Source organism: Centropristis striata, chromosome 15, assembly GCF_030273125.1.
Source record: "Centropristis striata isolate RG_2023a ecotype Rhode Island chromosome 15, C.striata_1.0, whole genome shotgun sequence".
Taxonomy (NCBI): domain Eukaryota; kingdom Metazoa; phylum Chordata; class Actinopteri; order Perciformes; family Serranidae; genus Centropristis; species Centropristis striata.
Genome location: NC_081531.1, coordinates 20,154,144 through 20,298,322, shown reverse-complemented (window position 1 = coordinate 20,298,322; position 144,179 = coordinate 20,154,144). Strand labels below are relative to the sequence as shown.

Genomic DNA, 144,179 nt, shown 5'->3' with positions numbered 1-144,179 from the left:
TTACTTTTGTTTGAGGAAGACTTTGAGGGTTAGAAGCTTGGTCACTCAGACATGTTACAGACGTCCTTTCAAACTTGACTGAGATGTTTGCATTCGACTTCCCCTTTTAAACTGTTATCAGCAGCCTGTTGACTGAGATCATGTTATACTGCAATGCGTATTTAAACAATATTTGTGTTAAAGAATGATCAGAAGCGTGCAGCACGCAAAATGCTGTGAAAAACAACACATGGGGCACCTTGAGTAACTGCAACGCTTTCGCACGGAATTAGGAAACAGTGGACGTATTCAGAATACAGAATACCCAAATACATACCACACTGTCCAAAATCTCCTTCATGAATTATACGCTGATACACTTTTTTTATGGAACATACATTCAGAAAACTATGCTTAGGGTGATTAAGAAATGGTGTCATAAAGCTATTTATTCATTTTTTCCCTTTGTTTTCTCAGTTCCCACTTTTAGAGTTGGTTCACAATATAAGCCATTGTATGTATAATAATGTATAATAATGTTAAATATTCTCTAATAAAGTTAATTGTTAGTTGCTAAAGAAAGCAGTCTTCTGAGTACTTGCATGGTCATATTGGTGCAAAATCGGTGTACAGTCCACATGAAAAATTCCAGCATATATCAGCCATATTGGTAAGTGGTATATTTTCCCCTCTATAATCGATATCAGCCCTAGTCTCATAAATCCCATATCAGTCAGGCTCTGATATTATCACTGATACATCAAGTTGTAAGTAATTTAATCTACTTTATAAATTGTTATCCAATACAAGTTGAAGATGAGTCTGTAAGTTAAGAGTGTAAAGTAGCATAAACTGAAAGTCAAGTATAAGTACTAACTGTACGTAAACTGTACTAACTGTACGAAATATATTCAAACATTAAACGTTTCAACGAGATGCGTGTATATATGTACGGTAAAAAAAATAACAGTTTGATCATTATATCTTGGGTTTGTTCAGTATTCAACTGAATCTAGGTTGCAAAAGCTTTGCAAATCATTGGATTCCTACTTTTGTTCACAGCATCCTTTTTTTGGAATCAGACTGCATTAAAGTGAATACAGGTTCTGATTCAAAGGCACGTTTTCTCGACTACCTGAAGCCGTCTGATGCATTTGAACAGTCAAGCAGTCCGTCATTCTTACGAAGACAAACTCGTCTCTCGCCTGACAGTTAATGGGTTTGGCTCACTGATTAATTGTGATGAATGGGAGCTCATTCATAACCCATTGTGCAGTTGGCCCTGCATGCTGTCAGTGGTGCTGGATACAAAAGCAGCCGCAGAGTCAGACAATGTTTTTACAGCAGAGGGAGGCAAACTACTGCCCCCTGTTGGCCTGAGGCTCCCACTCAGAAAACCAGCACTGCAGGGAAGATGTGCTTTGCCTGCATGTTTCCAAAAAAGTAAAATTTAGTACATGATAGTGATATTTTCAGCGCAGATAAACAGGAAAGACACACACGCCGAAAACACTAGCACACACAAGGCTGTGAATTATAAATAAGATATTTATCTACTGTGTCAATTCTTGTGGTAATATGAAAAACACATGAACAATGTAGCAGCGAGCAGCGATCAGGGGGTTTAGGCCCATATGGGAATGTTAATAATTTAAGGCTGTCAGGGGTCAAGAGCTACATGGGAATGTTGGGAATGTTGAGAGCAGAGTCTCTGGCAATCACACACATAATAATATGGAAACCATCCACACAGGAGAGGTTGTTTTTATTGTTATTATTAATATGTTTGATATTCCTGTTGTTGTCCTGATGGGTTCACTGCTACCTTCCTGTTTTAGGAGTATATCCTGTGTGATGTATGTTTCAGTAGGAGGGCTTTGTATGCACGACATGTTTGTCCAAGAGTGTATAAATCTACTGTGAGTTATTGAAAGACACACCCAAACTTATAGAGTAGGAGTACAGCAAGATATCTGAGTCTCTGGATCCAAACATGCTTTGTTTATTACATGTCAGAGTTTTTGAATAGTTTGTTTCCTAAATGAGATGCTAGTGAAGAAAAACTGTTGACTTTTATTTCCAGTAATTGCCACTGTTATTTCAGGTTGAATCTTTTTCTCTTAGACTAACTATCAGGAATTTATGCGCAGTTTTATGAGCTGTATATGTTGATGTGGCTGTTAGGTACATTTGTGAATATTTTAGCCGTAATTGGTCAAAAAAGAGGAAGAAAAGTCATCAAAAAATTGCTGTTTTGCCACATTAAAAGCCCATCTGACCCAGATGTCAGATTTGGACAGGAACTGGATACTTCTGCCAATTTTAAGGGGGGAAAATCAGATGCTGGAGATGCTGCTTATTCATTTAATAGCTGCACATGGACTGCCAACTCATTGACGTGGAAGCCTTCTCTGTTTTGTTGCAAAAATTGTAGCATTTCAACCTAGAAAATCTAATCTGAATGGTCAAAAAAATGATCAATTGCAGTGTTTTGGCACTTAATATAAGACAATGACATCATGTGTCAAAAAAAGTGTGGGCTCTTCCTTTAATCTCACTGGTTGGGGAAGTTTGAGTTTCTGAAAGTGGTGCATTTTTCCGCTGTGGTTTCACTGTTCAAGCTAATGCTGGGTTCAATTATAGTCAGAGGCACCAAATTAAAAGTGGGGTATGCACTATTCCTGAACGCTTTACATCCGACACACCAAGGTGGGAAATACATGTCTGTGGTAGAACATAAATATTTTTATATTAACAACTGAAGTGATTATATATAAAGTGAATTTGGAAAGGAGTCGCTTACAGTGACCAAAATACTGAGAATTATAATTTATCTCTGGGTTCTCCGAGCTCTTTGCTTTGATTTTCTGGACTGATTTGGTTCTCACTAACAGCTGTAATGCCGTTGTTTTCTGCCCTCAGCTCTAAAAACCAGCTATACACTGCCTTAGCACCAAGGACCAGCAGACAGACACAATTAGAGACTAGTTGGTGAACACAGTGAGCCATTGAGAAGCTAAAGAGGAAGGAATACATGGAAGGATCATAACTTCTTAACACGGCATTCATTTTGTCACTATCATGGAACCAAATCCAATGCAAAGTCAATTTGGGTCCATAATATTGGACACAAATGCCTCGGTTTAACAGAAATACACAAATATACTTCCACATATGAAACTAAAAGTCAACGTTGAAGAAAGTTAAGTTACATAACAAACAAACAACAACAAGTTTAAACTTTTTCAGCCATATCATGATTTTCCTAAACCTAAACATGTAGTTTTATAGATCTAAATTGTTTCCTTTCTAGTGGCTCATCATTTATAACACGATAACACATTACGTGTCAACACCATGTGGTGTTAAGAGGTCATAATCATTAAATGTATCTGTGAGATGTAATGTAGGAGTTGGTGGAGACCAAAAACAGAGCTAAAAGGGAGTGATTCCTGGACTTATGTTCATCAGATTGACAAAAAAACATCTCATTTTCATACGTTCACACTATCAAATCTAAAATATTCATAACTCCAGCTGAAAAAAATGTGTTGTTGCAGGTTTCACTGTTGAATGAGATACTGAAAGGGAGTTAAAAAAACAAAAAAAACTCTCTCTCTCTCTCTCTCATACACATGCACAAACACAGACACACACGCACACACAGAGACACACACGCACACACACTCTGCACCGTGCAGCTCTACAAGATCTGAGGCCAGATATTTGATTTACACCGGCGGGGTCAAAGAGAATGCATTAAGAGCCTTTTGCAGGAGAGGCGCAGGGAACGGCCAAGAGTTATAAAGTGGTCGGATGGATGCTGACACATGGCCCTTCATAACAATCAGTAGAAGAGTTAGATGCACTGGCCCTGACCTCCTCCTCACTCACACCGTGATCTACACACCCCAGCCCCCAGCTCCTTTTCACCACACCCGCCAAAAACACCATCTCCCATGAAAAAAATCTGCCTAAAAGCTCATGTTTTAATTCTGCCTTTTTTCTTCATGTTGAGTTTTTAACACATTTGCACGCTGCAAGTATTTTATCTTCTGTTTCATTTCTAAATTGTTATGAATAATTGTCACCTTAAGCCATGATTTACTGAAGTCTTGTCTCCTTTTATACATACTATTACCGGCCTGTGAAGACACGGAGCAGAGGCCGAGTTACTCCCATTTTAATGTGTTATCTAAAGGTCTTTTGGGTTTTTATGTCCGTCGTAACTGCTCTTTATCTTTGTTTGAGCTGATTACACAGTGAAAGGATCCCCTGGGGTATTTAACACGTTTGAGCTATAAAATAACAAATATAGCACTTGGTTTAGGCATTAAGAAGTTTAGAAGTTCATATAGTGTTATGTGTGTAGGATTATTTTATCTTATTATACACAGATTATTAACCTTATCTCTTAATCTTTATCTTAACGCTCTTTACAGTGTGCTGCTTTTAAACTAACAAACAGATTCTCTCTTTTTTCTTCCTTATTCAGTTTTAGTGAAGGGTTATACACATCATGAGTGAAAATTTTAATGTCACAAAAGTAAAAAATATATCATCACCAAACTCTAAATTATTATTTGAAATATTATAAATCTATGCAGACAACTCACATGTGTGATGCTCGAAGAAAGCTGAATATACAGGATTGCTAAATGACAGTGACAATACATGTATACTGTAATATGTATGGATTTTATCATAGTAATTTTGTTAGGAAATACATTATGAAATGTTTGAGGTAAATAAATACATGATTACGTATTAAAGAATATTTGCAACCAACCAACCTCAGTCTTGTTTTTATCAATTTGGTTATAGTTTATATCAATTAAGATGAAAAATTTTCTCACCTAGTTAATTAATGAGAGCTGAGAACAAGGTGTGATTACAATAACTAAATGCAGTGAGACGACAAACATGAGCAGTTAACACTTTGTCCAGGGGCCTGTTCCATAAGACAAATAAGCCAGGCATGTCTTGGTTAGTCTGACTCATTTTCACTGAGCTGGAACTTTGTTGAAATACCTAATGCAAATAGCAGTGATCATCAACTGGCGGCCTGTGGGCCACATCTGGCCCGCCAAAGCTTCCAGTCCGGCCCGCAGAATAATTTTAGCCTAATAAATTCAGAAAATGTGAGGAGGTATTTAGCATATTTACAATGACGTTTCACAGTTTTTAACCATCGGAGTGATGGTTAAAAACTGTGAAACTGTGAACTTCCTCCTTGGCGGAAGTCTGAGAGCAGAGTATCTAGATTTCCCATGGGAGTCTATCGACGTAAATAAAAATAGCATGAATTTAGTAAGAAAGTGAAAATATCAAACAATGATGGGCTAACTAGGCATAAATACATTATATTTTCTTTAATTAAAAGTTCGGCACCCACAGTGGCTGCCTAGAAAGTTCTGGCCCTTGGACAAATGTAATAGATGACCTCTGGTATGAAGAGTAAATATTGCTTTAAATGAGCTTAATCTACATACATGAAGCATGTGACTTCACTGTGAGGAGACTGTAACAGTGTGTTGGGGACTCATGCTGAACAAACATTTACTACCACAAAGTTGGAAATCTGAAAATATGTGTATTTGTTTCTACAATACAAATTCTACATTCCACTTTCTGAAAGTGGTTATCTGTTTCTTTGTGCAAGCTATTCTTCTGAACATTTTGAACAAATTGCGCTTTTATAAAGTTTATGGGACCAAAATTGACCATTCCTTCCCTATGCTGTAAAATGTTCCTCAAATGAAGTCAACAAACAAACGTAAAGGTCATATTTCCATCATGTTTTCCACATTGCTTTCATTCAGTTGAGGATTTACTGGCATTATTTTAATGACATCATATCATTGCACCCTTTTCTTCACTTCAGTAGCTGCTGAGTGGAGAATTTAGCGCCTCCAACTGTTTATCTCGATGGGGCCAACTCCTCATATTTGTATTACAGTAGTTGTTGAAATGCATAATAATATGCATATAGTTTTGCAGATTTCCTGGAATTCAGTTGAAATTTCCACTTAGTTTGGTTTACTTGTTCAGCAAAGTCATAATGTCCTACTCTATGACAGTTAGATATTCTCCTCTAAACTTCTCTCTCTCTCTCTCTCTCTCTCTCTCTCTCTCTCTCTCTCTCTCTCTCTCTCTCTCTCTCTCTCTCTCTCTCTCTCTCTCCAGGCCTCTCTCAATGTTTACATCACTTTTTATAACTCCAGAATGACAGACACAGACCTACTATAGCCTGAGTCTCACACACACACACACACACACACACACACACACACACTGTGCTGTGTCTGGACAGCATCAGGCAACACTTCAAAGTGCAGGATCCCCCTTTTTACAAGCCATATTAGGCTCACATCAAAGCCGCTCTGCGCTTCAGTCCAGAGTTTTCTGCTCAAACGAATGTCTCTGCCTCACAGCGCAGTGATGGAGCACCACAACACAACACAGCACATCACGTCTGACCTGACACCAGAATACCTGCACAGAGATATTGCGACATGGACTCAGACCAGGACACTGAGGCTTCGACCTTTGAAGTCTTTACTACTGGCTGCAGTGATTCAGGGAATTCAAGTTCTACATTTGTGTTTGTTCTGGATGCATGCAGTGTGACAGAAAAATTGGCATTTGATTGTTTTTCTTAAGAGGTTTGATGATTTCCATCTTTCCTTTAATGTAATTTCAAACTTCAGAGTAAAAACTGACATCACCAGTGTTAGAAATCTGTGTTTGAAGAGTTTATAACTGGTGTAATTATCCCCAAAATGTAAAGAATAATATGCTTTGCCAAATTTCAGCTATGGCAGCAGTTCAGAAAGAATCCACATTACTTATTACTGTCTAGTGTTACTAATAATTAAACTAAACCATCAAAGCTATTAAATCTATCTATAAACTCACATGTTGTTGAGCAGTTTGTGTCAAAGCAGTTTTGATTTTTATAATCATACTAAATATTTTTGAGACACAGAAAACAATAACGCTCTGTCCTCTTGTTCATTAAATATTTCTGTGTTACTGGACCGATTTCTCTGTTTATACAGGGCGTGAAAAAATGAGGAGGTAAATTTCAAGGCAATTTTTTCCTCTCCTCCTCCTGTCGATAATCTTGTGATGAAAAGCACTTCAAAGCGTCACGTAGAGCCCTGCTTAGCCAGTGTTGCCTTAGTGTGTTTCATGCCTGGATTCTCATGCAGCGCAGAGTCCTGGTGAAACACTGGATGTGTCATAATAGAGAATGGTGTTGTCAAAGTGCTGAGAAACCCCATACATCATGCCTCTCCAACTGTAGCCATGGCAGCAACCAAATAAATAATGAGGGTCATTACGCAGAATCATGTTGACAAAGAGCAACTATCTGTCTTTTTGACAACAGCCGAGTCCTTCGATAAACAGAGCGGCACCCACGGCTGCTCACACACACTGTAGGCTTTGTTCAAAAACCATTTTTCCCTCCTCTGCATTAGTTTTATTTCAGGAGAGTGTACACAAGAAAGCTGATCATGACTTTAAGTGTTGTAAATGGCTGAATGGCATGGCCACCGTGCAAGAGTTGATTCTGTTTTATGCATTTCCTCTATATTCTGTTGCTGCAGGAGGATTTATATGCATGCTGTCATGTACTCTGCCCAAAGTCTACCTTTAACACCCCTTTACTTCTGAGTATTTTTGCCACTTAACCTTTTATCCCCACTTTTTTTCCTTTAAGCTCTTTCTGTTTAAAAATGGCTCACTTCAATCATCACCGTAACAGCTAAATACTGGATATATCTGAAAGTTTTCTTGGACAAAAGCGTGACTACTTTTACCCTATACATCACCGCCACTTGGCACGAACGGTAGAAAACGTCAGACAACATCTTTCTCTTGCGTTTCACTCGCCACTCCTCTCTCCCTGCCAAACAGACATGTAGGCCACCTATTCATCTGCATTTGTTTAGTCTTTGTTTTAGACCCAGCTTGTTTTTCCAATGAGCTGCATTTTAAAGGGAAACTCCCAAAGAAGTTGACTTTGTGCAACTGTACCACCCGTCATTTCCTTAACGTCACAGGGGTGCAACTGTCTGATTGCCCCCCCCCCTTCCACCGCCACCACCTCATTACACCATCATGCCTCGTTCACAAAGTTGAAACCAGGCTACAGTTCATAGGCCTGCACCTCCATATTGTTGTGTAATGCTTGTTTCATAAGCCAGAACATCTTCCCACGCAACAACACTAACATAACTCACATCGTCTGCTCAGATGCAGCCCGCGATCCAACATAGAGAGCCGAAGCGTCCTGAAAAAACACCCTGCAATATAGTAATATACCATATACTGAATATACAGTCATGAAAAAAATTATTAGACTATTGTTTTCTTCAATTTCTTGTTCATTTTAATGCCTGGTACAGTAAAGGTACATCTGTTTGGACAATTATAATGATAACAACAAAAATAGCTCTTAAGAGTTTAATTTAAGAGCTGATATCTAGCCATTTTCCATGGTTTTCTTGATAATAACCAAAATCATTATCAAGAAAACCATGGAAAACGGCTAAATATCAGCTCTTGCATTAAACTCTTGTGAGCTATTTTTGTTGTTATCATGACATTTGTCCAAAAAAATTTTACCTTTAGTTGTACCAGACATTTAATGAACAAGAAATTGAAGAAAACAAGGGTGGTCTAATCATTTTTTTTTTCATGACTGTATAATGTGGTGAAAAAATAAACTTCACTCCAGTACTTTTTAATTTAAATATTTCCATTTTATGCTACTTCATACTTCTGCTCCACTACATCTCAGAGGGAAATATTGTACTATTTACTCCATAAGATTTGTCTGACAACATCAGTTACTTTTCAGGTGATTTTGAATGTTTGTGATGATCTGAAGGATGAGGTTCTCCTCGACGTATGTATTGAGAAACTTAAGAACTTCTTCAAGGCTGTTCATACGTTAACTTTTTAGAGGTACATGGTACCCAACACAGAATTTAAAATTAACCCAACCTTAAACATCTAGAACTGTAAAAATGCAACATTAACATTGATGCAACTATTATTTCAATCCAAAAACACCATATATAATAGTAAAATACTGAAGGGAAACTTTTACTGAACATTGAGTACTTTACTTCTGATATTTTAAGTACATTTTGCTTACTTACTTTCAATTAAGAAAGGTTCTGAATGCAGGACCTGTACACAGTCACCCATAAAGTTGGATTTTTTTTTTTAATTTTTAATTTTTTTTGTTAATGTAGGTTAATTTGTATTGTGATATGTTTGGAAGAGATTGCTTAATAAAGTTTTGAGGAGATATACGCTTTATCTGTCAATAATAAATGACATTGTCACAATCATTCCATGAAAAAAAGGTTAAAAAAAATATTTTAGTCCAACTTTATGGGCGACCATTTATTTTCACAGTTCATACTCAATCATTTGTGTGTATTACGCTTCTCATCCCATTTCTTTTTTCTGACAGCTGTATTTAAACATATGATCTACCTATGAAATCTGGTGCATTGGTTCATATTAAATCTTAAACAGTTTACAAAACAGTTAAAAAGAGCTCCACCTCAACCAGCTGTAACATTAAAATGCTGCTTAGATATGAATGCATCAGTAATTATACTAAACTATGAGAAATAAAATAACATGAAAGTCTGAAAAGGACTATTTTGCCAACAAGTAATTTTACTTCAATTTCCTGATAATATTTTTAACTTTTACTCACTTACACTTACTTTTTTTGTAAGTTTATTCACTTTTACTTAAGTGATACTGAGGGGAAAAGTGTCCTTTTTCTCACATGCAATGCCATGTTTAAAAAGCAGAAAATTAAATGAGCCTTATTTCCCATATTATTTGACATGACACCCAAGCAGTTTGCCTCTAACGTCACTTAGTTGTTGCTGTACAAACTGTGCAATGCCCCTTTAAAAGAAAAGTCATGTGCTGGTTGATCACATAAACTCTGAAAATCCCAGTAATCTTTTAGCAGCAAGAGAGCAGTCTTTGGTGATTTGGTTCGGTTTAACCTAATGTGTTGAATTAATTAAAAGTTTACAGCTCTCAATTTGGGCCCAAACTGTATCGTTACTGTAGGGCGCAATTAAACAAACAGCACTTATCCAGAGGTGTGCTGTTAGCTGTCAAAATTATGACCAAGGAGGAGCAGAGACGCTGGCTGCCAGCAAAGAAAAAACAACACAAAAGCCTCACACTCCTGTTATCCTTCAGGCAAAAAACACATGTGGATGAATACAACACGAAGCTATTTGTTTGCTTACATTGCTGGTTTGTATAAAATCAGATCTCAGGAGACATTTTTACAGCTAAAATTGAAAGAAAGACCCAAAGTGACGGCCGTGTGGCCTCTGCATCGTTAACATTTTGATATATTTCTGGCCGGACACACAAACCCCATTTCCACATTTACATTCTGTGTCTTTGGTTTTCTTTTCTTTCTTTTTTGTATGCAGAATGAGTCACTCCAAGGCGTTTTCACTGCAGAGTAAACCGGGCAGAAACTCCCATTCATCAAACAGGTATGTGTGTGTTGTCTTTGCTCACGGGAGGGATGCAGAGAAAAAAGGCCAGTGAGTTATTTTAGCAGTGTTTGGGCTTCCCTCCAAGTCTTCATACCATCCCTGAGCCGTCCTATCTCCCACACAGAGGCCCGGGGGCGGCGAGGGGACGGCAGAATCCCTGCAGGATTAACACAAAGTCCTCTAATGGAGCCTGAGGTGCAGGGACCCTGCACACGGCAACAACATTTAAAGATCACCACTTGAGCTTTAGGTACTTAGGTTAGATACTCAGCTTGTCTGGCTCCTGGTGTTCAGCAGCAGCGCGGTCAGTGTTTGTGTACACTGAAATGGTGATTGTTTAAATTCTAAATTAGCATTAGGAGTTGGTGAGTGGCTGTCAGAGCCTGCCATGGTGCTGCTGAGTTGATTTAACTCTCGGTAATTATTCAATTAAGTGTTTTCTAGAGTCTGTGGCTGCATATAAGTTAGGAGTCTGTTTCTGCTAATTTCTAATTATCCCTAATCCTAGTTTAATACTGAATGTGCCCACTTCTGCGCCTGGTTTTTAAACTGTTAAGGAACTGCTGCTTCAAGTTACTGTCAGAGTCAGAGCCTCTTTAAGCTCGTGGCCTCTTCTTTTCAAAATTTTTGCGTGCCATAAATTGCAAAGCATTCATTAACCAACTTCCTAAAACCACATCACTGCTGACAAACTATGAGGAAATGGTCATTTGCTGCTGTTTGAACAGGGACTCATATCTCCTGCAAAGAGACAGAGAGGACAAAGAGTTAAAGAGAGATAGGCCACGTCCACCAAAGCCTCCCAGATTCATTCACCCAAACTATCTCCAAGTCATTGGGCATTAACAAGGATCTAATGGGCTAATTGCCATTAGTAATGGTTGTTATCAGTGGGGCTTAGGCGGCCAATCGCCCAGTGTGAAGTTTCTGAACGTGTGTGTGTGTGTGAGGGTCCTCGCCCTGAGGAGAGGCTCTTGGGTAATCCTGTGTTGACCAGAGGGCTTCGTGGTCCATTACAGGTCACGGCTCTAGACGGAGAGTAAACAAATTCCTAACTAACGAGGGACAAGGAGGGAGGAGGCCAACCTTCACACCCTCCTCCACCTCCTCCTGGAGACACAACCTCTCTGTGTCACAGAGGCAAATCCAGACGTGACAAATTGCTCTTGTTACAGTGTATTTTGGCTTGAGTGTCATTTTTTATTTTTTCAAATTACTAGTAATTCACTGATCTGACTTTTCAGACCCATTGCCAATAATGATGCCTTGGTTCTTGATATTGTGTTAATAATAAGCTCACTGTGTGGGAGTCACCGGGATCCTTTTTTGTTAAAGGCAACATCAGGCTTCATGTCTCCAAATTTAACAAAAATAAATAAATAAATACAGATATAACTTTGCTGAATTGTTATTTATCATTAAATTCATAAATTGTGCACCAGTAACTTTAATTGACAGTAATTACAATTCAGATATTTGCAGTAACAAATTGGTCAAGACTTAAACAGGAATTTAAATCCCAGTATAAAGATTAATTGAAAAGATCCACCACATTGTCACTGATATCCTGATTTTGACTGCATAAACTTGTGTACAACTGCAGCAACTTACAGAACAAATGTTAAAGCTGTGATAGGTCTTTCAAATCAGCCATTAGCTTTACATTCAGCCTCGGTTTGTCTGGGTATGGTTGTTGTATTTTTTCTGATCATATAATAATTTTCTATTTATCTTATGCCAATGCCTCGTCACCTGATCTCTTTGTTGTCTTAACACTGAGGACCACAGTGGAAATACGTCCTTGACATTTTGCTGTTGTGATTTAATTAATGCTTTTTTTGTGTGCTAAATAAAGTAAATAGGCAACATTCTAGCTAGTTACTCAGCTATAACAGAGGAATTATGTAGATGACCTTTTCAAATGTGTTTACAGTCTAAACCAGAAGAGCTTTAAAGACCTTCACCAAGTTCTAAAGCCCTATCTTTCTATGTTCACAAAAATAGTGGTGTATCTAGTTTGTGATTCAGATATGCTGTAAAATCTAACCGGTTTTCTCTCAGCCAATGTCTACCAGTCTACCAATTTATATGAAAATCAAGCCAGTAGTTTATATGTAATCCTGCTGATAAACAAGCAACAAACTAAACCAAATACCAGAGGTGGAATGTAACTAAGTACATTTACTCAAGTACTGTACTAAAGTACAATTTATAGGTTCTTGTACTTTTCTTGAATATTTCCATTTTATGTAACTTTATACTTCACTACATTATGAGGCAAATATTGTACTTTTTACTACATTACATTTAGCTGGCAGCTTAAGTTACGTTTCAGGTTGTGATTTAGCATAAAAATGTGATCAATTGAAAGTGATGAGACATTTAAAAAAAAAAAATTGTAAATTGTAAAAGTATATTGAGTTGTTAAAATGAGCCCCACCTTGATACAATTAAAATGCTGCTTACACAAATGCATTATTGTTATTATTGTTATTATTAGTATTATTATTATTATTATTATTATTATTATTATTATTATTAATATTAATAATAATAATAATAATAATAACAATAACAATAATACAATAATATATTTGGAATACATAAAAACTTATACCTTGATTGTTTCCCTTTTTTCTTTAAGTCGCTTTGGATGAAAGTGTCTGCTAAATGACTAAATGTAAATGTATATGTAAAACAATCTTTTACTTTTGATGCTGGTACTTTTGCACTTTTACTTAAGTTTTGAATGCAGGACTTTTGCTTCCACAGTGTGGTTTTTGATACTTTTACTTAAGGAAGAGATCTGAATACTTTTCCCACCGCTGCCAAATACATAACCTCCTTAGAGGAGTTCCTAATGATGCAAATGTTTGAATATTCTTTTGATAACACCCGGTAATAATATAATTTGGCTGCTCTTTTTGCCTTTTCACATTATGACAGTCAGGCAGATTAAAGCCTCTTCTCACCGCTGACATGTTGTGATGGGTAGCTGGCACTTTCTAACACAGCTCAGGACCTGTAAGAGCTGACTGTGCTGTTTTAGGCCACACAGGATCAGAGAGTACATTTAACTATTTGTAGAGCAGATGCTTCATGAAGGATCTCTAAAGAGGGATAATGCTGAGTCATTGTAGTCTCTGTTTGAGAAATTTGAATCTGTGTAGCTAAAGAGTTAAAACTCTGATCCTTTGTTTCCTGCAAACGGAGCGAGCATTTTCACGTATTTAGAAATGTCCAATTAAATTAAAGACACTAAACTGTAATTTTTAGGTACTTTCCAGCTATTGTCTGAACACTGTGTCACATGATGCAATCCTCATCTGAAACAAAGAATAAAAAGGATTTGTAAAATACACAGACAACTTAGTGTAGCAAGAAGTCTTCATTTACAGAGTAATCTCATCTTGGGCTCAGACATGTTAGCCTTACTTTAAAAGTAAGGAGACAGCCTCTAAATATAAGCTCAATTTTATTTTATTTTCACTAACTAATGATGATTGGGATTATAGATTAATCTACCAAATATTTTGTCAATTATTTATTGGGTCTCACAGTGAAAAATGCACATCACAAACTCACAGAACCTGAAGTGACGCATTTCATCCAAACCAACAGTCTTAAACCTAATAATAGTCAGTTTACTATCATAGAAGACTAAGAAAAAAACAAGTTTTGGAGAAGCACAGATTTAAAAAAAAAAAAATTAAACTATTAATGAGTTATCAAAATATTTGCTGATTCATTTCAGTCAACATATGATAGTTTCAGCTGTACTTTAGTCGATTTAAATTTTATATCTGCATGGTCTATTCTGTCCCTTTCATATGAGCTCATTCTCCATGAATATACATGGTCGCCCATAAAGTTGGAATAAAATATTTTTTTACCTCTTTCCATGAAATGATTGTAACAATGTGATTTATTATTGACAGATAAAGTGTATATCACCTCAAAATTGTATTAATCAATCTCTGAAACCACCACTAACAGAGGATTGTTTCTGAAAACAAAATTATTCAAGGAGCACGATCAAGTATTTAGCATCAATGAACCCATGACAAGTTGAATATCAAAAATATTCACATGAAAACAAACAAACATTTATATTAAATACATCAAATAAACACAACGCCTGTATTTTCTACCAAAAACTCTGATTACGACTATTGATTAGTGTATTTTTTTCATGTGATCTAAAGATTTTAAAGTTGTATTGTTACATACTTGTTCAAAGTATGTCCGCACCAAATTCTAGAGAAATTAGACCAAACAGAACAAATATAGTTGCATTTTTCCTTAAAATACAAATGAGTCAAAAAACACTCTCCACGCTGACACCGTGGTAAATACATAAAGTCTGCCCATAAAGTTAGTATAAACAATTTTTTTCGTGTTTCCATGAAATGATTATGACATTATTTATTCTTGACAGATAAAGAGTATATCTTCTCAAAACTTTATTAATAAATCTCTTCCAAACATATCACAATAGAAATGAACCCAAAATTAACAGAGGATTGCGTCTGAAAATACAAAATTATCCCAACTTCATGGGCGACAGTGCACTATGGAGATAAAGCCACACTCTTTATTTTAATGTCACCCCCGGTGGCAAACTAAGACATCAGTTTGTGATTTTACTGAAACCTTTTAGCGTGAATACCAAATACTTTTAGGCTGGCTCTGTACAGCATTTGACACTTCCTCTCGTCCTGCGCTCCACGCCTGGTTTACACAAGCAGCCGCTGACAGTGGATTGTTTCCTCAACGTTAACATGCAGATCAGATAAGGACAACATTCCCGCCCTCGCTAAGACTCTGGAAAACAGTCACTCACAACTCCATCCTCTCAGACAGTGACAGCAGTGGGAAGTAACTCTGCGGTGTTACACAACTTCTACCAACCCGTCTTCAACTCATTTCAACATGGCCACCTTAAATCCTTCTGTAAGCAGAGATGATGCTTAAATTTTAATTGTGACAGCAGAGTTCCTAAATTAAACACTGGTCTTAGTTTTTGTTTTTTTGACCAATTGACCTCAGTGACCTCGGTGACCTTGATTTAAGTGACCTAAGAAATGAAATCCAGATTGAAATGAGATCAACTCCTGGAGTGAGCATTTTCCTCGCTATGCCACTTTATTATCACAGGGTGTCTGGCTAGTAAAGATACGCTTAATTTGTGCAGCTCTGTGATGTCACACTGACGATTTTTGGGTACTGGTTCAACATTTTTCATTGACCTCATGCTGCAGTTTGGAGCTGACTGCGTAAAGTTCCCTCCTACAGCTTTTATTAGTTTGAGTTAAGATGACTCATTTAAATGTGATGTCAAATCATATTTAAGACACCATCATTTTAATCATGTTGTACCTGAATAATATGCTGTTCTGCTGTGTTCTAAGGCAAAATGATAGTTTCTGGATATCAAATCGACAGGTAGATCTGTAGAACAATCTTCTGAGGCTCAACCATTCACAAAAATGTAATCAGTCATTAAAAATAAAAATCTGCTGGCTAATGAGCTGCTTGGCAACTCTCACTCTCTCATGAGTGAGTCACAGTTCTGTATTGCAGTTCATCAACTCCCTCTCCAACTGTGTAAATGTTTGGTAGATTATAACTGAACAGCTATTAGATAGATTGCCCGGAAATGTGGTTCAGACATTCATGCCTTTCTCAGTATGAACTGTAAGAACTGTGGCAATCCCGAAAGTAGTGACATTTTGCCTCAGCTTTACTTTCAATGTTGTGCTAAATAGCTGATGTTAACAAGCATAAAGCTAAATATAATGCCTGCTTAAAGCTTGTGTGCCAAATTATTATTATTTTATCTGGAACATCCACTTTTCTTGGACAATTCTCAGGATTTTCTGTCACAACTCCTAGCTGCTGCTCTGTCCAGTTTGCATACTTGGTAACCAATCAGAGAGCCAGAATAACCAGCAACGCTGTGGAGAACTAAGAAAGAGAAAGAGGTTGGTTGACGACCACTGTGCAGCCTCATGTATTTATGTTTTTTACTTATGCATTTTATTTAAAACCATCCATCCAGAAGAACTCATCCCTGAATTTACCTTTTAATAGGCATGCTGTGTTACACACTGTAAGGAAAGTTTTAAGTGTCCTGTTCAAGTGTAAATGGAAAGAACTTGTGGAAAGCTCATAAATACCTGATTTTTTTGTAAAAACTTGTGAAATTTGATTGAAATGATTCATCAGCAAAACATCTCTTTGGGTAACCCTCATCTAAAACCATCAGCACTGACGGTGAAAAACCCATTATCAATGTAAATCTGGAAAAAACATGACTCAGGGTGACATTATCTCTTAGACAGTTAAAGAAGAAACACACAGATCACAGATCAGATCTTCAGGTCTGACACGCGGCCTCAGGCCTGTAAATACTCATTAAACAATGCTTACATTTTTTACACTCTTTTACACAGTATGGATACACACTTTCTCACGCACGCACATTACAACATCCCCCGTCACATCAGAACAATGACACATAACTCCAGCTCTTTAAGGTTTCAGACAGTGCAGCAGCCGGACGCCCCGGAGCGGTGTCTCCCCCTGACGCCACACATGTCATGCTTACATGTCACTCATGTCAGCTCTGTTTTAACACCTTGGGGATGATGTGGGCGGAAACGCAGCAGTCCAGCTGACAGACAGCCTCCTCTGACCTGACTTTCACCGCTAGCCTTCCTGTAAAGGCTGTGATGCACCAGCGAAATATTGAGACAATGTGAACACTGCCCTCACAGATTTGTGAACATGAAGTGTGAACAGTAGCCGTAGACAGTGATGTAGTGGTATTACAAAAAATAACATGTCAGCTAATTTACCTCTTCATTTAGGGTCAAATAGTCATCACCCTTAAAAATACAGTCAACTGTTTTTAGCTCAAACTTCTACTGATTGATAATACAATGTGCAACACTGTATTTTTTAAGGCTAATCCATCTGTGCATTAGTTGATGACAAATTAATTTATAATAATTTAAAGTAATTTGTTGCCATTTCCTGGTTGAAGCTTCTCAAAAAAAATTGAGGATTACTTCCAAAAAAATGTTTGACTGTTGGTTGGACAATAAAAGTCACTTGAAAATGTAATATTTCTGACATCTAATATAAACTATTTATTAATCAAATTATAAAACAATCAGCTGATTAATTGATAATGTATTAAAGACGTTTCTTACCAGTATGATGCAAAATTGTAGTGTGTAAATGCAAAAAAATATGGCTGAAAATCTTGTGGGGAACACTGGTTCTAAATCTTGGTTTGCAGTCCTGTGTCATTTTTTCAACTTTCAAAATTGCTGATTGATATTAACACACTCATACTATACAGGGGACAGATAACCTTTTACCCAGCTGCTGGAAAAAATCTAGACGAAACACTGCTGGGTGTCAGATTTTGCATCCTTTTGGTTAAAAGCACTTTGGATAGGAAACTAAGTGATTTTCTTTAAATGTTATCAATTGAACATGTTCATTGTTGTGCTTCAAGAATTTCAATTTATTTTTAATGAACAGCGGGATTTCCCCCTAACCTTAACCATGTGCTGTGAAAGCCTAAATATAACCAAAAAAACATAGAATCATGCCTAAGCTGTCAGCAAACATTTTTATTTTTATTTTATTAAAAATATTTCCGTTTTAAGCAGGTGGCACGGAGCAGTTGAGCCTCTTTCCTCTTTGCAGGAAGAGTGTGGGATTGTTTGTTTAGAAAATGCAGCGTTTGTTGAATCGTTCATGACAAGCAAACATACTGAACTTCATCACCGTCCAAACACGAGAGCAGGTTCCACGCTACGCTGTGATGACAGAAAACATCATCATCTGCCAACAGGGAGACACGCATATACACACAAATACACACACATGCTCTTTTTTTCCTATTACTCCACTCTCTCAGATGTTAATAGCAAATACCTTCAAATAAAAACACTTCTTTCATGATAAATGACTAAACACCTTCATCCTTGACATGCAGGTCATTAAATTGATCAATAACAGCACATGTAACCTCTCTGCTGCCACAAACAGCTAGTCAGTAATGATCGCCACAGATTCCACTCTGAATTGACAACTGTGGTGTTTGTCGCAACTGTTTTCTCTCTCTGATAAGCTTCATTCCTGTCGCAACACAACGCCAAGAGCTAACCATTCACCAAGAGTCAACAAGACCCCTCAACAAACACAGCATACACAGGTATGCATATAAAACTGCACGCTGGAATGTCCTCAGAGAGACAGAGCAGGTGAATGCAGGTCGAGCCTGAGTGTGCGACAAATGAAGCAGAAGAGAGGAGGAAATTGTAACCTTGTTGTGCCTGTTGGCAGAATCCTCTCTAAAATGTATTAAAGGTTAATGCTTATCACATGTGTTTAAAATAATAATTTAAATTGCTTATAAATTATTTTATCAGTAGTTAAACTACTTTTCCCCCTCTTTTTACTGTAGACCGTAGTACGCAGGTAAACAGAAAAAACTTCTCGGTTTTCAGGTTATGAAAAATGCATTTGGTCTTCGAGGAGGGAGCTGTAGAAAATTAAATTCATTAAAAAACTGATTAAGATGTATTACTGCAGACCTGATAACTTATCATACAGTAAGTAAATTGCATAACGCCTGACATAAAGCATGACTTAAACTCTTCGAGATAAATAAGTCAAAAAACTAATAAAAGAAGTAGATTATTGATCAAAGGTCATGCATTTGTTAATTAATAGATTTACTGAAGGAAGGAAACTGGCCATTAAAAGTATTTTTTCAAGTGAATCAAAGAGTAACTGAAAGCCAGTGTTTCACAGCCCTCTGTGGTTGATAGTTTCAAGCCTGTTTTACATCTCTGACCCTGTCTCACCTGTGACCACACTCAGCAGGGAAGTCACAGTGTACTGACACACACTGCAGTACACTTCTACATCACTCAGCAAAGCGAGATTGAAATCACTGGAGAGAGAAAATCATCGACAAGGATATTTTTCACAACAAAAAAAGTTGTTCTCATAAATGGCCAATTTAAAAACATTGTCTCATCAAAACATGTTCTTTTTGTCTTTTCTTGTTTGATTGAGAATTTGATAACTGAGAAAGCCTTGCATGGGCTATATGAGTAAAAGCATCTGTCACTGTATACAACATATACGGTACATAGATACTGAGTTGACTAGTGTTAATTCATCAACATCACTCCATAAAATAAAAAAAATAAAAATGTAAAATAACTTTTTCAAAAAATCAATGTCATGTAAAACTATTGTATTTTATATGTAGGTCTTTCCAACCTACATTTAAAAAAAAAATAACGTGCATTTTTATCAAAAACAAGTGAATTATCGTCATTGAATCATGATCTGTGAGTTATCAGAGAAATGAGCTGAGCAAACATAAAGTCCTCCAAACCAAACAACCTGATATGTAATTTGTTTCTAACCTCAAATATGACCCACGGGAGCATTTCCGAAATTAGCACCCTTACTGGTTGCGGGAGATCAACAAATGTTAATGTCGTTTACACTGTGAAAAGTTTAAGCAACCAAGCTTCCCTAAGGCTCCAGATCGGTATGTTATCATACTATTGAATGGGTAATTATCGCGCTTATCATCCCACAAGTATGCATTTCCAGAAAAATTCAATTTATAATTGCGATATTAAAGGACATTGCGATATTAAAGGACATTACGATATTAAAGGACATATTATGTCCTTTAATATCGCAATTATAAATTGAATTTATTATTTATTATGTCCTTTAATATCGCAATTATAAATTGAATTTATTATTTATTATGTCCTTGAATATTGCAATTATAAATTGAATTTATTATTTATTATGTCGTTTAATATCCCAATTATAAATTGAATTTTTCTGGAAATGCATTCTCGTGGGATGATAAGTGCGATAATTACCCATTCAATAGTATGATTTGATTTGATTTGATTTTTTTTAGATTTTTAAACTTTGAAATTGGTGAATTTGACCCACAACATAACAGGAGGGTTAAAATATGAGTCATTAGTTAACCGATATCTAAAAAAGTGTATCATAGAACGTGGCTTAAAACTGGATAAAAAATAAATTTATGATAACTACTCACACTGATGCATGCACGAAGGAGATATGATTCAGCTGTCAGGTGACCAAATGAAATGCACCAAAACCTTAATTATAATACAGATTTCTTAAAATATATAGCAAAGGTCTCTTAATTTTTTGACATTTTAATGCAGAAAAGTTACATATATTAACTTTAATACAAATGGTTGACAAATAACGTCATCTAACACCAATTAAACAGTTAGTTAACTCATAAAGCCATTTTAATGTATGCCTTTTTCATGAAGTGGTTTAGTTTATTGTTGATTATATAAAGTGGGTGGACAATATTTATCTACTTGAGGGTCAAATGAGCACACAGACCAGTCAGTGGTTTCATGCCATCTGTTTGCCCTCCTAATGCCACAGTACACAGGATGACAGTCAGAACAAAAGCTTCACCAGCTCCACACAGCACATTCAGCCCTGTTAACCAAATATCACTACACACACACACACACACACACACACACACACACACACAGCATCACAGCACAGATTCCATCACTTCATGTCATCATTGTGGCAGAATATTAGACATTCTCTTCTCAGACAACATATGTTGTTAATAAGAAGTTAATAGACACTCAGATAAATACATCTGCAGATGGATTCCTCAGATTCTTTCCTCCAGTGTATGTGTGCTTACAAAGTGTCAGTGATTACCCCTGTGTAATCAGATGGTGAAGTTACCACAGTGTCTCCCCCCCCAGCCGAGAGGGATGAAACAAATCTCATAAATACTATCATTGAGGAAGGGAATGTACCTTAACAAGGTAACTCTAGAGGCCGCCTCAGCACAGCCAATGTGGACCAGCTGTGCAGACTAATCTGTTACCTTACAGGGGATTTGGGGCGACCATGTCAAGTTTAATTGAGCATTAATTACAAACAGTGCAATTTCCCAACGAGATGGATCTGGTGCATGATTAGGGGGGACCCTGATTTGGATTCACTGAGTCTCGTTTTTCTCTCTTTGGTCCCTCACACTCTTTCTTCCTGTTGGTCTTTGGCTGATCTCCGCTTACATTGGGTGGGTTCAGGCCTCCATTTTTTTTAGATTTTATTTTTTTAAAGCAATATCTGGAAACCTTTTTCATCCTCAAAGAGGTAAAGAGGCTGAGCTAGACTTAGAAATTCTTTATTTAAATTGATCAATTGATTTTTGGGGGGATGGTAGAACCAAATATAGAAGACCGTTTTTCTTGTTTATTTTATGCAACTTGGTCTTGCCTTTTATATTTAGAGATTTCATTTTTTTCTTCAGTTTATGTGCCTTTATTATGTTTGATCTAAAAAGAGATGAGAGAAGTTACATCATCATCAAGGTCATTTTATATTCAATACACCATTGGCGTTTATGAAACAAACTGTGGTCTGTGTTATGACAGCGCTGTGCCTCAGAGATATCAGGTATCTGCTCAATAATACATACACCAACCTGCAGAGCACCACACACACACACACACACACACACACACACACACACAGAACAGATGTAGTCTCACTGAGCTCTTATCAGCCTGTTCTTCTCAGCTGAAGTGTTGTTTCAAATACAGCACTTGACCCAGACCTCTGCTGCATACTGTGTGTGAGTGTGTGTCTTTTTCCATTTAAGTGTTTGTGCGTGCGTGAGCATGGTGCAACAGATGCATATTGTACTGTACGTGTTTGTTTACATTGTGTGTGTGTGTGTGTGTGTGTGTGTGTGTGTGTGTGTGCGCGCGCACTGTAAACATTTGTATAGTATACATACAAGGGTGTGTGTGTGGTAAGAGTCAGAGCTACTTGACAAAGTTGAGGACAGAGATGTCTGTCTGTCTGTCTGTCTGTCTGTCTGTCTGTGTTGTACATAGATGTATGAACTCTCACCGTTATGCTAAAAGACAGACAGACTTTAACAAAGTCTTCACCGAATCCTCTACAATCTGTTTCTGCACCAGCTGTGAGATTATCTCTCTGTCAGGATTTTGCTCAGCAGCAGCTGCTGTTCTGTCCTCTGCTGTTTCCTGTGTAACTTACAGGTGATCTGTAATGAGGGGCTGTATCATCCATAATTCATTCTTCCCTCTCATATACACAAAAAATACCTCTCACATTCACAAAGAATACCTCTCATGTACACATAATTATACGTTTGACATTCACAATTTTACCTCTCGCATGCACACTTTTTTTTAATGTGAGGGGTAAAATTGTGAATGTGAGAGGAAAGAATTAATTCTGGCCCATACAGTCCCCACTGTAGCAGTTTATTAATATACATACATAAGGGCCTCATTTGATGATAAAATGCAAGCTTTGCAAATGTTTTTAAAAACCTGAACATTATGATAATGACACAATAGTCTGAGACAAAAATGCAAAAGTTTAAAAATGTGTTCTTGACTGCTTATTTTCTTTCATCATTGTATTTAAATGCTCTGAAATGTTGGCTCATATGCATCCATAAACTGTATTTGATTGAGTTGAAGTGACCTGACTTGAGACAGGAAGGGAGGACAGGAGGGTTTGAGGAAATGAGAAGAGGATGGATGAATGGGTAGAAGGAGAGTAGGGAGGGCAGAGGGAGGAAGGCAGTGTTGTTTTATCTTGACCGGCTCTGAGTGGTTGCCCCCTCAGTCAAATATACACGTCTGACCCTGAAGCTTTCATCTCCGCTCAGAGAAAGAGATGGAGCCACGCTGCTGGCGGAGGATATACAGTGAAAAACAAGCTGTCCTCAGCTAAAACAGGCAGGGATGGCCGGCTGACACGAGAGGGGGGAAATGGGAGGGTGTCATAGTGTAAACACAACTCAATCCTCTGAGGCCATGATGGGTTCTTTGTGAGGAGGGAAGGCAAATTTAGTGTAGAGTGTTGGCGTTTTTCTCCGCCCTCAGCTGGCTGGGAACTGCAACGTGGTCGTCTTTGGATCAGTGGACACAGGACGGCACTAAAACTATAATATTTTCATTGCAGGGAGGTGAAATAGCTCAAAGGGTAGCTGATTAATGCCACATTACGTCACTTCAGATAAAAACTTAAAGTTGCACTGTGGAGTTTTCCTGCAAACAAACTCAAGTTATATTTAAGGTTTTAACTAATGTGTTGAATGCATTTCCTTCCTCATTTAACATTTGAAAGGTTCATTTTATATATTGTTTTACAAAATATTGTTGTATTACATCAATGTTTACCATTTTCCCTTCTTTTTCTTTCCTGCTTTTGTTGGTGAATTCATAATTACAATTTTATACAGATACATGCATGATCCTCTCAGGAAGGTCTCTAACCTAAACGACAGAACAGGTTGTTTTTCAGTACCACCCATAACGGCACATATGAGCATAAAAATGACGCATATGAGCATTTCATGGCTCATGGTACAGCAGTGTTCTAAAAATAGCATACGCATACTGTTTGCGGCTGTAAAAAAGGCTGCAGTTTTGTCAAATTTAGGTTAAACAAACACTGACTTAGATTTAGGGCAAAATCTTCATGGTAGGGCGTTATAAAAGACAGTTTAAAAAGTAAAATGTGCTGCACAAAATGTGAGGCACGAAAGTTCGGTGATGTTTAAATCTCATCATTGACTTTTGTTTTCACATGGGACACGAACCCTGTTCTCCTGGGTGAAAGTCCAGCGTTTGTTCAAGTGTGCCTATCGGAAAAAAAAAAGATACAGTGCACTAATGGGTACCCTTAAATAGTTAAAATTAAAGCGACCTCTTGGATGTTGTACATTGTTGTATGTTAGTTGAAAATGTCCTCTGCAATGGAGCAAAAGTGATGCAGTGCTCTCTAGAATGCCCTTCCAGATGAGATGCATTTCACTAATGCATAAATTGTGATATTGTATGCACAGAGATCAGAATGCCATCTCCAAACAACACTAACTGTCATGAAGACATACTTGATAATGTATTAGTCAAAGCAAATTAACCAGTTTTAAAGTAAAAGTTTACCATAGACATCTCTTCATCAGATGTATATAAATATAAAAAATAAAAAATAAAATTGTTTTTTTCCATTTGGAAGTGCTTCAGAGTTAAACTGTAAATTATCCATTGTGTGTGTCAAAGCCTTCATCCACTCTGTCTGTGGTTTGGTTTTGATTTGATCTATGATTTAATCTCCAAACAGGCCTGCTCTGTCCCAAAACAAAAACATCCTCTGTCTGTCCATAGCGCTTGTTTACTTTACACCCAGTAACATATATAAAAAGCAGATCATGAACACAAATGTGAATGCCTGGATCTCAGATTATAGTTCCTGCTGTTTGCTGATTTACTTTGTTTATTTTTTGGTGCTGACTTCATGAGCAAAGACTAGGTGGTTATGCAGCTGTGAATCGTCTGAGTGGTGAGAGGACAAATGTAAGAGATCATGAGATGATTTCATGATAGTAAAGAAGAAAAAAAACTTCATATAATTGCTACGACATGAAACATTTTCATAGTTTTCTCTTGTCTTTTGCTTTTTTATTGTGAAATACTCAGTTCTACACTTGTGCTAATGGATCTCTAGCAGATTTTTATTTTTTAGAGACTCTGTTGGGGTCATTGAACATAAAAAATCAACAAAATGTCTCTTCTAGTTTTCTTCCAACAAAAAACAGTCAACATATTTTAATTGTGATGCAGACCACATTTTTTTCCTCACCCTAACCAAGTAATTTTTTGTGCCCAAACCAAACCATAACCACAGCATTGTAAGATCAGAGAGGCACTGACAGATGATGTTGTCCTGCTGATAGGGGCGGCAGTTTTCATTTGGACGACTTGTAGGCATTGCTGATTTGGTTTCAAGCAACACAAACAAACATTCATAAAACATTTGCAAGACAGATTTTTTTTCCAGCATTGTTTACATCCATGTTTGCTCGCTAGCAGCCTTCTTTACCCTGCTTGTGTTAATTCAAATAATGCAGGCAAGTGCATGTGTGTCCCAGACAGTGTGCACGTGAGATGATACATAGCGCTACCAGTGGTCAAAAACTGGTTTCTGCAAAACATACATGCTCTATATTGTTTTTGTGGTTTGAATGTATGTTATGTTTAAAATAAAAGTGAAAAAGTGAGATAATGATTAGAGTTTCAGAGTTTTTAATTTTTTTTACTGCTATATTTGATTTTAGTCGTATCATAGCATGTATTCTTACCAGTAGAAGCTCAAAACCATATAATTTACTGCATTTTACAAAGCGATTAAATTAATATTGAGCAGAATTAAGTTCAGAGTATTGGTCCAGCCCTCTGCAAACTTCTCAGTATTTTATGTGCATTTAGACCGGGGGAAGGCAACCTGAGGCTCCGGAGCCACATGTGGCTCTTAAGGCCTTTTGCAGTGGCTGTGACAACAAAATTATTCAAAATTAAAAAGTTATTTCTTTAAATCTAATGTTCATTTATAATTGGTGTAGGGCCAAAGCAATTTGTGTTCTTCAGTTGTAAAAATGTGTCACTAATATATATGACATTATAAAAATGTTTAACATTTTAGTCAACTAAAATGCTTATAAATGTCTACGGCCCGGTGCCTTAAACTTTAAATAATGCCAATTTCAAGTCTAATTTTGAGTTGCTGCATTCTGACAAAATTATATTAAGACATGCTCATTATGACATATTAGTGATGCTGGTAGGCTAATTTAGACTGGCTGTTTTATCTTCACTGTAAGGCTGAAAGTATGGTTTGTGGCTCCATTACAACATTTTTTGTCATTTTGACAGTGAGCCATTCGTTATTGTAGTCTCATTGGAAATTCTTTGTTTGTATACTTTATTTGTTTTTTGCATAAATGTCCTTGTAATTCAGTTTCAGTGGTTTTGGAAATCTTGAGACATTCACCAGGACTGAATGGAGTTTTGTGGGTTTCATTTTTTTTTTTTGTATCTTAAATTGGTTATTACTCACTCATTGAGGCATCTTATATTTTGTAACAAATAACCTCTAGGTTTAATGGCATGTCACTGTCACTTCTGGCATGTTAATGTCACTTCTTTTTTAACCCTGAGCCTTCTTCTTGGTCTCTTTTTTGAGAGAAGGAATCAAGGTCTTCTTGTCGTACAGTAGCCTTTCTCTCAGATCTGTGGCTCAGAGGTTTTGGTTACAGACTAATGATCAGTAACAGATTCATCTTTAGACAGAGGCTCAGAGACACAGCCAGAGAGAGAGAAAAAACCCAAGACAAATGACATACATGTTACATGGCTGAGATGAAGAGTCATTTTGCCATGTCTGACTGTCATACCATCCACTCCGGCCCTGCCCTCCTCTCCTCACGTCATCCCTCAGTGTCATGTTGTAGAATGAGCCAGAACGTGCACGTAAAGATGATCTGAGGTCCGTGGAAATAAAATGCTCCTTGAGGTCTAGACATTGCTGACATTCTCTCTGGTCACCTGTGGCCTCCTCACCATATGTTTCTGCTCATCAACATTTTTAGTTTTCAATCAATTCGATTTTTTCTCTCGATGACACTGATTGCGTTTCATGAATGCGTGCAAAATGGCTGCTGCTTTGAAGTGGCAAAATCTATTGTAACAAGTCGCTGACATGATACCATCTGCTCGAAATGGCACCACTCATTCCTCCACCATTAGAACGCATACTTTTCCCAACGACAAATTCCTCTGCCCTGGTTATGTTTCAGATGCATTTTCATGCGGACACTGGCAGCAACTTTGAAGCTGAGACTCTCAAGCTGTCAATAACAGGGTTCCACATGGTTCCATCTAAATCCCAAACCAGCTGTGAAAAACTTGTGATTTTATGATTTCTGACAAATTAGGTAGAGGAATTAGTGCATGAAAGTTGTGGAAGTTGTAAGAATTTGCATTACCCATCACTGTATATCATCCACCATACAGCTTGTGTAATATGGACAACATGTACATGGTCATAGAAGCTCAAAAAAGGTTTAAACCCTCTACTGGCTTATTGTAGCCTCCCCTCAAAATACGCCAATGGTGTTCATAGGGTGTTTGTACAGGCAGCAAAACAAGACTCATATTTACGTTTTAGACTGTGCTCCACCGCCATCTTGCTGACTGGTAGGGAGTGGAGGTGGATGGCTTGAACAAACTGTGGACTTTCACCCAGGAGAACTGGGTCTGTGCCCCATGTGAATACAAAAGTGAAAAGACTTTTTACAAAACTTACATTTTTTACGTAACTTCCGTGGCTCCCATCACCCTCGTAACTACTTCACTACCGGCATTTACGTACATTTATTTAAACTTTCTTTTATAACGCCTAAACAGGAAGTTTTTGGCCCTAAACCTAGGTCAGTGGTTTTGTAGCCTTAATTCTTCACTTCTATCGCTGACTTTTTTACAACTGTGAACCGTAAGTGTGTGCTATTTTAATTTATTTTTCATATGGGTCGTTTTGATAATCAGTGATATTTGTCATTATGGGTGGTATTGACACATAGGTTCGAGATCTTGTTGTTTTTAACATCTTACTCAGAGGATGAAGACTAATAACTTTGGTGAACCCATGACTTTTTCTCCAGAGCCACTTTAAGGTCCAAATTTGTGGTTTTAAGTGAATTGTTTCAACAACTGCAGGATGGATTGCTTAGGACTTTTCTATAAACTTTGAATGTTGCAATGGACGAATCATTGTACTTTAAACTTAAGTTTTGAATGATCTGAAAGCATATTATTCAAATCGTGTGGTAGAAAAGTGAGATAGCTGAAGCATGCAGGACAGTTGCTCTCCAGGAGCAGGGTTGGTGAGCAGTGGTCTAGTGCCATCATCAGGTTCAACTAACTGTCAAATACTTTGGTTTGTGACATTAAACTACGAGGATGTACTTGGTAAAGATACCTGCTAAAAGTCAGCATGTTACTGTTGTCATTGTGAGCATGAGCAGCTTAAAACACCAGCTGCAGCTCTGCTACAATCTGCTGTAAATAATATAACTACCACCATCAATAATACATCAGGCTAGCATTAGAGCAGCGAGATGAGCTCCTGTCTGTTGGTAAATGTCTGTTATTTGTATGTTTGTTCTAATGAATGAGTGTTTGTGTTGTCGGGCTGCTAACAGGGGCGACGGCAGGCAGCTCTCTGGTTTCAGATTGATTCAGCTGCATGTTTCTGAGGATTAGAGCCAGTAGCCAGCCAGTCTAGACTGGTCTCCAGTTACACTGGACGCACACAATGACTGGGACGCAGACAGAGGGGACACCATGGACAATGTGCTTAATGGGTGGAGGGCAGAGATGTGTATGTGTGTGTCTTCAGTTGTGTTTGTGTGTACAGTATATGTTGTTGTGCTATGTGTTGACATGTGTGAGCTAGTTATTACTGAAATGAATAATCCATTAGTTGATCAGTGAGTTTATCAAATGATTTTAGACAGTAGAAATATGAAGTATTCTCTGGTTCCAGCTTTTCAAATATGAGGATTTGCTGTTGTTCCTTTTTTTATTGTTGTAAATTTAATATTTGATGGTTTTCAGCTGTCAGATGAAAAGAAAGCAAGCAATTTGAAAACTGTTTTTGATTGCATTTTATAGACAAAATGATTGTCTGAATAATTGATTGATAAATTGACTGAAAGAGAAAAAATACTTTAAAAATGAATTTGAAATATTATTTATGAACCTGTTTTTGTTGTTGTTGTTTTTAATTGTTGTTTTCACTTTGTGAAACATACAGTACTGTGCAAAAGTCTAAGGCAGGTGTGATAATAATTTATTTTCATCAACAAAATGCAAAATTAATGAACAGAAGAAAAATATTTTGCACAGTACTGTGTAAATGTTGCTTTATAGAAATTTTTATTTTTATTTTTTTAATTTGAAATGTTTTGTTTTACATTTGTTTAGCTGCAGTCATGGTTTTCATTAACAGTTCAGAGTTGTATGTTTTTTTTTCTTCCTCGGCTCTTTTAAAAAAAGAGATTTCAACGTGACTACCTGATTAGATTAAGATACTCTTGCACTTTCACTAATGTTTTTCAAAGCCTTGCTTTTCATTGTTTTTCTCCACATTTAACACATCCTTTGGCAAATATACTCTGTGTATAATTAAATGAAGCCATTTCCTCCTAGACCACCAACTTTTTTCTAAAAGTAATCATCTTAGTGGGGATAAGTGGGGGTGTCTGCTGATCCATGTCACTTTGTAGAATTAAAAAATTTCCATTAACTCTGATGAAATCTTCTCTAATAGTCATTATGTCCTTATTTTAAACACCATTATTTGGTAAGGAATAGAAGGCAAGAGCAAATAGAGAAACATAGACTCAAAGACAAGACATTAATAGAAAGATAGAGCATACACACACACACACACACACACACACACACACAAAGATTGTGCGAGTGCTCCTCCGTCAGTATCTGTTAACCCGGCAGTGAAAGGCCCAGATCCCCTCTGTAAGCTCCTAATTGAGCCTCATTGTTCTGCAGGACTTTGAACTCACAGGAGGAATAGATGACACCCAGGCCCGCTGTCTGCACACACACACACACACAAACACACACACACATATGTGTGTGTGTGTGGGGCCTCAGGTCCTGTCTTCCTCAAGGTATAAAGGGAAAAGGCTTAAAGCGTCAGGACCCTGACACCCCAAACACGCAAACAAAGACGTACATGTGTGGCCTGAGCAAGCACAAGAAAAGACGACACGACGCAGACATACAGAGCCAACCTTGTGTTGAATTACACATACACACATGTTTAAATATGCATCCAGAAACACAATTTTCACCCCCAGACCAAAGTCTTTTTTTCAGACCACCGGGTTAGCTCCACCTGTCCATCTTCCTGGGTGGATTTTCTCAGACATAATCTGTCTTCAGGGGCGTTTTCTTACCTCACTCTCTGTCTGACTGGGCTGACATATCTGTTTGACACATGCATACATCAAGAATGGGAGGGGGTTTGATAGTTTGGATGATTTTTTTTTTTTTTTTTGGGGGGGGGGGTGCTAATTATTTTTTACAACTTAATCTAAAAGGAGTTTGACAGACGTTACCATTTTAGAACCTATAACAGACATTATAGTGTTATATCATGGGAATTGGTGGGTTCAGAAATTTTTGTGACAGCTAATTAAATGTACTTTGTTACCTTATGCATATGTAATTTGAAAAACCTATGCATTGTTGCTGCTATGTATAACAATTCACCAATAATTTTACAATGCATACCAAAACCACTAATATGAAAATAAGAGAATATTTCCTGTGGAGAAGGTTATTCCTCTCCATCATCCTCCCTGCTGGTGTGTGTCATCGTGGTAGTTTGTGTGAGGCCTGACACATCTCAGGATGTCTGAGGATCAATGAGCAGACAGGTCACGACTTATGTGGCATCGGGGCAAAGCCGGGCTGAGATGTTCTGCATCGTCAAAGTCTTCTTTAGCCCACAGTGTTGGGATTTATTGTTATACACTGGAAGAAGCAGAGCTTGGCTAAATTAGTTGTTTTTTTTCTCCCTGTGTGATATCTTAGTATGACGTTTAAGGCAGCTTTTATTCACTGTTTGTTGTCATACCTATGAAAAAGAATGCACTCTAAGTGGTTAATAACTTTTGCAATATTGGGCAAGGAGGCACAGTTTATAAGGATCTATCGTTGTTAGACTGCATTCTCTAGTGGCGTAGTAATTATTATAAGAGAGGAAAAAGCAAGAAGTTGGGCGATTCGATATAAAGAGTGATAAAGTCAGTTTAGAGCAAGTGAAAAGTAAAGTTGATGGGTTGAACAAATCTTATCTTATCTCATCTTAGAGTCAAGTGACCCATGGAGAAAAACCTCACAGATTCACACTGTCTGACTATTTTCCCTCTAGTCATTATTAAGGTGGGGAAAAATGTTTTATATCACTGAAAAATAGTTTTTCAAGTACTGTTCACTGGGCTTAAAGCAACCAAGAGTCCCTACCTGCGGCTGAAGGATGGATGACCTCGTTCATGTCTACACATAATTGCATTTCCCATCATGTGCTGGTGCCTCTTACTGCCAGTAGACTCAGGATATTAATATCTAGGTGCCAGATTTAACAGCTCTGGATGCACATGAAGCCTATTATAGTTCTGGTTGACTCTTTCATTTGGTCCATGTGGAGATAAATCCCACATTGCTTTTGTGCCAATAGTATTTTTTCCATTGCGGTGCGAGGCTGTAAACAGCGATCACAGGCTGAGATGATCACACATCACCTGCTGTTTGATAACAAGCAGTTGTTGTTTGCTTTTAAAACATGTGTTGTTTACCCACAAAGTTTGTTGACGTAATATGACGGAACTTTATTATTTAACACTGATGAAGTAGTTTCACCTTCAAGTATGTACTCAAGATTGTTACCCTGCAGCATTGACTGTTCTATGGTATCAACAGTTCGGTGGATTCCAAACCTCATCTGCTAATTTCATTAATTTACCTTCAACACAAACCACAAAATAACTGGTTACACGCTGTGGGAAACATAGGACACATAATTTGTTCTTGTAATTTCCCCTGAGGAACAATGAATGTTTTCAACAGCACAACATAATCTCCAAATGAATTATAGCCTGCTGCTCTTCCTGTTTTTAAACCACACTACAAGACAGGATTAATATTTAGCTACAATTTACCTTCATGTTAGAGCAAGATGAAAAACCAACATCATAAAGTGCAAGAGTGCTCCAGATGGATCAAATCCAGGAGTTGTCATCTTTTACTTCCCTTCCATAATTTCGCACAGTGGTTAAATGTAGCCTACATTTACTAGAATACTACATTTATTTTAAAGCTTTAGTTATTAGCTGCGTTGCAGATTCCAATTCTTTACACAAAATATTAATCAACTAATAAATAATTATGTATTATTATAAATTAAGCAACTGAGTTGAAAGTAGAGAATGCTTGCTTGCATGTTGTTGCATTATTGATTAATTCAGAGATATATAACTCTGAAGAGACTGGTCTCTCCTTAAAAACTTCAATATAGGGTGTTTGCAGCAAATAATAGTAGTGATTGACAGTGATACAGAGTTTAAATGGCAGATGTCACACTTGAGGCAGGAGGGAGAGGTGGTGGATGGGTTGAACAAATGCAAGTAAATTACTTTTGTGGCTCACGGTTTGTGAATCAGGGTTTTTTTTACGTAACTTCAATGGCTCACGTCACCCTTGTAACTACTTCACTTCCCGCATTGATGTACATTTATTTATTGTTTAAACTGTCCTCACCAGGAAGTTTTTTGCCCTAAACCTAGATCAGTGGTTTTGTAGCCTAAATTCACAGAAATGGCAGCCTTCTTTACAACTGCAAACCATACGTGAATGTATAATGTGTGTGCTATTTTTAGAACGCTCTGCAGTACAGTGAGCCATCAATACTCACTTTGACAAACACTCATATGCGTCCTTACTGGTGGTACTGACAAACGGCCTATTCTGTTGTTTAGGTTGAAGATCTTTTCCAATATTTCAACAAGTTCTCCAAAATATATGGCAGAACAGGTTGTGTGTACAACGGCATGTTCTAAAAATAGCACTCACATACGTTCCGCGGTTGTAAAAAAAAAAGGTGCAGTTTCTGTGGATTTATGTTGTAAAACTACTACCCTTAGGTTTAGGGCAAAAAAACTTTTGGTAAGGTATTATAAAAGACATTTTAAACAGTAAATAAATATACGTAAATGCCAGAAATTAAGTAGTTACAAGGGTCTCGTGACTGCCGCAATTTACGTAAAAAAATGTCAGTTACGTTCAAGAGCATGATTCATGTAACTTACGTAAAGCATGTAACTTAAGTAAAGAATGTAAAATTAAAAATGGTTTACTTATGTTTTTACACGGGACGCGATCTTTGAAAATCCGCCGGGAATCCACAGTTTTAAACTTCGCTTGGCTGTCAATCACTATAATGTCAGCAAGATGGCGGCGGCAGCATTACAGCAGGCGGTGAAAATTTGTAAATATAGCTGGTTTTTCGCTGCCTATACACACAGCCTATATTGACGCTTTGACAGGAGGACAGGCTGTATATTTTGTGACACCTATGGCAAAAATTGGTAACTGCAGGTGTGTTTTTAAAGATTCATCTTGTTTACTGTCGCTGTCTTTTCTTTGTTTGTTTGGCCATTGTGATGGTTAACGCACAACACTAGCAGAAACCAGGAAAAAAAAACACAAGTGGGTTGAAGAGTGAGTCAGCCTATTAGTTCTCAGGTAAGGACAGGAATCGAGAACTAGTTCAACATGATCAGATCTATGACTCGTATGTCTCAGAGCATCAGTTACTTTTATCAATGCTGGAATTTTTTTCTGGCAGTTGCACATTGCAAAACATTGACGTCAAACGCATATCTATGCTGCTAGAAACTTGCTTTCAAGATGGATTAATGGTGGACAATAACAAATGGTCTGAAGTAAAAAAACAAAACAAAACAACAACATGGTATATGCCTCTAAATATGTCTCTAATTTTAAGTAAGAATGGAAACACCAGCAATATCTTTCTGCCATGTATTTGACACTTTTATGCCACTGCTTTTCAATATAATATATCCTATGTTCTAATAACATTATCAAAATAGAATAAATCAGTTGCTCTGATCCTGAAACCTGCACAGAAAATGATCAGGAATCAATAAGGCAATCGAAGAAGAATCTGACCATTTAGCAGAATTGGTCATTGCATTGTTATCAATGAAATATTTTCAGTTCCCATTTCTACTGCTGGGTGATGTGTGATGCTACAATGACTTAACAGACATTTATTTTAAAGTAAAATTTTGAATCCAGGGCTTTTTACTTGTAAAAAACTTTTTTTTACACTGTGATATTGCTACTTTTAGTCAAGTAAAAAGTAAATAGATCACCTCAGCATGCTAATCATAATCAGAACCATTTCACTAATGGGTCTCTATGATGCTGACATGGTTGCCAGGGGGACCGGTGATGCAACTGCAAAGCCTCTGACCTGTTTATCTCCATTTATCTCCCTCTCGCCCCATCTGTTGCCATCTGACTCCTGGCCTCTGATGTTTTAGGAAATCAGCTGGCTGAGAATGGTGGCGTCTGTGGGGCTGCGTGGCTCAAACCGGCCTGAGTGGATTTAGGGTCACACCCAGTGTTTGAAACTAACACCAACCTAACACCAACCAAATGCTGATAGATGTAATCTGCAAATGGTCTCCAGCTTTTTGACAATATTCTACTTGGAAGAGGTAGACCTTTTAATATTGTGTGTTTTCTGTCATTAAATTATTCTAAGGCGTGGGAACATGGCTAAATAAATAGCAAAAAAATCCCTTTCTTATGAGAATGAAATTGAATATGAAAACAAACACTGCCTATGTAACAGATTTTATTTGTGTTGTCATATCAACACATTCAGATCAAGTAATACTTTAAGCTCATGTGAATTAGCTTATTGGTAAAAACATATTGAAGACTTAATATATAAAAACAAAAGCTTGATAGAGAAGTGTCACATAACAGTATTTTTTACTTTTATTCTGATACATTTGACATATGATGTTTATGATGAACATATGTGATATGTTTATTCCAATGAAATATCCAATGAAAAGGTACATTTAAACATTTTATAGCATTAATGTAATCTGCCAACTATTTTGGACAAACAGAATTTATTTAAATTGTATTAATGCTTTTTTTTTGCTTTTGAGCATTGTAGCACTCTATAATGTAATAGTTTTCTGATAATGTAATAACGCCTGAAAATGTAATAAAATTTGTGCTTAACTAGATCGAAAATGTATTAAAACCCAATACTGTAATAAGTTCACCAATAATGTAATAAAAAATATCCTGACTGATATTGTAATAACATTTTTACAGATATTATAATATGTTATTACAATATTAGGAATGTATTACATTACATAGGGGCTTTTGTTGTTTTGTGGTTGTTTTCATGAGGTAGTGATTTGTTGGAAATCTGTGAAGAGATACGTATAGGGAAGAGTTACCTGGGTTCTCCAGTGTTGCCCAGAAGCCTATCTGAGCAGGAATTCAATCAGTCATGATATTTTATTACATTATTGGTGAAGTTATTACATTATTGGGTTTTATTACATTTTTGATTGAGTTAAGTGCAAATTGTATTACATTTTCAGGCTTTATTACATTATCTGGAAATTATAACATTATAGGGTGATACACACATTATGACTTGCTTTGGGTGCGATGGATTGATGTGAAGGGGCTAAATAATCAAAATTGTGTTTTGTTATTTTCTGCCTGCTAGGGTCCCTGGTCAGTCTTGGAATTGCTTTGGGTCATGTCTGTATTAATGGTAGGTGTGTGATGGTGGTGCTTGAGGGGCTCAATTTGAAAACACTGACCGGTCATTCAGTGTTGTGATTTATATTCCCTTCTGACTATAATAGACTAAAAAATATCGGTTCAAGTTGGTGGAAACTTTACTGTGTGGCTTGTTCCGTTTTTGTAAGTTTCCACTGTTCGTCAGGTGTGGCTGAAACTTATATAAACTATTTATAGATCTCACCAAACCACATTTGGAAGATATTTTGTAATTGACCTCTAAGAAATTTTGAAACAGCTTGTCATTGTTGTCAGTGTTTCGTGCAGTGGTCACACCCAGTTCCACACCCTGCTGAAAAGCTGGAATGAGCAACACAGTCGGACACACACACTCACCTCCCTGCGTTCAAAGTGTGCAGGCTTCCACATGTATATGCACGAATACACACAGATACACACACAGGTAAAGCAACATTCATGCAAATGCAGAGTTGAACCTGAGTCACGACGCCAAAGCTCGCCCTGAGGTGCACCCTCATCCTACCTCGCCCTTCTTCGTCTTCTCTTCTTGGGTGGGGGGCATCTTGGCGTCACCTGTCTCCTTGTAAAGGTGTCAAAGCACTGAGGTGAGAGCCCCCTCTGTCCACTGAAGAAGGTTGGGATCCCAATTAGCCGGAGGCCGACCTCCCCCCCCCGCTCCACACAGGTGTCACGGTGATGAGGAAACATGACAGGGAACCAAGAGTACTCCTTTAAAAACCAATAATGGATTTTTTTTTTCTGTTGAAAGGCTGCAGCTCCCAGATGTGCCTTTTTGTCATTCTCTTTTCTTCAATCTCTGCTACTTTATTTTTGCTATTATCTCTCCTACGCTTCTTTTTCGGCCTCTTTCTTCTCTCCTCTCGCTCACTCGGGCCCTCCCTCCATGCTAAACCTCCATGCTTTGATACCCTTCATTTAGCGTGTCAGCGGCGATGACACATGTACCCATTCATCCGCCCCTGACTACATTGTTAGAAGTGTATTCCAAATCAAGCAGGAACAAGCACAGCCTTTTGCTTCCCCATTGAACATTTTCTGCTTAATAAAGCCTCCAGACATTCAACCGGGTGAATATTTGGCCTTTTCAAAAGGAGCGTGTAATATGCGTGGTGTGTTTTCAGCGAGATCCCATCCTGTCAGGGGTGAAGGGTCTTTTATCTCTAGGGGTGTCTTGAGTGGCTCTCATGTCTGGTTCAGAGCATGCAGAGGCTCAAAGCCGAGCGACAGAGTAACGTCAGCGTGAGTGGCAGCGGGGTTGACGGCAACGGCTTGGACAAATCCTCCTCTATCTGGCCCAGAATCCTCTGAGGCTACTCGTTGAGCTGCCGTGAATCACCTTGAGCTTAATGATTTGCAGATATACAGAGAGAAAGAGAGCTGGAACCTCCAGGGCCGGAGTTTATCTCCTGGACCTGACCCTTTGATCTGGCCCACAGATTAACCCCGCAGACAAAGAGATAGAGCCTGGCGTGTGTGTGTGTGTGTGTATGTGTGTGTGTGTGAAGAAGTGACAGATATTGTGTGTGCCTACATCTTGTATGTGAATATGTGTGTGTCTGGAGATGTTTGAGCCATGAATAACCTCAGTCTAACCCTAAGACCCTGGGTAGACCAATAAAAGCAACTGACATTACCTGACCTGTTCCCATGAGGAGAAATTCCCCACCCATCATTGCTGTCGTCCTTCATATAAACATCTACTCTGTACTTCAGCAGTATTGTCTCAAAATGACACACTCCATGTCTTATTTTGGCAGCTCCAGAGCAAAATATAATATCTCAGCAACTACTTGATTTTCATTGAAGTTGATATTGGCACCCAATGTAACTGAAACCTATATCATGAACAAATAAACAATATTTTTCCAATAACGACATAACTCTTGTCTAACTGCTTAATAAATAAATGTATGTTTAATGTTCAATTCAACTGTGGACCACTAGAACAAAAAACCCCAATAAATAATTTAAGTTAGTTTTTAAAGATTAACTGATTTGCAGACTGAAAAGTCACATTTTGCTGCCCTCTGTGGTTGAAAGACTTTAAGCCAGTTTCACCACTGACACCTATAAAAAGTGATGTCACTGTGTCCTGCAGTACACCTGTACATCACTGCAGCAAGTTGAAGGTTAGTGGAGGCCAGCAAATGTATCATTTTAAATAAAGAGTAACTCCAACTTATTTTAAATAAAATAAATAAATAGTAGTTTCAATTTTGTGAAATAATTACAATATGATGCAGGAATTTGTTCAGGTTTTTTTTAACCTAAATCTTCTCATGCAAATTTTCCAAGTTGGATTCATGAAACTCTCAACTGCACAAACTTGCCTTAAATCACTTGTTTCAGCATGATGAATTTTCACCTTGATTGATGTTCTAGGATTTATTCAGTTCAACAAGTTAAAAAATGTTTTCTTACTCAACAAATTGTCATGAATGGTTTGTATAACATCTTACCAAAACGCATGCACAAAAGTTTGAGATATAGATATATAATATAACCGTTCTATTTAACATTGTCATGTGAACATCTAAAACACATGGTTAATATTGTGAAACAAAACTACTAGTGGACGCAGCTACGTAGGTGACGTTGAACGTTACGTAGAGCAGGATGTTTTTATATCAGTTTATTTACAGATTAGCTTAAAATAACAACATTGACTCTTGATTTCAGAGGGATCATGAACACCGGTCAAAGTCCCCCCCACCCCCCGCCCTCGTTCTCGGCCTTTATTAAATTACATCTCTTTTCCTCCCATCATAATTACTATACGGCCACTAGAGGCCACCACCTAACAACACACGTCAATATGCAGCCTAATAACCCTCATGGCTCACAATTATGTGGGTTATCTACAAATTACAGTGCATTCTTTTTTGTAGATATAACTATAAACACTGTAGGAATAAGAATGTCCTGATTAGTGTTTTATGGAGCCTATAATGTGGTTATATTGAATTATAGCCCAGCCCAAGAGTATTCTCCACAGGGTGTTCCACGTGTTTTTGGTGAACTGATCATCCTTTCTCTAGAGCCACTGTCAGGTCAAATTTTACCCTTGACCAACTCTTTTTTCTGATATAAAACTTCAATGGAATTTTCCATTTAGTTTTGAGGTTTGAGGATTTCCATGAAACGTGTTGCTCATAATTATGGTATCCAGAGAATGAGTGGCACCAACATCAAACCAAACTTTCCACAAATGCAACTTTGCACACAAGGTATCTCATGATCTGATTGGCAGATTGCTTTGAAATTTGATCTACAATATGCTTCCAAGGAGGTAAACCATAATAAATTTAAATAAACCCACAGCCTTTCCTGTAGCGCCACCCTCAGGATAAACCTAACATCTTAGGCCCTACTGCTAAGAAGTCTACAAATAGCATAAACGTCTGTATGTTTGTTCAAACCATTATGTTAGAATCTCAGGGTCTAATTGGACATCGGTCAGACTGTTGGTCTTGTTAAAATACTAAAAATAATAAAATCGGGTACTCAAGTCTTTGGTTGCAAAATCTTTTAAGTATTAAAAACCCGCCACAATTTCAAAACCAGCTGGGTGTCAAGAAAACAGCATTTGTTCATGACCACATGAAAAACATGTTCTGTATTAGGTTTTCCGTATGTGAACACAGTTGTGGATTACATCTGAGTGAGACAGACATTAGTATAACCTGCTCAAACAGGTGCTAAAACTGACAGGTTAAGCTAATGTCCCTCAAGATAATGCTCAAGCCAGATTTATCTTCACTGTGCATTAACATTTAAGCTGGTGCTAAAGTTTATGGTCTTCAGATTGTTATCAAATCTGAAGTTTATTTTAAAAGATCCAGCATCGACTGCTTGTAGGCAGATTGATTAGTGAGCTTCCAGTGTCTCTTCACATCTATTGAATGAAAACCTGTGCTCACATTATTCACTATGTTTTCTTTCAAATGATTCAATGCATTTTAAAGGCATGTTATTGGCACGGTGGTTATAAAAGAGTACCCATAAATAACACTGTAAGGGAGAAACAGAAATATTAAAACTGGATACACAAGGTTAACATTCTTTGCACTTTACTAAACACCCAAAGGCTCAATGTCCTCGGCGGACAAAACTGGTTTCACTTTATTCCACTGTAATGAAATTCTGTTATGGTTTGACTGCTCAGCAAACTGTGGATGAAGACATTACAGCGACCACCCACAGCTGCTCATGTATCACACAGCAGCAGCACACAGGCTGTGTTTGTCTGCTGGTGACAGATGAAAGAAAGAAAGAAAGAAAGAAAGAAAGAAAGAAAGAAAGAGAGAGAAAGATCCAGCCTAGCGTTTCCATCCACAGACTGATATTAGATTGACATCAGATGACTCATTTAAAATTCATAATTGAAGGTGTCTGGCTTGGACTATATTCTGGCTTGGACTATATTCATACTACATTCCCCCTCCTGAAAGCCAAATTATGCAACAGTTTTTGATATACCCTTCTTACCGCAAAGACGAGCAGCGTTATGGAACACTTTGCCATCCAGCCAAAGATTCACTCTGCTTATTAAGGGCGTGTTTCCATATAGTGTTGCTCCCTACTGGAAAAGCATTGTAAGGGTGCTGAGGGCTACTTCATCCCAGCACTTCGAAGCACAGCGCATGGGTTCTGTTTCTGTTTTATGACATTAACATTAGCTAGACAGCTAACTTAATGCTATGTTAACAGATAGTGACTACACAGTGAACAACAAGCTTACATACGGTCATAAAAGCTCACCACTCACAAGCAACCCATCCTCATACATAAACAATATGGCTGCCGTTTTAAACACGCTAATGCTGTGAAAACGCCGCAGTTTCATTAGTGTTAGCAACAAAGCTTGGTCCCTAAGGCAAGTTAGTATATGATTAGGCATGATGAAAAAAAAGTCAAATAAATGCATGTAACTACTGGTACCGTAGTTAAGCCGGTGACGTAAAAATGTGATGCAGAAGTAAAATTCCATTAAGTTTGACTGTATAAATAATGGACGTGGTGACCGTGACGTCACCCATTGGTTTGTGGACTACCAATTTGAGGCATCGAGTTTGGCGTTACTCTCATCGCCATCTTGTTTTCGGAAACGGGGAGCAGTCCATATTTGGCCTGTTGAGGAGCGAGAGGGATCTGACGACACTGACTACACGCCTCTATACACCGGCAACCTGACTGAGTGAAGTTGCTGCTAATTCATGTTAGCATTAGCTGTAGCATTAACTGGGATGTTCATTTTGTCTAGCAAAAAAACAAAATGTTTGTTACTTACCTAAGAAAAATAAACAGTGACTCCTTGGAGTGTCTATTAGTCCAACCAAATGCTGAGGAAGTTTTCTCATTTTGTATTGAAATGGAAGGAGCCAAATGCTTCAAATGTGTTTGCAGCCACCGTCAGCACCCCCTGTTGGAATTTTCGGTAGAATGCAGCACTTCCTGGTTTGCCTCACTGCTCAGACCCAGAGGTTGCCGCCTGATTAAGTCACATAGCAATTTTTTTACTTTAGTTTGCACTGTGAACAGAATGCCAGTCTGCTGCATGAAAGTCCTGTGTTTGTTTTTATCCGTTCACTACATGACCTATCCTCCATGAGGGGACCTTTTCGTGTTTTATACTTTGTTTCCTTGCTTTCCCCTTCGATTTCACACCGCGTAACTTCATAATTACTAGGCCACTAGGGGGCGCTGAGTTTTTAGATGTGTTACAGGCTTGTTTGTACTGCACTTTGTTACATGTTTGTTCCTTATTAATATTTATTTAGATTGTTTTATTGCATTTACATCGGATTACCTGTTTGCTTTCTTCATTGATTTATCCTCAGTTTTTGTAATGTTTTATTGATAGATTTAGATTGTGAACAGTTTTTCCCAAATGTATTTGAATGACAAAGCACAGGTGTGCTCAACTTAATATAATAATAATATATATACAGTAAATATAATAATATAATATAAACTCTGGGAATCCATTTTGTTAAACAAGATGAAGGTCTTGGGATTTTTTTTATTGTCTTGCACCTTAGCATTGTGCCATAAATTACTAACTAAACCCATTACTGAATCTTAAGTCCTCCGAACTCATATTCTTTCTCAGCCTGTTCCAGTCTCAGTCACAGGGCTACAACAGCAGCATTATGCAGCTTTATAACATATACTTAACAACAGAGATGCATTCTTGTTTCATCATCCCTTAAAACCCAGGAACAGTGCTGCCACTCAGAGACACAAGCGACACACAGATCAGTAGTCTAAACACATATTACAGGCTTGTCAGCGGTCCTCTGCCATAAGACTGGTGGCTCTACTAAAGCCCCTCACACTGCGACAGGGCATTGAGGATCAGGACTGAATATTCTGGATCTCAGACTCTTGAGCCATTGGGTGACACATCTTCATCCCTATCCTCCCTTTCTCCCTTTCAACAGGAGCAGAAGTTCTTCTTCTCAGACTCCTCGCAGTGACTGACAGCTACACTGAGGCTTCATTATGGCCGCACGAAAGCCATATTTTAAATCATATTCACCATTTTCCTCATTGGTGCAGGGGTGGTGGCGGGTGGATAAAGGGGGGTTGGAAGAGGAGAGCAGGAAGAGAGGGAAAAGCTCCCCAGATGAAAATCCTAAATCAGTATGCCCTGCCGCTGCAGCTGAGGCCTAGGCAGGGATTGCGTTTAATTTATTCTCCTAAGCCTGGGAATCAGGCCATCAAAAGGAACCAAACTATCAGGTTTCCTGCACTAAATGGCCCAACAGTGTGATGTGGCCAGCCTGGGATCCGACTTAACCCTTTCGAGGTGGCAGGCGAACGTCAGAGGCAGTTGCCTCACTTGTCCGGACTGATTTATCTCCTGACGCTCTGAGGCTACAGATATAGAGACACTCAGGCTAGTTAGGACTACAGGTGACACAGTGGGGACGGGTGGCACTCCCTCCCTGTGTTTGGTAGATTTGGATATCCCTTCTTTAGCCTTGTTTAATGGTTGTGGATCATGGGATTAAGTTACACAGGCTCATGGTAGGCCATAGGAGTACAGCCTAGCTTCCTTTTAGTAACCTGTTAAAATGCCAGTCAGGTCTCTCGAGTGTGTTCACTTGTCAGTTTTGCAGCTCATTCTTGATGCCCAGTGCCAACGTACCAGCGTAGACTGAGGTCAGGGTGGTGAATTAAAAGCATGATTTGGATTATGTCCATATTGAACAATAATGCACACTATTCTCGTTCATATCTGATTCCCAACCAGGAGTACTTGTGCCACAGGGGGTACTTCTGCTGTCACCAGGGGTACATGAAAAAATTGTACCTGGCTCAAAAATATATAAAAATAAGCAAGATTTGATTAAAAGAATATACCCCCATATTAAGTAAGCTCGAACACCTGAAGTCTGCATTGCAGGGAGTGTGTGAAAACTGGTTAGCAAGTGAGCACAAAAGGTAAACAGGTAGCAAAAATTACTAACAAAATGATAAAAAATAAATAGGTGAAAGTAATGACTAAACACTTCAGGTAAAACAGGAAGGCTTCAAGAGACTCCAGAGCAGTGGAAAGGTGAATATTAACAAGAAAGGATACAATAAAAACATTTTGGGTGATTAGCTAAAAGTTAGCTAAAATGCTTAGCTTAAAGTTACTTAAGCTAAACAGTTAAACAGTTCAAATATTTATCTAAAAGTAGTGGATAAATCACAGAAACATTCAGCTTATAGAGAAGGTATTATTTATTAAGAACTTAAGAGAGAAAACATTACAAGCATTTGACTTTTCACTTCAAACCAGTGAGAAGAGCAAAGCATGAAAACAAAGACAAAATGTGAATTAAACAAAAGTGCTCACACTTTGGTGAAGAAGAGTGTGATGATCTCATCTTAATCTCATCATTTATTTATGATTTCTAAAATCAGGTTTCTAAAAACCTGATTGAGAATTTGAAGTTAGAGAACATGATTACACTTGATTGTGGTTTTGCAAAATCAACCCTCTGTGCAGCGATATGGTTGCAAAATGCAGAAGAAAAAATCAATAATGTGCCAAGAATTGCTGCATTCACCTCATCTCACCTCAGACACATTTACTGATGCAGTGGGATTCCATGAGCAATGAGCTTTTTGATTACACTATGTTTTTATCCCTGGCTGCTGTGAAACCTTTCTAACATTATTTATTTATTATCTAACAGCTTTAAATCAGGTCCTGAGGAGAAGAGAGACACAGTTTCTTTAAACTGGAGCTCTTTCTGTAGATCCAAGGTAAAGTGCTGTAGCTTTAGTTTTGATTGAGATTTACCCATGATGCCATGTTGGCAGGCAGCTGTGGACAAGAGGAAAGTGAAATATATGAGAGAGCCAGTAGGGTTTTCAGTTTTTGATACAACCTGAAAAGTCTTCATTTGGTTAAACTGTGCTATAGATGACTCATTCTACTTGAGTCAGGTCCAATTTGAGCCAGATTCCACTTTTAAAATATCCAATGTGGGTCACATGAGTGCACATCCAATTTTTTTTTTTTGCTCATGTGTAAATCCATCTCTTGAGTTCTTGGAAATTATCGAGTTTCTCATTGCAACTTTGTCCTCAACCACATGAAACCCGGCTCTGACCGAAAACTACCAAAGACTACTGTTTAGCCGTCTCTGAAAAGCACAAAACGCCAACCACGCTCACAAATATACTTCACAGAGGCTTTACTTCCTGCTCGACTTGAAAACCAGTTTTGCCACAGAGGGGTTAAGGAGTTTTTTATTAACTTATTCCAACGTACACAGTCATTTCAAGGACTAGTCTCCCAAAGAGAGGTCCAGGGACCCTCAGGGGTCACTGTAGAGGTTAAAGGAGACATAAGCTGTGTCGAAAAATTCACACAAACACATTTTAAGCAGGTTCTGACAATGAAGCATAATGAAAATTCAGTATGCACACAAAATAATGCCTTACTTTTACACTATTATCCTACACCCAGTGCAAAGGACAATAAGGAGCTACCAACAGCTGGAAAACATTACATTAATGAAACTGTGGATCGTGATGAAACTGCACCAGGAAGATCTTGGGGAACAGAAATATTAATATCTTTGAGAATAAAGCACATGATATCATGTCATGTTAGTAGAAAACCGTAAAATGTGTTGATTTCTTGTTACTGACTTCAGCTTTGTTACTATGAAAAATAAAATAAACTCTTTATGGAGTTTGCTTTCACTTTATTTAAATTTGTCAAAAATGATTGTTCTTGATAAAATGTCACTTTGACATGCATCTTTTTATAGTTTTGTGTCTCTTTATGGTACTTTTGTGTCTGTAGACATTTGTGTCTTTTTTGGTTGTATTTATTGTTATTTTATGTCTCTTAATAGTCATTTTATGTCTTTTTGTAGTCATATTGCATCTTCTTTGGTCATTTTTTGGTCATGTTCAGTAAACAGTTAACTATAACAAAGGCCTTTGCAATATCAAGCAATACACAACAGCGCCATGAGGTCAATGCAACATCACTGTCACTCAATGGTCAGTCAGAGTTTTTGATGCTAGTTTTCTGAAAAACTGAAAGTGAAAAACTTTCTAAATTACAACGTTTGACAGACTTCATTGACTCGTATAATCTACTGCAGCTGAGCGTGTCTCGTTCCCAACAACAACATGGCAACATGTACGCTTGAAGAATTAATGTCCAAAAGCAGTAGCTGTTGCAGCACAATGTTGTTGTTATCAGGCTCCAGTCAGAAATCACAACCATAAAGAACATAATATTACTTTCTTCTTATGAACACACTGGAAAGCAGGGCAGATCTCTGATGACCAGTTCCTTACCCCTCTTCTCCTTGATCTTCCACCACTGTTTGCTTTACTTTATTTTCTGTTTTTTCTCCCCCTCCCCCTGTAATTTTTTCGTGCAAAGAATAAAATTTCATCTGCGCGGGCTCTGGGAAAGGCGGCCCTCGGATTGGCCCTTGCCCGTACAGATGCTTTGAATTTACAGGGCTTTTCTGCCTGCAAGGAGAAGCAGGGAGGGATGGAGGGATGGATGGTGGGGTGGAGGGGAAGAGATGGGAGGGGTTGAAGGGGGGTGAAACCTGTCTGTATTTCCTGGGGATTAGGCGTCAGATGGGCGCCCTCAGAGGAGGTCTCAGGTCCCGGCCTCCCTGGATGGCTGGGAAACTGACCCCCATCTGACTCCCTGTCTTCTTTGTGCCCTGCCAGCATGTAGCCTCAGGACAGGACCAAGTCCTAGGCTCCGTCCCACAACCAGGCCGGATCACCGCGGACTGCAAGGCGGACTGAAAATGTCACATTAAACCACATTAAACAATAACCCTTACATCTATTCTTTAAATGATAACTCCAGTGAAGTCCAACTCAGGACTGATTTATGTCATCACTTCTATTTATATGAATTAAATTATCACCAAGTGTATTACTGACATCGGGGAACATGGCAACATCTCTAAAAAAAAAAAAGGGCAACATGACAAGAAACTCCAGAAGTCACACAATTGTGGGTGAGCCAAACCTATTGGTAAGATAAAATGAACAACTAACTGGACTTATCATTGGCATTATAACTAACATCTCAGGTGGGCTTAATTTTAGTTTAACCTCCAACTAAAGTGGTTGAGAAAACCTGCATACATTATAGGCTTGCCCATTGATTTTCTGCTTGAAGCAATATAAATATAAGTTCCTAGAAGTCTGCAACAATGAGTTCTATTGTTATCACCCAGAGAAATAGTGAAGATAATCAAACCAAAGTTAAATTTACCAGGGTAAAACTATCGTGTAAACAAAAGTGCGGAACCAACTCCGAAACTCAAAGCCCAATGTTTAAAACCTCGATGTGTGTTTAAGCCTCATTAATGCTCACTTTTCGTACAAAAATAGATATGTCCATTTCAAACTATGTAGACGTTGCTGCCCACGTAATTTAATGCGTCCTTTATGTTGTCGTGCCGTGTATGTAAAGCAATCTATCCATTAGAGGGCAGCAAAGCTAAGTCTCAAAAGTTTCTGACAACAACAAACAGTGGAGAAGGTTGTAAAATGCAACACAACATATTCCATTAATAGCTCCTGAAAACAGTCTTTGTGTCTCAATTGGCTACACTGCCCCCTTTTAATTAATGTCCATACGTTTTCAGAAAAATTGCAGAAATACTGAAAAAATTATGCAGATTACGGACGTAAGCTATCACTGGAATGTCACAGACAACAGATACAACTCCGATATACTGCATAACACTGACAGCTTTCCCAAGCAGAGATAGGCTCTATTTAGTATTGTGTGAGCTTGTTTGGCAAGGGCTTGATTCTAACAGGCTAACAGAAAAGTCCTGCACTTTAGCTTTAAATTAGACAGCAACATCTCAGGTATTCATCCTTTCAGATGTCTAAGGTTTATCCATCTCTGTAAAGTTTTAACCCAGTGGCAAAACGGGCTGATATTTTCATGTATGATTAGAAACTGACTCAAAAGGTAAACAAAGCCTTCATGCAGTCTTGATTGTTTTTGAACACTTTGAGGAGTTAAAAAAAAAAAAATCCTCATATGGACATTTATACCATATTTGAAGAAATTCCTCAAGTCATTCTTGAGATATTTCATTTGTGTGAATGGAACCGATGGACGGTCAGGGGGAAGGACTTTAAACCCAAAAACATAATCCCACTGACCACAACTGTCACTGGCATGGACATATAAAAATGTAATAGGTAAATACTTCCCAAAAATGACTCTCTTAAAAACTGACTCTGCTAATCCGGCACCTCTACCAGAAGAAGACACACAAGCACTACTTTTCAACATTAATGCGTTTAACACTACTTGATTAAAGAGCTAAAATCATTATTGTCAGGCACAGCAAGCAGTGGTGAGTGCTTAGCGGTTAGTTGGTGAAAATAACGGAGCAGCAAGTAAGTCAGATATTTCCCTCAGAAGTTGGTGGAGACCAAAAACAGAGTAAAAGGAAGAGTGAATATTGGATATTTATTCACCAGAATATGTTAATGTTGCTCAGTCTGCAGGATGTGTAAGTTGGCAACCGTTTGCTAATACCTGACATTTGATAAGTGATATGCCATTGTTGTTAGAACTCCTCTGCCCCCAAGTGTCCAAAAACTCTGTTTTCACAGGTTTGTCAATGTGTATAGAAGAAGCGACATTTAATCACATGATCCCAAGAGCACAGAAATACATTAATATATTTCAGGCAGAATAGACAAAGATATTTGGAAACGACAATGGCGGTACCATGTACATAAAGTAGTATCGTTTTCCCAAGTTTAACTTGAATACCATGTTGAAGGCATGTTGTGTACTTTACAGTGGACCTGACTTCCTTTATCAAACACTAAGTTCTACATTGTCAGTTACACGCAAATAATTGAACGTTGTGTTTTTGCCACATATTTGTTCCAAGATCGTTTAATATCTTTGTTTCTTTGTGTATAACAGCAGTTATACCAGAACTCTTCTGACTGACCTGGCAAGGACTGTTTGTCATTGTGATGGACAGTTCATCGTATTACCTGTTAGGCTTCTCACATAGCTCTGTGTAACAAACCTCCTGGTGACCTCAGGTTAGCTGACCTTTACAGGGCTTTTGACTGGTGTAGAAATCTGTCTTTGCTGTGGCATTGTTGTCTCAGGTCTGGCTTCTATCATTTTTGTCTGGCCTAATAATAACACATCCTGAGGAGGTGGGATACAAAACTGATTACAGGCCAGTAAACAATATGAGAACTGGAATCGATGGGGAAGTTTGTAAGCTGAGCAACTACGGCAAATCATCACAAGCAATAGTGTAAAACATGAGTCAGGGCATCTTTAAATCTCTCAATGCTCAGCTTTAAAGGAACAGCTCACCCCAAAATCAAAAATACATATTCTCCCACTTGCTTGCAGTGCAATTTATAAATCTACATTGTCTTGGTGTGAGTGTTGGGAGTTATCTGGCCATAGAAATGTCTGCCTTCTCTTAAATATAAAAGAACTAGAAGGCACTCAGCCAAAACATTTGAGTAATGCCCCTTTCCAGAAAACATGGCCCGGTTACTCAAAATAATCCAGATCTTAATTTTGTGTGGAACTGTTGTTTTTTTCTTGCTTTAGGTGTATTTTTTAATTTAGGAGTGAACTGTCAACAATACCAAAATTATGACCCTAAAATATATCAGAAACAATAGCTCATCAGAATATCCTCAAACTAATAATCTTCATCTTCTCCCACTGTGAGACCATTTGGTCCTCATAAGTACAATACAGAAACACACATGCTTGTAGAGCCATAGGGTTGAGCTGGGGATCCTGAGGCTTTTGAATGTGGCTCTCAGTCAAATCAAATAAATGTAGCATGTCATTCTTCTGCCATTTGTTCTGCAACACCTCAAATTAGCTCACTTTAATACAGTGGAGATGGATTTATTATTACAGACAGACACACAGACACACAGACACACACACACACACACACACACACACAGTTTCCATGGGGGACAATTAACTTTTCTCTCACAGTTCACACTTTTTCTAAATTTCTTTCAGTTCCTGGCAGCATCCTCATGGTCAAAACGCAAAATAATTTCATAATTTTAAGGGGGACAAAGGGTTTTTTAAGGTATTTTATTACCGGAGTGTGTACAGACCTTTTGTAGAATCATCAATTGTAGCAATTCTTTAGAAAGCACTTTACATTTGTTTTCCATAAGAAAGATAGGCTTTTGAAAAGTCCAAATGCAGCAGAGCAGTCTGGTTCCTCAAATATATGTATATGTCCGTCAATCCCAATTCAAATCCAACTCAGGTCAAACAGCGTCTGTGTGAAGAGGCTGCAGTGCTGTTGCACAGAAAATGGCTGAGATGAAAAAATCCAATTCTTGATTACAGGGAGCCATCTAGTGGCGGCTGAATGAAAGAGCAAACCGAAAGCGACAGCAGAGAGTGTCTTTTTCCAGCAGTAATGAGCACATCTGTTTTATGGCTTAACAAAGACAAAACACAACAAAAAAAACAACTCTCTTGCTAGTTTTTTTTTCTTGTTTCAAACCATCTGTGCCTTTTTGAATCAATTAAAATAGAAAATAAAAATCTATGTTACAGTCCAATATTTTACTTTACCATTTCACAAATACTCCATCTATATAAACATTGATAGGAACACACAATATAAACCATTCGTGCCCTGCAAAAACCTCAAATTTTACCACATTACTTCATATACGGAGTTATTATTACTGCAATTGACAACCAACAGGTGTTCAGTTGACAGTATAAACTTATGACGCTGGTATCAAGATGATTATTATAACATAAAGGCGTCAATTCATTTTTTTTTTCTACTGATTGAGTTTTTGGGGAAATTCAAAGTCTCTGCAGCACACAACGAAACAAAATTTTTGCCTGTATAAAGAAAGGCAAACACAGGAATTTGCAACACACAACACAAAACCATAAACCCATTTCCATACTTCTGTTATATCAGTCTCCTCAAGACTAAAGTAGAGCGAACTGAACTTTTCATTATACAGTACTGTTAACAATGAACAGACAACCGATACCAAAAAATACACTCAATTAAATGTTTTGTGTTTTCGAGATAAAAAGAAAGAGAATAGCTGTTTTTACTATCTTTACTGCCATTACATGCATTAACCCGTATTCATCAGACTTCTCTGGAAGCCTGGATATTGAGGTGTAGCTATCTCTCAAAACATCTTTTACTGCATGTACCATGAAAATTAAATCTTTAAGTGAGTCTTTATCACTTGTTGAATCGCTTTTTTCTAGGGCACTGTTTGTAATCAAAGACCGCAGAATGAACAGTGCAATTTTACATTTAAATGTCAGAGGTGACATGTAAATAAGAATTTAAAAACAATATAGGAAAAATACAAACATAATGCAAAGAAGTTCCCGGCCTTTAGAAAGATTCTTCTTTTTCTTCTTCTTTTGATAATAAAACAAATCACTAGTAAACACCTTCCTATTTCCTTGCAGGAAAAAAACAGGGTGGGGGTTGGGAGGAGGGATAAGGAGCCGTTTACTGCAAACTCTTAGCTCGTCTCAAGTTTGGCCATTTCCTGCACGTAGATCCCGATGCTCTCGCTGTCAAACAGCACAAAGTAGACGGTCTTGATGGTGGAAGACATGGTGGCCACGAAGTAGGTGGAGATGGCCTTAAGAATCAGCTGGGCCGCCGTCTGCTTCGGGAAACCGTTCCTGAGAGAAAAGAACACACACATGGTCAAACGCTGGAGAGACTTGTCATTTTTATTTACTCGACCATGACTGTGGCCTTCATTAAGCTACAGGTCAGCATACACACAAACATAGTTATTAACTGGACAGTTTTATATGTACTACATTCTTTTAAGTAGCCTAAAGAGCTTGAATGTGAGGATTCAGTTGCTCTAATGTTATTTTAAATACTTAACCCTACTGTTATGTTGCAGGTCAAATTGACCCATTTCAATGTTTAAAAAGTAAAAAAGAAACAAACAAACAGTTTAAAGTATTTTTTTTGGGATGAAACTTCTTCTGCTTGATTTGAAGAGTGTCATCAACATATAAAATGAAAATGGTTCATTTTACATATTTGGGTGTCGTGTTAATTTCTCAATATCACTCCATAAAAAGAAAAAAAATCAAAATGTAAAATAACATTAAAACAAAAAGTTTTTTTTAAATAAACAATGTTTATTTTTAGTTGCTGACACTTTTGGATAATTAAACAAGCGAGTTTAAGAACTTCCAAATTCAGTCTTACAGCCCAGGCTCAAATTTTAAGTAGACCAATTATAAATATTTTTTTTCATGTTTTCAGGAGCGTGACAACTTTGCACATCACTCCACAGCTGTTTGTTTGAGTCTGAACTGAACTTCGACTGACCCCGTATCGACCATGGTCGATAACAACAAGGGTCCACAGGATAAATATAAAGAGCCTCAGGATGATTAATAAAAATACAAAAACAAAACAAAGAATTCACATCCATGCTAGTGGCTCTGTGAGGTTGTACTACAACTCTGTGAGCTGTTTACGTATTTACCTATGCACATTCTGAAGTATCACATTAGAAGAGCTTTACAAAACTGATAAAAATGTCTTCAATTGCACAAAAAAGGGGCATTAAATTGAGGCTTTTGCCTTAATCAAAAAAATGTTGATGTGCTAAGGGAGATATGGAAACACCTCGCAAACATTTTTTCACGATCAGCTGTTTCATTGCATTAATTAGTCTTTGTCTCCAGACAGCATTTAACATGACCAATACTAGCTTACATTAACAACAATTAAAACTTGCCCTGAAGACCTCTCTCCATTTTTCTCTTGTAGATAGGTTAGATGACCAAGAGAGCTTGTTTTATTTCTGGTTTGTGACCTCTTCTTCTTCTATGCAGTTTTCATGCAGATTAAAGCCATTTGTAGCACTCAAGTTCACTTAAACTTTGCTGGCATGCAGGTGTTGAGCATGTATAATATTTATCATGTTCCCCATTTGCACATATTTGGTCCCATGTTATCATAATAAATCCTGTGAATAGCTGTAAAAAAATTCATAGAAAGAGAAAGCCACAAATGTCAATCTCAGAAAAAAGTCAGAACTTCACCAAAGTCAGTTTATTGTCTGGAGAATATGAATGTCTCAACAGTTGTTGAGAAATTTAAGTCAGGATCAAAGTGATGGACAGCAAGGCTGTTATAACAGCTATACCTTTCTACCAAACATTTTATTGTGTTTTTAAACCTTTTCTCTGTCTTTTTTTGTTAAATCCTGAAGAGTTTTACCTTCACAGGCCTCTAAAGCTTTTTAAATAAAAAATATCTGAGAAGGGAACATCAGTAAATACAGTATTAAACCTGTGATGAGGCTTCACAAGTATATGTTTCTTTGATTTAAAAAGGTTGTGAACCACAGCTCTGACCTCCATGTGCTGCTTTCACACGTCCTCACTGTTGTTCCAGTACATGGCGTGTTTGTGTAAATTTCCCGATCAAAGTGAAGGTGTTTACCAGCGTTGCCAGGAAACCATGTCAACTCCCGTTTTGACTTACACAAAGAAAATTGAGAAAAATGTAAGAGCGGGCAGAGACACATGAGCCCGGAACACTTTACTGCTGACGATGCAAGTCTGCCAGTCATGATGTTATTAAGACATGTGAGAAGGCTTTTCTTCCAGTTGGGGTATGGAGCACCTTGATCTTGGTTTTTTTCTGGAACAAGGTTTGCAAAAAGTGTTCACATTACCACACGTTTTGGCAAACCTCCTCCAGTTTTTGCCAGAATGAATAAGGCCTCAAGTTGTTAATGAAGAAACACTGCACACTCATTTAGGTTAAGATATTACAAATTCAGTGCGAGATGAAGACAGACACTTAAAAATAAGGGAGTGTATGATGAATCAGGTGCGTTTCTTCCTCCGTGTGTTTTTCTTACCTCCCGCTACCGATAGAGGGGAAAGCCACAGACTTGAGTTTCTTCTCATCGGCCAGAGCCAGGCAGTTCTTCACCGTCTTGTCCAGCAGCTCCTCACACTTGTCGGAGCCCCAGCCCGGACTGTTACAGTGGATGACGTACTTAGCAGGCAGACCGAAGCCACCGGACAACACGGCTGAGGGACGGAGAGGAGGAAGAGTGGTTAGTCGGGTAAGAAGAGGAGAGGAAATAAAGATGGAGATGGCGTACAGTGATAACAACAAAATTGCCTGGTGTGTCATGTGTCAGAAGGTGATTTTGTGTGGGCAAGAACATTTCTATAAATGAGGCTTAATGTCTGTAGCCACCCACAGCTAACACCTGCATTTTGTTGTGAAATCAGTACCTTAAGCACTTTTTCTGAGACACCATGTTAAAATTTTTACGGAAGAGGATTGGGACCAGGTAGGATAAAAAATACTGGGGTGGATTTTTTTCCCCATTATGCAGTTCAAGAGAAAAGTCAATTTGATGAGAATAAAGTCAACTTTTTGTGTTCCGTTAAGTTGGAAAGATTTTCAGATTTCATCAGAGGAACATTGTTTTAGAGAAACAGCATGTCTATCTGAACAGTTAGGTAGACTGCAACAACCTGATTCATCAATGTCATTAAATGAGCAATAATCACAATATTTAAGGGTGTAGTAGTGCTAACCCCCCCCCCCCCCCGAGGAAAATCAGGTTGTGTAGCTTGCAGTCTACTTTACTGAACTCAAAAAGTTTACTTTTTTCAAGTGCATAACTTTTTTTTCAACTACCTGGCCCTAATCCTCTTCCATATTTTTTTAGTTGGACAGTTGAGTTAATTTGTAAAATAACAGATACCAGCTGTACTTAAAATGCCAAACTTGTTTGGTTGATCTTCTCGAGTGCCCAATAATTTAAAAAAAACACATTCATGAAAATGAAAATAAAAAATTGAGATATCTTATCAGAACAACTCAACATCAGTTTGACACAAAAAACATGATTTCGGAAAATCAATAAAAGCATAATATCCATTTTTGCAAATGATTCTTCCACTGAACTTATTCACCTCTGACACGCTGCTGGATTTTCTCACGTCACGTCCATTGTCTACAGGCAAAATCAGCTTCATTAACCAGTTTTGTCAGAAGTCAAAACCCTGGAGGCCTGAGATGCTAAAAGAGCACTTTGCCTTGTGGAAAATGTATGCAGCAAATCTCCAAAAGGCTTAAAATGGTTTGGCTGGTGTTTTACAGTGAGGTGGGCCGGAGAAATCACTTCTCCAGACAGCTGAAGAGGAGCAGAGAAAAGGAGAGGAGAACAGAAGAAAATAGGAGGAAAAGGAGAGAAGAACAGGGGAAGAACAAGAGCAGAAGAAGTCCAACCAGCAGCTGTAACCGTCAACCACGGTGTAACTCGGCCAAAGCCCCTGAGTCTGTGAAGTGAGAAAGCCTCCAGTCAGATTTTATTAGCCCACAGTGAACGTGTGACTGGACTGGAGTCAAAGCTGAGGACGAGCTTATTTCCAGATGGCCCACAGAGAGGATGGAGAGACTTCACACAGCAGAGCATGAGCCAGTCACACTGCACGTGTGATCTGGTCGGGAGGTAAAGTGTGTGGATGATGATGATGATTACGGTTTTCATGACTGCCTGCAAAGTTCAACTTGTTTTATAGTTTGGGAAGGAGGAGCAGTGTGTGGTGGTGTGCGAGCTGAACACCTGGAGATCACCTGTCAATCAAACTAGGCAGACAGTACTGCAACATTTCTGTTGATATAGTTTGACTTTTCCTTCTCATTGATCTGCCAATTATTTTCAGAGGAATTATTTTGTCTCTAAAAAAAAAAAGGGAAAGAAAAGAACAATGTCCTTCACAGTTACCTAAAGACTAGGTTTATGTCAGAAAATTCCCAGTTTTATTTCAATAATAGTCCAAAAGGTTTTTATCTCACAAAACAGCAGCAAATCCCCAAAATTAACCAACTGGAACCAGGGGATGTTTTGAACTTGACTTTGCAGCACTAGGTTTCATTTTGGTGAGGCACTTTCTGGTATAGGTTAATTTTCCCCTTTTCCAACAGGGAACTACAACCGTTATCTATGCTCTCTTCAAAGCCACCAAACTCCTTTGACAAAAACAGTAATTTTACTTGACAGAATAGAAGAGTTGTTCGTCTGCCGCTGCCTTGAACGGTCAGTTTGTTTGTCTTATGGTGTAATTTTGGTGTTTTAAAAGATGGTTCAGATTCACCAAAGTCACTCAATAAAACAAACTTACCGATTGCGGCGGCTGTAGACCAGCAACTTTCATGTCAATTTACCATTTCAGAGTGTCTGTCAAAGAACTGATTTCAAAATACTATTGTTGGTCTACAAAGCACTGAATGGTTTAGGGCCAAAATACATTTCTGATCTTCTGCTTAGCTTCGAACCATCCAGAACTCTCAGATCATTAGGGACTGGTCTGCTCTGTGTTCCCAGAGTCAGAACTAAACATGGAGGGGAAGCGTTCTGTTTTTATGCACCACATATCTGGAACAAACTCCCAGAAAACTGCAGATCTGATACAACTCTCAACTCTTTTAAATCAAGACTAAAGACTCTGTTTGCCACTGCCTTTACTGCATTGTAACTTTTATTCCTTTGATATTTGATATGTAAAAAAAATATTTTATCAGCTCACTTTCAATTTTAAAATGTTATATTTGAATGTCATTTTATATACATCTCTTTTAAACGCTTTTAATGTTTTTAGTAAAGCACCTTTTTTGTTGTTGAAAGGTGCTATACAAATAAACTTGCCTTGCCTTGGTGAAACGGCACTTAGGTGTTTGCCTGGACTTGAAATAAGGAAGATTGCTCACAAGATCCAAGAAAAAAGGAAAAGTATTTTAAACATCCTGAAGAACTTGTTTTACGGCTGTTCTGATCCTGGTCTGGTCAGGATGACCGTTTGGCCGATCCAGATCCCCAAAATCCTTGACAGGCTCTGCTGGCTCGGTGTTCAGTCACCTGGTAATCTATTTATGAGCTCCACACAGAGACCCGGATTATGATGCTGAGCTAACTTGGCTGAATGTAAGAGAGAGAAGTGAAGGTGGGGAGTGTTTGAAAAAGTGGGTGTGAGTGATGGATAATGAGAGAGACAGATGGAGAAAGAATAAGAGAGGGACAGAAAGTGGAGACGAATGGACTGAAGGATAAAATAATCTGTGATGGCTCATACATTATGGCTCTCTGAAGACTGATGGCTGAAGTTTTAGACTTAAGTCGCCAAAGGACAAATATAACATGTCTTTCATCATTTTCATGCTAAAAATAACTAAAACTCTTATGATATTTAGCCTATTAGAGAAAAATGAATGAGTCAAAAATGTGTGAAATCTGTGTGTTCGTGTCCAGCGAGCTAATTCATGCTGCAGTGTCCCGACATAATTTGCTGAATGTGGAGGCAGAGGCCAAAAGGACCCAGCCCTGTTTAGTTTGGTGTGTGTGTGTGTGTGTGTGTGTGTGTGTGTACTTGTATGCGTGTGAAAAGAGAGATTTACGGGACACACTGACATCACTGTCATGGGAGCTGGGTGGTGCTTGAGTAGATCAATATGCACTTTCCCACCCCTTCAGTGGTGACATTGGAAGAAAGTCATGAAATGTCAGTGTTGCCCAAAGCAGAATGATTACAAAGAAAGAGAAAAGTGCAGTGATGCTTTTTGGCCAGAGATATAATTGATTTTTAACCATGTGTTGAGTAGACAAACGGCTGTGTTGCAAACAAAATAGTTCAAATACTGATTTATGTATGTGTGTTACTACATGATGCCACTAGAAGGAGTGAGTCAAACCCAGGCGGCAACCTCCGGGTCTGAGCAAGGAGGCAAACCAGGAAGTGTCTTAAGCTGCATTCTACCGAAAATTCCAAGTTTGGCTGCAAAAAAATCTGGTCTCAATCTCTAGTAAAAAATCTTCTTCAAGACAATTGCATGTTGATAGTTCAAATAATGGCCCCATTTAGATGAAAATAGAAGATAAAAAATCATATGATTTGGGGCGTGGCTACCTTTGATTGACAGATCACTAACAAGGTGAGCCGTCATCAGGAGAGAAGCAGAGCAATGTGTATCCACGACAACGTGTCAATAAAGTTATATATAACGTTATATATAATGTTGTATAGAACGTTGTATAGAACGTTGTATAGACGTGTATCGGTTTAGTCTCATAACTTTGACCTTTTCACACTGTATTTTCAATAACAGTTTATTTGAACGTTTTGTTCATTAAAATGTCTTGTTCAGTGTTTGGTTGGACTAGGAGTCGCTGTTCACTTTTCTGAGCGAAGTAACATACATTTTGTTTTTTTGCTAGCCAAAACTAACATCCCAGTTAATGCTCCAGTAAATGCTAACATGAATTAGCAGCGTCTTCGCTCAGTCTGGTTGCCAGTGTAGAGAGGCATGTAGTCAGTGATCAGATCCCTCTCGCTCCTCCACAGTCTAAATATGGTCTGCTCCCCATATCGGAAACAAGACGGCGACGCAAGATCGTAACGAGAGTAACGCTGAACTCGATGCTTCCAACAGGCAGTCCACAAACCAATGGGTGACGTCACGGTGACTACGTCCATTATTTATATACAGTCTATGGTCAAACCGCATAGAACTACCTGATTTGCAGGAGGTAAATAACAAACAAGTTATCATTTTAAATTGATCTTATTTTTTCATGTTGTATCTTGACCTTAAGTAATGTAAAAAAAGATGAAATTATCCAGACTTGACTACTGCAACAGCCTACTCTACGGTTCACCATCCAAAACACTCAAGAAACTTCAATATATCCAAAACTCTGCTGCTCGTCTCCTCACCCACTCCTGCACCGGTGATCACATGACTCCTGTCCTCCATCAACTCCACTGGCTCCCTATCGCCCAGCGAATCCATGCAAATCCTCACCATCACCTACAAAGCCCTCCATAACAATGTCTATAGAAAACATTGGTCAAGGTGGCCTCTAACCTTATTAAAAAAATATTTATGTGTAAAAAAAATATATACCTGGAACAAAGTTTAAATGAATCTACATTATCACTCATTTAAATAACTCACTTATCACCACTAATTTTAGTTATTACTAAAAAGTTGGGACGCTGTGGAAAAAAGCAGAATGCATGGATTTGAAAATATAGATATGTAATGCTCAAACTGTTTTTAATTATGTTTTACACAGCGTTGCAACTTTTTTTTTGGAATTGGGGCTGGACACAGGATGAAAGGCAAAGTCATTCTTACATCATTTGTTTTTCTGAGAATAACCGTAATTAAGTGCTTTAAGTGCATAAAGTGCATTCTATCGCTATTAAATCACCTCTTTTTTGTTTGTCTTCACCAATTTAAAAAAACACTGCAATTAAAACTTACTGCCGCAGCAAAACACAATAACAATCCAACATAAGTAAAAATACAAAAACAATGGTGATCCCTCACCCCCTACCCCATCCCACCTTCAAGATCTCAATAGAATATTTGCAGGGCACAAAGATCCAAAGTTTAGCAGGTACTGAAAGTCAATTCCTGACATTATCTGCTCTGTGCACTTACCGCCAGCCACCTCCAGAGGGCCGTTTTTCTTCTTCAGCTCTGACAAGGCTTCAGTGAACTCCTTCCCTCCCTTTTTTTCCAGAGCTGAGCCTATAAGTGGAGGAGAGGATTGGAGTGATTACATCCTCACATACTGCTGATGGACATACAGGCAGACACACAGCAGTAACGAGAAAAAGGTGATGTCATGCAGACAGGCATGACAGGCAAGCAGGCAGACATGGAGAGAGACAGACAGGAAGACAACGATGCTGTCAATCATTTCACCTGGTTTCTCTCTCTGAATCTCTGAGCTCGTGACGCACACCCAGTCTCTGTTACTTCATCTGGGAGACTCAGGAAAAGTCTCACAGATGAAGTGCAAAGATTCAGGGCTGCTATTTTCCAAATGACTCACTCTGAGTAAGTTACACTAATGTATTAAAGCCGCGGTCCCTAATTACTTCCCTCTGTCCTCACATACTGGCTTATTTATCAGTGGACTGAGGGTATTTTCTTTCACTCCCAAATTAGAGAGTGAACTGTTTGTTTAAAAAAGAAACAGCATGCTACAAAAAAATGTAAAAAGCTCTATTAAACTTGCTGACATACATAAAGTTAAACAGCCAAGGAGGGAATCTAAGTTCAACTCTGAAGAGGAGGATGATACATTTAGAAGACAAATTCTTTCTTTCCAAATATTTTCATTATTCCAAAATAATTTTTACTCAGGGCTAAAGAGAGAAGCCAGGTGAGAAGAGAGGGGTGATTAAAGTGTACCAGAGGCAGATAAATTAATGTTCTGGCTGCTTTATCATTTAAAACAGACAGAAGTGTAAAATACAATAAAGATAACGTCAGTCCTTTAAAGAAAAGTTAGTGAAAAAAGCTCTTCAAATTATGAAAAGCCAAAACGAACAAGCAGATAAAAACAATAATCTGTAGTGTCATTAGTGGTTCATTCAGTTAATGATTAAAAAAAACAGCTATCACTGCTTAGGAGTTTTGATTAGATGCTTCGGGAAATTAACTTTGTGGATTCTCTTTCTAACCAGCTGAACTGACAGCACAGTTGAGGGAAACAGGAAATGAAGGGAGTCCCAGATTGTCCGCATTTTAGTCAAATGGAACAAAGCAGCAACAACAAACAGCAGCACGATGGTTTTAGGGACTACACTTACAGAAATATATTGTTGTGAATGCATTACATGACAGGGGTTTCCCTACCAGCTGAATGAATGTAAAATCAATGTGCAGAGCATCAAAAAACTAACTCAGTGATTTTTCCCACATCTATTGATGGTCCCCAGTTGACTTTGGCAAGTTTTGACTTCTTTGATTTTGATTAAAAAACTAACATTTTCTTCAAGGACGACCCCTAACCCTCCTCCAATTATGTGCACCGAAGTCTTCCACAAACGTAGGGAATGTAACTAAGTACATTTACTCAGGTACTGTACCTACCTAAATTAACTTGAGTATTTTAATTGTATGCAAATTTATACTTCTACTATATTGCAGCTCAGAGGAAAATCTACCTTTTACTCCATTACATGGAGTACAGTTTTACTTTACAGATGACAGTTTTTGATCCAATTCCTGTCCAGTGAAAACCACGTATTACCATATTTGGTGAATTTCAATGCATGTAATGAACTTAAGCTATATACACTTTTAAAACACCCTCCTGAATCAGCTGAATTGCATCATCACAAAGCTGAAAACAGGGTTGTTTTTCTGACACCACAAGATAGAAACGCTACAGATTTTATACAATATGATGCATTACTGTAGAGTAAACTACCCAACAGTATCTACAGGAGTCTTTACTTAAGTAAGGTTTTAAATGCAGGACTTTGACTTGAAATGGAGTATTTTCATAGTGTGGTAAGTACTCTTAAGTAAAGGATCTGAATACTTCTTGCTCCAGTTCATTCAATGTCTCTCTGTAGAGCATGTTTCTGTGTAACACACCACTTGGATAACAAGGGGGAACATATTGAAGTAAAGTACTGTTCCTCAGTGGTTTTGGCTGTAGAGGTGACTCATCAGTGGACCACCCATGTTAAATTACTACACCCCTGTTGTTACACATTTTGCAGGCTGGCTGTAGCTTGTGCCTGTATGATGTTAAAAAAAAAAAAAACTTGCAAAGACTTAAAAGCTGCTTGAATTTTTTTACTTTAGTTGTTGGGAGAGTCTGATAGGGATTGTGAGGCAGGGACTTGTTTCACAAAGCAGGATTACCAAATTATCTGGCAGTCGGACTGAAAACAGCCCAGCATTAAATCAATGCAAGAGGCCGCATAAGTGTAAAAGTCCAAGCACGCTTTTCGGCTTCAGTCCATGAAGCTGGTGTTGGAGGTCCCAGGTTATCCAGCTAACTTCATTATCTTGCTTCAAGAGACAGACCCCGGTTGCAAGCAGGAACTGTTTTGGTGCATAAAAATGCAGGAATTTCTGACATCTGAGAAAACAGAGTCAGCTGCCAACCAACAGCCTTTTTTGATGCAGCATGCTGCCAAATTCAAATGATCCTTTTCACCATGTCCACATTGAGTTTGTCTTCTGGGTTAGGTTTATTGAAAACATGGCGTGTGACTGCAACTCCGTTTGGCAGCTCACGTTTCCCACAAGCACTTCCTTGCATTCATAAAATAGTCCCCGCTTGCACGTTTCAAGGCATGAAAGTTAATTTTCACTCATGGTAGAGTAACAGTTCTTTCAGTCAATGCTTCACTAAATGACAAACAGTACAGTGAAGCATTTACAGTAAGAACAGCAGGGAGATGGGTTGTGGGTTACATTTTTTCCCTTACTACAGTGCATAATAAAACAGTGCTGCTGCTGATGTTTGTCCACAGACCGCAGTGCAGACTATCTGGAATATGCAGAGAGAGCAGACAGGCACTCGCGGTCTCTGTGGTGTCAATGGTTCCTTTACCTACTTCACCACCTGAATAGAGGGAGGAGTTGGTCGGGTGAACGACAGCGTCGCTCTCCACGATGGAAATGTCGGCTTGGACAACTTGCAACTACAGACGACAACAACGACAAACAACAGGCAAACAACATGGTGGTAAAAACAGTGTATGTGTGTGTGTGTTTGTGTGAGATCAGGACCAACAAGATGGGGAAAAAAACGTCGAACAATAAAGAATGAAAGAGAACAGGAAGGGAAGAGACAGAGAAGTGAGCGTGCTCCTTATTGGTTGAAGACAACACAGGAAACAAGGAGGCAACTGAGGACACAGTGGATCACGTTGTGTAATTAGGAAGCCGGACTGCACAGCTAGCCAGATTCAGTTTAAATAAACAAGGAATATAATAAATTACCCTAACTTTTTGTAGCTTAAATTCACCAATGCACAAGATTGTACGCTAGAGTGCATTTTACAATATTCACATTGTATTTTTTTTGTTTTTAATTGGGGACATTAAGGGAGCATTTTTTAAATCCGTTTTCTGACTAACTGTGTCGTCCAGCTTTCTTGGCTCATATAAATGAGCAAAGAAGTTTATGATCACACTCCAGGCCACTGGCCTTGCAGTCAAGCTGCAGAGAGCAACTAACAAAGGTTCATGTCATGTTTTTCTTCTGTCAATTGGTGCCCTGTTTCATTCCAAAAAAATGCCCTGCAATTACAGCGATTATCAAGCATATAAAAGGTCTGACAGCCACCTGAAAGAAGGACAACCTGGAATGAACCTCGAGATATCTACACAATGGGAAGAGCAAGCAGCATCACTGCTCTGAGGAGCTTTTGATAAAAATCTTTGAATGTCTCCGTAGAAATTCACTTCTTGCTACTGAGAAATGTGCGGTTTGCTATTGATTTCTCAAAGAAATTCAGTCTCTATTCATTTTCAGTCAAAGAGCAGGGTGAGTTGTTTAATGTCAAAGAAGATCAAAGGTATTCACACTGCGAGCAACACCATCAATAAGTGATTTTATTTCCTGGGAGTCCAGAAGTCATCAAAAATCACTTCAGGTAAAGAGAGTTAGCTGAGGTTTTCCACGTTGACGGATGACCTTCTTTAACAGCGTTTCTTTTTATTCCCTTTGAATGGCTGCATGTTGTAGTTGTACTTTGGTTCATTTCAGAATCAGAATCAGTTGTATTGGCCAAGTATGTGTACACATATAAGGAATATGACTCCATATTTTGTTGCTCTCAATCTTCAAATCATTTTTTATTGTAGATTTATTAAATATCTCCTTCATTATCATCAACCCAGTTGCCTGCGGTGTGAATGGTCCTTCTAAGAAGTCTAAACGAGTTTGTAATTCACCCAATATTTAATTTAGGAGAAGTTGTCAAACTGTCGGACATTCAAGAATTTTTAATCTCAAGCCCCTTTGGTACCAGAGAGGATGAGGGGGTGGGGGAGCTCACCTAGATCATCTTTAAGTTCAAGTTCAGCATTCGTGGGGTTGATGACCCCCTCCACGTCAAAGCCAGCCAAGTTACTGACCTCGCTGTGGATAAGGTTGAGCTGCGGAGGAGGGAAGCAGGAGGGGAGGCATGCCGAGGAGGAGGGAGAGCAAGAAGGAAGACGGGAGGAAGCAAAGCAATTAAAACCAGATTCACACCACTGCTTTAAGGGATACCTTGACTTTTTGTTGGACATTTAACATTATCTGCATTAAAGCTCAAAGCACACAGTGAGTAAATGCTCAATGAATTTCCTGTGCAGTGACGTGCAATTTTACATCTAATTGTAGACTGAAAGCTGTGTGTGTAGACTCTCATGTATCATTTCACGGACAAAAACACTGCTACAAATGTCATACAGCTTACTGTTACATCAGCATTAGTCAGCATGAAATCAGACCTCGATACTTACTTTCATTAAGTACTAACTAACACGTGATGAATGAACATATAGAGGTCTGATATTAAAACTACTAAAAAGGTAAAAAAAAAAAAAATAGGACAGCAGGTCTGCAGATGCATTGATTAGGACATGCTTAATTATTTAAAATGTCAATGGAAAGAACCTGGATAATTAAGACCACAGACAAATGGTTTCAACCAAGAGGGACATCGGACACAAGCTGAGAGCAGCTAACAGGGACATAGATACAATATGTAATATGTACGATAAAAAGTCTAATATTCAAAAACAACAAAGTCAAAATGTCAAGGTATCCTTCCAAATTTTAAGAATTTTTGATGCATATGCCACATCCTGTTAGTATCTCTGGGTCCAAGATTTGTTAGTCATCTGCTATACAAACACCACATTTAACCTCGAAGGATTTAAACTTGCTAATAAAAAGGCCCAAAACATGGAGCAAAACAAAGCAGTGAGAGTGGAAGCAGTGACAACAGAACAGTTATTTGGCGTGTGTGACTGAGACTGAGCACTTGGGCAGGAAAAGTGCAGTTACGATAATTAAGTCTATAAAACAGAAAACAGACTAGCTTTTCTATCAATGGGTTCATTATCTAAATCAGTGGGAGCTTAACAGGATCCGTTTGATTATCTTCCACTCGTTTCAAACAGCTGCTGTAATCTGTGGCTAGCTACACAATCGAGCACTGAGCCATTTTACTGATAAAGATATTTTTTTAAATCAATGCAATACATGTAAAAATGTGTATTAAGATGACCATGAGCCAAGACCGCATGCGTTTAAAAACTGTGATGTTTCATTGCCTTTAGGAAAAGGAAAAAACTGATCATTTGTAATATATTTACAAACATATTTTCTGACACCACAGACTGTAATGTTTTCCAATGTTCCTAAAAGATCAATACATTTAGGCTGGAAAAGCTATATTAAATCTGCTACTACAAACCATAGTATTAAATAATACATTAACATTAGCATATGCACAAGAGATCAAGGCATGCAGCGCCATTAGCAGCAGTTAATACCACAACTGAGCTGAAACGTTGAGCTCTGGAAGTAAATTTCCCACATTTGTTCGTCTATGGAGGGCATTTCATTTTTGAATTTAATTAATAGTTTTCATGAATCAGTCATTTCTATCCTGTTCGTTTTTAACCTGTAGAACTATGCTACCGACAAGCTTTAATAAGAGGCAAAAACAATCACAGAGGACACTATTGAAATGAGTGTCAGTGCATAAACACAGCACATACAATATTATATATTATTAAGCACAAAGACAATGCACAAGAGCCCAAATCGTGATATTTCAGTAATAACTATAATTTAATATCACTGTTTGAAATTTGGGAATCAGTGACACTTCTTGCATCATTCTTGAGTCATTCACTCTCTTACACACGTCACCCCACCCCCCCACCTCTCAAACTCAAATCTGTTTTCAAAAGCGTCTGATCTTGACGATCCTGTGATGTTGAAACTTGGATGCGACTTTCAGGCAAATTTACTTCCATGTTTCAGTTCAAATAAAAAAGGTTAAAAACAAGTGTTTGTGCTCAGCAGGACCAAAGCGAGGGGAGCTTGCAGATCTGAGATACACTCGACAACACAGCATTCATGGATGCTACGATTAGAGTCAAAGCATAGATCATTGCTTTTCACAGCACCGTAAGCTCCAATGTGAATTCTGATGAATTACAGCAGACCTGTTAAGAGGCAGCGTGATGGAAACTTACATTTATAGAACAAAATATCACAAACAGCTTTCTTTCTGTTAGATGGAACAGATAACTAATAAAAACATTTTCACATCATCAGTCTTTGATTGATTTCAACCATAAACTTATGGATAAAAGACTCAATTAAGTCAGATCTAACAGTTTGTAAGTCTGCCGGAGAATTTTTAATTAAAACCCCTGAGAAGAGTACAAAACATTTCTTTGGTTTAATCTAGTTGCTCACTAAGAATGAGATGAGTCCATTAAGTTTCACAGTCAATTGTAGTCTTAATATATAAAATTTGTATACAATAGGTATCCATATACATCATCCTTCATGTTTGCCTGTCACAATAATTACAAATATTGACTTATCGAGCTCAGCAAAAATTGTATGATATTGCTCGTTGTGTTTATATATATAAGATATCTTTATATAAGAATGTAAGCACCATTTAAGCCAATAGGATGCTAGATGAACAGCAGTGTTTTTTCTGCCATTGTAAGACTTGGCCAGTGTCAAAGCAGTTTTTTATCAAGCCCAATTAACAGAAAAAACTATGCTGAGCTTAATAAAAAAAGTCCAAACCACTAAGGAACTGGCTTGGCACTATTGTGTGTGATAAGTAATGGATGGCTCTTAAAACGCTGTGCCAAATGCTTAATATTTATTTCAGTTCAATTTCTGTTCACAGGGCCCAAGAGTCCAATAATTCCTGGGACACCGCGACAGGCCTACCTTCATGTATTTGTAAGTCTAAAAGATTTGTCTATAACTCTTACTTCTTTGTATGCCTTATTTTAACCTGGCATAATTTAGTTATCTGTTCATTCCAGACTTAATCATTCAATAGAAACTTATCGGTAGTTTATTATGTATTAGCTTAGTAGCTAAGACCCGTCTGTCTATTTCGAGAGGGAAAACTGACCTTCTGACCCAAGAAGAGGCTCTTGGTGGAGAGCACAGTGAAGCTGTCAACTGTAGATCCGTCTGTGGTGCTGTCTGCCGACGCTGCCTTGCTCACCTCACCCTGCTTCTGTTGAGGACACAGAATACATGTTGACACAATCTGACAGAGGTCAGCTGCAGTTCCACTGTTTCACCGTAACCTCTTGTCATGGTGCAGTGCCATGAATTCGATTTTTCTTGGCTCTGAATGGTAATTGCCTATCAAAGATGTCAGAACTGTTTAACCAATTAACAAAACTTATTTTCTCCCCACTATGACAAAAAAATGAAAACCATTTCACCTATAACATCCTCCTGTATGTGCACTGTTTATGTAAAGTTTATTGTGAAAGAACCCCTGGCATAAAATGCAGACAGAATAACTTGGACTCTCGCATCTAGTCCCTATAGTTTAAGTTCTTACTTTTGCACGTTACAAATCTTTGTCATGTGTTAACATTTAAAAACCCTTCAGAATAAAGCTGAATATGAGCATCAGTTCAGATCTTATTACGTTAAGTTCATATTCCCAATTATAAAGAAAAGCTGGAAATTATGTTGACGTTTGTTTGAAAAAGGTCACATTGTTTTAATTTTTCAGGTGAGTTATTAGCTGCTGCTGACACGTGTTTGTAACTGGCAATGTTACACAAATGACAAACTACAGGACTGAATGCACAGAAAGATAAAACAGGTTATTCTAGACATAATAAGTGGTAACAGGTTTTAGTATGACATGTCAATGGAACTGCAGTCAAGTGGCATTTCCAATTGATTGATGAAATGAGTGTGGCAAGCTTATAAATAGATCAGCATACCTATCAGCATGAAATGGTGAGGTGTGTGATCCTGGAGAAAGACATTTGACATTTTAAGCTCAAACCCCAAACAAACTCCTGTCAGTGCTCCTTTTTTACCGTCCTTCTCTTTCCAACTGCCTCTTTTCTTTACACATTTATGGTCGTTCCTCTGTCCTGTGCACAAGCCCAATTGTAGGTTTTGCTGTTTGGCTGAAATAGTGTTGTGTGGCTCGGGCAAAGCCACTTTGTTTGTTTCCCATTTAGAGAGCCAGGGCTGTGTATGAACACCAGATTTATTTATTTTTAGCGCACACACACAGAATAGACAGCTAGTGGACCTTGAGGAGATATTTTTTTCAAATCTGTATTGGATTAGAATCACTGACTCCACCTTTTAATCACAGGTGTTTAGTGATGAAACTTGCTCAAATTTCAACTTCTTACAATTTACCACAAATTTATTCAGTGCTGATGACAACCACCAAATTCCACATGCTCACATGACGCAATACCTTAGCCTTAGCTCCTCCCTTTTTCCCACTCATTTTCTTGGCCGCTGTTTTTTTGACTGGCTTGGATTTCTTCTCGGGAGCGGGTGACACGGGTGTCTCCAGTTTTCCCTTTGCTCCTCTCTTCTTAGCCAGCAGCTCTGGATGGATGTTGGGTAAGACTCCACCTGCTGCGATGGTCACACCTTTCAGCAACTGAAACAGAAAGGAAAAAGTTCAAATATTAGTTTACACTAATCACACTGCCTCGAAGGTAAGTAATCAAACTAAGCAGTGAAGCTCAGATTAAAAAACACAGGGAGGGAGCATTACTCCACTACATCTTTACATGATAAATAGTTGTTATCTGCTATATTACCAATGTGAATGTTGTGTACAGCCCCTTTAAAATAAACGTGACATATTATGACGTTCACATAAATGCAACATGTCTAAAATATTTTTTTCAGATATGTGCAGCAGCTGACCTGGTTTAACTCCTCATCGTTGGCGATGGCCAGCAGGATGTGTCGTGGTGTGACGCGACCCTTCTTGTTGTCTCTGGCTGCATTACCTGCCAACTCCAAGATCTCAGCTACAGGGGGTGAAAAAAAATGTCATTTTTTTGTGGAGCACAGTGGATCAGAAAATCAGTTAATACCTCTGAATGCTGGGGTAAACTTGATTAACAATAATCGACTTTCATTCTATATAATTTAATATAAAGTAAAAAATTAATAAATATAAACGAGAATAGAGCAAATCTCTACAACTGGACTGGAAGAGCAAGTGTGCCTCCAAATAATACACATAAACTTAACCCTTCATATCTCTGAGTTGAAGCTCAAGTTGACAATTTTGTTTAAAAGTTCCCCATTTACAGAAGTTGTCTCTCGGTTGCACTACTTCTTGCCTCGGTTCTGAGTAGAGCTCACTTAATAACAAGATTTTTATATTACTGAATATTTGTGTCAAAATTAAACATTTAAAATACTTAAACTGCCCTGACATGGGCCAAAAATATAGTTTGCTTTAAATTTGGATTTATTTAAAAAAAAAAAAAAACCTACAAATAATGTAAAGTAACTCATCTTCTTAGGCCCATTAATATTAATTGTTATGCGCCTTGCTTGAGAAGAAAATTGCTCAGCAGCCAACAGTACAGTCTGTAATAAGTAGACAATTTCTCTGTAATTTTTCATTCTCTCACCAAAGAATGAATCTCACCAGTTAAATACTCGAGAACAGCAGCCAGGTAGACAGGGGCTCCCACCCCGATGCGATATTTGGGCAAGCCCCTCTTGATGTAGCGCAGCATGCGACCCACGGGGAAGATGACCCCGGCCTTGGTAGACCGGGATGTCTTGGTCGACTTCTTCTTTCCTCCTCGGCTGGACATGGTGCCTGGACAGCTACCAGAGTCTGGCTCTGCGGGCACACAACAACAAATAAATAAATTAGCAGTAATACAGTACTGAATACAGCTGACTTCTTTCTTAAATATGTCTTAGCAAGATGTGAACACATACACTCATCTTACTGGATGAAATTAAAAATGAGGCTACAACAGAGTTCATATTTCCCCAACTGGAGAGCTGCAGACAGGCCCAGTTTGCCCAGATGAAACCCCAGGATTGTGTTAGGACATGTCTCCCACAGGAAGTGATGAATCAACATAAATATAGCAATAAATAAACATTGGGCTCTTAGACTGAGGCTATCTGTGTCTCACTGAATAATTTAAATACATATATTGTTACAATGAAAACATACTAAAACACTTTTCTCTCTTTATTTGCTGAATGAAAACACTGACATGACTCATTAAATAAGTATGAGATTAATGAATGGAATCTGTTTTCAAAATAATTTTACAACTGAATTACCATTAATTTATTCAGTCTTTAGGTGTTGAAGGTTTCATACCTTTTGAACCATTAAATGTTGTTGCTTTTTAAAAAGTTCATACATCCCAACACTCAGCTCTAAACTATCTAACTTAATTATTATCTAACTTTATTATCTAACTTGTTATATTGCATTCATGGCCAAGCTCCTTCAGTAGTAAGTCAATTGTTATTATTCTGGTAATAATTACAAATCCCCTGGATGCATGACAATATCAGATTTAAAGTTTAAACATTTACTTTACCACAATTTCATATATTTATATTGATTCCCTGCCCAATATCAACATCAGGCTTTTTGTGTGTTTTATTTAGACTGCCCCTCAGGCCAGAGAGCAGCTTAAATGTCACACTAGCTGCAGGAAGACATGGATTATTATAAGAGCTATGGTGCTGTCTGATCACTGCTGCGAATTGATATATTATTAATAACATATGTCATTAGCACCCTGACATCATGGAAATGCTCCATTATTAAATGTAAATATGCATGTGGCTATTCATTTAGTGGGTTGAACTCCAATACAAACTCGTATTCGAAGTAGAGCCGGTGTATCATTTCATGACATGTAAAAATAATTGTGAAAAATAAAAGTGATAAAGATCATTTTTATTATACCAGATGCAGACACCAATTAGCCGCCTGATAATTAATAAGCCCCACCAAAGGCCAGGCTGTTACCTTAAATCTACTGTAATACAAGCATTTCACACGAAACATCACATCATATGAAATATATTATTAACCGTAGCGATTAACCGTCAATAATGCCATTAACGAGCACATGGAAGACACAACATCCGCGACATTTCTCCACTCCGGACAGGTGTAGGTGGGTTTCACCGCCACACTGGCGATTTCTTTCTGCTGGCCACTGGCAACGATTTCCGCATGTCAACAGCCCGCCGGATGTCTGGCACATGTATATTTATTTTATCCACAGACCGAGTGATTACAACAACGGCTAAAATCGAGCTGTCAGACGACCTGAGGACATTTTCCTGTTCAGGTCAGCGAGCTTTCGAGTGGAAATAACCCCGGCGGAGCGGCGGCAGCTGCCCGCTCCTCCTCCCCTTCCTCCCCGCCTGTCGGCTCCAGCAGTCTCCGCTCTCGGCCTCCATGCCAGTTAAAACACGACATGGCAACGTTAACGGCTCAGTTCGGTGAATGCAGAGCGACTCAATCGACAATAAAAGCCCATATTCAACCCGACACGACGGCGTGCAAACCCGGTGGATTACTTACAAAACACAGTGGGGAAAAAATGTCTCCGGTTCTCCGGGAACAAGCCTGGGCAGTGTCCTCGACTCCCACAATCCACAGCGAGTTGAAATATCGGAGCGAGCAGCGCTGCCCGCGGAGCGATGCAACTACTGGAGAGAGCAAACCTGCTGAATGTGAATCTGCTGCCGAGATCATCTTTAACCCTTTACACCTTTATTTTGTGCAGGAAAGCACGCGGTTTACACAGAAAATGCTGACTGTTTTCCCATCAGGTCGATGCTTGCTGTCACATTTAACCTTTCAGTCACATTTTGTAAATAGCGTATTTTATGTTGTGGCACGTCAAACTCTGCTAACCAGGGGTCACCCTAATTGTGGGCACCTGATAGCCTACAAATAGGACCCCCACCCCAAACAAATCTGCACGTTTACCCCCAGGACATCTTATAATGTATTTTTTTGATTATTTTAATAAAGATCAGTGTCACGGCAACAATGTGGCATGATAATAAGGATCGGTCATTATTGTGCGAAAAAAAGTGTTGTTGGTTTTTTTTAAAGTGTTTTTTTTTTTTTTTTTTTTTTACAAAAAAGGAGTGATTCTGAACCCTGACTCAAAGGATGGGAATTGTGGATTAAATTAATAATTTATTTATTATGAATGAATTATGAATAGCACTCCATTTACCCAGAGTGAATTAACCATCAAAATTAAAAATTGCAAAAATATTTACGTACATATATAAACGTCAGTTGCTAGCTCGCTTACAGCTAACCTACTAACCCTAATAACAATGGCTGTTTGGGGTGAATTAACAAAAACAGGCAAATTTTGCATGACAAAATCTTTTTGTTATAACAAATTAGTCTACAGCCATAAGGCACAGTGGTGTTTTGAGCTAAATGCTAACATCACCATGCTAATAAGCTTACAGTGATGCTGCTAGTTTAGCATTTGCTAATTAGCCCCTTAGCACACATTTTAGCTAGACATGGTCATGTCATTAGTTTTAAATTTAGGCATAAACCACCAAATTATTGGAAAATTTAAATTTTACCTGATGAAAAAAAACAGTTCACCCTGAGCAGGACATGAATGTCTATTCAAAATTTTGTGAAAATCTATCCTATAGTCATCAATTTATTTAAATTACAGCCTAAAATGAGAACCTGTTGGGGGGTGCTAGAGGAAGAGTAAAGAGGTCACCAAGTCATCAGGGTTAATCCTCTGGGCACCATGAATATCTGTACATAACTTTATGGAAGTGCATCTGATGGTACGTACTGGACTGACATTGCCATCATGTTGCATCTTTGCTTCTCCTCACTCCACTTTACAGTTTGATACAAAAATTATGCACAATGTAATTTTCAGCCTTCATAGAATAAATAAATAAATGATGTGAACAGGCTAGAATGAGATATAGCTAATGTGCAGCATCAGTAGAGGATCTTCCTTGGATATCTGTTACATATTGTATTTGCATACAACACACAACACCACACACAACACAGCTGTAGCCTGTACAAAAAATATAATGGGCTGAATGAGAGGAAAAGAAAAAGCAGGTAAAAACTATTCTAAAATGTAAAGCTCCAGATAATATTGTGCAGCCCATGTCATAAAACAGGTAACCTTTGATACCCGCTCCATTGATTCTGATAGATAGCGCACAAGGAGAAGCCAAAGCGGTTTGATCAGTTTCGGGAGGGGGGAACTTGCTGACATGCATTTACAACGATCTTGGTTGTTAAGTAAATATTATAAATGATTGTTTTAGCGTCTCTTACATCATGAGCTCAGGTGACCAACACCATTATATACATGCACACAGGCAGCTGAATGCACAGCTAGATAGTCGGATAACAGGTAATCTAAGTTTAATAAAGTAGATTCTCTTAATCAACCCAGTTTCTCCCAAGTAATGAAATACATTAACTAGGTGACCCAAGATTAAATACACCCTCAACTTGTCTCTTCAAATGTAAGGTTTCTGGGTTATTTTTGGCACTGACACATTACATTCTCAATTGACTACTCTGTTTGCCAGGAGTCACAAGATTGTTGCTTGGAAAAGCACAGGTGTTGCTTTTAATGTTGAGACAACAATGTCTTTGACTCTGTTCAATCAAAGTGTCACAGTAAACCATGTCAGTGTGACATTAGGCCAGCATGCACAATACCAGGACATTGAGACATAAGCAGCTAAATGGAATAGATTTTTTTATTATTTACAATTGGGTTTACAAATTACCACAATCATTTGTTGGTAAATATAAAAATATGCCAACCTTGTTTGTTTTTTTTAAATATTTTTTATCCTCATTATGTCCCATTTCTAAATATCAGGTTAAACTCCAAGCAATGGCAAACAAGTCACCACCTCATTTTATTTTGAAGGTGAAGTAGGCCTGTATCTCTTTCATCAAAAAATTATATTAATTTAAATGAAAAACACAATTGAATACAAATCCTTAATGTAATGTAGGCCTGGAACTCGGCACACAAGCATTCAAATTACAAAATGGCTTGAAGTAAATCCAAATCCAATCACAGTCCAGGGTTTACGGCCCTCAGTGTGTCTGTGAAGGGCAAGTGACAGATGTGTGCCAAAACCCAGCAGCACACTGATGTAGTGGCAATAACTTTACACCAGAGGTCAGACCTGAGCTGTGCATTAAAACACCACTTCATGCAGGTGCAGTAACCTGCCTGCTGATAAGATGGTGAAAGCCTGAAAACAGCCTGTAGCTGTCATACAGATAACTCAGGTTCTTATCTGTGTGCAAACGTGCAGTTATGCAGTTATTTGGTGAGATCAGATGGCGTCAGTGTCATGAATCTTGTCTCATGTTCTGCAGAATAGAAATCAAACTAAAGATTGTGGAGATGAAGTTTACACGAGGAACATAAATCCATCAATTTGAATATCACATAATATATCTATACTACTATAAAATAGTAAACATACACTAATTATACATCCACCAATTCATTGGTTTTAGTGAAAAACATTCAAAGTGACACAATTTATTTATTTATGTAATTACAGCACATGATAGACCACAGTCATGCCGGGTTGTTAGCCGCAAATCTTATGACTTGGATTAAATTTAGTCATATTTGGCATATTTGGAAAATTTCACAGCAGAGTAAAAAAATTAAAAAAATTAAATTTCTGGCGCCACCTCCTGGATATATCTGAGAATAGATGTGAAACTCTGGACTGAAAATGAGGTAAAATCTGTTGTGACTGAGCAAACTACGACCTTTAATAAAACAGTATCTGTTCAGGAATATCCTGGGACAGCAGACTAAGGTGGTTACAGACACAACATTAATGGAATATTTAGTTGGTATGAAATAACACAACCAGTCTTAATAAAAGTAGCTTACCTTGATCCACGACCTTCATAATGTCATAAAATGTGTCATAATTCTATTTCAACATTTTAGAATCCCCTGCACAGTGATAATGGGTGATAGTGGAGCCACACGATGCAGCAGCAGACATGCCTGGAGGTTATCTGGGTCTGGGTCAGGTTCAGGGAGTGTTAAGTGATAGCTGGAGGAGATGTTATTGATGAGGAGAAAGCAGAGAACACTGTGGTCATCAATATTGTCATTATGTAAAGCCGCAGTGGTCATACAGTGTATTGTATACTGTATTACCAAACAGCACGTGGAGTTATGTTTAAACGTGTCTTGGAGGAAGAGCTGCTCTGGGGAGACAGAGATCTCATAAAGCATGAGGAATCTAAACAGATGAATTATTTTGCTCTTGCTTTCAAATAAAATATGTTCTTTTGTTACTGAACTATTGTTCGTAGTTAAGTAACCCCTTAAGACTCATTTTTCACTTTAATCACCCCTGAAGTAGCTTTAAAGGACAAGTCTATATTGGATATTCTTCTTATTGTCAACAAATCCCATGAAAAGAGTAAATGGGGGCATGGAGGCCAGCAGTAATCAAGTTCATCCTAAATATAAGCAAAGATAACCGATTCATTTTTATTTTGACTATACAAATGTATCTTGTTTCATAATAAAAACCTCCCTCTCCTGAACATGGTATGGAATCTTTTTTTTTTGTTTTTTTGCTTTGCTTTGTTTTTTTTTTGCAAAAATGACAAATAAACTGATCTGAACTAACTGATATTGGAGTGAATTTTCCTTTTATGCCAATAACATTGATTTTGATGCATTGCCAAGCCAATTAGGGGACAGCCCACTCGCTGGAGGTTTTCTGTGTGCAGGTCCAGGGATAGGTCAGTAGCTTTTGAATCAGTGTCTTTTAAATGAAAAAGGATGCAAATGATGCATTATCACATGTCTAATTTATGCATGCCTCATTTTATTAAACAGAAAGAGACGTTTACCCAAAATTAAGCCTTATTTTTTTTTTTTTTTTGGGAACATTGGGATGTCTGCTAGAATTTCAAGTCGAACCCATTAGACAGTGTATTGATATTGATACTTTAAAAACATGAGTGATTCATGAGTAAATCTATTCAAGAGAGTATACAAATACTTATACCATTTGATCAAATAGCCTGCTTTGTCAGCAGCATTTTCCTCTCAGGTCACTATTATTTTTTCTCACAATAATCTGCTCTGTCTGTCTCCAAGAAATAAGTATATAGGCCTGATACAGTCATTTGTAAGTACAATCTGCTACAGGCATGACTTGCACTGAATCATCGTTCCAAAATATGCAGCAGCTTGGGGCCCCACTAAAAACTACACATGGTAAGATGAAGGCTGCATCTAGGGATTATTAATTGTTCTACAATGGGGTTCTAAACCTATTAATTAATAGGGCTAAACACCTATTGCAATTTCCTACAGACCAATGTGAACTCTCATAAAATGCTTGTTTTATCCAATGGTGCAAAATCCCAAAATATTCAGTTCATAATGATTTTAAACAAAGAAAAGTGACCTTTTGAACAGGGAATGTGTTTTGTAAGAATGGACACTTGATATGTTATTATATTCATGATAGCTGCAGTAGAGTGTGTTGTAAGGTGCTGTACTCTCACTTATATTTCTGCAGTGAGTGTGACCAGTCTACATGCTGAGCTTCAACCTTCACCTGGATACATGTTGAGAACATCTTTACAATCAGATAAACAGCCATAGCTGCTTCCGGGTGCGGCTAAAGTCAGCTGACCAAAAAACGGCCAATCAGAAGTCGCTCACTGTTGTAAATACAGGGTTGTTTTGAACGCGTGTGAAGAGGCAGCAGCACCGACACAAAGCAGACACCGTAGGGAGACATGACGGTGGAGACAAGAAACAGCGGTGAGTCAATTATTTGTTTCACTGTTCACATGTCGATGGAGTCGTCTTTGTAGCTGTAGTTGTTTTATAGCAGGTTGCAAAACAAAGGAAGTGTAAATTTAGGCAGTGAGAAACTGCACAGTTCATAATCTGCATGTAAAGTGCTTAACGTTTTTTTTCTTTCAATAAAGTATCGATTATTTATGATTAATATTCGTATATGAGGCATAAAGTTGACTGCATGCTTTAAATGTTTTGACTATAGTGGTCTGAGCGTCTGTATTTTGGCCCCACGGTTTATTATGGACTTATTACAGGAGGAATTGATTAAAGAAAAAAATTATACCCAGCCAAAATAATAATAATTATTTTTTTTTTAAGATTTAAAAATTATAAAGCCAAATGTGTTCCTAGTGAGGCACAAGGGTTGAGGTCAAAGCCGTAATAAATACATTAAGAAGCAAAAAGCAGTGCATTTATTTTCACTGTCATATGACCGCAAGCAACATGTTCTTTGCATTTTTGAAACTGTAGCTCAGGAAACATTTGTGAAAAAAATGTAAATAATTTCTACCCAGTTATGTTTAAGCATCAATAGCTATTTCCCTCTAAGATGTTTCCCCTCCGACATGTTATAAGACAAATTCTGCTTTAAATGATTAATGATGAAGTTTAAAATGCTTAGACAATACAGAATGTATAAACATGGAAATCTTTCCTCTTTTTTTGCCTAAAAAAACTAATGTCTTCTAGTTTGCTGTGGTTGTGCAGTGATTTCCACTCTCTCTTTATTGTTACTTGTACACTGGATCAAAATTTGCTTCATTTCACAAAATTATCTTCCTCATCTAATATCAAACACTTCACATACATCATTCTGCACAGTAAGTAACAAAAAAATAGCAAAACACATTTTTAAATGAAGGGTAGCTGTAATCTAATTTGGTTGGTACTCTTGTAGCCTTCTTCTGAAATCTCTATAGGATTTTTGTTCTTTTTGTTTCCTAAACTATCTTTTTCTCGCTGAACTACAAACAGAGCAATACTGTGGGTGTAGGGTCATTATGCCCAAGAATCTAACTGGAAAAAAATGCTCACTGTAAGAACGATGGATTATAATAGGATTATGTATAATCCTCCATCTGTAAAATTTGCACCAGGCTACACAGCACTCAGATGATTATGGTACCAAGAAGAAAAAAATATATATACATATATATGTATTTTTTTTTTTTCTGTTTAATTAATCCACATTTTTATGGTAGGAAAGCCTCAGTCAGTGAAAGTTCAGTATATGAGGCCATGTCGAAGGGAAACAAGTGGATTTTTATTTATGTATTGTTAAAGATAGAATTATTCAGAAAAAAAATGCAATGTTTTGACACAGTCCTTCAACTGTGGAAAAACACAAAAGTGTTATTCTGCACTCCAGCTGGGACTAAGCCACCTTCCTTAAAAAAAAAACCCAGCAGAAAATGATGTCTCTGATCTTCTGCCATCCATCATTTTAGGGCAGCACAGATATCCAATTCCCCCCCAGAATCATCCACTTTGGTATAGTCCTAACCTGTTTTGCTGAAATTCATTTTTTTTAATGCTAACAATATATGCTTCTGTTGCCCTCTTAAATATATGCTGTGGCTGTTAACCCACTGTCATTGTACCTGGAAAATAAAAATAAACAGTGTATTTATTATTGTGCTTACAGACATGAGAGGAGCTGGAACATCAGGCAGCAGACAGGTAAGAACACATCTCCTTTATACCTGAACACTCTAATCTGTTATTACAGTGATTGAATAATATGAACAGATGATGTAAGGCAGGCAGGTCAACACCAAACGATTAGTCACTGTCAACTCAGACACAACCCTTTTATTTTAGGGAGGCAGGGATTTATTACTTTGAAAGACATTTGTTCCAGTCACTAACACCTGAGCCATCTCATGAGAATGTACTGAGCAGTGTGTGTTATGTAATGGTGTGTGCTGGATTGTGTTCTTGTAACACTTGGATTTAACTATTGAGGTATCAACACCTTAAATAATGTAAAAACATCATTCACTATAACACATTTGTCACTGTCTATGTTACTTGCTTATTCTTTTTAAGAAATCAATAGCATTTAATGTTTTCTCCTAAGCACTTTGTGCTGCATTTCAAGTATGAAAGGTGCTATATAAATAAAGTTTTTTATTATTCACCCTTCAGTGAGAGATAAGGCAGAGGGATAAGAGAGATAACGAAAGATACATTTGAAGTTATGATTGTGCACAAATCCTTAAAAAAATCTTATCTTAAACAACCACTCAATAAATGTAAATTAGAGAATGATATCATTTCTTCATCTTTGCATTTAAAACACCTATTATATAAAGATCCCACCTGACTGCTTTTTTAGGGCCCGAGCAGGCAACGACCTGCGAGGTCCCTATTGTATTTCGAATGATTATTTATTTTTATTATTTTTTTTATTTTTCTTCTTCCCAAATGATCGCATTTTTCACTGCCTGAACATACCCCAAAAGTCATGAAACTTTAAATATAAGTCACACATGGTGAAAAATTTTATAATCTATTGTCATCCTGAATTTCCACCACTAGGTGGCGCTGTAATAAAGGAAAGCGCGTTTAGGCTAATAACTCCCACATACTTTATCGCACATTCAAAAAACTTATATCCACGCGTTCACTGAGTTGTGCTGAATCTCGTGATATAAGCCACTCCCATTTTCGCCTAGAGTTTTTTTTCGCAAATTCGCAAAAAGTCGCAAACCTACTTTTTCGAACTCCTCCTAGGCAATTTCATCGTTTTGCACCAAACTTTGCACACAGCATCTACGGACCCTCATGACAAAAAGTTATTAAAAGAATTTTGATTACCCAAAGAATACTCAAGTTATTAAATAACAACTTCCTGCAGGTGGCGCTACTATCAAGACAAAACACAAAGTGTTGCATATCTCCACATTGGTGTGTCTGAATGACATGAGACTCAGGTTGCTACTTCCCCATGAGCCCCTGAGGCTCGCTGCAAAATTTTGGCCGATTACCACTAGGTGGCGCTCTTTAAATTGAAGTATTTTATATCTCCAAATCGGTTGGTTGGATTAACACCAAACTTGGTATACTTATTGTCAATGCTCTCCTGAGGATAACCTTTGAAGGTTTTATTGATCGGCCCCTAGGTGGCGCTCTGGCGGCAGTTTAATTTAATAAGTGCCACTGTGCCCAGACCATAAGACTTAAGGCAATGAAATTCATAGGGGTGGTATAGACTGGCCCCTGTAACGCACACACCCCGACGGCAGCATGCCCCGACACGCGTGTACTGCGAGGGCCCGTTCAGTACTGCGCGCAGTCCTAGTTTTCAAATGTGACTCATTGACTTTGGCCTGTTTGTCTTGTCTTTCTGTGGGACAGGCTCAACCTGATGAGTTGCTTTTTCTTTCCTCCGAGGCAAATTTATAGAGCCCTGCAGGAAACAAAGAGAGGAAGGCAAACAATGGATCATGCACAGCGTGACTGTAGAATAAGAGAGTGCAGTATACTGGCAAATATTTAATGTGTATTCAGTTTTTCAGATTTAATTTCGTAGAGAATAGATTGTAGGTAATAAATTGAATGTCCTCGTAAGGATAGATACACAAGGATGCATCAGTGTCAGTACACATTTGTGCAACATTGTTCCCAGTGTTGCCATGGCTGGGCAAAGGGCAGCCGGGGTAAAAGCTGGCATTTTAGAAGGTCTGGTGAATGTGACATCAATCCCTGGATTTAATTCCCGCTGAGCGAACTGTTCCAGTTTTCGCCAGTTTTCGCTGCCTCAGATTTTGCTTTTAGTTAATGCACTGGGCATCGGTCGGACACATTTGTACATTTGACATTTAGAATTCAAGATAGGAGAAACTTGTATCTGGATCATCTGCAGCAGGAGATTAAGTTTAAATGAACATTGTCAAAAATGCAATTGACACAAAATCAGTTTAGGACACACAAAATGTAGTGTCTTGTCAGCACTGTGCACATTTATGTAACATTAGAACCTTGCGATCACACAACAGGCCATGTGACCTTTAATAGCCTTGGTGCTTTGTGAAGTTTGGTATGTAGATATGTATATATATATATATATATATATATGTATACATATATCAAATGCACTTCTTGCACATAGACACATTGTGGTTCTACTGTATTTGAACCTCATCTTGTCAGTATATCTTGTGACCTACATTTACAGTATACTTATAACAAGTGCATTATTTGAGTTATTGTTGGGGTAAATATGTGATGTGACTCTTATTGATTGAAAATACTGCACTGTCGCCCTTCTCGTCATGAGGAAGGAGTCTAGTTTGCTTAATTAAAGCTACTTACTTTGTAGAGCTGCAGTGATTAATCTGTTAATGTATTAGTTGTCAACTATTAAATTAAACACCAAATATCTCAATTAAACTGTTTTAGTATTTTTTTAAGAAAAAGAAAATTCTCAAAACTCTGATTCCAGCTTCTTAAATTCATATTTTCTGGTTTGACTACTACTCTATGACAGCAAACTGAATGTCTTTGAGTTGTGGACAAAACACAATAATAATAATAATCATTAGTTGCAACCCTATACTTTGTGAAAAAATGATAAAGATGACAATGTTGCGCTAGATTATTATATTAGCAAATTATCCAGCAAATAATAATAAAAAAGGTCACATACTAGCTATTGAGTTTAATGCAACAAAAAAAACCCCACTTGTTTAATGACCATGCATAAACTATATATAAAATACCCTATTATTAATGGGGAAGTGCACAGCATGTCAGCTTTGGCTTTGTATAAGTTAGAGGTTTACGACTGCATAGCTTACATATGTCTTCACAGCAGTCAGGAAGGCTAAAATAATAGAGACTGGGTTGCTCAAATGTGGCAAAATAAATTCTCTACATAAAAAAATGACAAAAGAGAAATTTAACTACTTTAATCACTATGCAAATATGAATGTAGCTGAACTACCAGTCAACATGTAGTTTAATAACTGTAGTTCACTACTCCCCAACACTGGTTGTCCTCTAACACTGAAGTGTTTCACATAAACATGGACGATTCAGAGCAGTCTCCTGCTGCCTGATTTATTTTGCTCTTCAGCCTCAGACCTGAGAGGCCCCAGTGTTGCAATCCTCTTAGAAAAGCGTTCACACTGGTTTTAGTAACACTCTTGCTGTTGTTTTAGAGTCATTTCTGCACCATAAGACGTTTCTGTGGGAAACGCTGATTTAGCTCACCATCATGAGCTTGCACAGTATCATTAGAGTAACAGAGAGGTTCATACACTATTGTTGTCTTTGTCTTTGGCCAGGAGGGCCCTGGAGGACTGTGGGACTCTGTGAAGAAAGCTGCGGTCGTCATCGGATCCGGCATCTTATTCTTGGCTGCATTTGGCAACTCACTGACATGGTAGTATTACTTTACAAGTAACAGTGTTCCAATGCAACAAACCAATATCTTGTCCTGACACTGAACGTTGGGTTATTAATGCACAATAAAACACATTTACAAAAATGGCACAGAAGAGAAGAGAACAGGATGGGAGGCACCAGGACAGAGTTGGGAACCAAATTTAGTTTGTCTAAAAAGTCAGGTATGGTGGTGATCACCTGGTGTGTCATAATGCTTCTAAATTTCATTTCATTTTTCATTTGCTTCATAGATATTGATTTGCTGGCTGTTTCACCTAGTTGGTTTCAGAATATTTTATTGTTGGTGAAGAAAGTGAAAATAGAACTATCAATTATTTCTAAAGAAAAAATGCAGTTAATGCACGATGATTACCGCCTCACCTGCCTACATCTTTGCTGAAATCTAAACTGATAGAAGAGATATCTGCATACTTAGTTTTACGCAGTGTTTTACTTTATTTTGAGCATTTAAAAGACCTTCATAAGAACATACATGATTCAAAACTGTACAAGCAGGCATAAATATAAATAAGCAATTATTCCAATCCTGAGCAGTATACAACACCAGAAGAACTTTTGAAGAAGCTAGTATTAAAGTTTTTAAGAACTGAAAGGAGTAGGCATACAAATGGAAGCCATACTTGTTATAAAATACAAAAAGTGGTGGAACACAGTGATAATAGAAAAACATACACTTAAGTTTTGGAAGCCAAAATCCTAATTGAAACAAAAATTTGAGTTATCATCCAGCCCCAGGTATGCAAGAGCATATTAATATTCTTGCTACATGGTTGGTTCATCAGTAAAGGTAGTTTGCCATTTTTATGTGATTACTCAGTGGCTTTGAGCCTTTGCAAACTTATTAAATATCATGTCTCAAAGCTGGAGAGTCCTACATGCTTTTAAGTAAAATGTTTCTATGCTGCTGCACCAATGTTCTCCAAAGTTCTCCAGAAAGTCTGTTTTTAACCATTTAAGAAAATAGTCTTTTGAACTTTGACAACATTTCCTCCTCCAGGCATCTACAGAAATTTTGGGGAGCTTCGGGAGATTTCTGGCAGAACCTGTGGACGAAGCTGCATGTGACTTTTGATGGTCATCATACTGCTTTGTTCTACTTAGGTAAGAAATAAGAACTGGTTAGTTGTTTCTTTTTTTCAAAAATGTGCTCTAGAGGAGTCTGTTATTGACAGTCCATAACAGAGCAGTCTTTGTGAGGCCAAATCAAACTTAGTTATCTGTTTCCTACATGATAACCGAATTAATGACCTCTTTGTATCAATATATACTCTTGTAGTTGGCTTTGTGGATCTATAGATCTCTAACCATGCCTTTCATTCTGTTCAAACATGTATTTTTTTTTTTTTTAACAATACTTAACTACTTACTTAAATATTAATTAAAGTAGATGATTTCACCTCCCCTGAGAGACAAACTTTGTTTTCGGAATCATGTCATTGTTGCCTGTTGCAGAACTTATTCCTCAATCAGATAATATTTAAGTAGGACGTTTTGTGTTGCCAGTCCAAATTAATTTTGCATTTCAGCATCACAGCTATTGTTTCAAGTTTTAACAGGAAGGCGTTTTCCCATTGTGATTATGTAATATGCATTAGTGTGAATCAATAAAGTCATTATAGTGCAATAAAAAATACCTCACAAGAACATGCAGTCCTGCATATCTGTGTTAATGTTCATAACCTCAGAGGTTTTACTTCGATTAGAGATACAAATGCTCAAGGCCTGAAGTATTAGCAAGTTTTTGCAGCATTTTAAAAAAAGGGGTGCTGCAGAAGTGAGTCATGAAACCTTTTTTACACCGGTGGCTCATCTCAAAGTCAAATTAAGTTTGAATGGGTTTTTGGTTAGAAGCCTGAAGTAAGAGGAAACACTTGGACAGATGAACGGAAATTATTTTGTTCAAATATAAATACACTTTGCTTATCCTCCCTGATGTAGTCTTTTGTTACCAGATTTTGTTTCTTTGTAGTTGTGGACAAATCATTTTCGGCTTCTGCTAAAATAGTTGATCAGAAGCTGCCTTGTTGTCCCTCTCTAACAGTTTTTGTCAACAGGGACAATGTTGATCCCCACTCTGGCGTTCTGGGGGACCAATTTTCTGCTGCTGTTGGTGGACACCACCGGTAAACCTGCCTTCATCACACGCTACCGCATCCAGGTGGACAAGAATAACCCGGTATGTCCTGTATTGAATCTGTTACCGTATTAATTCATCCAAATGTACTACTGCCTCTACTATTGTTATTACCATTAGGAAAAAATATTAATATTAATATTAACTTCCCTTCTTCATACTGCAAGAACTCAATGTTTTGTTTTTTATTAGGGGAGACACATTTTATTAGTTGTTAAATATTTTTGGGAGGACAAATGTTTTTTTTATTTATAAGAGAAGCTTATAAATTAACTTTTGAAAATTGAATTCCAAATTGATTTATTGATTAATTAATCTCTCCTTTTTCTATTCATTCATATATTTATTTATGTATGTCCTGTATTACTTTTTAGCCCCAATACATAATGTTCATACATTCGTTTTGGTATTTATTAATCATATCAGGTTTAAGAATTTAAAAAAATATATATTTGCCGTTAAAAATGACTTATAATATTTGATGGATTGTCATATCATCGATTTTTAATAAATAAGAAACATTATATTTTGTAGTGTGTGTTAACAAATGCACATCCCTCTGTGTTGTGTCCACCTGCCCGTCAGACCAAAGTCCCCTCACAGTGTTTGATTAACCGATGTTGTTGGACACTGGGGAGATAAAAACTGACATTACTGATAACCAGGGCTGGGAGGTTAATCTCAAAGAAAGGTTATTGATTACCTTTTAAAGATTATAACCAGGTATACAGTTCACAATTCAATGATAAGATTAAATACACAATGGTTAAAATTATATACACAATCCATAAATCCTGCCATACATGAAGCCAGTATTTTCTCTGAGAATAATGCCATGAGATGTAGCATGTTATCGAGTTTACCACTTCTATGGGGTCACATCATTTTTTTATATTTTAATATTTTGTCATAATCTGAAATAATAATCTGATGTCAGCCATAAAACTTTACATCAGATAAAATTAGCTAATCTCTGACAGTCACGCGTGTGTCCTGTTTGCTATCTATGGTCTGTTCCTCTGAGCAGAGATACTGTAACTCAGTGACCGATAATAACTGTCTGAACTTGAGGCCTATTCGTTATAAACAAAGCAAGGATATGCTGCTGTGTAGTACAACTTTTATCAAGTTTTAGCTGACAATGCTCAGTACGGGATGAAATACATTACATAACATTTTATAATGACTTATATCATATTATCATATCATACAGGATCATAGTGTATTATATTTATTATAGGAATGCATTTTAATCACCGTTATATTAAAATTACTTTATAGAGTTATAGTCTGGGTAAGGCTAACCATAACCTGATAAGGCATTATAAATATGTTTTATATTGCAGTTTAGATATTGAGTGAGTCACTCACCAGCAATTATGAAGTATTATGACACATGACCTTATAAGTCACTAAAAATGCTGTTTAATGTGCTATGATTTTTGTTTTAAGGTATTATGAATATCTGAGTGCTTAAAGTGTTCTATGGAAATTTGCTGTTTTTTCAAAATAAGGCTTATCTTAAAGATATGTATTGGTATTTCTACTTTGCACAGATGAAATTGGATTGTTAATCATTAAACTGATATATTGATCCAGTGAAGTCTGACTACTCATGGGTTCTTGTGTTCATACCTTGGTATACATGCAATTATAAAACAGTTCAAAAGTTAATTTGTGTACGCCTCAGACACATATATGTGCTCACACAAACACACACATCATGCTAGTCCATGTGTTTATAACCAGGGTCCAAAAGTCAAGTTGACCTCACACAATAAGTAAACATGCACTTATTTGATATAGCCAACAAAACACGCAAAGGAGGATTTCTACACTAAAATCTCACCTATTTAAAAAAAAAAATGCTTATAATTGAAATACTCATTAAAACATACTCATTTAAAACATACGCTAATGGACAAATGTTTCACATATAATATCAATATAAAAAGGGAGATAATTACCTAAAATTCACAAAGAATAGGTTTTGAGATGAGTTTAAAATTTTGCAAAGAAGGATGACGACCAAATTTGCTCCAGAAATTTTAACACTGCAGATAATATCTCATCACCAGCTCATGTTAGCACTGCTTATGTCTCCTTTCTTTAAATTAAAGCACTTGATATCCAGCAGTTTGAACACTCTTGTGGTTTATTGTAGATACAAAATAAAAAGCCACAAAATTAAATGGTCCGATAAATTAATTTAATGTTTTATGTTATACATAAATTAAATGTTTTTGTCACTTAAAAAAATTGCTAACTTTTTTTTAGAAATCCATGTTTTCCATCCGTCTGACTTCTCCCTTGTCCTCCAGGTGGATCCGGCTAAGCTTCGCAACGTACTGAAGACTGTCATGTTCAACTACATCTTCATCTCGGGGCCCATGGTGGTGGTCGCGTACTACTTGATGAACATGAGAGGAGACCCCTGTGGCCCTGAGCTGCCCACCTTCCACTGGGCCCTGACTGAGCTGGCTGCCTTTGGCATCATAGAGGAAATTATGTTTTACTATTCACACAGGTTTGACTTATTTTTATGATTGATACCTGTGCTTTTCCTACTGTGACAAATGTCTCCTGTGGAAAGAGGATTGAGATGCGGATGAACTTTCTTTATTCTCAAGGAGGAAATTCACAAACTACCCAGCACTATATTAAATAATTAAAGTTAACTCCATATTTACCAGCTACAACATTAAGTAATGCAGACATGAATGCATTTATAATTATAAAAAATAATAGAATAATATAATGTAGTATATTAATGTTAATACTTTTATGTATGTCTTGTAGTTCTTTCATTTAAGTAATATTACTATTTTTTAAACTTTAGTCTTATTAAAAGTGACTATTTTGATCATCTTTTCTCTCAGGCTGTTCCACAGTCCTGGCCTCTACAAGCGTTTCCACAAACAGCACCATGAGTGGACCGCTCCCATTGGAATCGTTTGTATCTATGCTCATCCTCTGGAACATATGGTGAATGACCCCCTCCCTGCTTTTCAAACACTCTTTACATCAACAGATATTTTACTGTTGTTGCTGGATTTCCTCGGCCGTTAAAATTGGTTTGCTCCTCCTCTTTGCTATTAGACCTCCAACATGCTGCCGGTGGCAATTGGGCCGGTGATCCTGGGCTCCCACCTGTCCACCACCTGCTTGTGGTACTGCCTGGCTCTGATCAGCACCACCATCTCCCACTGTGGATACCACCTCCCCTTCCTGCCCTCGCCCGAGTTCCATGACTTCCACCACCTCAGGTGAGTCCACCTACCTTCAAACAGGAATTAAAGTTTTACTACACTACAAGTCTGAGGGGGCTCAGAGGGAGGCAGGTAGGCGCTGAGGAGGAGGGTGGAGTGATGGCTTTGAGGCATACGTGCACACTGAACAGAGTAAGTATGCAGCAATAAACTTATCAGACATTTCTGCACAGAAAATGCGTGTTTTGACCAGTTTTAAACCAAGTACATGATTATTCATCCAAGCAACCTTGAAAAAAGGTGATCTGACGTTCCAACATCTTGGGTGGATTTTGGGGTTATATCAAGGCCTTAAGAAATAACCAGGTCAATAGGATGGCCCTGAAAAAGGTGACCCCTAGTTCCCAACCTGGTGGTTCTAACCCCCAGGTTGGGAACGAGTGGCATATATGAATGGTATAAATCAGCTAAATAAAACAACAGATCCGTTGGAGGTTTAAGTTTTGATGTAGTGTATAAAAATAAAATGTAAACCATAATGTTGATAGGGCACACTGATTAACGAGAAAATGTAAAAATGGCACTCAATTAAAAAGGTTGCTGACCCATGGTGAAATATGATTTTAAAAAATCATAGTATTGCATGTTGAGATCACAGTATACTATACTGTGATCTCAACGTGCTATACTATTTTTTTTTACAAAAAAAAAGTCAGTGTTACATTTTGAAAAAAGCCAGAAAGGTATCCAGAAACAAGTTGTATTCAAATTATAGTATGGTATAAAATATCATTGTATAGCATATTGAATTTTTTAAAAAAAAAAGGCATAGTATAGTTCTGCTCACCCTTCCTTCCTGGTTCCAGGTTTAACCAGTGTTTCGGGGTCTTGGGCGTGTTGGATCGGCTCCACGGCACCGACACTAAATTCAAGCAGACGAAGCAGTATGAGCGCCACCTTCTGCTCACCGGCTTCACCCCTCTGAATGAGAGCATCCCTGACACACCAAAGAAAGGCCAATGAAGAACTGGGACCCTTAAGCCTTTAACCTCAGGACTCGCCAAATTGGGAAGATATGGTGGTTCCCAATCCATTGATTGTTGTAATCCATAAATCAGTTGATCAGTGTCAGGCTGTGAAAGTCTGTCAACACTCTGCGACCACCAACATCAGTTTTTATTTTTCGAAGTAGAAATATTGCACTTTATTATTAGACATTCAGATCTTTGATAAGGTAGACGAAATAATTTGGTTATTGATGACTGTTTATGCAACTCATTTCAATTTACAGCACTCTGTCATAACTGAGGTGAAGGACCCATGTTCAGCCCTGAGCCTTCACCTGTCCTAACCTATAAAACCTTGTCCTGTCTTTGGTTAGACAAAGGATACATTTGCACTTTTCATTTCCATGACAACACATATCTTTGAAACTGAAATGTGTCTTTACATTTGACAGGAAGCCTCAATGATATTGTATGAGACATGAATGTAAAAGAGATCTCCTACTGTGATTGATACAATGTTAATATTTCAACTTGACTGTTTAATATTAAAACATTTTAAGAAGAGTTGTGCATCATTTCTTTTGATTCCTCTATTTTGCTGTGTTGGAGAGAGAACCCCCCCCCAAAAAAAACATGGACATGAAGATAAGAAACTACATTTCTAACTTAGGTAGTTTTAAACTTCTTTGCAAAATACATTAATTCACTCACTTGAAAGAAATAACGACACAGTGTTTTAGAATTTTTTTTTGTCCATTTGTAGTTTTTTTGTCCAATTTTTGGACATCACATGACATGGTGTTTTTCTATGATTTCGGGACAAAATATAGAACTGATACATACAGTAGTGTTCAAAATAATAGCAGTCATATGTGACTAACCAGATTAATCCAGGTTTTTTGTATATTTTGTATTGCTACATGGCAAACAAGGTACCAGTAGGTGCAGTAGATTCTCAGAAAACCAACAAGACCCAGCATTGGTGATATGCACGCACTTAAGGCTGTGCAATTGGGCAATTAGTTTAAAGGGGTGTGTTCAAAAATATAGCAGTGTCTGCCGTTGACTTTACAAACGCAAAACTATTTTGTACAAACTTTTGTTTTTAGGATTTAGCAATCCTTTGAATCACTAAACTAATATTTAGTTGTTTGACCACAGTTTTTTTATAACTGCTTCACATCTGTGTGTCATGGAGTCAACCAACTTGTGGCACCTTTCAGCTGTTATTCCACTCCAAGATTCTTTAACAACATTCCACAATTCATTTACATAACTGTCATTGAATTTAGTTATAAACATTTTATAATAAACATTACATTACATCACATAATACAGTTTTTGCATTACTATTAGAACCTTTTACAGCAATGCAAAACCAGAGTGGCTTTGTCGGGAAGAATAATAGAGCATGTCTTCTCATGTTAAAAACCCCCCACCAATTTATAGCATGTCTAAAAAAAAAAACAAAAAAACGGCAGCTGACGAAAAAAGTCAAAAAGACTCAAAGGTCATGGTGAAGTTTGTCAAAAAATGTCACAAAGCCTCAGAATAGTATGTGGATCATGCTAATAATAGCATATCCAAAAACAACAAAACAGATTACAGCATGTCGAAAAATGGAAAAGAACGCCATAGTATGTCGAAAAAAGTAAAAAAAAAAAAATCGGTGAAGTTTATCAAAAAATGCCAAAAAACATTACAAATAAAGCATGTTTATCATGGTATTGGTATATGTCCAAAAATATTAAAACCCCACCATATTATAGATTTCCAAAATTCTTTTGAAAAAACTGCCATTTTATGTAGAAAAAAGTAAAAAAAATTGGTCACAGAAGTTTGTCCAAAAATCCCAGAAGAATAGCACATTGATTGTGTTAACAGTACAGGTCTTCACATATTAACCCCCCCAAATAACCACACAGAAGCCAGTGTTTGAGGTTTTTTTGTCCGTTTTGTGTTTTTTTTTCTTTATTAAAGGAAAAGCATAATTACTACAAATTACAAATAACACTAATAGCGAATCACGTCAGCCTACAAAGCAGATATTATGAATATTAAATGTTATAATACAAGATCTCATTCAAGTATTTTACATTTTTCCATTTTATATATTTTTTTGTTCCTTTTTTCCATGTTTTCATCTTTTTTTCCTCATGACAAGCCTAGGATATAGTAATGTAATGAACTATTTTAATGGTTCATATACAGTTATTTCTTATTCATATGGCTTTATGGAATTTTGTCCTTTTTTTCAGTCTCCAGACATCATATCCAGCCATATTCCTCTGACATCACAAACCCTAGTTGGGTTCTTTCTCTCTCTCTCTCTCCTTTCTACTCCCTTCCCACGTCCATCACTCATCTCTCGAGCGTCGGCCCGCTGGCCAAGTCCGTGTAAAACTGTCTAGCTGAGGGCGCTGCGCCCCCTAGAGTTTGTTTGCACAGCTCGCAGCAGCTCTACACTGATAGAGAAGGCTGAAAACTCCCCAAACACCTGAAACCCCCAAATGTCCGGTGACAGGTGATGATCACATTACAGGGAGGGATCATGTGACTGTCCCAGGAAGAAGGCCACCCCCCTCCCTAGTGGCAGACTGCCATGTCTGCAGCCACACACCAGCTCACCCATTCAAAGGCTTCACTGGTTTTGGGAAAAGAGTTTCTTTTCTGAATATTTTGTAGCTCTTATTGTTTTCTGTCTTTAAACCTCCAGTAAACACTGTGATGCATCAACTGTAAGCCTCTGAAATGGATCCAAATCTCCCTGAAGATAAAGCAACAAAACATCAAAGGAAAAAAAAGCAAGTACAGCTTTGCTTTGCATTTTCATGTTTCCAACAATCGCAGATTTAGAGGAAGAAACTGAAACACTGACAAGACCTCCACTCTGCTGAAACATCAGCCAACAGGCTCAATGATTATTTACGCAAAAGGACCAAAATTAAAAAGGAAAAAAAATACAGATGGCCAATACCGTTTGTCCTAACTTGTTAGGCTTTTTCCAAAATCTTAATTCCTCAAATGCAATTGAACTTTTTTACTCATGCGACTGAGCGGTTTTACAAGAAATCACTGAGCAAAAACATTGCGGTGTCTCAGTAAAGAGTGGGTTATTTCACTAAGCATCTGGACACCCATATGTATATTTAAGACTCAAGAATTTTGTAAACTTCCTAAATTTGAACATGAAAACCAAATCATTTCTGTTTTTTTACTCTTCGCAAACATTTTTGTAGAAAGCAATTCAGATGAAGATTTTGTTGATGAAAATTCTCTGACACCTTGGCAAAAACATCCTTACTAAATAAAAAAAAAAGAGCAAATTAACTGATTTCAACATGAAACACTTTACGCTTACAGATTTCGTTTTTGCACTGAATACCCGTTGACGCCCTGATGTCAACTTTCCCTTTTGTGTTGTAAATTATGTTCCTGTTTCTGAAATCCACAGATGTTTTGTCAGCCTGCCTTTAAACAAACCCCACCTCCATAACAACAACAACAACAACAACGCTAGAAACACTGCAAATTGAAATTAAAAAGCATTAAAAGATAATCATGAGACCATTAAAAAAAAAAAAAAAAAAAGTTAAAGAGTACGTACACGTGTAAGGCAAATATATCATCTGTTCTATAAACAACAAAACAAGTAGCAGGGAGTTGTAATCATTTCTCTTCATCTGTCAAATTCACATTTACATTAGTGGAGGGAGAAAGAATCACTCTTCTATGTGATATCATCAGAACTCGAGTTGGAAAAATATTTCATTATCCACACGGTTGACTGAAGTGTGACGACACAACAGAACAGAGTCCGGTCTTGAATTTTTCTCCACAGCAAGGCAAGACATCAAGCTGCATGTGTGTTTCGTATTCATCTTGCTCACACTGCTACATCTGTACCTGCTTGCGACTAAACTTGTCAGTGTTCATGTCTGTAACTGATGTGTGTGTGTCTGAGTGTGGAACGGGAAGAGGTGGCGAGCGCCCGAGGCCCAATCAGGCCGAGCGAGCTTCAGTTTAACAGTGAAGTCGGAGGCCAAATTGTCTGAGCCCCATTAGCGTCTCCACCCAGAGCACCTGCGACAGAGCACGACGGCCCTCCTCATAAACCATCGCTTCTTCAAGTAATCCAGATTGATGATTCCAGTCCTGTATCGTCGCTGATGGTCGACTGATGGATGGATGTCAAACGGATGGATGAACGGATGGATGCAGCTCGTCTGACGGGGGGAGGCGCAGGGGGGAACGAGAGGAAGTCAGGAAGCACCCAAAAAGAGATCAGATTTCTCCTTTCCCAACTCTCCACCCCACTGAAGTGTTTTCTTTTTCTTTTTTGAGGGGAAAAGGCGACAAACTTCCACCAGTTTTTGTTTCAGCACAAAAAGCCACGACTTGCAAACACAGGGAAGAATTACAGGACTTGTAACAGACTGAATGACACTTGGAAGACAGTTCAGAAAAGGTGGCGGAGAGGAGTGGGGGGGGCGGGTGGTGAAACAGTTTGGCAGACACAGCACCACCTAGTGGCCTCTGCTGGAAATGGTGACCAGATATATGAGTGATACCAATGCTGTACAATCGACAATAAGGTGGCGGGCACAAGTAAGAAGCAGTAAAACCATTAAAATAAGGCAACTTTCAATGATCGTGTCCATACTGAGGGATTGGTACAAGTTATTTTTTTTTTTTTTATCTCTCCTCACTTTCTATCATTAGGTTCTTTAATATTTTCCCCTCAATGTCCAGGCATAAAGTAAATCAAATATTTTAAATTTTTAGCCCCTAAACTGAGAGCACTGGGGGCTCTGCAGATGGAAATGTCAGTCGCTTGGTTCAAACCACTTTGGTCCAGTTGGATGTCAGGAGCAGCACGGACTCCAGCGCGGCTGCTAGCTAGTGGGGCTATCAGATGCTCAGTCTTGTTCAAACTATTTCCAAGTCTCCAATTTCACCACATGCCGAAGAAATAATAATCATAAATCTGAGATCTGGGGGGAGGAATCAAATATCTTTCAGCCAGCAGGACAGTGACGATCAAAGAGGGGTCCCGGTGACGGACAGGAGGGGTCAACATGAAAATTGTAAGAAATAAAAATATATATATATTTTTTCCAGGGCAGTAAACCACCCCTGAACCGTCCAGCGTGTTGACTGGAAATTATTTGTAAGAGAAAACAAAAAGTGTCTGACACCTCATCCATTCCTTGCCTCATCAAGACAAAAAAAAGGTATCTTTTTCTCAAAAACGTAATTAATAAACTGAGCCATATTAATTATTTGCCTTCCAAAGTCATTGTAGGGGAAAAAAAAAATATTCTCATGCTTGAATGAAGAACTGGATGCCCCCTCCCCCCTCCCGTGGCGCAGAGAGAACCAGCGACTTGCAGACGTGGTTGAGTTGATCCATGTGGGCCGGCGAGTTAGTGGAGTTACTTCAGTGTCTTGGCATCTGGTGCAAGGTCATCGGCGGGGGCGGGGCCTCTCTGGCTGGTGGGTTTGGCATCATCCTTGACTGCAAGGCCCTGAAAGGGGCCGGGGCCTGAGCTGGCCTGGCTGTGGGGCCGGCTGGAGGGCTGAGAGGGGTGCCGGCGGCGACCATCCCCGCTGGACGAGTGTCTTCTGCGCCTTCCTTCCTCCATAGGGGGCTGGAACCAGAAAATCACCACGGTGAGAGTTTAGATGGAGAACAACAACTTTTAGAAAACAAAAAACTAATTATCATTTTAGAATCTCATCTAGCCCTCTGCATCCGCCTTGAGATTCACAGCCCTTAATATATACAGACCGGTCACTTTATTAGGTACACCAGCACAATGTAATGCAATGTCATACAGCAGCTCTTTATATGCCATTTATTCTACAAGATTGTAGTTTTTCAGGTTTTGTTAACACTGTCAAAGGTAATAATTCTACTTTATAATTATAATTCCCTACGACTACCATGTATCTAAACTGGGTGGCCAAAATACTAAAAACACCTCTTAAAGTAATGCACTCCAGTTCAAAACTCCGGCAAACTATGACCTTTATAATGAAGATATAGTTAGATTAATAACTCTCTGACAGTGTCAATCAAAACTGAAAATTATTATTATTGTAAAGGCAAAATTCATGGACGAAGGTGTTGTATTGGATCACATTAAGTTAAACGAGTGGACCTCATAAAGTGGCAATTAATTGTAGAATAAAACCTTGTATTTAAAGTGGATTTAGTAAACTGCTAAAGCCGATTGGTCATTTATTAACACAGTGACTTGTGCTCAGGTGAACCCATCTTTCCAAGGATACAAGCCACAAAGAATATTCTACTCACGTCAATTCTGAAATCTTCCAGACGTTTAAACTTGCTCAGGTACTCCTGCAGCTTGGGGTCGATCTCTAAGGTCTTGGCTTTGGAGTATTTAAGGAAGGCCCAGAACTTCTCCAGTCCATAAAGCTGGCCTGAGGACACGAGACAGAAAAATGGGGGGAGGGGAAGAAAACTTAATCGGATACTTAACACACCACATAACTGAATTGCATTGGTATTTGTGTTGTTTGAATCAATTATTGTCTCCTCTCTCCTCTCCTTCATTTTCAGGATTTCTCACCAGCCTCGTAGTCTTTCATGGTCTCCTCCTGGAAGTCCTTGAAGATGTCTGGCCTAAACTTCCTCTCTAGACCGTAGCTGTAGTACCTGAATAGGCACTCCAAACCGTACCTGAAACAAACACACAAGTGAATGTATAATTTAGTTTCTTTTCCGTTATTGCTAACAAATGTTGGCCGAATAGACCCTCCCCATCCAAAGCTCCCTCTAGAGACCGGTTTTAAGCCAGAGGTCGACACAACCACACCATTGGTTCTTACCTGTATCCTTCTTTCCCGTCCTCGACCACCAGCTGTCTGAACTCCTCGTACATCTTCCTGTTGAAGTGATCTCGCAGGAAAAATGACCAGAAGCGAAAGAGTGTGTTCATCTCCTGTGACTGGCCGATGCCCAGCCTCTTTCGCTCTGTGATTGGTCGAGGAGGGAGACAAAGTGGACAGGGTTATTTAAAGATCAAACATGAACAGGAAGAAGACACTCAGCACTATGACATCACTGTTAACAAACACTGCAGAATAGAACAAGAAGAGGGGAAAAAAGCGTGTGTACCATTTAGGCAGCGCCGGCGGTACTTGTGGTAAACGTGTTGCGTGAAGCCATTCTCCTTGAGCAGCTCGTGTGATGGGTGCTGGAATTTGGGGAGGGACTGAGGTGTGCAGCCAATGTTACCCAGGGCGGGGGTGCCCTCTGATGGGCTGGCGTTAGAGCTGCAAGGAAGGGAAGATAAGAGAGTGAGAACAACCTACATCAAGTATTGGAACTAGGGATGGGAATAATTCATCCATGATCGATTAATGGTCGTTAAGAATTTGGTTGATCATGTGGAATTTTTAATTGATCTGTGTATTTCTTCATTTTAATTTTATCCATGTATCAGTACTCACTGAACTGTAACACAGCCGCATGTGAATAAGCCAATGAGCTGAGAATTAACTTGATAAAGTAACAGTTTGCAAACTGAAAGTTGCAATAACAATTATAAAACACACAGAAATACATTGATATATTAATGCGAGTATTAATTTGAGCAAAACTAGCTTACTGTATCAAACCTTGCTATCATGAATTACTGAGTTTAATTTGATCCAAAACTAATTTAAATACAAAACCCACTTAAATATACAAGATTACTTTGAAAACTAACCTCATGCCTCTTCGGGGGCTAAAACATAAAACACTGAACTCTTTGACGTTATCTTTACAGTTTAATCTCAGTTGATTTAGTTTTACGATTTACAGGATCGAGTCTTTTTTTCGTCCTTTCAAAATAAAACGTCCATTATCAAAACAGGCTTTTGCATAGTTTTGTATATATATATATTTTTTTATTTTATTTTGCCCATGCATGCATGCAGCAATTAATCGATTAATTGATCGTTAACGTTATAGATAATCCAGTTGGCAGGTTTCTAATCCCTGATTGGAACAACTCTAATGAAGTAAAGTCTGTTAAAAATTTCCGCATTCTTACTTTGCATTAGGGGGTTTAACGGTATACAATATGGTTCGTATGTACCTCAGATTCAGCGTCACGATTTGTTACCTTTTTTTAGTACAGCAAAGATAACAATTCATTGTTCTGAAATCTAGCATGTCAACAAAAGTCTCAGAGTCTCACCTGACGGAGGCGGTACGGGAGCGATGCTCTCTGGAGTCCATCACCCAGCCAACGTGACACTCCATGGGTGGGTTGGAGCTGTGTCGGGTCTTTCTCTTCCTGGGCGTCTGAACGGTTACAAAGATAATCAACATGTTTAGTCCGTGTGGTCTTTATCCCCTAAAACCTTAAAGCAATGTACCTGAACCATCTGGCCATCTTACCTTGGCATCTACAGGTCGACTTTCCTTCACCACTGGGTAGAAGCGTGGCGTCATGGTCTGGTCCTTCCGGTGAGGCGTGCGAGGTGTGCGGGGCGTCCGGGCACTGCGGTAGTTGGGCGAGTCAGGCACGGTAGTTGGGAGCGAGCGAGCTATCGAGGAAGGCTCGGGGGCACCGAAGAGCTTGTTCGCCAAAGCGTCTGTGGGGACTGAAGACATGAGGGGAGAGATTTGATTTTAAGCAGTGGAAGAAACAAAAAACAAACAGAAATATTAACTTTTTGTTTCTTAGGTGGCCAAAACATGTTTCACTGCTGCTCCTGTCCTCTTAGCCTCAGTGTCGATAGTCCTGCTTGATTCACCAAACTGGAGGCGTGCTGACCAACACACCAACTACAGATAAATACCTCCCACTTCCAAAAATCTGAACTATCCCTTTAAGACTTTAAAAGTAACTCAGTGTGCATCATTTTAATCTCAGCAATCCTGAAATAAAACCCTTGAAAGTCATTAAAAGAGAAACTAATGTCACAACATCAGTGATCTAATAGCTTCATTTAATTCTCAGCGTGAAACTTGGATTCATGATTGACGACGGGCTAAAGTGAGCTGTTAAGAAAAAGCTTCAACCCAGTTACAGAGATAAGGGAGCAGAGTGTCTGAAATTTAATCAACGTGGATTAACAGCTTTTTTTAAAGATCCATTTAATGCCAGTTAGAATGAAAAACTAGAACATTTTCTTCCCTGAATAAAACTGAATGAGAGCAATTCTTGAATTAAGGAAGAAAAGAGCATATCGAGCTTAAACACCAAAATTGGCCTGAATATATGATGCCATTTCTTCTATGGAGTTAATGTTCGAAATAGTCATACAACAGCTGGTGTCATTCTCTATTCTTTTTAATGCAGAATAACACTGGCTCCTACAGGGAGTGTTGGGGAGGCTTATCGTGCTAGACTAGTGAGTTTGTTTTTTTCCTTCACAAAAAAAAACATTTCTTTATTTTGTTCCATCTTTCAGAAAATTTGTCAATAATTTTTTACGTCATCACCTACTTAATAAAAAAAAAAAAGCTCTGCGATATCACAGTTTAACTAATATTCCCCTCCTCCGTGTATTCCGATCAAAGACAGAAATTTGATTATGTAGATCGATCGTGTTATGTTTTTTTTTTTTGTCCTTACTCTGCTGGGGTTTGGGGGGGCCTGGAGGGACTTCCTGGTTGGGGTCGATTGGGGGTTCAGGCGTGAGGCAATCAAACTGTTCACGGCTGATCAGGTGGACCTTCTTGAAGTTCTCCACCTCTTGCTGTAAGACAGAATAAAACGGGCATTATTACGATGACTTATGAGATAACTCTTCTTCTCCCAACATGTCAAGTAGGAAAACATCTGTAGATTGTCAGGTAATGATTAGTGTTAGGAGGACCCAAGGAGGGATATGAAGGGTTTGGATCCAAATACACAATGAAATGTGTCAAAAAGAAAGCACAATACACACAACACAAATAAAGAGTAATTTTGCCTAATTACAGACCAAACAAATCAAACTTGCACAGAGTACTGACATTTGAGCTCTTAACCAAAATATATTAGAATAAATAATTAAAAAAATAACCTGTAACAACATAACATTAAGTAAATGTGGACCTTCAACAGACCTTTTCTGCAGTAATCTGGAGATTGAGATGCAGCAGCAAAACATGGCTGCCAAAAACACTCTTTTCACCTTCATGCTGACGTCCCTTACTGTTCTGACACGAGTACACCAATCAGCTGAGTTACATCAACACAAAAAACCCTGAATATTCCACGAGTGAAGACCTCCTGATAACAAAACAGTTGCTGCTCCTCCTCCAGCAGCAGCTCAGTTTAAAATCTTACTATAAACAAACAACAAGTGCTATGTAACAGTCCTCAAATGTCTGATTATTCTCACACTCACACTTGCCCCTTCATTCCACCAAGTGTCCTCGGATCTTTGAGCGTCCATCTTTGTCCTCCCCCCTGCAGCCCGTCGGCTCGACCCCTCAGGCCGAGGCCTCGTTTGTGGGGTTTATTTATAAACAAGCGTCCTCTGTTCCACACGCAGCTGGACGTGTGCTGCCGAGCACGTGAACGTCCCACAATGAGTTCAACAATGCTACAATGGGCAGCAATGACAACAAAAACAAAACAAAAAAAACAACTTTCTGTTCTGTGTCGGGTTTCTATATCCAGAAACAGCTCTAAATCTACTCATCACCTGGTCTTGGGCAGAAACAGCTCCAATCTGACAATGACGGAACATGGAAGCTGTCAGAAGAACTTGAGTAACGTATCGCTGCTGCTTGTGTTGTTTGATTGTGTTGCCCTCAGAAATGTTTTCCAGGTGGATCATGTGATGCAAAAACTCTCAATTGGCATCCACAGATATTCTGGTTGAGTCCTTATTTTGATCAATAGTGAGGGCTCATGAGTAAGATTTTATCTGGGATTATTTTGAAAAAAAGTGGGGAAAAAAGCAACTTTTTTCTCCCAGATTCACCACTTTAACCCTTAATAGGGCACTTTTAATTATGACTAAAAATTAAATGGCAATAAAAAATGAATACATGATGGAGTCACGACTATAATGCAAATCTATGTCAATGTGATATATACAAATGTATTACAAAAAAACAAAAGCAATCTAGACTACTAAAAGCACTACAGGCACAAGGAAAATATGTATCTTACATTGAGAGTGAACTGTAACTTTAACATTCCTCTAATACCATAACTAAACTGGCTGACTATATTACAGCTGTTCTGATTGGACAAAAAACATCTCTTAATATAGAACAGCAATAAGTCAAATAGCCCCAGCCATGTATTGAGTGCATATAGATAGATATACTGTTCAGAGGCCAACATTTCCATATTAAACACACTTTTTAAAATTGGTCTTTTGTAATATTACATTTTTTTGAGACACTGAATTTTTAGGTCGTCATTAGCCATAATCATTAGAATTAGAAGAAATTAAATAAATTAAGAAATGAAATGTTCAACTGTGTGTGTAATGGATCTATATAATGTGTTATTTCCATTTTTTGAATTGAATTACTGACATAAATAAACTTTTCTATGATATTCTAATTTATTGAGATGCACCTGTATGAATTAATTAATAAAAAAAAACATAGACCAGGGATACATTTTCAAAGAATCTTTTGCTCTACTTGTCGAATTTTTAATCTTCTTATGTCCATTTGAATTGCCAATATAAATGGGGGAAAGGGAAGTACAAGTAAATGAGTAAAATAAATAGATAAAAATAAATAAATAAGTAAATAAAATAATAGGTACATCATCAGCAAGCACCTCAAATGTAGTGAAGAATAGCTAGAAAGAATGTGTTTACACTTAAGGTATTGTATCATTACCAATTAAATTAAATTAAACTAATAAAAACATGTAAACATAATCGTACAACATGAAGCAAAGCAACTGGGAGTAATAGTCGTATCCCTCCTTGATCACTTGGCAAAGAACTATATTTGGTAACTTCAGGTAATATTTTGAGAAAAAAGTTGCAAATTTACTAGATTAAAATGTCAGATCTGCGCAAAAAAAGTTGCAGATTTACGAGAAAAAAAGTGGGGAAAAAAGCAACTTTTTTCTCCCAGATTCACCACTTTAACCCTTAATAGGGCACTCATTGAAATACTTGCAAATTCCAAATTTTAACCCTAGAGAGGATAACCCTTGGAGGTTATTACATACTGACAGAATGTGTAAAAAAAACAAAAAACATACGAAAATAATATTGAGAAAAAAGTTTACGAGATTAAAGTGGCAAATCTACGAGAAAAATATGCGTAGATTTATGAGATTTAAAGTGGTGAATCTATGCGAAAAAAGTAGCTTTTTTCCCCACTTTTTTCTCGTAAATCTGCAACTTTTTTGGCGCAGATTTGACAATTTAAATATCTTAAATCTGTGACTTTTTTTCTTGTAGATTTGCCACTTTAATCTAGTAAATTTGCAACTTTTTTTTTTTACCAAATATAGTTCTTTGCCTGGTAAAGGGTTAAGGCAGTTTTGAAAACTCACTGTTCCATCATGAAGATTATGAACCCTTGTTATAACACGGAATCAAACATCCTGACCGTTTATCAGGAATTATCATTTATACGTCAACAGTGAGAGTGACCTCACCTTGATGGTGGCGTACTCGGGCTCGTACGTGTCGTCCCAGAGGTCCTGCTCGTAGTAGAAGAGTCCGTCGTTGATCACTTTGACCAGCTCGCTCGTCAGCTTGGAACGCGATGTGTGGTGCCCCGTGCGGTCGCCGCCCGGGTGCTTCCTCAGGTAGGGCGGCGTCTGCGTCACGATCAGGATCTTGTTGACGTCGTGGTCGTCGATCTCGCCGTCCGTCTCCTCGTCCGACCAGTCTGTGAAGGTGTTGCGCCGGCCGTCCATCTGCTCCATCTCCTCGTCAAACATGAAGTCGAGCTCCTCTGGTTCGTCTGGCTCTGCGCCGCCCTGTTTAGAAATAAATTTGAAGGATGTGATGACTTGCTGCTTTTCTCTATTTTATATCCTTGTAAATTGAGAATGAGAAATGTATTGGATCTGCCAGTTACTACACTAAATGACAAAGGAATGAAAATCAGTAGTTGCAGTTTAAAAAACAACAACCCAGAAACACTTCTTCACTTCACACTCATGAGAAATTGTTGAAAAACATATTCTTCCTCACCTTATTTCCTGTGGTAGCGGGGGAGGGCGAGGAGCCGGGCTGAGGCACCGGGGAGCGAATCGACTCGTCCTTTTCCTTCTGTTGCTGCAACGAAGGGGCCTACATCAGTCAACCAACAGCAACCACACAGGAGGAGGTGGCAGTGGGTGTGAAAGAAGTGAATGGATGGAAGAATGATACCAAAAAGACAAGTTAAGTCTATGATGAGGAAAATACTTTTTTTGTGCAAAAAAAACAAAAAAACAAACAAACATGAAATAGCTTTAAAAAAAAGGAAAAAAGGACATGGTGAATGCTTAATCATTTTAAAGAAAAAGGACTGGTGCATGTGGCTGTAGAGATGAAGTTTATCGGCTCTACATTAATGATGCCTGATGGCTATTAGCCAGCATTTTCTGGAGTCTGTGTGGAGAATTTTGTCATCGATTTAAGTATTTTAACATATCATCTATGTGTCAGAAAATGGTGAAAAAAATCTTGCTTTTCTCCAGAACTGTCAAACTAATATAACTATTTCAACACTAACTGCCTGACACAAAGAATATAAAAGCTTTTTTATTGCAAAAAAAAAAAAAAAAGGGGGGGGGGGGGCTTAAGGAATTGTTTTTGTAAGAGCTATTTTTTTAACACTGTCATCAATTGAATTATAGTTAATTTATTTACCCTTTAAATAAATAAAAAAATAAGTTTAAAAAACTTTTTTATAACAGCCAGAAACCGTAAAAACAGAAATTCAACTTACATTTAAAAAAAAATAAATGATATTTTTGAGTTCTTCCTGCTCCTGATCATGACTGTGCTGTTTTTATAAGGTGTACAAATATAACAAAATGGCCCCATACGAGTTTAATTTAAGAGCCATTTTTCATGGTTTTCTTGATAATAACCAAAATCATTATCAAGAAAACCATGCAAAATAGCTCGATATCGGCTCTTAAATTAAAGTCTTATGAGCTATTTCTGTTGTTATCATTATGTTTGTCCAAACAAAACGATCTTTAGTTGTACCAGGCAATAAAATGAACAAGAAATTGACTGTATGAATGTATCGCAATGAAAAATGAGGCCACAGTGAGCAAAATGTGATGCTCGGAGTTTAGATGGTTAAGGAATAAATTGGCCCTTTTTCTGACTTGTTTGAGGTTTCTGATGGCAGGTGGTCACAAGGCATCATGGTCCGTATAAAAACCACAGAACAGACAACTTAATCTAATGATCATATGGGTGAGTGGTCCTGAATCTCACCTTCTCTGCGCTGACCTTGGGTCTGGCCGGGGAGGGTCTGGGCCTCTTCTTGACCTCGATCCAGCACTCAGTGTCCAGGTCTGGGAGGCTGGCGGAGAGACCCTTGGGCATCGTCTTGAGGTTGGAGATGTCGAGTTCATTTTTTTTATGTTGCTTCATCGGTGTGGAGGAACTGGGAGAACCTGCAACGAAAACAAAAGGTCACAAGGAACATTTTAGGTAACTACTTTTCAAATTTTCAGAATCAAAATATGATTCCTATGAAAGTTTTATTTAAAATTATGATGAAGGCAGTCATGCAAAAAAATATAATTTTGAGTTGATTTCAAGAGCAGTCTTAAACAAAACAAGGCATTGATATAGCACCATTTTGAGAAAGTGCCCTTTATTTGTTTTTTTATACTTGAGACTCATATTTCAATTTCATTAACAGCAAATCAGACTGTTCCTGACTGACCTCTGGGCTCTTCGGTCATCTGCCTTGGGATGAACTCGGGGCAGTTGATGAGCTGGGAGAAGTCGGTGTGAGTTTGGTTAGGCAGGCCCAGGCCTGGCAGAGGCCACTTCTCTGGTTCCACCTTTCGACGGATCTTCATGTCGATCACTTCCACTTCCTTACTGTCCTTCAAAGCCTGACAGGAGACATGATGGGTTACTTTCTTTATGCAGAGGCTTAACTGTATTGCTTTATTTGCGTTATAAAGAAAGGGATTTTTTTTTTTTAATTGAGAGCCTCAAAAGGAGAGGATTTGCTTTTAAATAAACTTTGGTTAAACTTAAAATGACATATACTATCACACAGACCTGTGGTTGATCTGCTTAAATTCTAGACCTGCTTTGTTTCATTTCAATAGCAACAAAACAACTTGATATCCTATGTGGTGAGAAAAAGATTTGACCTTGATCCAAATCAACTAAGGTTAGAAGACGAAGTATCGGTTTCTCTGTTTTTTGTGTTTTAATGCTGAGATCAGAGTTGTGAAAAGTTCTCCTCATTGACATTCAGAGAAGAGACATGAAGAGCTCATCATTTCTACAGCACATCTGCAGGTAAGATCTGACCGCAAACCTGCACCGAAGACAGAGACTGTTTAGTGAAAAAGTGAGAAAACGATTTGACCTTGATCCAACTCAACTCCCAGCTTCACTTTTTTTCCTTTGCATTCTGAGATTTTTCAAGTTTGTGCTTCCTGAAGTGTTTTCTACTAGCACAACCGATTTACTGATTTTATTGTGATTTGAAATGCGTTTCAACTGGAATTGTAGTGGATGTAGCTAATCTTTGTCTTTACGTACTTCAATTACATGCCGTGTCGAAATTATTCTTGATTACTTAAATGTTAAATAAAAACAGTTCTTCTGACAGTTTTAAACTACTGTCAGCTCTGTTTAACCACAATATCATCTCAGATTACCTTTCTCCAACTTCACCACTAACTGTGAAACGTGCTTACCTCCATGATGAGGTTAACGTCTGTGGTGAGGGCCTGCACTCTGTGGAAACTGGCGACGAGTCCGATGGGCAGGAAGCCCTCCTGGTCCATCTTCCTCCGCAGGAAGAAGTCACGCTCCAGGTTGTCCAGGCTGAAGTAGTACTCGCTACAGAGAAACAGAGACATAAATTAGCTGTTTGTTGCTGTTGCGTCATATCTTTTACTACATCTAACGTTGGAGCAAAACATACAAGACAATAAAACCAAACGAGGAGCACCCGGTCGGATGACGAGGCGGAAGAATGAAAACAATAAGAGACCACACGGGACTGTTGAGATTATATCAAAAACATTTAGTAAGAAACTAGACACAGACTCTGCTTGCTTTTTCAAGTGTGCCACATGGAATCAAATACCTTCCAATGAACCTCTAATAAAAAACAGAATATTTAACAGGATTTCAAAGTCTCTAAGTAACTTGATACAGATTTAAACTGAAGGGGGCACTGAGTGCACACGAGGAAACAGTTATGCTTCTTCAGTTAGGTGCCAAAAAAACTACCGTCAGAACACACAGTGAAGCGTCTTCGTCTGCCAAACCCTGGCTGCAGACCTGTTGTGGTTGGGCAGAATTCAGGGGAGATGCATACTTTTGTTTCCAACATTGCTATTTGCATTGTGTTTAAAAAGAAGCAGATTAATCATAAACACACAGAAGTCATAAAGAAAAGCTATACTGTCACAACTTGTAACTGTTGTGTAACGTGATCGTTTCTATTTTCATATTGTCCAGTCATGGATACTTGAGATCGCAGATGCGCAAGAAAATGTAATGCTGGCATGGACGATATAGTCTATTTAATAAAAACAAAAAACAAGATTTTTTTCTCTGACACTTAATCTATATTTTCTGTGTGACTCAGCATCTCTAAGCTAGGCTTTCTGCAAACAATACAGTTAAAGTTGTGTGAATAAACAATTATAAAAGAGTGAACATTTTATTAAAGATATTTGATATAAAAAGTGTTTTTATGTTTAATGTTTCCTCTATTAAAACAACTTCTGTTTTAAAAGCCATTGAAGCGACAACAAAGGTAGTCAGTTTTTTTTCCCCCAATTGAGAGCTTAATAAGGAGAGAATTTGCTTTTCAATAAACTATGTGGTGAGAAAAAGATTTACCCTTGATCCAAATCAACTTCTACATGTCATGTTAAAAGACGAAGCAAAGATGAACAGCGGACGAAGCATTGCATAACTGTGACCGTGTATGTATCGGTTTCTCTGTTTTTTGTGTTTTAATGCTGAGATCAGAGTTGTGAAAAGTTCTCCTCATTGACATTCAGAGAAGAGACATGAAGAGCTCATCATTTCTACAGCACATGTGCAGCTCAGATCTGACTGCAAACCTGCACCGAAGACAGAGACTGTTTTTACGTGTTGCCTTTGTCTCGTTCCTGGAAGAGAGAACAGATACTTACATCTGCCTCTTGATATAGTCCTTCAGCAGGTCCTGGTCGACGGAGTAAAGGTCGTTGCTGCTCATGTTGTCGTAGTAGTAGGTCACTGTGTTGCCAAACTTCTGGGCGTAGGGTCCGTCTTTCATGTCGTAGGACTTGTAGCCGTAGTGGTGGTCATAGTGGCCTTGAGAGGACAGAAACAAGTAGAAATTATGAATGTGTCCTCATTTAGTTTCCTGATATATTTAACTTTCAAATGTTGGTTATTCAAGTGAAAATACCACATTAATTAAAAATACATTTCAGACAACACATGAGAGAAGCTGGACTCCACAGAATGTTTCGATGCCGTTTAGACAATTAACTTTAAAAGTCTTTATTGTACTTATTCTTCTCATCCAGTTAGTGTTTTCTTAATGTCTCTTTGTTCACTAGTGAACCTTGTCTTGCCAAGACAAGCACACTGGTTTTGTTTTGCAGCGTGTCATACGACCGTTTAATACATTCAACATCCCATTAGGCCAGTTCATGCTACTGGGCCAAAGCCTCTTCAAACATGAAAACAACCAAAATCAACGTTAATTTCTACTTAAAAGCCTCGTCCTCAATATTTTAGAAACTAAAAATTGCTCACACTTCTCTGGATTGAGTCACAGACTGAGACTCACTTTCCTGCTGAACAGTCGTCTGGCTGGTTGGTTTATTGAGAAAGTGTGAGACCATGGGAGACACTGACAGTGTCTTTAACTTCCCAAAACTGAGTTACTTTATTAGTCTAAATATGTTGAAATAGCCCATTATAGTCTGTCAACTCTCCCTTTCTGTTTTATTACGAAATGTCTTCATTTTAATTCTGGAAATTACATTTCAAGTTCTTGTAGTTTATTTTACACAAGTTTATTTGTAGGGCTGGTGCTGTGGACAGATGGAGAACAGTTACATTGACTAAGACAAATTACCCAGATTTTACTAATATCAAGTCCCATAATTCCTATATTGACACTTTTCTGTCCAACAAAACAGGGGCAACTATTAGTTTTATTTGTTAAGTTAAAATTTGAGGAAAAGTTTTGGGGAGAGCGATGAACAGAGGAGCAGAAAAACACACTCAATTATTCTTTTAGTATAATAAAATGAATAAAACATAATGAATTTGTATACTCAAATAAATATCCAAGTCATATTTAGAAAAAAGTGTCTAATGAAAAAGAAACAGGTCTCCTGTAGCTCTAGTGCTGCAACTCTTGATGTCATGAGAAAAACAAAAGGAATGACATGAAGGAGTTTAGAGAGAGAATGTCGTTACTGACAAATATGTGAATGCACTTGAGTACGTGGGAACACACACAAGCAAGAGCCGAGTAAACATACAAACACAAAGTTCATCTGCTCAGCATTAACTCTGACCGTTTCTTCAGTGCTGCTGAAAGTCAACAACGTGTCCACAAGGAGACAGGACGGATGTAAAACTGGACTTTACGAACGATCACCCTAATTTCTTCCTCCGGGGGTTTTAATCTTTGTTTTCTCTCACTTTGCTTCCCTCTTGTAAAAATTCAAAACAGCTAGCAGTGCTTTCGCTACCTCAGACTGGGGGAGGGCAGTAAGGAAGGAGGAGGCAGAAAACAGAGGGGGGCACCAAGAGAAGAGGGTGGACAATCAGGAGGAGAGAGAGAAAGAATCCTGCCAAAACTAACAGGCCTTCGGGGAAACCTGCTTCTCCTGCTGGATCTAAAAGGCTTTTTCCTCATTCCAACACTCACTGGTTGTTATTGCACTTTTTTTGTTTTCACTGTAGCCTCAGTGGGGCCAGTTTAGGGTCACCACCCACCCAGCTCGAGAGCAGAAACAACCAAAACTTTAGAGTTCTGTCACATATGCTGGACACTGTTTGTCAGATGTTTGGTTGCACTTTTCTACAACCAGCAGTTGATAAGCTTGGGTGATCATAAAGACTGAAGGTAGAGAGAAACAGCTTGCCTGGTTCCTCTATAACTAATTAACACATTGCAATCCAGGAAAGACGCAGCACTCTGGCTACACACTTAAACCCCTAACTACAAGTTGCTGTTTCTACAAATCTTTTGCCAGTTAAAAGCAACAGTTTAGTGCGTGTGTGATGTTTCTTTTAGCTGGAGCTTGCGGCAGATGGTAGGTCTAACTACCTGTGTGTAAAGCCTTGTTGGGTGGTGCTTCAGGCGAACAACATCAAACTTTTTTATTGTGCACTGCAAACCTAAACCCATATACCTGAAGGAGCTGTATGTGAGAATGCAAGTGTCCAAATTTAGTTACACAGGATATTAAACAGACTTTACCCTGCCAGCTCTTAAGTACAAAGTGTTTGTGATGTCCGATTGAGCCCACGTGTGATTAAAGCAGGTCACTATCCAGGGAATTCACAGTGAGCATGTTGGGTTTGTTAATGACTTTTCTATTCTGCAACTCTTGCAAACCGCAACAAAGCATCCAAGGTGAAGATTGGGGTCGTCTGCATAAAGACGCAGACGAAAATGTCTACCTGCAGGGACGAATGTCTGAACCTCATTCTGCAAACATCGTCCACATTTGAAAGGAGAAAACAGCTATGGTCTGTAGTATGTACCATCTTTATACAGGTTTTCAAGTTAAACCCATGCATCATTAGAAAGTAGCCTTGTCTTCTCTCTTATTCAACTATCCATCTTTTGACACCAAAACAATAACATGCTGTGCTCAACTACACAACCAACCCTGCTGTGCTAATTTAGGAAAGTGGAAAATCTGTTTCTCTAAAAAATGATACATGTTGTACTAGTGCATTTTGAAGCAATAAAACATATTATATCAAAGTTTCTTATTTTCTTCCTGTGGAAGTGTGAATATGATCACCCAGCCTTAACACAGCATAAAGGCTCCAGTGATTTTTGTTTTGTTTGCTTATTTTTGCTTCAATGCTGAGATCAGAGTTGTGAATATGTTTTCTTCATTGATGTTTAGTCAGAGAAGAGACATGAAGAGCTCATCACTTCTACAGCATCCAAACATCTCCAAATCTTGTAAGGGACGTTCTTATTTTGTGTTTAATGAAATATTCTAAATGTTACTGTCAAGCAATGCCACAATGACCATTTTTGCATATATGTTATATTGGTTATATTGGTTATATGTTATATTGGCTTACTAAAAATAAATTTGGAAAAAAAGGTGCGAGTTCCTCTTCAGTTCCAGTATTGTTTCAGGAAACTAAATAAAAAGAGGCTGATGAGCACATAGAAAAGGGACAAGAAAAATTTTTTTTTGTGGACAGAAAAGTGGTAAAGTTGTATTTTTAGTTGTATAGGTAAGTTGTATTTTACATTTTTTTCCATGAGAGTCTGTCTCTGAGTGAAAGAAAAGTCACACATACCTCTGCCACCTCTGCCTCGTCCCCGGCCTCTTCCTCTTCCACGTCCGCGACCTCTGAACCCTCCGCGGAACGGTGCTCCCTCACTCTTCACACTGGACACCTCGTCGTGGTCGTCACGCCACTCCCGCTCGTACTTTTGACTATGCCAGTCTGTGGAAAAACCAAGAATCTTCCCATCAGCACAAACGCAAGTGGAACAACCAAAAGATCAATGTCCTGAGTATAATAAACAGAGCTCTTTACTGAATGCATTTGAAGAGCTGAGCTATCAAAGCAGAAGTAGCAGATTAGCAGGAGCAAAGACAGATCTGTCCACATCCTGCTGCTGAGTCATGCACTTCATCTCAACCAGCTAAATGCAGCAATGTCCGCTGAAAAGCTACAGAGGCACAACACGTCGATAAAAACCTGGCTTAACAAAACACTCTTGGCATTTAAAGCTTCATGTAAAACCAGCCGGGTGGGATTTATTCATTTCACTTCTAAATTCATTTTACGGATACTTTTCTTCCTTTTGGCTGCCAGCATTCACTTCCTGTCACCTGCAGTGAGTAACCTGGACACACTGACCTCTGAGGTCGTTCCTGGCGTTAGGAGGCAGACGGGGGTTTTCATTCTGTCTGCTGTTGTTCCTGGAGGCCGAGCGCTCCCTGGGACCCTCGGACTTCACCTCGATCATCAGGGGAAGCCACTTCTGCTTGTTTCCTGTTTGTAATGATGGGGAGAGGCGATGCAGTTAGAAAATATTTGGTCATTTAGGGCACAATTCAGCTCCGTTACTGTAAGGTGTCTGCAGTAATCACCCAGATAATCATAAAACGTTGAAAACTTTTTTATATCGTCTTTCAACCCAAGTGTTGTATTGAAAAGATATTAGCCAGGGGAACTTTTGGCAAACATACAGTCATGGAAAAAAATATTGGACCATTGTTTTCTTCAATTTCATGTTCATTGTAATGCCTGGTACAACTGAAGGTACATTTGTTTGGACACATATAATGATAACAAAAATAGTTTAATTCAAGGGCAGATATCTAGTCATTTTCCATGGTTTTTCTTGAAAATAAACAAAATCATTATCAAGAAAGCCATGGAAAATGGCTAGATGTCAGCTCTTAAATTAAACTCTTAAAAGCTATTTTTGTTGTTATCATTATATCTGTCCAAACAAATGTACCTAGTGTAGTTGTACCAGGCATTAAATGAACAAGAAAGCAAGGAGAAAACAAATATTTTTTCCATAACTGTAGATCATTTGTTAACTAGAATGGCAAAACATACTCTGTATATTTTGAGCATTTTTAATGCCAACTATGTCATATTTATCAAAAACTACACATATATTGATGGCAAAAGTAAAAAAAAAAAAACATGTTACCTAAGGGTGGCTTCAGATAACCCACCTACTGCAGACATTTACATTGACACAGCTAACTATCGGATACGGAAGGGTTAAATGCTTTTCATGACTTTCAAAATGACAAACTGCTGCCGAGTCCTTCACTGGTAAACCAGCACTATGTCACCTGCAGTACCTCTGCTGGCCAGCAGAGCGCATCAGCGGTCTGCTGTTTAAAACAACATCTGGCTGTCGGGGGGTTTGTGTGGGTGTGTGTCTGTGTGTGTGACAGATAAAACACAAGCAATGGGAGAGAGGAAATGACAGACACAGGGCCACGTCACTTAAAACTGACTATCTGCTAACTGAGTAGGTAAGGGGAGGAGAGGGACGTCAGCTAGGAGCTAGATGACAATAAAGGGAAAGACAGAAAGAAAAAGAAGGATATGGAACGATATAAGACACAGAGGCTACTAAAACCTGGATACAGAAGCCACAACATGTTAAATCCTTTTGAAACAATATCAAAACAAGCTCATTACACTTACACAGCAACCGATTTTTGGACTGCAGCAGCATGGGAAATCAGTTTGAGGAACAGGAAGATGACCGACCAAAAATTTGAACCAACAGCCATGTTGTTGATTGTTTGTACTTTAAATCAAGCTTCGACCCCACTCAAACGGATTATAAAACAGCCTAACAAAGTAGTCCGCGACGGCCAATTCTGGTTTTATCAGGTTTAACCTGCTCGACACAAGTGAGAGTTTGTTTGCTTTAATGCTGAGATCAGAGTTGTGAAAGTTCTCTCCATGAATGTTTCGTCAGAGAAGAGACATGAAGTGCTCATCATATCTACAGCACATCTGCAGGTTTAGTTTGACTGATAAGATTCATAGCAGCTGTACGCTTATAGACGCATTCTGAAAACAAATAATTGAACTAAAAAAAGATTTGCTGTGGTGAAATCCTCACCATTGCCATTTGTATGCCAGTGCTGCTTTTGCAAATAGGAAAAAGGCTGCTGCCCACCAGAGAGGCAGGAAGTTCCCCCACAACAAACACAACCCTTTTTGGGTAATCATGTTGTGAGGATCAGAAAACACCCGCTGTCTGGCTGGCTGGTGTAGTTTAAACCCTTTATTGGTGCCAAAACTGCAGCCAGCCATCACAAACATCTACTCAGTCATCTGCTGTAGGCTCACGTTTGGAAAGGAAGCCGTGTTTGACTTCATGTGCAAACACAGTACATTTGCTGGCACAGCAATAAGTTTAGTACAGTAACAAAATATTTTGCTCGACTGTCTTAACCTAAATTGAAGACTGTCTTTTTGTTCAGTCTTGCCATTATTAACAAGGAATAACAAATTTGGACTTTTTTGTGACCAATTCAGCTCATCATGAAAAACCCATTCATGAATATGATGAGGGAAGACATATCAGGGAAACCCCCAAACTAGTATCTTCCAAAAATGTGAAAATGTACACAACTGTGTTTTTGGCCGATTATGACTGAACACTCTTCCTCTTGCCTGAAACATATGAGCCTGTTTGGATGCAGATATTAGCATGTTCTACTGATTATTACTCATCGATTTGCCTTTTTTAGCATGCTAACATGCACGTCATAACATAACGTCAGTCGTCTGATACGTATTTACCTTTTTTCTTCGGTCCATTCTTCTGGGAGTCGTCGTCGCCATTCTTCTCCTCTCCGGAGTCGTCTGATTTGGCCTTGAGGTTCTCCTTGCTCTCCTCGTTGCTCTCCCTCTTCTCCTTCGACTCCTTTGACTCCTTCTTGACTGTGGGCTTCTTTGGGGCCTGGAAAGGAAACAGGTTCAGATGTTTAGATAAAAAGCTGTAGAAACGGTTCGGTCCACCAAAGGAGACTGAAGACCTATTCAAAGAAAATAAGAGTTATAAGGGGCCTCACACAAAATTATTTTGAGAAATCACATTTTTATAGGACATGAAATTGGTCGAAGTTAGTGCCACAGATGCAATGTTATGTGCTCGGATATTCACACGTTATTTTCTGAATTAGCAAAGTGGAGTCTGAGCTCAGAAACCAAATATTCCATAATGAATAATAAACAGTTCACATTTTTTTTGATTGGTGAATCTGCAAAGCAATCGGAATAACAGTAGGGGCGGGGCTTATTACATTACTGGATGTTACTTGTGCAACTTGGTAATCCTAGCAAACACAGCACAATACAAATATTGTTTATATATTCTGCTATTATACAACCGACACATATGACATTATATAGCATTTTTAATCTGTAAGAAAAGAGTTATTAAATGAAATAAAATATAAGGGGATCCCATCTGGGCACCAGTACACAGACCCTGTTTACACTTAGTTTTAAAATGTGTCTTGGGTGATTGGCTCAAATGTGGACAGATGACATCGCCAGTTAAGGGTGTCCAGCTGACCACTTGTGCTCAGATTTCGTTACTACCTACACCACTCACCATAGATCAAATGGCCCCACGCACATTTTTTACGTCCGATAACAATAACCTGAGTCGCTTGATTCAAACCGTGTTTCTCGGGCTAGCTAAGAAGATGTTTGATAAACTTATTTACATGTGTGGTCTATTGCAATTAATTACATCAGCGGGACAAAATTGTTTGCAACACCGTCGAGTTCGACTTTTGGCCCTCTGTAATCTAAACGACCACCACACGGCAGCATTCATGATGTATTTCCTGTTACGTCCTTGTCAGGGACTAATTTTTTGGCAATTCATTCTGCCTTTCAAACATTTGCAGCATTAAATTAAACGCAACACAAAAAAAAAAAACACAAAAAATTAGGCATGTCAACGACAATATATTGAGTCCAGAAAAAAACTATCGTGTCCAATTTTATATATCGAACGGTACGTCGATATAGTAATTATCTTGACAGGCCTACGTCTTGGAGCCTGTGTATATTTGTATTTAGCGCTAACCACTTATGATCCGATCGCCCAAGATACATTTTTAAAGTGTAAACTGGTTCATAAATGTGTTATGCATTCTGTATGATTTTATATTCAGATCAAAACAAGAGGCTTTTTATCCATTCATGCTAAAATTACAAACTACTACCACTCCCTCAGCGCCACAATGGCCGTAACCATGACAGAGAAGACTTTGCATGTGGTTTAGACGTTTCTTCATCCCATCTTTTGTTCCGTCTCATTACAGTAAAATGTTTGACTGCAGCAGATCAACACCACTGACCTCCAACCAAGTGTGAGCTAACACTCACTCAGTAACGGACACAGGGAAGGTCAGCATATATGAATTGTCATTGCTGGTTATCTTTTTCTCACAGAGCTGATATCTGAGTGTATTCAAATCAAACAGAGTTCAGCCGTTCATCTGTGCTACGGCAGCTCAGCTATCAGCAACACACATGTATTTGCAAAGTAAGACACTCCTGAAGGGCTTGCACGGGAGTCATGCAAAGCGTTCTACTCAAGTCAAGTAACTAGCGGTTCAAAACATTTCAAGCCCCAAACCATTCTGTCCACAGACACACCCACACGCCGTGACATGCTCAGCCTTCAAGGTATCATATCGCAAACTAATCTAATCACACTGAACTCAAAGACCCACTTCAAACATGCACTGTACTTCTTAACACCATTGCTACAGTGAGACACACCAAAAATCAAACAGCAAAGGAGGCGTGAGCAATTCTGCTGTGGAAATTGTAACAGAAAAGAGGAGACGTTTTTTTAAGAAAGCTGGAGAAACACATTTTCAGATCAAACTAAAGTTAGCATCGTAGTGATCACAGGCTGCAGAGCTTCTGGAGCTTGCCCTCTTTACTTTTGGTTGGTAACAGTGTGTGTAATGACATGTGAGAGCATTTAATTTAATGCTGTTTAATACTTTCCACTTAAGAGGCAAAGGAGGATCCACCCAGGCTACATATAAAACTTTCCGCGAAACCTACAATTACATTGTTTATTGTTGCCACTTGATTTATGCATCATATTACTCCCAATACTGCCTTTTTCTTTTTTTCTGACTTCGAACATGCAACATAGCTGGCTTCTTCTATAGAGCCTGTTGAAAAGATGCCTTTCGGTGATTAAACATAGGTGTCAGTTATGTAAATGTTTGTTATAGCTTTATTCAGGCGGATACAGCATGAACTGCAACGCCTGCACGATACTTAAATAAACCTGTTTCATCATTTATCAGGTCGTGAATCTTTCTGTCTGTTTATGTCTGATGAATGATAAATTAATTCCTAATTGTTCACAAATTGTATTTTGTGTTTTGCTGGACATTTAAAACAAGAAGAATGGAGATAGTGCTGGTTTTATTGTTGTATGAGATTTGTGTATTTTTCTGAAACACACTGCTAACCCTTTTTCAGACTGATGTGAAATGAGAAGCATCTCTTCCACAATTTAAAAATGTGCACAGTCACAGCATTTTCTGGTTTATCAAGCTGTTGTTTTCTTATCACTATCTTAACATAATATGATTCAGGTTTAATAAGGGCTTTAGAGTAGCAGGAGAATCCTATTGTTTTTGTTTTTAAAAGGCCTTTAAAAAGACTGATAGAAATACATTAAATGTAGATTAAGATTTAATAATCTCTGGTCTAAATACAGAGCCCAATATACTTTTAGAGGGAATGTTAATGCAACAATGAGAAGTTTTATTATAAAACATCTGTTTGACATGTTCTGTAAATTTTTGTTGTCACAGGAAAAAAAACACACTTTAATACTTTTACTTTTATATTGCAGGACAATTGAATTTTTGGTTTGCCACAAAATGTTGTGGTGTGTTCTGATACCTTTATTAAAATAATGTCATGAGACATTGAGACACCTAACCAACAGATCAAAACCTGCAGGAACTTAGTAAAATTGTAAATACATTTTTTGCAGACAATATTGCTGGGGAGATATATATATACAGTATGGAATTGATGGTGAAATGATGCACACTGACTTCTGCATGAATCAATGAAAAGGAGGTGACATAGCAGGGCCAATTTAATGTTTCCTTACCCCAAAAAAAGTGAGGTGATTTTAAAGACTATTCTGACTTTAAGCAGGCTTTAAGTGACTCTATGACATTGTTTGATGTTCCTCTTTCTGTGTGCTTTTGAAGTTTTAGATTTTTAACTTGTTACTGGTATCATAAGCAGATAGGTAGGCAGGTTGCAGGTTTGCAGGGCTGCAGGTTTAACTTACAGTGAATCTCCATGAGTCTCTGACCTGCCTGACAGTCGGCGGGCAGGACACGGTCCGTGTCACTGCCTCGATCTGAACAGAGGGAGGGAAGAGCAGTTTAGAGAAGACAATGAGGTGGACCATGATGAACACACACACTCACACACACGTATACATACACACTGTATGAAAAAAATGTACAAACACTAAGCTTGCCTGTAAGTAAAAGCTCTATTGCTAAGTAGTTGAAAATGGATGCGGTTTAAACCTAAAATGTTTGGGGACTTTTCAGGCCCTAAAGTGAGTTTACAAGTCCTTCCAAGCTGCTGCATTTATAATCTGGTCATTTTGGGCTATATTGGGAGTGAAAAAAATATAATTGTTGCCTCTTTAAAAGCTCGTCTGATGCTCTGCAACGACACAGGGGCAATACACTTCTTCCTGTTGCCATCAAACACAATGGAAATGCCAAATGGACGCTGCACAAGCTGTGGATAATAAGAAGCATCTGCTGCGCCTACAGTGCACTAAGCTCCCTCTGGGTTTTATAAAGTACATCATCTCAGCAGCTAAATGGCTAATGTTGTGTCATTACATAAAGACAGGCACACATTTTCTGTGGTTTATTGCTTTGGATTGTGCACAGATGGGAATAGGAGCGATTATTTTTAGTGACGACAGAGGTGTGAAATGACAGAAATGAGCCATTAGATGAGACGACTGTGTTTAAAGCTCAGGTGTGAGTGTGTTTCTGAATCAATACAGACATGTGGTGTAACGGCTGAGGAAATGTTGACAGTAATGCTGAGTTCAGAGGGATGCTGATTCATTCTTCTTCCACCACAGGAAACCACTGATGAAGCTCCTGTTATACAGTCCCTCACCACCAAAAATAAAAGACTCCTGTACCGGTCTGCATTATAAACCACCGACCAAAACAAGAAACCAACATTACGCTCACAATCCTTTCTCTCTGGACACAAAACGGACAACAAAATGTGGTGATAACACACTTAACACACAAAACTGCATACTGTGGGCTAAACGCAGCCATGTGCTCAAGTGTGATGTTTTTCCAAGGATTGTGGAGGCAGAGCGGTTCTTACTTTATGGCTGGAGATGTGATTATACCTGCTTAAACCTGTTTAAACATGCTAGTTGGTGCAGAAGGCAATCATTTCATTGTAAAAATTAAAGGTGATAGGAATATCCACGAGAAAGCTGTATCGTCACAGCTGAATGCAAGACAGAATTTAATACTAATGTTGGAAGTTACTTATAACAAATTGTTTGTGTAAATTCATTTAAATTACAGTAATAGTAAGATTGTGCTTAATGCCGTTTGATTATCAATGAATCCAGGATTTTAATCTAGGATTGAAACTAACAATTGTTTTAACCATCAATGGATCTTCTTATTATTTTCTCATCGTCTATAAAACTTCAGAAAATGGTGCAGAAAGTCAGTTTTCTTGAGCACAGATATCTTGTTTTGGGTGATGAACAGCACAGAACCCAAAGTTTAACACACTGCAACCAGCAAATGTTTGTTATTAAAAAAAAGATCAAACTAGTAATTGGATTTTAAAAACAGTTGTGGATTAACTCTAATCACTGCAGCTCTAATTCAATCTGCAATGTCGAAACAATAATAAAAACTAAAAGCCCAATGCGATATTGTCAAAAAAAAAAATCAATTTACAATACTACACCATCATATTCGAGAAACTGAGCCCAACCTAATTATTACCAAAACTTTTTTCTAAAGTAATTTTCTGTTGATTAATTAGTCTGCTAACTGTAAATCTCTTCCATTTCTCCTGGCAACTCAACACACAAAAATCTTTCTGGTGCTTTAAACCAACATGCTACTGAAGGAAGTTTTATGCAGTGTAAAGAGAGAGATAGTCTCATAATATAAAACGTGTGGTGGCCAGGAAAAATCCTACGCACTCGTCTCAGGGAGAAAAGCCAAAATCGTTGTTCATTCAAGTTACCAAATCAATTTAGAAGATTCATTGCATGAAACCTCAGGCTTAACTTTAACCACAGCACCAAACTCTGAAGCACAACCCTGCAATCAAACACCCCACCTTTATCAAATTTCAGTGTCTATTTCCCAGCGTGAATAATCTCAGGAATACAGTGACTGATTTACAGCTTTAAATGTTACTCCAGCTTCCTAAGAATAGCAGCAGCAGCGCTGATCCAGGGTCGGTTTATTAAAGGGGATCCCTAAAAGGACATCCCTTCCCAGGCAATGGTCACCGTCTCCAAACTCTGCCCCTCTCCCCACCTACGATTTCTGCCACCAGAGCCACTGGGTTATTCCTGGCTCTGATGATGTGACCCACATTTTACTGCTCGGGGATGTGCATGCTCGTTCAGACCTGGCTGCCTAAAATAGGGGAGGTTACTAGGGTCGCTCTCCTAGTGACACACTATCGCCCAGAGATCAGGAATAGAAAGTGGCTCTGAGGGGTGACTGACTACTGCTGCTACTGTAAGGCAACGCAAATTAAATGCATCCCCTGTCAAACCAACAGCTGTAGGGGACGAGAGAACAAGTATAGAAGGGAAAGGGGTCAGTATGTTGGATGTGTGGTAAAGGGTGCTATGGATACCTGAGCTGAGGGGTCTAGACTAGGGATGGGCGTCTGGAAAAAACCTGCCAACTCGATTATCTATAACGTTAATGGTCAATTAATCGCTGCATGCATACATGCACAAAATAAAAAGATATATATAGTACTATGCAAAAGCCTCTTTTGATAATGGATGCTTTTATTTTGAAATAACAAAGAGACTTGATCCCATCGATCGTAAAACTAACTCAAGTGAGGTGATACCATAAAGTTTACATCAAGAAGTTCATTGTTAGTTTTCACAGTAATCCTGCATATTTAAATGTGTTTTGTGTTTAAATAAGTTTGGGTAAAATTAAACCTAGTAACTGATGCTAGCAAGGTTTGACAAAGTAAGCTAGTTTTGCTGAAATTAATACTCTTGTATTTCTGTGTTTTATAATTGTTATTGCAACTTTCAGTTTGCAAACTGTAGCTTTATACAACTTAGTACTGATACACAGTCAAAGATAAAAATTAAAATTTGAAAAATACACAGATTGATTAAAAATTCCATGTGAGCGACCAAATTCTTAACGACCATTAGTTGATCATTGATTAATTATACTCTAGGACAGTCGACCATGTGCAATGAAGAGCAAACAGTTTTTTACTTACTTAGTTATTCCAATAACTAACTAATTGTTTCGCCTACAAAAATGTCAGAAAGAGTAAAAAAGGCCTTGTCACCAGCCTAAAGTGGCATCTTCAAAAATCTTGTTTTGTTTGACCAATAAAAGAAAACTAAAGCTGTTCAATTAATTATCACGAGAGAAAGAAAAGCCACAAATTTAAAGCTGGGACAAGGAATGCTTGGTATATTTGAGGTTTTAAAAAAGAAAAAGAATTCTTTCTCACTGTGTCTCATTGAATAATCAAAGTAATTTCTGATTGAATGATTTATCCAGCTCCTATGGATATATGGAATACACCTGATGTCATACATTAAACCAGTAAAGCGAGACAGCATGTGGGAGAGACTGATTTTGCTTAATTTCTGAATTCTTCTTCCAAATTATTGATTTTTTTTTTTTTACAATTACAAGAGATTGGGTTCAAAGTTTTCGCTTGATCCCTGCTTTGAGATCAACAATCTTTGCTTCTTTTCCTCTAGTTTCCAAAAGTTCCCGCCATGGTGGTAAGCCTGGACTAACCCTATGCCTTGAAGAAAAACAGAAACCTACAGTTCTGTGGACACAGAGCTGGGGCAGCAGCAGCAGCAGACTGCTCTGTCTGGACTTGCTGTTTAGCTGCTGTGTAATTACAGCCACAACCACTGAAATACCTATTGTAGAAAACTAGCCACCGCTAAGTGTAGCAAGACTACCGGAGCTTCTTCTTCTGATTGGTTGTTGAAAATTATATTTTAGGCACTATCAAAATTCTCTTTTTACAATCTAAACACCTCACTTTGCTTCGTTACCCATCTTTCCGTTCACCTATATCCCTTAACAACCACAGTGACAAATTCCCTCTTGCCGTCATTATTTCCTCTGGCAAAGAGGTTATGTTCTCAATTCGGTTTCTTCGCCTATTTGTCAGCAGGATTAAGGAAAAACTACTAGCCTGATTTTCATGAAACTTGGTGGAAGGCTGTATTGTGGGCCAAGAAAGAAACCATTACATTTTGGAGCATTTCAAAATCTTAAGGCGGATACACAGATAAAAAAAAAAAAAAAAAAACAACACATTAACGCCAAAGTATCAAGTCAAACAAGCGTTTACATGCACTGTTTATTCGAGCTATGCTTAAAATTCGATTTTGGCGGATTTCTGTCCTTGTCCCAGTTTATATGAAACTGAGAAAATCGATTGCCACAATCAATTGATTCCCATTTTCCCCATCACTTACAAAGCATCTGTCGTAGCGGATCTTTGGTTTTTTTTTTTTTTTATAGTTTCCTTATTTATTGCATTCGCACCACAAGAGCTAGAATGATCATTCTTTTTTAGCTCCCATTTCAATGAGACCCCACCCCTTACAGAACAGGAACTCAGCAACCACCGTATTAAAAAACCTGCTAGCCATGTCTACAACAGCGACACGAAACCCAAACTACAGCTTGTAACAAAAACTGTAGTCGTCAGAAGAACTCCCCAATTTGTATAGTTTACTCTTCACTTGTGAAAGATAACAGACTTCTCTGTCTCTCTCATGCGATTGGTCGATTGCTGCAAATACCACCCCTTTCATATGAACACGCTCATAACTAGATTGTGAAACCCTGGGTAACTTACCGAGTTGACAACCAACGCTGTAGGAGCAATTAGCCTGAATGTTTTTGATAGAATTCGTGGTATGTTGGACTCTCTTCGTAGTAAAGGGCGAGGCTGGCTCCAAGTTTTCACTTATCAAATGCAAAAAAGCTTTCAGAGAAACAGTTGTTGGCAATATAATCCTTAGATTTCAGGCTCCATAACAAAGCTCAAACATATAAGTATCAGAGAACAACGCGCTTGTACAAATGAGATCTAAAACCAGCTGGAGACACGCCAGCAGACTTTGGCTCCATCACCACTCCATCCACCATAGAAGAATGCAGAAAATACTAAATCCTTCAGTGATCCAAACTGCTCACAGACACCCCAGTTATCTCATCAGTGTGTCCTCTATATTGCATCGACCAACCTGAGACTCAACACTTCTCAACAAACAAACAAACAACACCCACCTGCATGTCTTTAGTCGCGATCTCCCCTGGAGTCGGCCAGCTGTTGGTGTCCCCAAAATCTCCAACCTGAATGACACATTTTTTAAAAACAACAGTGAATTAGCAGGAATGTCTCAGGTATCTGGTAAACTGCGATGTTAGACTCATGAAGACAGGTGATTCTATCCAAGATCGCGCCTTCAGGGTGGATATTACAGGCTCAAAAACTGAGGGTTTCATCTACCACAGAAAAAAGAGAAGATATGTAAGAGATGGTAAACGAGAGATTATCTTCATGTTCATATTTTCATTAGTTTTAGGCAATTTTATCATCTATCAAGAGATGAAATTGAGAACCAGGTGAAAAATTGTCCAATCCATTTGATCAATTTCTTTTATCAATACAAGCACTTTGTCCTGTTTTGTTCTTTCTTTGTGCTTTTCATTTGCAAACCAATGACATCAAACTCATGCATCTAAGTTGTTGAAAAGGTAGAACAAGGAGTTGTGGTGGAGAACAACAAAGGGTCCAAAATGTGACTTCATGTCACAAAGAAAGAAAGAAACAGTGCTTTTTCCACAGCTTTTTCCATGATTTGTCAATTTCTGTCTTTTGTTTCTGTAACCCTGCATTTAACGCAAGAACGTCATAAAGTTTTGTGGTCAAGGTGTGGTTAATAACCCTCGAGTACAACAGCAGTGTCTGCAATCAAAGGGAGGAAGCTGTGAATGGAGCGCTTTGGGGAGAGTTTGTCTGCTTTATCTGCAGGGTCATTGGCTCACCAGGAACTCACATTTGCATTCCAGGAAGTGTGAAGAGAGGTTAATACACAGCTTGAGGCATCAGTGATAAATACCAGCACATTGCACATCCCTTCACTGGGCTGTAAAGAAGCTCTATGTTCTGTCTGCATTGGTGTTTTAAATCTCACATGACCGATTCTGTAATCAGACAACTGCAGTGATGACAACAGCAGTCTCGAGCAATTGTTTCCATTCACTTATTTAGAAGCACCGCATGAAGAAAGTTGATCACCCTGGGAAGAAGTAAACAATACTTCCTCAATTGTGCAAAAAAGTTTTGACGTTCACTAGAGGATGTTTTTGCCTTTGACTTAAAAACAATACTAACTTACACGAAGAACAATTAAACATAGCCTACAACGCCGACTTATGAGGAAGCTACGCTGTAGCCTAGTTAATTCACTCTAAACCAGCGAATGAAAATCCATCTTAATATGCATTTCTTTAGCTACTTTCGAAAAGGATGCCCTGCAGGCACTAACCAGGGCAAAGGAAGCTACTTTAACCTGCACTGCACGTTTACAGAAATAAAATGAATCTGATTTTTGATTTCCAAATAGTATTCCTCCAAAATAATAATAATAATAATTATTATTATTATTATTATTAATAACAACAACAACAATAACTGAATCAACAAATATTTTTTTTAATTTGTTTTCCTTTTTTTAAATTAAAAAGGTGCAATTTGTAATTGCTGGCCAGATGCTAGAAAAAATACAGGGCAGCAATTCACTGTGCATGTAAGAAGGCTTTACTCAATAAGTCAATTAGACAATATCCTCAAAAATGTATAGCTAACTTTCCAGACCTGACATGAACTGATTCTGACATGACTGTATTTAAGAGAGAGGGTGTGATGTGGAGTTGGGTGTGGGGACCTGTCTAAGCTAAGTTAATGCAGTATGTCATTGTTTCAGACGGAATATTACCTTTCCTCCACGTCTGGCTTTGGGTGGGTTCCCTGCTCGCACCACCTTGGCGGGGCCGGTTGGCTCTGTGGAAACACATTAAAGAGGTGGACATTATAACCGGCTCTGCATACATGAACAGATTGTCTAAAAATCATCAGCAACAATTTGAAAGTAATTAAAATTTTGTCTCAACAATGAGAATGTGTTTTTTATGTTATGCTAATTTGGACCAACTTGCATTTGATTAACTTTTCTTATAGCTTCCTGTGGCATGTAGCTCTCGATAAATCATCTAACTTTCTTTGGCTGTTTCTTCAGATGTTATTTGCTCAATATGAAGCTGTGGCATTAATCTCAGAAAAACTGAACTGAAACAGCAGCAAACCAGACGGCAGTACGATCATTTTTCTTCCCTGTCATCGTTTCAACCAGGTAGAGCAACAACAACAGAAGCTCATTTCAACAAAGCAAAAACACAGAAAGTGCAAAACCACCAGAATACAGAATCAGAGTACAGAGATTCAACGCCGTGAGACAGGGGGTGAAATATCAACTAAGAGCATCACAAAACTGGAAAAAACGGATCCAGAAAATGACCTGTTTGTATTTAATCTTAATTTATAATTTGGTCTGGTAGTTAACTTGTGCACCTGGTTTAATGTTTGTCTTGTTGATACTTAGTAAGATCCCTGTTAGCTCGCAATGTATTTGCTAATCCTCCTGGTCAAAATAACATAATAAAATACTGAAAATAAACTCCAAAAGAGTGCTAAAACAACAGCATCAGCCCAATAGAACATAATCCACATAAATAATATCAATAAATGAACACACATACAATTAACATAATCACAGTAATGCGCACCAAACACACCCAAAACTGACAATGAGCATTTAACAATTAAGCATTAGACAATATGACAATTTATGGCATTATTTATGTCACAGTTAGAGGTTAAACTGTAAAGATCTGCAGTTAATTTGCTGGAGACTGAAGCTTCTCTCCACAGAGCTGAAGCTGAAAAGGTTTCTAAAAAATATATAGTTTTGTGGAAACAAGCCATCATGGAACAGCCTTTGTCATCAATTCCATATCAACATACCAACAGACCAGCTAGTCTCACTTCATCCTGCTGATCTGTCTTGTGTCCTTAAGTCAAAGAGCTGGCCTCTTGCTGTCTTTGGCTGCAGTGTCTCCACACTACGAGGGAGTGAAAGCTCACAGGGACTTCGCCGAGCCGTTGACACCCAAGAGCAAATCTCAGTAAGCTTCTTAAGAACGATCACGTCGAGGGACGAGGCCAGAAAGAGAGAGAGAGCGAGAGTGGGCGGACTACTAACTATCACCAACAACACCAAGAGCAGCAACACACCAGGGTTTCATTACAAACGTGTAAATGTATTCATGGGCATGAAATATGATGATAAGTTTGTGCAACAAAAGGGGACATCTAGGTCTGAAAGGAAAAAAACAATTATCCAAGGATGAATATGAATCTCTTAAAACCGTCTAGTCTTTTGAAGTATCAATTTAAATACAAAAGAAATCTGAACAACAGAGAAATAGACTGAGAAAAACTGCAACCACACACCAGAAATTCAAATAAATGGAGGAACTGTTAATCAGTCGACTGAAATACACCTGCATCTATCAGTTATTGTAATTAAGTTTTTTCTCCATTAACTGACACCTGTAAACACCTGTTATAATTTCACAGTTGAGGGTTATAACCATAATTTGATTAATCATTTTGTCAATAAAATGTCAGAAAATAGTGAAAAATGCCTAATTCGATTTCCCAGAGCCCAAGGTGACATCTTCAGATGCTGTGTTTTTATGACCAATGGTGTAAAAAGCCAAAGTTAGTCAGTTTATCAGTTAGAATGACAGAAGAGAGCATCAAATTCTTACTTTTTAAAGGCATGACAAAAGTAAATGATTGGCTATTTTGCTTGAAAATGACATTTTTATGAACAAAATAGTTTCACATTAAATTTCTGTCAATCAACTTATCATTGCAGCTCTTGCTCCAATGTATTGTAGACTATAGATAGAATACTTTTTTTTTTTTTTTTAAGTTGAAGCCCTATGACGACCAATCAGGTCCATTTTACAAGTCCTGAACCTTTAACAGGTCAAAGTAATCAAAAAAAACATCAGAAATGAGCCAAAACATGACAGGAAATATCCTGCTCTGCTGTATTTGTTCCATTTATTTTTATTGAGAAAATTGTGGCAATTTTCATAATATAAACCTTATGTCATATGCTTTAGCACAACACAGATCTCATTAAATGTACCATGTGATGTATGAGTCGTTTGAGTGCGTCTTATGTGTGTTTTAGTATTTGCACAACACACAGAACTGTATTTATATCTGGAGCAGAACTCAGCTACAGTGGGTTCACATGTTAGAGTTTCTTCATCAGCTTATGTCGGGTTATAACAATTCTTCACATTCCTGAGACCAGACACTGAGAATAAAACATCATAAATAACAAAAGGGCCAGGCTAAAAGAAGCTGTAATTGCTGGACAAAAGAGACAGTCAGTCACAAAAGTCAGGTTTTCTGTTAATTGCTTTAAATCTCTAAAAAAGGAAACCAAACCAGCATAATACCAACTGAACATGAGAAGTAAAGTCTGAAATGTTCTGGGGTTTAACAGTTAAGAAATCCAGTAAAAGAGCACAGGGGCCAGTGAGGGAGATTAGAGCAAACACAGCAACTATACTGTACTGTATGTTGGTCTTACTCACGGTCTTATCCTTCAAGTAAAAAACTGTGAGCAACCGGAGGTCACGTTTGTAGAAAGCATGACTCTACAACCACACTGAGAGGCCTGTTAGACCAAAAGAAACACTGTACAGAAGCACGGGAAAAAGGAGGCTCTAAAAGGTAGCGCATGCAGGCATTAAATGGAAATGTTCTCCATGCACTGAGTAAACAAATCAAAAGCAAGACGCAAAATTGTTTCCTGAACTACAACAATAGAAATCTCAACCTACGAAGACCAAACTGATTCTGCTCATCAACCCAGGCCCTTCTTGGATCTTGTACTCCAACTGTTTTCATATTGTTGAGTATGTAAAGCAAAAAAATGATAATATTTGAAATGTATTATATTTTGTTGTCTGAATGCTGGCTTTTGTATGAGAAGAAGAAGAAGAAGAAGAATTATTAATCCCCCAATGAGGAAATTCAACCTCTGCATTTTACCCATCCTTTTTTACACACAAGTGAACACACCATGCAAGGAGCATGGACATTACTGCGCCCAGGGAGCTGTGCAGGGGGTTAGGTGCCTTGCTCAAGGGCACTTCAGTCCTAGACCTGTCAGTCCTGGGATTCGAACCAGCGACTCTCCAGTTACAAGTCCGATTCGTGAGTGGATTTGAGTGCGAGTAAAATTCTGAGCCATCTACAACATACTGACAGAAGCACAGTAGGTCAAATCATTGAGCAGAAAGATATAGTGTTGCACTTCTAGACAATTGTGATTTGGCGAGACATCACTTGAAACGTCACACTGCTCCCTCTTGGGACACAAAGGATTTATACTAGGGCTGGGCAATATATCGATATAAAAAAAAAATATTGATGTATTTTTAAATGTGATATGCTGCCCTTACTAGGGTTTGTCATGTTTACTCATTTTGTAGTGTTCGTTTTTCTTTTCTCATAAATATATTTATTTCAGAAAAAGATTGCCCATTTTATTTCATAAGCTATTTTTATTTAAGGTCTTTTTTCATTTAAATGTGCACTTTATGGAACTTTGCTTTTAAAAAAAGGTATTCCTGTTATACAGTATTTATGTTCACTTAAATAAACGGTTTCAATAAAACTACTTGTGAAACGTCATATTTGGCTTCGACTTTGAACATTTGCTCTCATTTTGCAATAAAAATATCGGGATATATATCGTATATCGATATTCAGCCTATTGGATATGACTTTTGGTCCATATCGCCCAGCCCTAATTTATACAACTTTCTTTTACATCAGCAGTAGTACTCCCGACAGATGCCAGCCTTTTGCCAATATCACGAGTGTTTACACATCTACACCTTTCATGTAAATCCGAGCTTCATTCTGTTGCTGCACTTGTGAGCACACAGCAGCACTATGCTGTATACAGCAGAGAAGAGGGATAGACACACATGAACGACAAAAACACACAGTGATGCAAGAACCCATTTCTCATCAAATACAAGGGGATTCTCCAAATCCAAGATTCAATTAGAAAAGCACAAAAAATATTTTTCCAGCACTGGAGGACACGGCATTTTTACACAAGGGATCATTGGTTTCATGCTCCGACAACTGTTATTCATACATCATAAAGATTAGCTTCACGGTATCAAGTGTGATACAAGTGCCATACTTTGTGGCCCTACCACACTCCGGCCAAATATCAAGTTGTCACGCCCCTCGATGCCTAAAAATGACCTTTAAATGTGGCCTGTTAAATTGCCATTTAACACGTGTCAGTTAGTTGTTCTATATGACGGGGAATTATGGAATATTAACCATATTGGCTGTTAAAACAAAAGAAGTCCAGTGAACTGTGGTATTGCCTTTTAAATTTAAAACAAGTCCCAGTACAGATCCAGTTCATAATAACAGGCCAATTGTTCTTTGCTATCTCAGAAATGTGACCTGCCAGTTTGTCTCTTAACTGACATCACCTCACATGACTTCTGCGCTTTAAAATTTGGTATCTCTGTAATGTGACGCATTCCATTTATGGACATCACCTTACATAATTTCTGAACTTTAAACATTAAACTGTTTATTTAGTTTTCTAGTCAGGGACTGGAAAAATGTTTTAACAGAGATTCAATTGGAAGCTTTCCGACTCTACGGCTTTGACCTTTGCCTCATTTAGTTTGCTGAACTGTGTCAGAGTCATGTGTCCTCCAGGCATTTTCAACAGATGCTTTGAAAAGATTTTTTCCAAAACAGGATTTCTAGGAAGCTAGAAATCACACAGTATGAATTGTCAAGAAGAATCAAAGAGTGGAGGTCAATGCAGAAAACAATCATGCAATAGGGTGAGGGTATAGTGTCCTTAATCAACAGATAAATATTTATCAGGATTATACATTCACTACAAAGTCTTCCCACAGTAGGTTTTGTTATCAACTAACTGGTGGCAAAGAATTGGTGCTGAGCAAACTGGAAAATGTAACTTGATATGAAGTCTAATTTGTTTCTCAGATGTACCTCAAACATACAACCCTGATTCCAAAAAGGTCTGAATTTGTTGCATTTTGTTTCCATTTACATTATACACAGCTTCTTAACTTTTGAGAAGCTCCATTAAGCGCCATGTGAACTAATTTAACAGAAAAATGTTTGCTTTGTGAGGGCAGCTTAATGTCTGAACCTGCTGACATTTTAGTGTTAAACAAAAGCTTCTTATGACCTGGTTCTGTTTCCAGTGGTTAATAAGCATCTCACACTGAGCAGGCATAATGTCTTTTCAACAGTCTGCTGCTTTTTCTAATCATGGCCCATGATATAAAATAAAACTACCGCCTAAACACAGTTTTTAGCCGAGCTAGAACAGAGAATATTTACTTAGTACAGATCAGTGATGCTGTCCTGTCCTCAATGTTCATTAAGTTTGCTGGAAATTTTGTCATGTAGCATGTACTGGAAACTGCTGGCATTAGCTCCCGTTCTTCACCACTATTTTTAAAGACGGACATAACCGAAATAACAGGTGAACCAGCTTTAAAAGCAACGCATTTCTTTTCTACATAAGTGCTGTACAAAAGGTCCAGATTTCATGTGAATTTCAGAAAGTAACCAACTTAATACTTAAAACTAAACAGTTAAAAGAAAAGTATTCTTCAACTTCCACTAATTTGTCCCCAAACATTACAGGCAAAAGCTGATCAGGGATATGTTCAGGTAGTGTAAATATACATATCTGGGTCATGTAAACACACTTCATTTAGCAACAGAGTTGTTGAACAGAGTTGCTGCTGAGGAGACCAAGAGTTTGTGTTTTCGATATGAAGTCAAGGAATCGGCACAAATTCCTCAAGTATTTATCTGCGCTTATCTGCTTAGTTTGAAGAGAAAGTGTGAACAACAGTAGTCTGAAAGTTTCAAATGTCACGCTGCTTACAGAGCATGACAGAGCATGTTTCACAGTCAAACACACACACAAACACACACGCACTGGGCAGATTTACAGTGTCTCCATCAGCAAAGTGGACCACTGTACACATTTCCTCTGATGCCTTTTTCTTTTTTTAATGCTTATCACAGGAAATGGGACAACTGATGAAACACTGACTCAGGTTTTATCCCGTCTTTCTGCCTTGTCATCATGACACAAGACTTAAATAAGCTCTCAACCAGCTACAGAGCACCAGCCAGGACAAAGATACCATTTCTATATCTTTTCCATACAATATCAAAAGCCTTTTGATTCCCGTCACTTTGTTGTAATTGTAGCATTTCTGAAAGTAAATGCTGACCTAAAAATGTTTGTCTTAGTCATCTGAAGTCAACTGTAACGCTTCCTATGTGCATACTGCATTTATTTTAAACATCTCATTAGGTTCATGGGCTTATTTTAGACGAGCCAGCAGCATGACTCCAAGGATGTCAATGTCTTTCTGTTCTTCAGGCAGTACGTCACTCAGGTCCTCACTGGTATGTCTCAACGATTGGACAGATTGTAATGGAATTTGGTGCAGACATTCATTGCTCCCCGAGAATGAATTACAGTAATATAGTAGTGACCAAATGCCTGCAAAACCCATCAGCTTGAGCACTTATCTTACCTATCTTTTTAAAGAATTTGAAAATGTGAATGGCAGTTATCAGGACATAAAACCAATGGTGAGTTGATCTTTATGAATGAAGACTCAATTTTATAACAGTGACGTAGTCTGTAAAGGGAAGAAGAAAACTGAATTGAAACAAAACCTTCGAATCGTCTAATAGAATGGTGGATTTGGAGAATGTATTACAATAGTCTTTCAGCAGAGTTTTCTTAAGTTTCGCTCTTGACCAAGTATGTTGCAAGAATTGATAGTTCAGTACAAAGTTGATGCCTAAAGATGCGGCGAGACTCATTTTACTATCGTACAACAGGTTTCATAGAGAACCGGGGATGCCCAGTGTCCCTCTTAGTAACAGAGCATTACAGAGAATTAAATCTTATTGAAAAGCAGGTTGTGTAAACATGAAGTGCTTTTGGCTGCCAAACACAAGCATGACAAACTTTTGCTCTTATTTATATAAATGTGAAGAAAAAAAATTAAATTGAATAAAACTTTCACAGACCACGTAATTGTTCTTTGCAGAACAGTCTTTGGAAGGTTCATATAATCAATTTGGCTACAGCTCTCTTGAAAACACTTCTGGGAAACTAACACACAACACCGCCGACCATGAGCCACGCATCGAACCTGACTCAGGACATTATATTGAATTTTGTAGTCCATCAGCCACCGCAACAAGTGGACAAACGGTGGTTGTTCAATGATAAACAGCACGTTTGTCAAGCTCAGCCACATTCTGCTGATCAGCTGAGCCATGCACTGCGATTCTACCACTAAGGCCATGTATGCATCACTCACAGGGCTGCTCAGTGTTTAGAGCACATCAGATGATATCAGATGATAGTTTAAGGTCAGAGGAGAGCCTCCCAGGGCCGAGACGTCTGCCAAGCTATAAGCTGCTGCTCCTCAGGCAGTCACACAGTCAGCAGTGGATTCAGACAAGACCTTCTGTTGTAGAGGTCTGCCTCTGTGGGGTTTTAAATGCCTTCATGGATTCTTTTTTTTTTTTTCTTTCAGGAAATGCAAGCAAAGATTTACAGCTGTTTCCTGTTTTGGATTAAACCATTATTCCTTGACCCTTTCTAGTTTGTTTATTTATTTAGTACTTTAGTTAGGGACTTTTTACTTTTTGCAATTTCTGACGGAAAACAGTGGTTCCCTGAATGGGCTGCTGCAAAGAGCAGGTACGACTTGCTACTGTCGCCTAATTAATACAGTTGTTTAATCAAAAAGTATTTCGAAACTGTCCTTGCAGTAACAGTTCATGTCGCCCACAAAAGTCTTTGCTCCCCTTGGTTTAAATTCAAAAAAGTGAGATGGCGAATCAAACTAAAAGTCAAAAAGGCTGCAACTGGTGTACAGTATTCATGCATAAATTTAGTTATAAAAACAATATTTTTAAGAGTCACATGTCACATTCAAATTTTTAAGAAAAATCACATAGGACAGACCCATAAACAAAATGCAGGCAAATTACCTTGCTATTTGCTATTTATTCTGTGATTATGTACTTCAGGTAAAAAGAAAGACAGCTTATCCTTGCTATTTTGCTATGCAGGCATTCCAAAATTCACCTACAATGGTCGCATATCAGTAAATAAATAAAGTAACTTTTGATTCAAACCAAAGCATCACTATATCAATCTCATCTTCATGATTCTTCGGATCAAACGCCACAATGAATGCTCTTAAACAAACAGGCGTGAAACCAGCTTGAGAACAGTCTGAGTGGACAGGTAGGAGTGAAGGCTGAGAGTTATCAAAGTGTTGTGTGCTCAACTGTAAAAGAGCTCTGATAAGTGTTCTCTAAAACTCAAGGACGGGTCAGGTGTGTGAGTTAGAGACACATGGCTAAAAATCATAGAAACATTGAAAGGACAAAAATTAGTGCAGACTGCAGACATATGGAGAGAAGGAGAACAGAACAACAGGAGTGATTCTAAATTATCTCCAAGTTTTATCAGCAGAGCAAATTCAAAACAAGTCAGAAGCAGGTCAAAGGGAATTAATCAGTCCTTCCGACAAAACACTGTGCTTGTAAAGAAAATGCAATATGGTGAAGGTGTTAACAGGATAGTTCACCTCAAAACAGCATAAATGACATAGTGCAAAGCATTTTATGATTATATGAAGGAATATGATGTGCATGTGTATGCACATGGGCACTATTTAGCGCTCCCATGCCTTTTATTTTGAGCTGGGAAAAAAGTTTTGGTGGACATACAGCCTTATGATAATAACACCAGAAATTGTCCGACCATTGAGAATTTTGATGGACAAGAGCATATCGACCAACTGACCAGAATGTCATTTTTTGTCGTTTTTCATTACGCCTCTATCAGATTCTGTTTGCCATCACATGGTTTCATTCCCCTGCTTTCATAACTACCATTCAATATTGCTTTTGGGTGAGCGATTCCTTTAAGGCTAAATCAAAAATACCAGGAATTCCCAACTATCCATAAAAAACAGCATTAAAACATGCATCACTGTCTGAATATTTCTCGGTAGGAGAGAACGGAAGCAAAATATTTGATTCGATCCCATTTCTCTAAAACGTGCAAGTGAGCATCAAAACATCACGTCTGAGACAAAATTAGATTCTCACTCTATCCAGAACCATACGCTGCTGAATCTCTCCGCCCATGCCAACAAACGCGACTACCTTGTTTGACATGTAACTGTATCACTCCATTGAAATTCAGAATCAACAAAACAAATGTCAGGATTGAGCCGGATCAGCTGTACCTGAAATACAAGCTGACACTCAAACAGCGGAGTTTAAAACACACCAACTCAAAACACACATCAGCCACAACAAAAATGACTGTCTGAAATTTTTTTTAATGAAACCCAAATAACTTTTAGGGGGGTCGAGCTTAAAAAAGCTGTTAGTCTACTACTTTGTACATTTCTATCGGTTTTGTATTTGCTTCAACATGCATTTACCCATAAAATCAAACAAAAAAACCCCATCATAAGTATGTAGTGATGTGACCGCTGACAGGGGAAACATTCATCCTTACGCGCTCTTCCCTAATCATCAGTTTACCCAACACACATTAGTAGGTAGCGAGTCCTCTTACCCTGTAGTCTGTCATCACCCTCTCCTCTGTCAGTTCCTCCCTTCTCCTTTCTATTCACCATCTTCCCTCTCTCTCTCTCCTCTGTGTTTATCTATTATGCCTTTCTTCCTCTGCACTCAGAGCCAGTTGCTGCAGCCTGCTGTGCATGCCTGACTGCCAGAGGCTAACATTAACATTAGCAACCACCAACCCCCGGCCACTTTGCATGAACCGTTACCCCTCCTGTCTTTGTAATACTTATTTTGTAGGCTCTATATTAAATCTGTTTGTATATCAAAATGCTTTACAGCTTCTTTTTATTTTGGGAAAAAACAGGTCACATGGTTTTTAACAATAAATTACCTCTACTTGCATAACATGCTGTTTAAATGCTCTCCCTCAAATATCCTTTCCATTTACTGTAATCTCCAGTTGCACCACCCCCCGACAGACACAGACCTCACTCTTTTTCTCAGAAAACAAACTAAAGAGCACACACACCTCAGGTGGAGTCCAAAGACAAATTCCCATGGGTGCTTCAGCACACACCGGTGATACCTGCTCCAAGCCCATAGGGTATCGCTGGTGAAGCCTATAAATAAACCTTGTGCCACGTCGGCTCTGCAGTCTTAGATAAACACAGTGGTGGTGTTGGGAAACAGACTCAGTCCTCAGCCAGATGCTGGGACTTTTTGTTGGCTGTGGTGAGTGGGTTTGTTTTACTCCCACATGTATTTTATCGTCATTATGAGGTCATATTGTATTTTAAAGATTTACTAATTTGAGGTGTTGTACTCTGGGATTTCCCAGTATTGTGGAAGTTACAGAGTGGAAAGGCAGCACTTTCAATTTCTCTCTGAAAGCAATAAATGCACAAACACAGACAGGGTTTGTTTGATTGCTTGATTTGAAATAAACAGTTCCCAAAAAGGCACTGAAAATGTATTGGTTTACTCATTAAAGGGAAACAGGAATGGGATGAGGAAGTGTAATCATCACATTTTAATGTCAAAATCTAAAGTTTAATCAGTGTGAAACTGTCTGCAAGCCATTTGCAGTCCAATTGTCTGACAGCAGAGTGACGATAGAGGAGGGAAGCCTCTCTGCAAGAACCAAATATGGTGGAAACAACAGTCAGAGAGTACGTCGGTAGACCGCCTGCATGCCACACACACACACACACACACACACACACACACACGTCAAAGACTCCACGGCGACACATGATCAATGCAGTGACATCACCTCTTGCAGAGTAAAAAGCTCAGACAGCAGAGGGGTGGCAGACGCCTTGCTGCTTGTGCTGAGTTGCAGTAACAACCTGCACAAGCCCAGGTCACGAAACAAAGCAGCGACAAATCGAACCAGACATTAAAACCTCACCCTATATAGACCACCAGCTGAACTGTTCAGCTTTGCATCCAAATAACTGGATGAATGCACTTATTGTAAGTCGCTTTGGACAAAAGCGTCAGCTAAATGACATGTAATGTAAGGCTAAAATGTATTCAGGCATGCTTTTCTGTTGGTTTTTTCAGCTCTTGTTTGCTGCTGTAATAAACCGCACACCAAGGTAAACACCATCGTTTACATGGATGACATATTGGAGGTGTTCTCACAGACCAAAGTAATATAACAATAGTCATAAACTTTATTTAACAGCACTTATCTTAACACAGTTACAAGAGCTTTTTCAGCAACCGATCAATTTCAGCTCTTTATCCAACACGGACAAAACAGCACTGAATATGTGCAGAACAAGAGCATTGCAAACAAATTCTTGCAAACTTGTATAAAGCAAAACTAAATCTGATCCTGGAGAGTACAAACAGGAACATGGGAGTGAAAGTAACTCTGAACTAGAGGGTTTCAGTTACATTCTACAAAAGTGCAAAGAGCTGAACACAGAGACTTTTAAGGAATGCTTTTACACAAAACAATCAGTACGTTTACATGACACTTGAAAAAAAACGTATTAATGCCTTAATACGACTATAACTGGACAACCAAAGTGCATGTAAACGTGTTAGTTCGACTAATGTCGGATTTCTCCAACTCCGATTAAGACACCTAGGCAATGCAATTGGAATAGGATTTTTGGCAGCATGAATGACAAGACAAGGCATGTGCTCCACCCCCCACACTGGCATATGACCCCGGAACAAAAACATCCAAGAAAGCTGGTCACATTAGCCGGTCGCATTAGCTGGTTGCATTAGCTGGTCAGTAGCGACGGCTCAAAGTGCCAAACCCATGACAGGCTCCTGTTCTAGCTCTCCAACAGCATCCAGCGTTCTTGTCTGCCCCTCAAAATCACCATCTATCTTGTTGTTTGAAAATGCCGGTTTCCCACTTTTCTCCACTTGTTTATTATGATGTAATAGGTCAACCAAAAAGGGGGCCGTATTAACCCGCTGAAACAACGCATATCGCCACCTAGTGTTGAGGAGGAGGACACTCCCGTCAGTTATTCATTTTTCTCAGTTGCATGAAAACTTGGACAAGGACAGAGGTCCGATTAGACGCCAAAATCGAATTTTAAGCAAAGCTCAATTAAACTGTGCATGTAAACACACTTAATGTTTGGTTTGAGACAGGAGACCGTCACTGGTGCTTGGAAGATTTTCTAAATTCACTTCATTCTCAGACATTCTCCTTTACTGGAGACAACAAGTACCTGCTACCTCTGCCTGATCAACAAGCTGCAGCTATTTGACAATGACTCATCCATTACCTCATTCTGTGTGCAGGTCATCAAATCAACAAACCCTGAGTCACAGTGGGCAAGCAGCCCAAACATTTTAATTTGGAGGAGACACATTTCTCTATATAGCCCACCAGCTTAATAATATGCATTTTCATTTAAAAAATCCCACCAGACTTATGACTTCAGGCCTTTGGCTACCAGAGCTTGGTCACAGCGCTAACCTGACCCATCCTTGATGCAAACAGTCCACACCCTGAGCCTGAGCACTGAGGGATGAGCCGCTATCATTGAGTCCAGACACAACACTGAGACAGATAAAGCAGCTCGAGTTGGACGAATGAGGACAAGAGCTCATCTGAAACAGCTGACAGGGTGCGTGTGATGTGAGGTGTAGACAGAGAGGTGGAGTAGAGTGAGTCTGCATCTTCAAGTCAAGCTTACATGCTGTAAAACATGCACTTGAGGACACCTACAAATGTCTTGTTTTCCCTGAGTGTATGTCTAAAAGCAAATAAATTTGAGGTGCGAATCTAACACCTTAACCAGCAAATACGATGACACTGCTTACATCAACACGGTAAACAAAGTAGTTCCACTTTAGCCATTTACACATCAGCACTTCTTACAGGTTGATGACCTGTTGGGACCCAACAAGTCGTAAAACCCGGCTACAAACAACCCCGAGGTGTCTGGTGACTGAAGGTTGGGGTCATCCTCTTAACGGCAACAACAAAGAGGACAAGATTCACAGGGCAGAGACAAATGTGCGTGACAAGTGAGGCGTCCATGCTAATTTTGAATATACAGAAACCCCGTGTAGAAGTGGCTGCTGCAGGAATGCAAAGTACCTCCGAATCATTCACACACACTTCAGTCTTTCAAAATCATAACTTAAATGAGAGCTGGCAAAAAATAGCCAGACAGTGTGGGGGTTTGTCAAAGAACAAGGAAGCCATAGTAACATTTAAGTACAGAATATAAACACCTATAAAACACTATAAGCAGATAAAATAACTTCTTAATACATTTGTCAACAACTATAACTCCTCCTGTGGACACCAGTAAGTGGAGGATAGAAAGATAATATATAACAATATAAGAAATGCTGAAGATAACAGAAAATACATTCTCATCGGAGAAGTTTCAATGACAAATACTTTAAAATAACCCTAAATCTGTATGTCTACTTTCAGTGCATTATAAACAAATTAAATGTTTATATCCTTTTTCTAAAATCATAGCATGGAAAAACCTAAAACATGTCACAATGTTGCTTTTTAAAATTTAGAGTAAAGCGGTTGTCTTCATTTGTTAAACAGAGTGTGAAGGCTCTTCTTTCAACTCAAAGTCTCAAACTGAGAGGGCTACACATTTGCAAGTGTTAATTAAAAGTATTTGACATGCTAAAAGTATGCTAATGCTTTGAGTGTTCTATATTTACATTTATTCATTTGGCAGACCTTCCAGTCCGACCTGACTCTGACTGGGGGGGGGGGGGGGGGTTCACGCCTCAGCTTCAGGACAGTCTGACATGACATGTCAGCCTGCATTTTTCACAACAGCAAAAAGAAAAAGAACTTTAAATAAGACTGCACCTGGACTGAGTATCTTTCTGACAAAGGCAAAACATTAGTGTTCAATAGGTTTAATACCACCCTAGACCTCCATCTATTTCTACACATCCAAAAGTTCGGCTGGTGTATACCAGAGAGAAAAAAAGATTACTTTAACTGTAAAGCCCAGCTCTGTACATGCCATCACAATAAACAAAAAATTAGTTTAAGGAATCCTAATTTAAAAAGGTTTATATCATGAAATAAAGACAATACTATTATCGGTGTTAGAAAAAAGAAGCATCCATAACTTCTTAGGCTAAAAATTGTAATGTTCCCTTATCAAAAACAAAGAACCTCGTCAGTAACATTCCCAATAACAAAGATCGGTGCTTGGTGCGTTCATGTCTTCTGCACCGCTAACAGCAGCTACATTACACACTGCTGTGGCCCCTTGAGTCCTGCATATAGGAAACACTTCATTCACTCATTCACCAGCCTGACAAAGTCATACAAACATCAACAAATTGGAAGCCTGTGTGCTGAAATAATTTAGATTTAATTCAGCAATGTCCTTACAGATATACTACGGTGGATGTACATTCAAAAATATATTATATTTTTTATATCGATATATCGCCTAGCACTACTGTGGTGCAACACCTTTGATATCTGTGAAGCTGTTTAATCTTCTCACCAGCACCTGTAGCAAAACACCTTGGTCTTTTTATGATGTGGGTTTTAACGGTCAGATAGCATTAAACAAGTGCCACAGCAGGACGGGAAGCTAACTTGCTTAACTAAAGTGATTGGATTTTGCTGGCGGTTAAGATTGAATTTTATGCAGTGGGTTGTCTGATCAAATGGAGTATGTTCTATTTAAAATGTTCTCTTTTGCAGCTTTTCTAAAACCAAAACCAATGTAAGAATCAACTGAAAACTAATGTTTGCATTGGTTTTCTTTGCAGCTTTTACATTTCACCATGTCAACTGGGGAATGTGTGAAATATAATGTTTAAGAACATGGGGAAATTATTATACAGAGAGGGCCTGCTTGGAAAAAGACACTGGCACTCTTGTTCTGTGGTGACCTATTAGAACATGGCGAGTAACAGCACTGAGAGCATTTATCGCTAATTCACCATAAACTTCCTCTGGGGGCATAACGCTGATGAATTTAACTGTTCAGAGGAACTGAGCTCACTTGTCCGGGGGTTTCATTCAAATTCAAGACCATAAATCTTGTCGAATGTGCTGAAAATTGAGCTTCAGTTAAGATTTACCAAAACACACAAACAAGGGAGTGAGAAGAATGAAGCACCTTTAATGCATCAGGCAAGTATAATGATTTCAGTGGTGTCTGCCCTGCTGTCTTAATGTTTGTTTCTCTGCAACAAATTCTAACATTCAAGAAAACATAAAAAGTATACTGTAGATGATCTTAACTGCTACAGTGTCACATGACATCACATTCAGCGAAATGCCAGACCAGCTGCAACCACAGTAAAGCTGCAGTCAGAACAAATTTCACCTGCTGAATGTAGTCACAGGATTTGTGCAAGGCAGACAGGACAGGAAATAGTGCAGGCAGGTAGAGCTGTGATTAGGGCGGCAGTGATGAGTTAGTGTAAGTAATTTTTTTTATTAATATTTTGAAATGACCAATTATTTTTCTCAAGGTTTTTTTTTTTTTTTGTCACCCTTTTTCGCTGTTGCCATCCAGCCAATATTACCCTCAGATTAGCATGTTGGAACACTGTGCTGCAGCAGCAGTCAGTTAGCAGCAATGTTATAGCATTGAATGTAGCAATGTGGTGTGTACAGTGTATGGCTTTTTATCAGTGAGAAAACACTACAACTCCCCGAGACCAAAGCAAAGTTCGTATTGTTGCTACCAGCTGATTAAAGCCAAAGGTTAGCCCTGAGGTTAGCAAAAACGCCAGCTCAGGCTCCTTCAAGTGGGCCGACCTTTAAGGTCAACCAGCTATTTTTACTATTTTTACTGCTCCTCCAAATTGTTTTGTGGTGCTTTATACAATGACATGCAGTTTGTCAAAATAAGATTAACTTTAAGGAGATCTTCAAAATGGTTGACAATTGATAGAAAGATAGTCATTAGCGACAGCAGTAGTACAGATTTTTTCTTAAGGTGGTGAAAAAGCATTGTATCCCTGGAGTTTTTGACCAAAAGCTGCTCTATGTTCATACAACTGAAACCAGGTTTGTCTGTATTGTGCACGAGCACATAGTAGACTCCACGCACATTCCTGCTGCCCCTTCACTCTATTCTGCTGTTCAACAGTTGGTATGCATAATTTTATTCTTAAAATAAAAAAAAGAAAAGAAAACAGCTTTGCAAATGTTTCATAAGGAGAAAAATGCCGTTTGTCAAGCCTCAAGGACACGCACCATACATTTTGGTGAGTGACCCTGAAAGTAGCCATAACGCCACAGGGCACCTTAAGGTCTGTGGTCAGTACTTTTTACAGACCAGCCTGGGAAAAATATGTTGTTGCATGCCAGAGTCCCAATAGTGGTTTGGGTGATGGTATAAAGAATGTAGCTACACACCCTGGAGATGAGACAGTCGCAGTCATGTTTATTACTAATACCAGCAGCAGCAAAACATTGAAGAGTCTGTTCTCTGAGGCTAAAGCAAAACAACTTTGACAGGTAAAAAGATCAGGCTTCATCACATAGTTTTAGTGGCCATTAGGATTATTAGTTTCCAGGTTAACAGGGTGAAAATTGCCATCAAAAAGTGATTAGTCTTCCATATAACAAGTATTGTTGATAGCAATGACTTCTTAACTGCTGATGACTGGGTTGTAGAGTGACAGCTGGATTTACTTTATTTACACTATATTTCTATATGTAAATGATATTTTTGACTATGTCTTGTTGTATGTTTTAAGTATTTTATTTACTGTGTTTAATGTTCAGTTCTGTGTGTTGCGTCAGGTTTCACAAGACAATTTTTTTCTTTTGGGAAAGTAAAGTTTAGTCAGTGAAAGTTCAGCTAGTCACTTCTATAATATAAAGCTGATTTGGTGGTGACAATGAAAAACAAGCTGATGGCGTTCTTTTTGCGGTGTCATTTTAGACTAAAATGATTATTTCCACTCGCCTGGCTAACACCAGACTAATCACAAATGAGATTGGTCTGGACACCAGTAATTCATTTCTCCGTAGAGGGGGCGTGGTTTATGATCCTCCAGAGCCGTTTATTGGGTGCTACGAATGTCTATCAAAAGCGTCTGTACGTAGCTCTTAGCCAATCAGATCAGTTATACCAGATGACGCATGTAGAGCGACAGAAATTGATGTTTACATAGCCAGACTAGCCCATCTCTACTTTGAGACTACAATGCTCAATTCTGCTCCTGTAACGTTTTTTCTGCAGCATGCTCTGGCTGCTCACCGGCAGTGTTGGTGTGTGTCTGTGTGTGTCTGTGTCTGTGAGAGAGTGTTGCTTGGTGATCTGCTTCTCCAGTTCTCGCTTTCTGTAAGATTCTTTATTTTTATGACTTATTTCCCCCTCATGTCATTCAGCCACACACATCCATTGATTTTATGGTCAATAGACGAGCTGCTGCGGGTCTCTGGGCGGCTCCGCTGTCCCCCGGCTCATAGCGAGATCACCGGCGTTACAGCAGCGAGCGGTAGCGGGGCTAGTTGGTACATTAGGCTTTTGCCAAATCCTGTCGGAAGCAAGGCTAAAACATCCTTTTTGGTGGTGAAACATGAGTATAAAGCCAAACGTTGTTCCTTTAAAATTGACTTTAGCTCTAAACTATTTAAAACGCAGTCTACAGCTAGATCCAAAGAGAGTTTCGTGTCTGCTGCAGCCATGTTGAATCCGTAAGAAAACTACTAAACTACAAGCTTCCATCGTCCTGTCTTCTGTGATTGGATCCCCAAAACAGGGCTAAGAAACGGCCGTAGTTGCCAGACTTTGATGCAGTTCGGAATGAAATCGAGCACAAGGCAGTATGGGTTTACCCAGGCTATATTTCCACAACAATTAACAGTAAACCCAGTCAGTAGTAAAAGTCTGAGGCGATTGTGAAAATGTGCAGCTTATTCGAAATCCAAATCCATTTAGGATCACTCCCACTGTGATCCTGAAAACAAGCTGCCTGGGCTGTGTAAATTGGTTTTCAGCCTTTCAGCTGGTATTCTTATCCAGAACAGAAGTCCAGGGTCTTGTTCAAGGACACACTGAGTACACATGACTGATTAGTGAACGTCTACCTGTTAAATAGACTCAACTTCTTACTTTTTGCATAAGTACTTAGCAGAAAATGTTGCCGTCTTCATAAATTTTTTTAGAATAGTAGAACTTTTACTATATTTTAGGCTACACCGACACTAAGATTTTCTCATGGTACAGTCACATGTCTTTGCTCCTTTTCTTCGTGAAATTATATATAGTTTTAACCTCTTCATAACTCCACAAATTATTCAAATTTCACAATATTTGAAAGGGAATTCCCTCTTTGATTCAACTGCTAACAAGTGATAAACACACAACCTGTGACAACTACTCTTCCTCAAAGTAAACATGGCTTTGTATTGTGGGGTCAAAGGGGGGAGAAAATTGGTTTGGAACAACTGCTCTAAACACACAAACAATCCAGCTTACAAATGCCATCTAACCAAGTTTGGATCGTGAATGTAATATAATAAAAGGGGGCACTACTGCATGGTTATCTCAACATGTGGCTCCCAGCCAGGTTCACTTGCTGATGTGACAGATTTCGGAGCCCATCCACCCAGACTGGTCCAGATACAGGGTACAAGCTGTACCCTGAAGTCTACATTAGTCTCACACAGCAAACAGACCAGCTAGCAAACACAAAGACAACACAAACCGCTGACAGGTCACGATCAGAAACATCATGATGGCCTGACTGTGCAACTGCAGAGCGGACACTATCCAGGCAAAAGCATACACATGGCTGAGAGACAAGACACCACGTTGCCTTGCCACAGAGCAGAGAAGAGAGCTGTTTCCATGTCCATCAATAATCACCCCACATAATCGATCAATTTCTTTGATGTTGGCAATCAGTTTTAAATTTGAGAGGATTCACGTGCATGTTCATATATAGAAACACAATTTAACTTAAAACTCGTTCCTGTGGGAGATCAAACAGGAGCCATGATGACTCTCACCAGCCTGCTTGTTAGCTCCTATGCTAACGACCGCGAGCAGGGTGGACAAGCAGACAGGAGCCGGGCTTGTGCTGACAACATATACCCAGTATGACAACGGGGTTATTACCCACGTAACACTATGGCTGCCTCACATAAGACGACCTCGGCTGATGTATGGTCTCCGATTTGCACGGGTCCGGCGGAGTCAGCATGCTAGCTGGCTAGTTAGCTTGCTAGCAGCGCCCATGCCTTTCTCTCGGGGAACACGTGGAGTGAACACGTGATGACTCATAACAAGCCTGCTGCTTTTTAGAGCCAAAACGAGCAGATGTTTCACATTTGGTCGTGCTTAAGTGTCGAGAACCAACCTTTAGATCGTTTAAAAAGCTGACGTGTTTTGCACAAGGTGACTGAAATGTACAGTACCTACCTGGAGGCTAAGCTAACATCTAAAGTGGGAAGGGCTTGAAGACGCACTAGGCCAAAAAGGACGCGCTGTGCTATTGTTAGCTGGCTAAGTAGCTACACAGCCGGCCAAGCTTGTGGCTCCTCATCTAATTGATGCAATGCGAGACTTGGGCGGATGTCTCATTAATGTGTGGCGTGGCTGTGTGTCGAAAACCTCCCTCAAAACAAACGTGTAAACAGTAGTAAGCACCGGTTTAACTATTTGGCAAACACGGGGAGTGCGTCCGCTCATGTTAGGACTGACTGGGTGGCAGCATATGAAGCACACAGGGTAGGGAGGACATGCTGAGGCTCTGACAACTGGTTTAAAGTCACTGCAACAAGCATGCACGTTGGCACTGCTGAAATCATCTTTTCTTAACATGCCAATATGATGCACTGTAAATTAACGGTGTCTGGTGTGATGACACAAGCACAGCAGCTTTACAACACATTCAACTTTAAAATATGGTCCAAAAGTAAACTTAATATTGCTCGGCATGTGAGTTTAGGGGCGTTGCACTGATCTATGATATGACAAGTTTAAATTTTAGAAAAAAAACATTATGGGACATTTTAACTATTTTAAGGATGGGATCACTTGTGCAACTAGCCACCAATGGGTCCACAACTCCAGGAATAGCCTTCACTAGGAGGAGGAGGGGAGGGCTTTCACTCCAAATATATCCAGCTTGCAGGGAGCAACAAGAGTGCGATCACAGACTGGGCTTGTTTGTGCACTTTCTTGGCTTTTTGGCTTCACTAAAATGTTATCTGACCCCCCTGTGCAGTGACAGCTGCTCGGTCATCTTGTGTGACCACACCTGGACGGACATACATCGACACAACACTGACAGCCAGTACAATCAACATATAGGGAGGGTACAAACCGTGGTGTGCTTGTCCATTCACGCTGACCACGGTCACCGCATTCATTTTCCTAGTCCACGGGTTCACCTTGGGCGGGGGTGCTTCAGTAAACTCCTTTCTGGCTTTAACACCTTCCTCGTTTTGCTTATCTTCACTGTCACAACCCCCTTTGCTCTCCTCTGTCGCTTCCTTGGAGGTTTGCACCTCCGTGACGGGGGTCCCTCCCTGCCCGGGGCTGCTGCCGCTGCTGCTCCCCTGCTCGGCGACACCCTTCTGCCGCTTGGCCCCGTCGCCCCGGCCACCCTCCTCTTCCTCCGGCTCACCGCGGATCACTTTACCGTGCTCCTCCGCTTTTGCAAGCGGGTTGCCGGGCAGGAGAGCCTCCACCTGAGTGGCCATTTCCCACCGCCGTCTTTCTTCCCCCCTCAGGATTACCAGTCCTCCCCCCGGCCCGAAATCGCCTTCAATTTCAAGGAAATGTGAAGTTGTTCCGCGGAGTCTGCCGCTCCTCTGTCGCTCCTAGACCAAAATATCTTCAGTCTAAGACGCAGAGTAGTCAGCGACGAATTAAAACATATATAAAAATAAAGAAACGTGTCCGAGGGCCTCGTAGGATTACAACCTTATCTCCACCACTACCAGCAATATGGATGATCCCCACCACGCGATACAGGGGTACGCGCACGTACGGTGTAGAGGGGGAGTAGCCACGTAAAGCCGGGAGCGCGCTTTTGGGTCAGGTCGAGATGCTGCTTTCAAATGCTTCCCTGTCGTAAAAACAAAACAAAAAAACGCTTTACATTTTAACTTACTCCTAATAGATATCCCAATGAAACTCCCCCACGTGAATACTTACATTAAGACATTTTTTTTGTATTACACATTTTCTAAAACGTATAAATGTTGTAAATTAAAATTAGATATTCTAAATAAACTGAATAGAATTCTGTTACAAAATCATCAACATTGGATGAAGCCAGGTTCAAAATCTTTCATTTAGTCAACATATGAGAAACCCAGCTTGTCTGAAATTTCAATGTTTGAATATATAAATTAGGTATTATCTAATGGTGAACTTAAGAAAAAAATCGACAGGCCCAAATAGACACAGTGCAGTAAAATACACATAAAATACACACTTATTTTGGATGTTTTCTTTTCACTTGTCTCGAAGAAGACATGTTATGGAAACAAAATAGCCCAAAATCTCAAAATTGAATTGTTTTTGCCCGTAATGTGTCACCTTTTCCAATCTGAAAAGTCACAACAACGACAATTTTGTCTGACATTAAAGTGCCACGCCTCAAGGAACAAAATGTATCGGGAAGAGTTTTTTTAAATTAGATTTTTAATCT

At 38.5% G+C, this 144,179-nt stretch overlaps 3 protein-coding genes across 4 annotated transcripts; 1 reads left to right on the top strand and 2 right to left on the bottom strand.

Moving 5' to 3' along the window:
* Nucleotides 1-49,704: 49,704 nt before the first annotated feature.
* LOC131986355 (core histone macro-H2A.1) lies at nucleotides 49,705-71,156 on the bottom strand. Of its 2 annotated transcripts, none has more exons than XM_059351261.1 (9): nucleotides 70,935-71,156; nucleotides 69,009-69,209; nucleotides 68,270-68,376; nucleotides 67,806-67,997; nucleotides 66,474-66,581; nucleotides 61,910-62,000; nucleotides 58,987-59,076; nucleotides 53,381-53,555; nucleotides 49,705-51,161 (listed from the first exon to the last, which is right to left on the bottom strand). In XM_059351261.1, the coding sequence occupies exons 2-9, from the start codon at nucleotides 69,178-69,180 to the stop codon at nucleotides 50,996-50,998; spliced, it is 1,101 nt and encodes a 366-aa protein (XP_059207244.1). In that variant the 5' UTR covers nucleotides 69,181-69,209; nucleotides 70,935-71,156; the 3' UTR covers nucleotides 49,705-50,995. The 2 variants fall into 2 exon arrangements, with proteins under 2 accessions (XP_059207244.1, XP_059207243.1); XM_059351260.1 differs by lacking the exon at nucleotides 61,910-62,000 and adding an exon at nucleotides 63,363-63,462 and having other exon boundaries at nucleotides 70,935-71,144.
* A 4,953-nt stretch (nucleotides 71,157-76,109) lies between these two features.
* faxdc2 (fatty acid hydroxylase domain containing 2) lies at nucleotides 76,110-88,586 on the top strand. The gene is made up of 9 exons (XM_059350919.1): nucleotides 76,110-76,218; nucleotides 77,906-77,940; nucleotides 81,552-81,649; nucleotides 82,670-82,773; nucleotides 83,727-83,848; nucleotides 86,128-86,333; nucleotides 86,686-86,791; nucleotides 86,906-87,072; nucleotides 87,882-88,586. Exons 1-9 carry the CDS (start codon nucleotides 76,194-76,196, stop codon nucleotides 88,036-88,038), a joined length of 1,020 nt encoding a protein of 339 aa, XP_059206902.1. The 5' UTR covers nucleotides 76,110-76,193; the 3' UTR covers nucleotides 88,039-88,586.
* A 1,370-nt stretch (nucleotides 88,587-89,956) lies between these two features.
* Nucleotides 89,957-143,478, bottom strand: larp1 (La ribonucleoprotein 1, translational regulator). Its single transcript, XM_059351202.1, has 21 exons — nucleotides 142,845-143,478; nucleotides 122,233-122,297; nucleotides 120,518-120,583; nucleotides 115,243-115,314; nucleotides 111,687-111,846; nucleotides 109,257-109,391; nucleotides 108,687-108,836; nucleotides 105,320-105,482; nucleotides 103,862-104,006; nucleotides 102,865-103,039; nucleotides 102,408-102,589; nucleotides 101,163-101,261; nucleotides 100,619-100,945; nucleotides 97,622-97,745; nucleotides 96,439-96,644; nucleotides 96,236-96,342; nucleotides 95,167-95,324; nucleotides 94,878-95,022; nucleotides 94,619-94,728; nucleotides 94,342-94,469; nucleotides 89,957-93,673 (listed from the first exon to the last, which is right to left on the bottom strand). The coding sequence occupies exons 1-21, from the start codon at nucleotides 143,221-143,223 to the stop codon at nucleotides 93,458-93,460; spliced, it is 3,312 nt and encodes a 1,103-aa protein (XP_059207185.1). The 5' UTR covers nucleotides 143,224-143,478; the 3' UTR covers nucleotides 89,957-93,457.
* Nucleotides 143,479-144,179: the final 701 nt, after the last annotated feature.

Excerpts from the sequence above, each read along its gene's own strand:
- LOC131986355 (XM_059351260.1), bottom strand. The coding sequence starts at position 69,180 with ATGTCCAGCCGAGGAGGAAAGAAGAAGTCGACCAAGACATCCCGGTCT. Across the intron at positions 68,377-69,008 it reads TGTTCTCGAGTATTTAACTG|CTGAGATCTTGGAGTTGGCA; the intron begins GTGAGATTCATT and ends CACCCCCTGTAG. Across the intron at positions 66,582-67,805 it reads AGGGAGGAGCTAAGGCTAAG|AAGCAGGGTGAGGTGAGCAA; the intron begins GTATTGCGTCAT and ends TGTCCTCAACAG.
- faxdc2 (XM_059350919.1), top strand. The coding sequence starts at position 76,194 with ATGACGGTGGAGACAAGAAACAGCG. Across the intron at positions 82,774-83,726 it reads TACTGCTTTGTTCTACTTAG|GGACAATGTTGATCCCCACT; the intron begins GTAAGAAATAAG and ends TTTTGTCAACAG. Across the intron at positions 87,073-87,881 it reads CATGACTTCCACCACCTCAG|GTTTAACCAGTGTTTCGGGG; the intron begins GTGAGTCCACCT and ends TCCTGGTTCCAG.
- larp1 (XM_059351202.1), bottom strand. The coding sequence starts at position 143,223 with ATGGCCACTCAGGTGGAGGCTCTCCTGCCCGGCAACCCGCTTGCAAAA. Across the intron at positions 115,315-120,517 it reads TCGCGACTAAAGACATGCAG|ATCGAGGCAGTGACACGGAC; the intron begins GTGGGTGTTGTT and ends CCCTCTGTTCAG. Across the intron at positions 109,392-111,686 it reads GAATGGACCGAAGAAAAAAG|GAAACAAGCAGAAGTGGCTT; the intron begins GTAAATACGTAT and ends CATTACAAACAG.